The sequence below is a fragment of the Calonectris borealis genome, chromosome 17 (assembly GCF_964195595.1).
Source record: "Calonectris borealis chromosome 17, bCalBor7.hap1.2, whole genome shotgun sequence".
Classification (NCBI taxonomy): domain Eukaryota; kingdom Metazoa; phylum Chordata; class Aves; order Procellariiformes; family Procellariidae; genus Calonectris; species Calonectris borealis.
The window spans coordinates 9,669,375-9,813,553 of record NC_134328.1 but is presented as its reverse complement, the minus strand read 5'-3'; the positions used below and the strand labels follow the sequence as shown (position 1 = coordinate 9,813,553).

General features: G+C 42.3%; 2 protein-coding genes across 2 annotated transcripts; both read left to right on the top strand.

The window, feature by feature from the left end:
- Nucleotides 1-51,855: 51,855 nt before the first annotated feature.
- SALL4 (spalt like transcription factor 4) lies at nt 51,856-65,165 on the top strand. Its single transcript, XM_075166091.1, has 4 exons — nt 51,856-51,925; nt 60,128-62,662; nt 63,340-63,647; nt 64,743-65,165. The coding sequence occupies exons 1-4, from the start codon at nt 51,856-51,858 to the stop codon at nt 65,163-65,165; spliced, it is 3,336 nt and encodes a 1,111-aa protein (XP_075022192.1).
- A 13,795-nt stretch (nt 65,166-78,960) lies between these two features.
- ATP9A (ATPase phospholipid transporting 9A (putative)) lies at nt 78,961-143,878 on the top strand. Its single transcript, XM_075166539.1, has 28 exons — nt 78,961-79,038; nt 90,223-90,367; nt 90,697-90,810; nt 94,305-94,413; nt 101,242-101,300; nt 101,907-101,958; nt 102,537-102,631; nt 103,871-103,951; nt 105,465-105,540; nt 108,696-108,772; nt 109,374-109,534; nt 110,307-110,449; nt 111,228-111,340; nt 114,155-114,367; nt 119,689-119,850; nt 125,858-125,950; nt 126,788-126,871; nt 127,751-127,921; nt 129,841-129,939; nt 130,220-130,309; nt 130,440-130,584; nt 131,095-131,159; nt 131,943-132,098; nt 133,510-133,574; nt 134,372-134,480; nt 135,778-135,835; nt 137,773-137,976; nt 139,168-143,878. The coding sequence occupies exons 1-28, from the start codon at nt 78,971-78,973 to the stop codon at nt 139,302-139,304; spliced, it is 3,144 nt and encodes a 1,047-aa protein (XP_075022640.1). The 5' UTR covers nt 78,961-78,970; the 3' UTR covers nt 139,305-143,878.
- The last annotated feature ends 301 nt before the right edge of the window (nt 143,879-144,179 follow it).

Below are 144,179 nucleotides of genomic sequence, written 5' to 3'. Positions count from 1 at the left end.
TTTTCTAGAGATTAGATAGATTCATTTCTCTGATTCTGAATATGAATAGTAACACTATGGGAAATTCTTATTCTAAATGCGATCAGTCTGGCTCCTAGTCTGCAATAAGTGAGCCTGGGGCTTATCTGATCGTGGTGGAAATACAACATGCCTGTCCCAGAAAGCCAACAGTGCTGCCACTGAATGGCAAAAGAAAAGTACGTTAAATAAATGGTAAAATAAACTGTTTATCAGATGCGAAGAGCAGAGGAAGAATTCCCAGTGTACTGTTAGTTGTGCTGAAAAATGTACAGAAATTGTCTCAGTGTTTCAGTTTTCTTGTGTAGCTAGGTTTAATTATACTCATTCCACAAGAGTGTTTTTTTCACAAACAATAGTTTGTGAAGTTTGTTAGATGAAAACTGCTAGAAAAGGTGTCAAGTATTAGTACCAATATCTCAGTATTGGTTTTGTTTCTAAAGAAATACCGACTTCATAAAACTATACTGATTTATCTAGTGAAAGCAGAATTTTTAGTGCCTCTAATAAAAAATATATGGGCTGATTCTCCCCTCATGATTATTGGTAGAGCACAACAAAAGAGCTCTCCACAGCGTTTCTGAACATGGGTTTGATGATGAGGTGTGAAATGTGTCAGTGATTTGTTTTGTGTTTGTTCCTTTCATTTCTAGATCACTCATGACAAACAGCAATGTATCAGCAGGACGAGACAATTTACCACTGCATGAGCTAAAAGGTGAAAAAAGTTCCATACATTTTATATCCCTTTTGTAGTCACTATACTGCACTAAAGATGACAGTGGGTCACAGTGCTTGTACTCAGCATAGTTGATGTGTTAATAACTTCTTGGGATGATCTCACGCTACTTATTTTAGGGTCCTTAGACAAGGATGACTGTTGCCTGGGCTTTCTTCCATAACAACCCCTTTCCTCATGTAATTCAAAGAATTACTTTCTTATTAAAATAATAATTAAAAAACCGAAACAAAACCCTAAGCTGAAGCTTTTCCCCCTTCTCAACTGAATGGATTTTTCCTTTGTTTGCACATGACAATTTGGGGGGGGAGAATTTTGTGCTTAAACTACTCATGTGACTGAGTCACATGCATATCAGCTACAAAAGGAGCTTTGGCATGTTATGTATATATCTCCATTAAGAGAGAAAATAGGAAAGTTTTACGTGACTGGTATCTCATTCACAATAATTAACTCATTAGCCATCTCAAACTACTGTATGATCAAGGTCAAAACAACCAGGCAAAAGAAACATTTTGGTCACATTGTGGTACCTCCAGGAATAGTTGGCATTAGTATTCTCAGTCTCTAGTTCTCATGGTATAAAGTAAGTCTTTATAAATTTAAACCCTTTTGTCCTGATTTATGCAGGAAAGGAGACCCATGTGATAACGTGGTGTCTGTCTCTTTCTGCAGACGTTTCTCCTCCAGCAACTCTAGAATTTGTTGCCTGGTCTGACCTAAATTTGATGGGGAGGCAGAAGTCTCAAAGATCATGATGCATTTCATGAAAATAGCTGGATATCAGAGGACATCTGTATTTCCAGACTGCAGAAAGGGCTGTAATGTGTTCAATCTTTATTGGACTGTAGAGTGTCCAAGTGCATAATATGCAGGAAATTGTCTCTAATTTCGTTGCTTATGCAACAGAAAAGACTAGAAAGATAAAAAGTTGAGTGAAATGCTGTGGATACATGTCCCTTTTCAGTTTTGGGCTTACTAACAAGGCTGCAGCTCATGGCAGCTTGTCTTGAAGGTCCTCTGATGGAGCTCACTGCTAATCCATCCTGCCCCCATGAGATGGCTTGGCATGAGCTGTAATAGCTCCCTGGTAACCTGCTTCGTCCTGCGCTCACCTAGCTGCGAGTGCTGATACACATCGCTATCCTTCTTCCTAAGAGGAGGAAGAATTCTTCATACAGAAGCTCACAGAGGGCCTGTGCAAATCACCCCCATGATGAGTGTGTGACCGAGAGCAGCATGAGCGCTTGGTGCCTGCAGAGCGAGCAGGAACGTGCAGGCACGGCCTCGGCAGCAACGCTGTGGCCTTTTTTAACTCTCCAGAATATGCCGGTCTGGTTGGATGTGAAGCTGTTAGTTGATGGGATCCAGCCCTTAGGGAACCTCTAGTTAGGTGTTAGCTCACCTGCTCTAATCCCAGCACAGAAAGGCCCTTGTGCTGTGTCTTCCTTGACAATATTTTATTTTCCACAGGGGGTAGCGGGCAACAGGAACTGCGCTGCTGTAAAACCCCACGCTGCTTTAGCGCGTGGTGTGTAGGTGAGGTCAGCGGCGGCAGCGATGACCTCACCTCCTCGCCGTGAACACCAAAGCGCCTTGTCTCCGCTTAGTTATCTCACTGTAAAATCCCCACCGCGGGCTCATCGGCTGGTTGTAAAAAGACACCTTTGTGTTGGTGAAGACAAAGCCTTGAAGGTCCTGGTTCAGAAAAGCTTTGAAACATGCACAGGTCTCCACAGACGTGTAAGTCCCGCGATATCAGAGATTAAGTATTCTTCCCAAATTAGACAATAATCATGTTTCTGATGTAAATTATTAATTTAAAAGTTACTTTCCCTAAACATTCTCTTTTTATCAACAGCTGCTCTTTCTGTAAGATTTTCCCCAGCAAGCAAATCTCTTACAGGGGGCAAAAAGACACGGACATGGGGACAACCCATGTTGTCAAGTAAAATGACTATGATTTTTTTTTCTTAATTTGAAACAAACGTTGAAGTTTGTTCCCAGCCCTCCATCTGCCAAAGATACACAAGTCCTTTCATCTCCCATCACATAAAACCAAAAAGAAACAAGTTGCTGAAACAACCTGGCAATCTTTATTTCATCCACTAGCATTTTATGTTAATTTTGAGTTAAAACCCTGCTGAAGGCAAGTTCTACTCTCTGAGAGAGTGTATCCACCTCCCCGGCAGGGTACAGGTAACTTCTTTTTTAGAAACCCAGTGTAACTCTGCTGTAGGACATTGACTACTAGGGCAAGATTCCTGCTTTAGTATCACAGGAACCCTCTGAAATGTTCTGTGCTCAGGGCTGAGGAAGTGCTCTGGTGTTTTAGACTCATCAGGTTTGTTACCTCTGTTTCAACTAAGCGTTTACATTGGCGTGTGCTCACATCTCAGGGGGAGGTGAGAGAGGTCTGAGAGATGTTACTCTTCCAGATGAAGAGAGAAGAAGAAGGACGGTACCCCAATTTGCTTTCCCTTCCCTTTGCGGTAGAGAGGCTGGAGCTAAGCGGTTGTTGTCATTAAGCTGTAAAAGCAGGGGTCTGCATGAGAAGGAAATGGGCACATAAAGCCATCCCCTACAAAAGGCAACATCCCTGAGATTATTCTGGTTTTAAGAGGCTTTTTAATTTGTCGATCGGTGAAAGGAAACGCAGAAACCTTTTGTGCAAAGGTTCTGATAAATCTTTTTATGACAAGCGGCACTGAACGTGTGGCGGGGGCAGGTTCTCTGCAGGTGTGAAAAGGGTCTGCAGCCAACTGAGCTGCACGAAGCTGTGTCAACCGAGGGTATGATCTCCGCTGGAGAGACGAGCAAAGCGTAGCTTGGCCTCCAAACAGCTTTGACAAAACAGGTTTTTTTTCAATATCATGGCCTATCTGAGAGATAGGCTTCTCTTTTCATGACATGTTAATAATGTTGGAGCAAGGTGGAATCAGGAGGTGAAGGTGAAAAATAACGAGTAGGTGTTATCCCACGAAGCCTCTGTCAGTGTCTGCGCAATTTCCACTTGCGATGAGTTTGCTCCAACACTTACGGCTGTAATTCATTGCCAGTGGTACGACACGGGCTGGTTGTGCGTCATCCCCAGTGGGAACTGCAGGAGACAGCACACCCTTTGGGAACTGAAATGTTCCCTAAAAACTTGGGGGACCACGTCCACCCTGCTAGCCTTTGAAAGTAGAGCTAAAGCATGCTCCTTTGTGGGGGGAGGGAACCCACCAGGCCAGTTCAGGCTGTGCATAACCACCTCGGCATTCCCACGCATTGCCAAGCACCAGCGAGCCTTGAATTTACAAGGTCAGGCTGAGTTGCAAATTGATCTAGACCTGCTTATGCATATTTTGAATCTCCTGGCTTCACAGTTTTGGTCCTTAGGCTTCATTGCATGGACTCCTTTCTTTTGGGGACAGTATGAAACTCCTGCTTGCATTTAGTGCGTCAGCGAGAAGCAGCTTGATTTTGTGTTCTGGGCAGTTTTATAAAGGAAGTCTCACTGAAATTGTTGTTTATGATCATAACTGAAAGGCACTTCCTTTCATGCTTCATTTTAAATGCAGCTCTGATGCTTGCTAATCATAAAATACAAACTAGTCCCCGCAGTTGAAAAAGCTCGTAAAGCACTTCATAAGCGATTCTGGGATTTTCTTGTTTCCATTAAAAATGCCCGATGTTCTGTATTTGCACGGTTGCTAACATGATTTAGGTCTGGCCTGCTAAGCTCTTTTCAATATACTGTAGGTCTAATTGTACGATTTTTCCAAAGAGGAACACCAGCTTTTCCCCTTTCTATGGCACAGAAACGCTCCCGCTGTGAACCTGCAGCCGGGCTCGGCGTCCCAGCGGGGCACGGGGGGGCACTTCCAGCCCCACTTCCTTCGCAGGCAGGGAGCGGGGGTCCCCAGGGCTTCCCCGGCTCACCCCGGGGCACTGCCTCCTTGGCGTTTGCCAGCTTGCAGCCACACCTGCTCAAGGCCACTAAACTCTTTTATGAGAAAAACGCCTTAATACCTTCCAGTAAAAATCATTGCCGAGGTTCCAGCCCCTGCGCCTCCCTTTCCGTTCCCCTCTGCATCCCCGCTCCGAACCCAACTCCCCGCTAGCGTGAACAATCCCATCTCTGGTTTTTATACATTTGGTATAAACGTTTCCTGAAGCCCATAAACACCTTTGTCATTTATCAGTGCAGTGAAAGATGTTTATTGCCTAAATACGAAAACTAGGATGGGATTAGTGCTTCGAGAGGCTCGCTGCCCGATCCCATGTAGTGACGCTCCCCAAAGGAGGGCCAAATTTGGGGCCAGGTTTTCATTTTGAATACAGAGGCCCCCGCTTTTTAATTACTTCTAGTGATGATTGCAACTTCCAGCATTAAACGGTGAGCACTGTCTGACCAAAGCTCATTTTACAGCAGTTCTGGTATGTACCAAATTGAAGGAGGTAAAAGAAAAGGGTCGGGGCGGAGGGGGAGGAAGAGGAGATCTATAACTGGCATGTTAATAAAACTCCAGTTTGTCACTTCAGCAGCACACCCTGAGTGTAATAACTAAGCTTCCTTTCTATACCCCCTATGAGTTCCTTTGTATTGACAGATGCCATTTGTTCATTTACGACGTGATAATAAAAACCTTCAGTTTTACTGAATGTTGTTCTTTTCCTCCCCTGACACTGGGGCACCAAATGGTTTGTACTGCACTCAGCAGGCACTTTTCATTAAAGATCATGGCATGAAAATGAACTGTATTTGAAAACCATTTAGTAGCAAAAGTTCTGGTATTGAATAGGCTGAGTATAAACCTTCCCTGGCTAGAAAGCAGCTTCCCAGGTGCCTCCGCACACCCTAGCACACGTTTACAGATGCAGGCTGAAATAAGGGGTGTCTTTATGTTCAGGCAGCGCTGCTGCATTTGAGAACCCAAGTGCTCAGATTCCTGTAGCAATGATTGCATGTTGGTATCGGTTTTCTGTGACTTTTTTTTTTTTTTTAAATCTCTGTCTGATTTCAAATGGCTCAGAAATATTTCTTTTGGCATGTCTATACGGCTTTAGACTTGTGATTTCAAATGCTTACAGAAGTTTTCACACACACACGAATTAAGCCAGAACTGTAAATTCGGATGGCGAAAACTAGCATTTGAATTGATAATTAAGCCTTTATTCAGGAATGCTTGTAAACATCAGCTCAAACTATAGTTTTCAGTACTAAAATTCAGGCTTACAGCACCTAAAAATGTGATTGGATTTTTCAAAGACACCAAATGCTCAGAATTCCCTTTGACCTGATAAAAATATAAATGCATAGCATTGGGTTAGACCCACCTTTAAAAATGATGCCCATACGTTTGCAATGCTTTGGCTAAAATGTAACGCTATAAAATGAGTAAAAAAATACAACAGATATGCAAAGGAATGAACATCATTTGTTCAACACATTTTATTTATTTATTTTTATCCTGGGGGATAAATAGTATTTTTCTCTCTCTCTCTCTCTCCTGTAGAGGAGTCAGTTATAAGTTTAGTAGCTAGCTGTATGTTTTGCTGCAAGTAGTAAATTTAAGTTTATGATAACTAGTAATACATAGCAATGATCTGTATTAATTATTCATAATTAAGCCCAAAAAGTTATTATTAAAGCACAAATAATTTGGTCAAACTGGAACACAGCCACATACGACGCTCTTTAAGTACTAACAGAGTGCTCTCTGCTTTCTTCCCAAGGCAAAACTCTAGCAACACATCACAAGCTTCTGCAATGCTGCAGTATGACAATGTTAGTCTCTTTTTTATTATTATTATTTTAATCCCTCATATTTCATTGTGTTTGGCAAAATATGTGTAAAAGAAGTGTTTACTAACCACAAAAAAAAAGGTAATAATAACTGTTATCATCCTTCCCTGATCATCCAGGAGAGACTTTTATCACTAACATTATCACTTGTTGCCAAACAAGTACAGAGATGTTAGCCCGGAGGATGAAATAGTTTAATCATGGGGAAACAATTTGCAGTGCACAGATCTCAGCTGGTTCCCCTTTCATCTGCTCTCAGTTACTAAGCGACTTCTGAAAATCTGTTTTGTAGCTGTAATAAAATTCATTCTATGGTCTCGCACGCACACACCAAATGGTTTGCCTAATTCAGAAGTGTTACAATCATCTGGAACAAAGAGAGAATTCATAAGTTTTGAGGGGGATATTTTGGTTTTTTAAATCACATACACATAATATTTGTCTTCTAAAAAGAAAAAAAAAGGGGCTTCTTGCTTCTGATTCCTTCTGAAAAAAAAAAAGAAAAAAGTTGTGATCAAGTTAGACAAATGGTTGCAAAGATAAATCAACGTCAAATTTAAAGTGGCATTAAAATCTCAATATTCAAAACTCATAAACTGTCATAGTAACACAACATTTTTAAGTCTGTAACCTCACATGCCTCCTGGAGTGTACTCTCCATACTAAATAAATACAATGTTTAATCTACAGAAATTTTGAATAGTCACATTCTTAGAACTCCAGGAAGAGAAGAAATTTCTGGTATTAGCACAGGTAAAAGCCTCTATGAAATCTCTTCCCGATCTGAAGTGGGATTCTTCACAATTATTTTGAGTATTTTTGTCCTTGTGCTTTTGGAGCAAATCTAGTGCCAAGACACCTTCTGACTCAAAGGGACAATACATTCTATTTTAACATTTGGACTTCAGATCAAAGTTCTTTGTTTGAAGCATGTAAATAATTTCCTTGTTTAAGCACCTTGCTGAATTAGTAATAACCCAAGGACATCACCCTGACTTCAAATGACCAGAAACTGCTTCTGTTGCATTGGAAGTGAAGCTTCCCTTGGACTTCATGTGCTTGCAGCCCTGAAGTTAGCATAGTTGTATCCATTCAGTGTGCGGTGTTGAACTCTGTCTTCTCATGTGATATTAAGAGAAAAATGCCACAAAATTGTTTTTATATATTTTTCTTCTATGTTATATATCATTCAGATCCTAACTTGTAACTTGACAGCTTGTGCATGAACTTCAGGCTTGGTACATGGCTTGCAACCCACGGAGTTTTGCTAAGTATATTGGAAGTGTAGATAAAAGTGCAGATAAAATGAGGAAATGGAGGATGTGCTCATGGATTGTGTATCAGCAGGTAAATTTGGGTTTGGTTTCATTGTTTCTTAATGGTCTTTACTGAAAGCCACCAACCCTGACTAGCTGCATTGAAACAGCTGAATGGTGGGCTCTGATACCCTCACTCACGTTGAATACAACTTCATGTCAGAAGCAACCCTGTTGAATTAAAAGCCTTTTTTGTTTGTTTATTTACAGAGAGAGTAAATTGGGATTATTTATCTTTTCATTTTTTAAGAAAGCTTATGAAACCTGTGTTTGGCTGGTTACAATCAGCTTCCAAACTTGATTCAGGAGACTACAGATGTAGCGTCCAGATTTATCTCTAGATTTATGAAAGCCATATGATCATATAACCTATATGAGATGTGTTCTCACTCTGTATAGTTATGGTTTTGACTATTAGAAGATGTCAGGTATATTTATTCAATAGTCCCTTTTTCGAAGTATGCCCACAAACAAACAATTACTTATCGGCATGATAGAATGTAATTAATTTCCACTTAGTTGGAAGTTCCTATCAACTTCTAATTTGCTGCCTGAGTATGCCTGTTTCTTAGACTTTGATTAGACTAGCAATATATAAAAATATCTTTTGTAATACATCTTAAGAAAGTGGTCTATAATGCTTTTCAAACCCCTGTATATCGGAATATAAGAAATGGAAATAAATGTCTAATGTTTTTTGTATTATCTCTTCCTCTTGCGCAAAAATTGCTTTTGCTGAGCGACAGATAAGATCTCTCTCTAAGCACAAAGCGCTGGGGTTAATTCAAAGCGTTCCTCACTCTTCTCAGGCTCAACTGCTCGTCAGTGTAACGTAGGCCGTTATTGTGGTCATGCAATAACCAAAAAGAGAAAGTGCTTGGTTCACCCTGAAAAAGGAACTAGTAGAAACCTATCTACAACAAATCACAGATGCAGCAGTGCAGGTAAGGCTGATGCACAAAGGAAAGCAAAGGGAACCTTCTAATTCTTGCGAGCAAAAGCAAGGAAGTTCAGTTAGCTCAGGATGTCTCTCCATCACCAGCATGTCAGATGGTGTCTATGAGGTGCATCAGTCCCTGAGCGAGGTTTATTGTTTACTGCTTTACAGAGCAGATGCGTCAGATTCAAATGCTCAACTTCCAGGCAGCGAGCAATGGTGTAGAAGTTAGTCCCGATGTGTGGGGTGAGTTAAGCGAGGGCAGAAGGTAAGGGGTTAGACTGGTGACGGTCAATGGCTGGTTGGTTTCTAAGAGCATTGTTTTCTATCAGTTACCACAGTATGGCTGCCTTACCCCCCACCCCATGCCTCTTGTCTCTTTAGTCACTCCGCTTACGCTTCTGAAATCCTGCACTGTGAACCTCCCAGGGTGGTGATTCGGACAGTTTACAGCATGACGCAGGGCAGCTCCAGTCCGTGATTCACTCCTGCAGCTGTATTAAACACAAACAGCCGAGTACTGACAGCTGAGCAAGAAGGTAGAGGCTAGCTACCAGTCTGCATGAGCTGCCGTTAAAATCCACGATCTGTTCACCGTGGCATGGGAGTCAGGCGGCACGGGTGCTGTACAGGGCACAAACGGGGTGCATAAGACAAGACGGGCGCCTATTATAGACTTCTGGCAACAATTTGTCCTTCAGATATAACACCTCCATGTAGTTTACACAGCTCACTAGACACCATCGTTAATGAAAATCTCACAAATACTAATTTAGACAGGAAGAGCTGTGCAGAGGGTAGTGTGCTGGCTGAGGACCCTGACAGCCCATGTTTAGGTCTTCCCTCAACTGCAAACCTCCTGGGCAACCTTGAGCAACTTAGCTGCTCTCTCTTTGCCTCAGTTTCACCCTTTATACAGGGAAATGCGCAGATTTAAACGTTTCCCAATGTCAGCGTGATGTTGTGACATATCATATTCAGATACTCTGTAATGGGGACCATATAAATTCCATAGCTACTTTATCTGATCCAGCAGTCATGAGTCTGCCTGTCTGAAAGTTGCTGCTCTTGATAAGAAAACATTCCTGCTCTTGAAATTCCTTTTTGAGAAAGAAGTAAGGAAGGTCTCAGTCATGTTCTGGTGAGCAGGTGCCTGGGCTCTAGCAGATTAATGGTCACACGCTGGGTCCTGTCCCAGTGCTGGCACTTTGTTGGGTGGGAGTCTCTGTAAATGTGTACTGTGGACCCTGGAGAAGGGGACAGTTGTTTGGCAGGCACCTCCTGCCACCTTTCTGCAATGCTAAAGTGGCCCTGGAGCCCAAACCTTTGTGTCATCTCTTTTCAACAAAATATGCAGGAATTTTAAGTTACTGTTCTCATGGGTTTGGCTCGTTCTACTTTTTTTAAACAGCAAAATAATGGAAATTTAATTATTATAATCCCGTTTGAAAATCAAACTTTTTATGTATTTAAATATGCATAAATGGTCTTGATTTTACCCACTTATGAATGAAGCCAGTTTGACTAAATTTTATCTATCTGTAGCAGTTTTGCACCGAGTTTTAGGCTGTTGCAATACCCTCTGAATATCTTTGTTCATTATGGGGTGACAGCTGACTTTTAACTCTCATATGGTGCTGTATTATTTATCTTCTGGTGTCAAACTAGCCAAAAGAACTCCAGAACACACACATATATTACTCCATGTGCAAACAAAAAGAGGTTTCCAGGTTACAAATACCAATGGCAACACTGGAAGCGTCTCAGCTAGGCAGACATCATGACAGTGTCCATGCAAATCCTTGGAGAAATGCCATTAGTGCTACTTCTGTGAGCTGAAAGACTCAGCAGCTCTAATACTGCCTGTACACGTGAGCTGCTGATCCCATGAGTCAGAGAGACTTGTAAATTTTGTGTGTTTGTTACCAAATTCTCACCTTTCCTCTGTACCATTTCATTTCATCTTCATACAGTCAGTCCTACAGGGTTAATTTAAATAACGTATTTATTACTTCAGCAGTTCACAAGAAATATGACTTCTCTAGTTCTGTTTATAGAGCATGTAATCATTAGAATAAAATAACAACAAAGATCAAAACAGTTAAATCACCATCTGTGTTTAAAACTGACCTCAAGTCTTTCCTATAACAGAAATACCACTGTGAACACTTCTGAAGCTTTTGGGACCTAAACTACAGTATTTTCCATTTTTAACAATATACATCGTTATCTTTTGTTATGGTGGGTTTTTCTGTGTACATTTATTTATATTTTGTTGCTATGGTAGTTGCTTCTGGTTTTGAAAGGTAGGGATGTATTATCTGTCAACCAAAATCAGATTAATTGAGCTCCTTCTGATATAAAGATCTCAAATCAATACAGCGTTCACCTTGTAAAATGCACATTTTTTGGTTTTTTTTCATGCCTCCTGAGATCAGATGCATTAAAATCCACGTGGAACTAACTTTTCTTTCTCTTCTCACCCCCACACTTCCCCATATGTGGTTCTGATTTTCCCCTCAGGGTACCTATGGGAGGTCTGGAAAACTCTTGGGAGCTTTCAAAGAATGTTAATATGTATAACACTGCATTTTTAGTTTTAAATAAAACATGTGAAGATTTTTCTTTTTGAGGATAAACAAGTAAAGCTGCTAGTTAGAAACTATTTGTAAGAAAAAGTTCCCTCTTACCACAAAAAAAGCTTAATAACATTTAATTGTATTTCATAGCATTTGGCACCCATGGTATTAAGCATTTACAGTTCCTTGTAAAATGTCTGAGCAACACTGACTTTTAATTCTCCTGAGCTGGTTTTTTTTTTCCCCTCCTGATAAGAAATTTCTACCTAATGGTCCAGTACAGCATTTGCTATTCAATCCTTAAGCATTTTGTTTGCCTAAGAGCAGAATCTGGTCCCTGGTATCTATGCTGATCTTTACAAACCTCATCCCTCTGCTGTGATACTTGCTGCGAGTACTGTGATTGCAATCAGAACTGGGAGCAGAGCTTTCTGCTATAAGTAATTCTACAGATAACAAGAATAAGCATTTATAAGATCAAACTCTCCAGCTCACACACATACCAGCACAAAGACACAAGCACCTTTGGATAGATGGCAATTTTGTGGTGGCGACCAACATGCATTAAGTTATTGGTTATAGCTGCACTCCCTCCTTTTACCCTCACTTGAAAAGTTAGCTAGTCAGTGCTTCGGATAAAGACTGTGAAATTTGATCACTGGAACTAAAATGGATGGCTTAGCTGCCTAATCTCCTCCATCCCATTATCATCAGCTCCCAAGCCCCTCCCCACACCATCTTCAAAATTGGGAAATGGCCCCAGACTTATGGGAATATTCTGCTGAGTTAAAGTAAACAATTCTCCAGGACTGTGTGGCCTCAGCCACTAGCCACAGGTGGGCCTGGTGCTGAGACCCAAACAGGGAAAATGAACTTTTGGAGAGATTATAGCACATTTGTCTGTCGGATCAGCTTGTTAAAGTCGATAACTGATTGTGTTGATAGTAATAGTACCTGAAAACATCTGACAATATATTACTAATTTGTATAATCTGTCTTTATTCCAGCAAATTACCTCTGAAGACTAAATCCTCACAGACAAGGTATGCTGTTTACAGTAAGAAGTTTAGCATGTGCCAAGAGAATTAGCTCTCTCTCATCAATGCAGTGCACCCATAAGCGCAGCATATAGACAGGGTAAGAAGACATGTTTAAAGCAGCCCTTTGAATGAACTCCTGCAATGGAGATCAGTTTTCATTTGGTTTGGTTTTCCCCAAAAGAGACTATTTCTCCATAAGTGCAAAATAAGTTCATTTTCCTGCACCATGTTGCAGGATCAGTTATTGCTCCCTTCCCTCTGGATACACAGAGAAGCCAGAATAGAGATGAGGATCCCAGCCGTGTTTTTTTTGTGCTGGGTTTCTGAACTTCACTGGAAGGGATTGTGCGCTGGCTCCCGTAACCTGGTACACTCATGCTTCTTCCAAAGCAAACTCTTCCCAGCTTTGCTAAATGCACACAGACTTGCTATCTTGTCAGTGCATGTTTTGTTAATGGAAGTTCCTTTACCAGAATCACTGGTAAAGGAATCACTAAACAAGAAGAAAAAAGAATAAGATAACTGCTGACATCACATGACCCTTTTATGTCCATAGACCTTACTGAGCTTTACAAAGGGGGAAAAGAGTTATCTGCATTTTCTTGATAGCAATTGTAAAGTACAACTAAAATCCTAATTTAATATGAGGTGCTTATTCCACACTGCAGGAACACACAGACACACTCGTAATATCCCAGAATTCAACTGTATGGGATAGTTGAATTATTTCAACTATCCCATAATTCTAGCAAAAAAGGTGCTTCCTTTTCCAAATTGCTACAATCTCTATGTGAGAAAAGATAACAAAGCGGGACAGAAAGCAAATGGATTGGGTTAATAGTCTGAACCTCTGCAAGTTTCAGCAATATATGTTTATTATGAGGTCTTAACTGAACACCTTCTTGGGCATGTTGATGAAGTATCTCCTTCTACATTCTATACTAATGCATTTCCAAAAGGTATGAGCTGCTGCTAATTAAGCCAGTTGTGATTATCCGAAGGGTTATACAGGAATGTCATTTTTGCAGTTTGCCACTGGTCTGTCAGATCTGGGCTCCTGCTTCTGGCTGGGAGCAATGTCTGTGCTCTGGGCAACAGTGAAAATCTCCCAGGTGAAGGTGTAATGTACTTGGGACTGGAGACTTGCCATTTGTCCTCACAATGTGCCATAAGGATGACTGTGAGAGTAAGTAAATGATGGTCTATTTTAATCTCTAATTATTCTACATTATATATTTCTTCTATTTAATTTCAAATCAAATGTCCTCTATCCAAAAAGAGAGGTATTTCGACCCCTGCATTCCCCATCCCCCTTACACAACCGAGGACATATTTAAAACTTAAGGGCAAATGTTCCATAAAACACTGCCCAACCCTTTGCAAATTCCCTGCATAACTCTCACATGCATCCTCTAACTTTAGTCCATCCCTACTCCAAAGTTGTAATTTGCCCTCCAGTCCTTTTTTTTTTCTTTCTTTTTTTACAATCTTTGAGATGGCAATTAGCTCAAGAGATGCACTTAGAGCTTTGCTTCAATTACAGATCCCTCTGTCTCAAGCTATATGCTCTGCTGTTTTATGCTAATTTGAACGTCCTTTTGCATGAAACATCAGTCTGAATTCTCTAATTGTTCCCTCCTTATCTGAGATTTGTCTCATGCTTTCCACCCCTGGGTGTGGTGATCTACATCCCACATAGTCCCAAAGGCTAACTCTTTTGCCTGGGCCGAGGTTTTGTTAAAGAAAATCCCTTGAGGCAGAATCACTAAAGCTAAAGAAAAAATAGCAGTATTAGTGCTGACCACTAATACAGTCTTTTTCTCTCTATAGATCTCACAAAGCTTCACGAAGAGGAGTAAATGTTGTCATCTGCGTTTTACAGGTACATAAACTGAGGCAAAGAGCAGAAAGTTACATCTGATAGATCTGGACAAAGACAGATCTGATATGGAGCCCTAGAGGGTTGGAGTATTTGATGGGTTTGAGGACATGATGCCCCATTTTTCCTTAAATGATGATATAAAAGGGTGATATAGCTGAGCTACAAGGGTTATCATGATTTTCCTTTCTCCTCCTTGTCCTTCAGGTTTTGTGGATTTTGTCTTAAATATATGCAGGTGATAACTTGAAGTAAATGTTACTCCTGCTGCGAACCTCAACACTTCTGTCTTCAGTTTAACTCTATCGATGCTTCCCATCCCAGCCTCCAAAGGTATCCCTTCTTTCTTTCTGTGAAAACACTTTGGTGCAGAATAGATTTAAGTAGTGTGTTGGGGGAGAAATATTTGGTTGAGGTACCACACATTGGGGTACCAAATGCTCTAAAGCAGTCACTGGAAGAAGCAGTGCGAGACGCCCTTGAGAATTTCAAGGAAGCAAAGAGTGCCTGTCTCCATGCCAGCAGTCCTGGCTGAAAAATGATACTGGACATGGCTGCAAAGACACAAAATTATATATGACACTTTCATTCTTAGTCTTACTCCTCACACCCCAAATTTCTGCTGCTGTATATTAAGCATCCCCCTTGTGAAGTTAAAGTAGCTCATAAAAGTGTTAAGTGAAAAGTCAAAACTTACATGGGAACTGTTACATTTTCTCTGTGTGGCCATAATGAGGTTATTTATGGTACATGTAGGAAAGATTAAAGGTTTTCATAATAAAGGAAAGCAAGAGCTCAAGAATTGGGTGCCTCCTAACAGCACTGACTCTCAAGATGGGATAAATCACCCAAGCAACCATTAAAACTTCAAGAAGATTGCTTGTAAACCTCCAAGCAATGCCAATAAAGCATATTCCTTGCCATATAGCAGTCCATATGGTAGAGCTCAGCAGTTTTTCAAAACTAAGGGCTATTCACAATTTAACCCTACTGTCTTTTTCCTTAGAGGGCATGGTGCCAATGAACCACTATCAAATCAATGCAATCTTTAAATGTGGGAGGGCGGGGAACATGGAGAGCAGACTCAGGAGAAGTTAACTTACCAGGCAGCGAGCTTCTCAAGAGCGTGGAGATGGGTTGGATTCCTGCGTTTAAGAACTCAGTGCCATTTTTCATTTTACTGCTTCTTAGGGGTCTCCCATCATAACACAATATTAGAGACACATTTTTATGGGCTCTCAGGAAGTTAGGAAAATATTCCAAGGCCCCTCAAGGTTCTGGTTCATTTACATTTTAAAAAGTCAAGTCTGCCCGTCCCTTCCACTCTGAAAGGCCAAGGTAGTGAAAACTGCAATAAATCACAATATAAGCTTGCGTGTGGCTTGACATCAGCAACTGCATGGGACAAAGCCAGAAATCCCTCCTCGAGCTTTACACCAGAGAAAAGCCCCAAAGCAAAGATATTGTTTCTTTTTTTTCTCTCCCCGCCTCCCCCGCCAGGGAGAGGAAAATCTTTCTTTTTCAGGAAAATCAAACCTGGATGTAGAGATGTGACCCTACTGGCTCAGGCTGGACAAAGGTAAGCACTGAGGGAAGTGATGTAGGAGTTAATATGGGCCAGCACTGGCCCAAGAGTAATTCCCAGAGATGGATCGTGTCTGGGCCAAGTTTTGCAGCCTTACCCAGTGGAATTCTCTTCTGTTTCGCTTCTTTTTCAAGCCTTAATCAAGAGAAGTTACCGAGTCTGATCTTCATGTTAATTCTTAAGCTTGATTTAAGAGAGTAGAGCAAATTTATGAAGAGTCCTAATTCTGCAGACTGCAGGCTCCCCGTGGCGACGTTCAGTGAGCTTCTGGGGAATTCTGGTAATGGACTCATTTCCCACAATGGCAGCTTGATTCTCACTGGGGGATTTCTAGTGATAGCACATAATAAATAACAAATACTATAATTATAATAAAGATAAGGAAAACCTACCATCATTCAAATAATTCAGATTTAAGCAAATGTTCAGCTTTCAGAAGATATATTTTTTCCCAGCCAGTATTATAAGAAAATATTTCTGGGAGGGAAAGGAAGTAAGTCTAAATCTCTTATAAATACATTAACATCGGTCACTTGGCTAAATCGATTGGACTAGTACATCAGCTGATATAAATTGTCATTCTATTAGTTTTCATAGAGTTATTCTAAAGCTGTGCTGGAGCAATTGTCTTATTCAGTTGAAATTAGTGGACATCTTTGTCCAACGACTTTGGTGCAAACGTGGACTGGGATTTAACAATAGAGAGAGATGGATCTAAAGTGCCTGTCTGTACAAACTAGACTATCGCAGTCTCCAATGCAATCTTCAGATATCTTAGTGGTTGTTACCATAGACTACCTGCAGACCTCACTTGAAAAAGTAATGAGCATTCAAGTCCCCTGGTAAAATCAAGGAAAGCTTCAGGTGTTTAACATCTCTGAAAATTAGGTGCTAACATCATAGGCTGCTCAAGCCAGAGTCCTGCATCCTCCTGGGGAGGAAAAGAAAGAAATAGCAGTGCCAAACCTCTTAGGCCTCAGCACATATTTCTCTCACAGGCAACTCCAGTACCAGCACCCGCGCACAGACACGAGTGCTGGGATTGTATCTGACCGAGCGATGCTGAAGGCCATAGCAGGTTACCTGGGAATGAGCGTCCCAGCAATATGAGCCAAGCGGGAGCACGGAGGTAGTGAGGCAGGAGGCTGGAGGGAGCAATAGCGGTGAAACTCCAGCAAATGCTCAGACGTGGTGCTCCTGCCATTGCTTGCACTAATCTAGGAAATTCTAGTCCAACACTTAGCATATAAATGGGGAGAGAGTTTCCTGTCCGGGGACACCAAATTGCGTTTCATGCATAGCCAAAGTGTATTTTCTTTGTGGGAAGGTCAAAAGCACTAAAGAGTCAGACCTACAGTCAGCCCAAAACAGGGGAAGTGAATTGGGAACTAATATTAACAAATTATGGCGAACGTGATGCAAGTCCACTAAACTCTCATTCCTATTTATTTCTGCTCCCTTACTCCTCAGAAATGTATATGTTGCCAGCAGAGTGTCTGCATCTGGGGTTTTTTTAAGTGCCCTTCTGAATTAACCATCTTATTCGCAGAGCAGAATCATTCAGCAATCCACCCAGAAATGCCCATGAGATTTGAAGTTAGCCTGGAAATCTTTCAAAGGACACCAAAGATAACTGCATTGGGTTTTCTATTGCATTTCCATTTTATGGCATCTTTTTATATTCTGTAGTAGGCTTTTCTGAATAAAAATGAGACAGCCTCTTAAGAGGCCTTTTTATTATTTGCATTTGGCAAAAACAGCCTTAATGAGCTGTTAAGAGTCATTCCCCAGTCCTATTGTTGGCGATGCATGGGAGCCTGTAAAGTGCTGAAAAGCCAAAAGACAATTTATGATCCCTGATGCTATCCCTTCCTGAGACAATTCTTCAGAAAGGAAGATATCTGGGGAGTAGGAAGTCCCATTATTTAAATGCCTGAGTAACTTTTACTGGAGTCATAACTGTGGAATTTGCTATTTTCATTTCAGAACTGTTTACACCCTGTGTTCCCCTTAAAAGCAGCAGTGTCATGCCTGTGCTGCATGCTCATTCCAATCTGCAGCACTAGAGAATAGGAAGATGACTCAAGGAAAATTCCCCATTCATTCCCGGGATTGAAAAAATAGCACCAAATTCCAAGCAGACGCTAATCAACTTACAAAACTATTAATTTTTTTTTGCAAGCAGCGCTCATATCTGAAGGCAGTGGTCCCTTTGTCAGCACTAGTCACATTAGCCTGGTCCACACAGATCTGGAAAGTGTAAAGGAACTCAAATTTATGGACATATGGGACAAGAAGGTTATTCAGCACAGTGGGGAAAAAAATGAAACAAAGGGTTTCTCAAGTTTCTGCAGCAGAGGGATGTGTGGGTCTTGGCATTGTTTTCGCTTTGAAAATGGGCAGCAGCCAGTAAATGTCGGAGGTGTTTGTTAGTGACTGAGGGTGCTGAAGAGACAATCAAATATTTGTGACAAAGGCAAAGACCTTGGATGTTATCGTTGACACCCAGACGTCTCAAGAAAAGAGCAAATATTGCATTAATTGTATTGTCTCCTACTGTAAATGACAAAATGACATCTTTTACCAGGCTCCTGTGTGTTGATCACCTTCAGCCCTTACTAACTTAAATACTGTAAATGGATGAGGGATAGGTTTGTCTGTTTGACAGTAATTAAGTGATACTCTCACTGGCTGAACAAAGAGATGACCCAATGAGGCCTCACACTAGTGCCACTTCTTCTATTTTGAGAGAACTATAATCACTTCTACTATTAATAAAAACAAGAAAGGTATTAAAATAGTGAAAGATTAAGAACTCCCTTTATGAAGTCAGTTTTTATTCAGGAGATATTCTCTTTTCATAAAACCAAACAGTATTCTCCATTTGATACTTCCATTGCATGACTTGCTGTATAATCTCCGCACAAATCAGGTGTACAAAGAACATCCCATACAGTCACCCAGCACCTCGAATTGAAGCATGATATTTAAGGGAAGGGAAAAGTCATTTAAATGGTTAATTAAAGCACCTGGGGAAGCTTGATATAATGACTGGCTAAAAAAAAAATCCACAACCCAGCCAACAAATGGCTCCAAATGCTGTTGTGCCTCTGATAAGAAACTCTCTGCTATGATCCGTCATTCCAGGATCCCTGCCTGTCACCCCAAAGATGCTGCATGGGCGCCGGTTAAAAAGAGAGCAGAAGAAACCCAAAGCTGCTACAAAAGAGGATTTGCAGCCATCTCCAAGCCCCCTCATCTGAACAGGAGGTGGCTCATTCCCTGATTTTGGTGTGTGGCTCTGCACTCGCTGGGACAATTATACAGGGAGCACGATGGGAACAGTCTCGGGGAGCGGGGGGACTTGTGTCTTCCCTTCCTTTGGTCCTTTGAGGGTGGTGGAAACCTCCAAGGGGGGATGGAGGGAGCAATCTCTGATTTTGGGTGCCACCACATTAAGGCACACAGACCCAGGCAGTGAGGATTCAGGCCATTGTTACATTCGGCTTTTCGTCTGGTTTCTAAAGGGCACCCCATGCGCTTTATTTGGATTTAGATGTATAATTTAAAAGGGTTTTTTTACTAAATAATCCAACATGTATAATTTGATTACCTTCCTTTTATTGGTACATGTAATAGTCACTTATGTTCGACTGTAACAGAATAAAGTGTCCAAAAATAAAGCAACTTGGTCTTACTAAAGGTGCCAGCGCGGGTACTACTTTTTAGTCCTCTATCTCCTAGGAAGCATGATAAAGTCTCAGATCCTGCAGTGATTTTTCCAGATCAAATTTCCATTGATTCTAGCCTGTGTCTGATCTCTAATTTTTTCAGGCACAATCATGTTTTTCTGTTTGAGTTTGATTTTTGAAATCCCCTGAAACGCCAGGGTCTGATTCTGACCTCGCATCCTGAAACGAGTAGAGTGACTTTAAGACTTACTCCTTCTTCCATTAACAGCAATATCACCGCTGCATAATTTTGTCTTCCATGGGGGCAATATTGCCTTGCTGGTTTGTTCAAGCCCGAGTCCTTTGTCTGAAATGTAATCATCAGCAATTACCCATGTGCAGAGCATTTTGTCACAGTTACTTACTGCTCACAAGCCAGCCATACATAGTAAACAGCAAGACGTGGGGCCAGCCTCTCGCTGGTGTAAGCGGCTGAGAAGTGTGACAATAAAGCGACGCAAAGCCACAACAGCTGGATTCTTGGCTCCTCACTTGGCTTCTGATTATTTAAAAATGTTCTTTCCTTCTGTAATTTTATTTGCCTAAAAACACGACACAATAATTTGACGACTCTCACCCTCACGCTGTGCATAGAAGCAAAACAGCTTAATACTGAACTGAGCAATCAATTTTTTTTTTTCTGAAATCACACATCTTTCACTTTCTTTCCTATGCTGGGACTTACAAAAGTGACTTACAGTGCAGCTGGGTTATGCGGTAAAATGAGTAATTGGTAGTTGTTAAAAGAAAAGGATTATTCTTCTGTTAACTCGGGAACAAAGCTTCCCAATAAATGTCGTATTCTGCTATGCACTGAGTGCTTTTGTCCAGTTCATAGCACAAATCATACTGTTCCCGAGTGCTCATCCACAGCAGTATTCTTTAATGCTTAACTCAGTGACCTCACAAAAATAATTGGTGTGAAGCAAATTTACTTAGCCCTCCGCCTTTATTTGCAGACTGAATGGCTCAGAGAATTGTGCATATTGTTTATGGAAATGAAGAGGGAGAAAAGAAAACAGAACGTTACTCTCCAGATAAAGATGGGCCCATGCACAGAAGAAACACAGGGGCTTAGCATGATGTCCCTGCCTGCATTATAGACACCTAATGAAAGATGCTGATCGACTAATACAACTGCAAATCAGTTCAGGGACTGTGAAAATCCATTCCAGCTGCTACGATTTAAAACACTTAACATTTTTTATGTTATTCTTAAGTTAAAATTTCAGGTTTAACTGTGAGCTTTGACAAATAATTATCCCCCCGATGCAAATAGGAATGATTTATGAGCAGATTTCTGTTGATTTACAAGTGAAAGAATAAGCCCGATTCTCATTTCTCTGTATAAATTTGTATAAAAAGTCCTACTTGAAACTTTGGGGATTTTCAGCATAAACTGGGTTCCAAACCCGGGCCCTGTTTCCCACTCTGTCTTCATGCCGTGGCGTTAGCACTGGTACAGTCGGCAGCCCCGCGCCTGGCAGCTCCCTCCACACCGAGCGCCTCCGGAGGAAGGCAGAGCGCGGGGCGGGAAGGGTGCTGAGGAACAGATCAAAATACTGGTTATTGGTTTCATATATATTTATATGTATATATATGTAAATCTTCCCCATGGGGAAAAAAAAAAAAGAAAAAAAACCAATCCCGTAGTTTAAAACCCGGTGATAGACATAACAGAATAGTTTTGCTTGATGTGCATGTGATATAACCATACCACAAAAGCAGCTTACCAAACAGCTTGCAGAGATTAGCTAACAAGAACTAAGCTATTCTTTTCAGAAGGTGTTATTAGCATATTTTTCATCAATACTATACTTAACAGCTACTACATAGCAGGAAGTGGTATTTAACCTCTTGTTACAATGTAACGAGATTACTTTGTATGGTTATGTTACATTCCACTCATAAAGGCCCTCCTGTGTCCAGTTAATTAGATTCACTCTTTGGCAGCGTTAACTGGAAGAAAATGCAACAAAATACATTTGGAATATTGAAATTTTAAGCTTGCTTTGGTTTGGTTTGTCTTTCTTTAAGGCTATATTAAGAGCTATATAAAACTTGATGTTGAGAGATAAATGGCATTCATTAGAATATTCTGCCAGGTTCTGATGAATATGGGGTTTTAACCACTTAGATCCGCAAAGTTTAAAGGAAAGCTAATTCTCAAAGTTACAGTTATCTGAAATAAATGAACATCACCTGATTTTCTGAGGCAAAACCAGGTGAAACTATTTTTACTTGATTTGGCTATAAAACGCTGAGCTAGAAGGGACTCTTGTGGTAAGACTTTTGCTTTTCAGTGGATTCAGGCTTGGTTTGGAAAAGGACAGGAATGTTTTGAAGAAATTTATCTGAATTTAGAATTTGGAATAAAACCATAAAGCAGGTGAGTCTTGTGGGATGTTGTATTTCTGTTTTGAACAACTTCCATGGTCCTAAGAAGTTGCTTTTTTTTTTTTCTTTTTTTTTTCCTAAAAATTTTCTAGGTTTCAAGATGGGTGCTGGGAGTGCTATCTGTTATTTGAAAGATCCAACATTAATTAAGAAAAAACAATATGAAAGAAAAAATAAACTTGCAATAGCTGCATCTAGTTTGGCAGAGTTACAGCAGCGTCTCCCTCTTGTAGAAGCTGTAGCATCTGTTCTGTGCTTCTACAAAAAATCTTGAAAAATAGTTAAGCAAGCCTGCTTTTCCATCTTCTGTAAAAACACGGGCTTACCTCTTTGTAAAAGAAAAGGGGAAAAAAAACCAGAAACTAATGAAATTCAGCCATCCAGCTTAACAATGCTACTATTTTGCTGTTGGGCTGTACGATGAGCGTGCCTAGCTGTAGTATGACAGGCAGCAGTTTCTGTGCAGCAGCACAAAGGACACATCAGATGTCTTTTTTTTTTTTTTTTTTTGTCCCTTCCACCCACCTTCCTAAGACTCATCAGCACAGCCCTTACTCTCTCTATTATTTTTTTTTTTAAACCAAAGAAAAATCTACAAGTGAACAGGAAAAATGTGTTTTCGTGCCCAAAATTAAAAAACTAATTAGGAAAAATTTGTGCTGGGATTTTCTTTTTTCCTGTGTGAAGATCTGAAAAATGGATTTAAGTTATATTGAACTGCCTTTTAAAAATATTCTGAAAGTGCTAACATGCCATCATGAATTTTACAGGGTGCCTAGTTAGGTGGGGGAGTTAGTTGAGCTAAAATCCTGAGGACAGCCAGAGAACAAAGCATGAGTTACATTTTAGGAGCATGTTGATGTGGATTAAATCCATGAGCGAAATCATACTCTCAAAAAGGAGGGGGATGAGTGGCAATCTGGCTGCACCTCTGAGTCTGTCCTTACTTTTCCAGGACGTGGGCTGGTGTTTGCTGCGGGGGTGGCGGAGGCGTTATGACAGCTCCTCCCAGGCAGCCCCCGGCCGAGGGGACGGGCCCCTCCTATACACGCTCCTCATCCTTTCCAGTGCAAAGGCAGCTTTCCCTGACATCGGTAGCAATTTTCTGGGCTGCCGGATGGATGCCTTTGAGCTGTGAGGGGGAACCCGTGGCCAGCTGAGCCACAGCATCCCACCAGTCTGCCCGGCCAGCATGCCAGAGGGGACCCCACCTCAGCTAGCGCAGCGAAATGAGCCTCCTCTTTGTGCTTCATATGCCGCTACTGCTGGCAAATGTCTTAAATCGGCTTTCATCGCAGCTCCCAGCCAGGCCTCTTCTGCCCTCCTTGCCCTGGGCCAGGGGATGTGGGTGGGTGCAAAGGGAGCACCCGGGAAGGCCACCTCCCCACGCGGTGGGTGCACTGAGCCCTCTTGGATTTCACTCTCCAAACTTTGCATCAGAGAAACAGTGCAGCAACCTCAGCTTTGCCACTGCTTCTTGTTCAGATAAATTCTTTAAAACATTTTGTTTGTGTGTTTCCAGGCTGCAAAGTTAATTTAAAGGGGCACTGTCAAGGTTAGCAAGCTCAGAATTTGATTTAACTGGCTGTGCGTGTTTCCTAATAACTGTTTGAAAAGTCTGCACAGTTCTACTTCTTTTTTTTTTTTTTCCTCTCAAGACAAAGATATTTCTCCAGGGAAAATATATCAAAGCTGCAGGTCTGACTTCATGGGCAATCCTGCTAAATCTGCTTGGTGTTCATACATAATAGAGGAAAAGTAAATTAGAATGAAAGCAAGGTTCCTTTTCAAGCTTTCCAAAGGAATAAGTTTATTTAAGAAAAAAAGGGGAAAAAAAGCTGAACCAAGAGGAGGATTTTATAAATAGTGTACAACTCTTTAAGCAAAACTCTTTGAAATTTAAAAACCAAACAAACATAGCAAGTATTTGTCGGTGGATTATGGGGCACTTATTGACTCCTACAGTGGTTCCCACACTTCCCAGGGTCACACTTAAATAGTCTCCCCTCACATCTGCTCCAGCCCCTCCAGATATAACTGACAAATCCTGACATCCAGACTTTCCCACTGCAATTACTGTGTGCTGGACTTATCAATTATTCAATCAATAACCTGTAAGATGTGTACCCTCCTATATCTGTTTGCAGAATCTTCCTTTCCCCCGTTATTGTGACCTTGCTCAATGAAACAGAACATGGTGAGGCTTTTGGGTTCTTTGTTTCTAGGTTTTATTTCAGGAATGAAATGAGGACACCTGCCTATGTTTCAAGAGCAGCTAAGCCTCTTAACTTGCTTATGTTCTTAAGTTGTAGCAAGAAATTATGTAAATATGAACCCTGAAACTTGTTCCTAATTTCAGCAGGACTGTGCTTATTTTTTGCAAATATTCCCAGGAAAGCAAAGGAAGCTGTAATACAAGCACTCAAAGAAATCTTTGCAACACTAGGATCACCACCAAGAGAATAACTGAGGCATCCGCTGAGGCATTTGGAGTCCTTGGCATCTGAACATCAAGCTTATACAGTCCCTCTTCAAGTGCACTAGAACTGGTCACCTGATCATATGGCTGAAAGATCACTGATTTATTTTAAGATGCTGTGGAGTATGGGTATCACTAACAAATCAAACGCCTTGTAATACTTCATATAAACCACGTAGTGCTCAAAAAGTAACTTCCCAAATTTCATTGTATACAACCTGTGACTCTTAAAAATACCTCTTGCATTGCTTCTGCTGGTCAGGATGGCAAGCATGTTTTATACAGTGTTTGTCAGGATCAGACCCATAGTATTTTCTCTTACATTGAGATAAAATATTTTACCTCCGTGGATACAAAACAGTACTCCAGAACTGTTAGAAACACTGTGAATGAAAACTGTGAAACACTGTGAGTTTAGTTGAAAAGTTCCATTTCAACTAACTTGTTATTTTTCCACTTTTGAGGGTAATCAAACCAGGTTTGATGGTACTTTTCCCCCTCTCTTTTCTGTACATTTTTGTGGGTTTTTTCCCATCCCCCCCTTCCACCACCACAATAGGGAATGAGAGAAAACACTTAAAAAAAAAAAAAAAAAAAACAAAAAAAAAAACACTTTTTTTTTCTGTGAAGATGGATTATTATTCAAATAACTTCTGAAAAGCAGCTTCAAATTGAATTTCTTCATTTTGCTTTTGAGATCTCACATATTTAGTCATTGGCTTAGAATTACAGCCAAACCCCATGGAATTATTTCTGCAAATTAAAGAAAGCAGAGCGCCCGAGCTGAATTCTCTACACGTTTCTTACAGCCGCCACTGGACGTTTCTCTGGAACTCGGCTGCATGAAGATCCCAGCTCACTCCAGCAGAACTTACCGCGCTGTTTCTCCTGGGTGCGTGTGCAGGTGAGCGGGGCCCCGGCCCCGGCCCCGGCCCCGGCCCCGCGGCGGGAGCTGTCCAGCAAGGGCCGGGCCGGCGGCCGCGGGGCTGCGCGGCGCCTCCCGGCGCGGAGCGGCTTCCCCGCCAGCAGAAGAGCCAGGGATGCCCCGGCAGCCAACAAAATGCTGCTTTGCTGTTTTATACAGGGCGAATATCGGGGACTGTTTGTTTTCATCTCCTGTAAATTTTAGAGTTGCATCAACCTCCCAAAGCAAGAAGCTGTATAAGGGAAATGATGTGTGATGAGTCACTCTCTGCTTTATGAGCGTAAACGTACGTGCAGACACGTATATTTACGGCCTCCGTGTTTGTGCTGAACAAACGTACTGCAGCCCATGATACCCTTGCTTCAGCTGCAGAGTGGATGCCTCTCGCACCTTAAATCTGTCCTGAAAAGGAAGGGTTCACCTGCACAGGCCACCACGGGAAATTCTGTTCGGTTCACCTTTCTGTAAAACTGTATAATTATATTATAGGTTTTTAAAGGCTTCTTTGTGTCAGGCATGTTAAATGACTATCTGAAGAAACTATCTCGATCTCTTTCTGCAGGCTTTTCTCAAGTATCTTTTTTCCCCCAGAAGCTGTCCTAGGTTTAGGACCTTTTCCATCTCACCCCCCACTTAAGCCATTAAGCTTAAGACCAAAACACAACACATCTGCGCCATTTATTGTGTAAAAAGATAAGGGATAACTACATATGAGGGATCAATTATTTGGCTGTAATTCAGCAAAGTACTGAGTCATGCACCAAAATTTAAATGTACATGTTCTCTTGGGATTACTTACATGCGTAAAGTTGGGCACACGCGTAAGCAGTCTGTTGAATCAGGGCCTCAGATGGCATGCTATTGCTCAGTATAAATTATACTTTAAAGCTCATTTGAGAGCACCATGGTAAAATAAATCTTTATCTTAGCTACTTAGTACTAATGAAAAACAATATTATTGGTACTTTTCCTATAGCAATTCACTTAAAGAGAAATGTTGTACTATTACAGAGAATGGCTAACCATGCTTCTTGATCAACCTGATAATTAATAGGAATAGAGAAAAAGCCCTGTATTTCTGAGTGCTGATCAGGCAGCAAAGGCACTCCAAACATCTGAAGAAAAAACAGTTTGTTAATTGCTGTCTAGACAGTTTATTGCTGCAATAAGATCAAAACACAGAATACTGAGGTTTGTGGTATGAATCATGCAGACTAAACAATTGTTTTATTGCATTTACAGAGCACTTGATTTATAATGCAGACAGCTTGGTAATAAAATTCCTCCATTGTATATCCTGAATAATTTCACCTCTTTTCACATCTCTCTGTTTTAATTCTATATCAAGATGTTTTAAAAATGTCCGGATGGAGGGGAGATTACTGTCATGTATATATAAAGTTACTTACCTTGGGTCTCTGTTATATCATCACTAAGCATACAGCATTCAGCTGAGCCTTGATCAGCTGATGCTATTGTGGATACACTGAAGAACAGATTTATTGGGCTGCAGTCTGCAGTGAGTGCACTAGAGGAAAAGTAAGACTGTCCCATTGCAAGAGGTTTCATTCCACTTCACGTTCAGCCAAAAAGGATCAATCAGGCCAGTGACTTTTTTTAACTTTGTTACTCTACAAAACTTTTTTTTACTGAAAGAAAGATTCATCTATCCGCTTCTGTGGTTATCTCTGAGGTTTAAGGGGAGTTTTTCTGGGAACCAAGAAACTTTTGTGATGATGGAAATTCCTCTTGTCTTTACTGAGCGCTGAGCTGGGCTAAGGCAATAGTTGCATGAAATCTGAGTCTGTGCAAAGGGCCAACTTTCCCTGGGAGCATAAAGTGATGTTGCCTGTGTCTTTGTATAACACAACTTTGCATTTTTGTCATTTCCTAGTTTTGACCAATTATGATCATCCCGATATCCATGAAGAGCAAAGAAATAATAGATCAGATTGTAGTTCTGGAGCAGAATCAAACCAGAGACCGAAAGCTTGAGAATCCTAATTTCACAAATTACAGACTGCAATCCTGGTCCCGTTCAGTACAATAGAAATATTGCCATTGACTTCATTGGGTCACTGTTGCACCTACAAATTTAGTGAACTGTTTCTTGATAAATCTGACAGTGCTGGGGTAAAGCAGGATGATATTTCTCATTTTATAAACACCTGTTTACATAAGATTTTGAAGTAAATGTTGTTTGGGTAAGTTTAGATAAGTATCTTTGACTCAATATTGGGGAAAAAATATCCATCTGCAGAGTAATCCCCTGATTAAGATGATCTGTGCTGTTTCATTGTAATATCTTAACATGAATACCACCACTGTAGTTGTATTTCACGTTAAACTCTTTAAAAGGGCAGGCCTACCAGGCCTGACTGCTAAAATATGTCTGAAGTGGAGGTATCTTTGCACATATCCACACTTGGCTTCACCAGTAGAAGTCGATATCCCTGATGGTCAAATGCAATTATTCTCAAAATAGCACTAGGTCTGTGTCAAGACTGTTCCACCCACAAAGCTGCAGTATGGACTCTTTGTTATCTCCTGGTACAAACTGCACTCCAAAGAAATGACAGAAAATACTCTGTTACAAATTTTTACTCCTGCTGCCCACCTTCATGGTGTGTGGAAATCCGTCCTGGCTCTCTAAAATCTCCAAGTATTATGTTGCCTGTCAGCTTTGTAATTCTTCTTGCAGCTCTGCAGGAGGAGCAGAGTGGCTCCGTTTCAAGCTGCATCTGGACCTCCAGCTTCCACCTAGGGCAGAACGAACCTTCCTGAATGGCCATAGCACATGAAGAGCCGAATTTGCAGGGAAGAGATGGTCCCTGGGAAGCGCAGAGGCAGGAGCGCGTTGCAGAGGAAGAGCACTGAAGGAAGGAGCCAACGTGAGTAAAGGTAGGACTCTGGATACCAACCTGGACAGTGTCTGTCTTGTGACTGATCCTACGGGCTTTGTGTTTCTGGAAAGCAGGAATCTCTGGAGCACACTCAAATGAGGAACCTGTTGAAGGCTGGAGCGTCAGCTGATGCACTTTCAAGAGTCGTACAGGTTCTTGGAGACCCAGACAAACTCAGACACACAACCCAGTGAAGAAGGGAAAGACGTTCAGGCAGATACTCTGTTCCCCAGAATACCACCTCCATAGTCCTCTATTCTTTCTTCTCTAAATGACAGAGAAACAAGCAGAGAACGAGAAAGTGCCTTTTTAAATAGCTGGCTTATTTAAAAAATAGGTAGTGATAGTCTTAGACAAAAGGAAATACTAAAAGCCACCATGACAGAGCAGGGCAAGACAGGCAAACGGGTTTCTAGCAGCATAAATCAATGCCTTGTGAGCAGAGAGATGCTGACAAGAATACCTGAGATGCAAACAGAATTCAGCAATGTTGCAAGCAATCCAGGAACTGATCATTTAGACTTAGAGATTCTCATGAATAAAATTGTAAAGTAAATCTATAACATTGATGTCAATAATGCAGAACTATAGTTTTCCAGTTTTGAGAGTCCAGATAAATTATTTGGTTACTTTCTATCAAAAGAGAGAATCTATTGCTGCCTGAGAGGATTTGGCATTAAATTAGCTGGTGGAAGCTGAGTAAATATTTCTAGAAAGAGTGCCTTGTTTCCTTGTGGTAGTACGCTGGTCCACACCACTCAAGTGATATAGCTACCAGAGCTTTTTGATACCAATTCAGGCAGTTTTCTTCTCTGGATTTTTGATGTTTCATGTCTAACACTATGTCAGTCACCAGCACATTAAGCAAAATTTGTGGTACCATTCCTGCACGTGTTACCCAAGATGTTCTAGAGTCCATCCCCTACTGCAGAGGACCTACCAGACAGCTCTTACCCACCCCACCACGAATGGCCAAAATGCACTGACAAGGCTCAAGGTATTCTTATGAAGAACTTTGAGAGAAAATGATGGGAATTTGTTTTGCCCACTTTTCAGTCTAATTTTGGCTTTATGATCCCAATGGCCTTGAGCGTGTTATTCTAGAGAACGCCTTCCCCCACCTGCTCACAGTGTGAACCCCAGGCAGGAGGGCAGCACAGATGATGTGTCCTCTGGTCCAAAACTGTCCTCAGGACAAAAGAGCAGAGGAATTTATGGTGAGGAAAGGCAGAGTGAGAGAAGGATTATGTCTAGGGAAAGGCACCAAAATGTTGTAGATCCGATGAGCAACAAATGTAGGTGCTGAAAGGCGTTATGGACCAAAGACCCAGGGATTTATAGGACGACAGCCAGTGTGTGACAGCCGGTGCTCCTCTGGCGAAGCACCTTCTCTCCCATCAGTGCAACACAAGCTGTTACAAGCACGCGTACTTGGGGGCAGTCAGCCCTTCGTGCTTTCTTTTACACAGCTTTAAATGCTGTTAGAAGTATTTCTGTCGTTTATTGCTACTCAATAAAGTTTTATCTTGTGAAAGTCGTGATTTATTTACTTCATCTCGCAGAACAGACATGTGCGCTCTCCCACATCAGCACCCCTTTACCAGATTCATAAAATGTGTTAACAATTCATTTAAAATTCATATACAAGCCAAGTACAGCTCCTTCACAAAGCTGCACCAAGTAATATAAAGCAGCACGCGCCCTGACATATGGCACACTGTCAACGTATGCTCTTAAGGTCTCCCTCAGCTGTAAGTACTTCAGTGTGCTTTTGTAATTGCTCTTGTGTCCAGCCAGTCAAAAGCATCTTTCCATTTTCCAGTTACCATTGAGCTGTTGCTCACTTTCCTTCTCAGCTACCGGGAACACACAGATTGTGAGAATACTTGGATTAGAGAGAGACTGGTCAAGAGTTTATCTCCAGCCTGTTTATCAACTGCCTGTTTAACAAGGGGCTTTCACCTGCTCAGACAAGAGGCAGCTTTTTGCTGGTTGATGTGTGAGTTACGCAAGCAAAAAGGTAAGGTGAGAATCAAAATGAGGGTTTCTATCCCTGCATGTGTCCCTCTGGGAAAATCATCTTTGCCTGTAGCTCTTCCAACAGTCCTTCTGAAAGGTGCAATCATCATGTGGCTTCAGTGACCTTTTACTAATGGCTGTGAAATATCTCTGGTTATTCCCTTTCCCCAGTATATTCAGTTTTACTGCAGCATACTTGCTCCCAGCACTGATGTTTTCATTCTCCAGCACCGAAGGAACCTGGCTCTGAACCTGACCCAGGAACATCTCACCTCCAGGCTCCTCGCAGCAAGATGTCCCGCTTTCAACGTCGTCCAGGCAAAGACGACTTATGGGAACGCAACCGCAGACTTCGTCATCCTCTGGTATCACACAACATTTGCATAATTTCTAACCCAACAAGACGTGAGGGATCTGTAATGTCTCTGCAATGTGCTTTTTCCTTCTATTCCTATTTTAACAGGGCCATGTGCTGGGAAAGACAGCCTGATGTTTGTGAATTCCAGAGGGAAAACTATTGGCAATTTTGTGCTGACCTAAACAGTAACGATACAATTTTGGGGTGTGGACAGGACCCAAGTGTGTGCTTCAGGCCCTAACTGTCCTTCAAAAGAGCACCCAGCTGGGCAGCTCTGCTCCGTGTGAAGTTAGGAAGAGTCCTTGCTGCATTCCTCACAATGTTGCTACACACATTTGTGCAATATTTGGCTTATTTGTGCAACATAATTAATGAAACATGTCTCATTGGCACCATCATCCCCAGGGACCCTAAAGCAAATGGGACCCTTTGAAGCCTTAAAGGGTCTTAAAAGTAGAAAATATTTACCACAAGTTGATTAAACCAAGCTTTACTGGTAATAAATTAGCAGCCTGTAGACATGCCCTTTTCTTGAGGATCTGACATTAATCTTTCAGAAAAATACAGTAACGATTTACAATTTTCATAGCACCTTTCAATCTTTCCATTCACAAGCTGCCGATGCACTTTGCTACCAAAACCCCTAAGTTTGGTAAGGTGTTCTTTCCTAAGGCGGGTCCTCTGCAGAAAACAGCAATGAGTCGAGGAACTCCTGTCCACATGCAATTCTCAGAAAGTCCATGAACAACATCAAGCCTTATATAGCGCTTACAGGTGCATGTGAGCAAAACCCCACATAACACCATCACGTTATTCTTTTTCCCATAGCCACTGATCCATGACGCTGGAAGTATTTTGAAGACGTTGACCCAGAGTCTCAGTAATTGAGCTGGGGGTGGCTGATAGGTCCATTCTGTCCCTACATCTGCAGTTTAGGTTATGTGATCTTACCGTGCTGTTTCAAAACCACAAAACACTGGGGGCGGGGCGGGGGGGGGGGGGGGGTGTTACAGATTTGCACATACCTTACACTGTACCATTGTATGGTAAATTATATTGGAGCCTCTCCTGAGGTTGTTAACAAAAGCCTATTGTTTGAGGTGTTACGTATCCCACGTGCTCTGCCTGGGAGTTATGCTTGTATCATGGAAGTGTTGGCCAGTTTGCATGAGAACTGTTTTCTAGTATTTCAAATAGTTTGGATTTTTTATGACATTTGTGCAGGTGCACAGCTTAGAAAAGGGCTCTTTTCTCAGTCTACAGAGTTGTTCCAAAATTCGGCTGGAGCAACAGCCATTCCCAGCAATGATTTTTAGCAGTGATCTCAAAATTTTGTGTCACATCACCTAATATTACTCAGTTTTATTTATTAAGGGTGTGTCAGGGTATCTTTCCATTAAATAGGGTATATGGGTGGGAGATAGCTTGTACAGCTCAGTGAGACCTAAATCAAGTCCAAGGCAATTGCACTTGAGGATGTGTGCAGATATTAATCCGTTCATCTTTTCAGTGCAAATGCTGTCTTAAGTTAATAAACAATTAAGTTTTATTGCAGGATCAAGCCTTATGTGCCAGGCAGTATATTCCTCACTGTATTTGACATAACCTGATAACTACTCAAAAGGTCTAAAACCTGTGGACTGAACTGTGGCATCCGTGACCACAGCTTCATGGCAGAAAGGGCTTGGTGACAGAAAGGGCTTAGAGTGTTCTTGCCCCATTACACCGTTCCCAGTTCCCATCCCGAGCTGGCTCTCCATCCTTTATTTTTTGTGTGTCTGTGGTTTTTAAGCTGGATCAGTTCCCTGAACTGGATGACAGACTGATTTCACAACTAGATGGGCCAGCACAGGAAGGACTGTGGTGCATGGAAGAAGCAACGTGGAGGGAGTCCTGGATTGTTGGAAACCACCATTGCCTCTACTCACCGTAACATGAATCCACAGATAAGGTTAGTCATAGCCTGCGACGTGCAGCTGATGACTGACCCCACGGGAGAATCGCTTCCCAGCAGCGTTGTGCAAGGGGCTGATACTCTCTGTCTTCCTAAATCCTGGAGGGCTGAAGCTTATTTGTACAACAAACAAGGCCCGGTTGGAGTTTACCATGCGGAATTGTCCCTCTCTAATATAATTCAGCTGTGTATGTATTTCATTGCAAAGAAAATATAGCTATGACTTCTACTAGGTTCCTTCATCAGTGGTCATTACATTAGTGCTAAATGTTCGTTTGACTTATACGTGTTAAAAAAACTGCATTGGGCAGGATTCTGAATAAAGGCAAATCAGAGGTGAATCATCTAAAATATTTGGAGCTACAGGCACAAGTGGGATCCGAGTCAAGCCACTTGTCCTAGTTTCTGTCACACAAACACTAACCCTTTATAAATCATTAATTTCCAGACTGTTTATTATCCAGGGGAAGTAACAAAACAGTAGTATCACATAACACATCCTAAGAATGCCTTGTTCATTTTAAGAGCAAATAAAACTAAATAGCACCAAGTTGTTAGTGATGCAGCCTACGAGACCAAGCAGAAACACAAAAAGGGGACCTTAATCAGGCTGAGGCCACAAAATAAACAGGGGAATGGGTAAAAAAAGAAAAAAAAAAAAAAGAGGTTGGAGGAGAGTGACTTCACATAGACTATCTTCACATAGATATTCTTTGTTTACTACCACGTGGAAATTGTCTCTGCTCATTACATGGTGGGGCTTTCACCGGGGACGCCGCAGCAGTGCTATTAGAGTGCGAATGGTTTCCACAGCTGCTGCTGCTGTTACCCTTAGCCGCCTTTCTCACAGGAATAATTTAACACCTATCCACAGGCAGAGAACAGAGCAGAGCCACCGTTTCAAAAAATCATCATCAAAATTAATTACTCCATTGAGAAAGAAAACTTTTTGTTGTTTTGTTAGCCTGGCCCCTCCTCTAATGTGTTTGTCATCTGTTGCCCAGAAGCTGCTTGTGATGAGGTAACGACATTAATTCCCATCTGAAGATGAGACAGAGAAAGAGCAAGAGCGATGTTTATCTTTGCTACAACTTCTCTGAAGTTCACCTTTCCCTGCAGCACCAGCTCCAGGGGCGCAGAGCAGATCCCGCCGTGGGGAGAGGATGCTACAACCCACAGATGCTGCCAAGGCACGAAAATTCAATCATGCACCTTGTTCCGAAGTATCATGACAGAGTTGCAAGTAGGAAGATGAGAGTTAGATAAAATAGGTGGAAATTCCAATTTATTTTGTAACCGTTCAATGGATAGCGCTGACAGCTGAGAAATGCACAGTTACTTACTCCTTGCAGGTTTGCTAATACAGCAATGCCAGAAACCGGACTGTTTCAGTACTGTCAAACCTCACCAGCACAAAACGCATTGGCTTTTTGTCAATTTAGCTTAAATCACTTCCCGCTTTCACTAGTAAAAAGTCCTTTTCTGGCCAATATTACTGAGTTTATATTGAGCTGGCTTTTTTGCTGGCCTTATTTGTCAGTAAAGTATTGTACTTCTGAAAGTGATGTTAGCAAAACTGTAATCCAGGCCTCACACATTATTTTGGTCCAGATGTTATTTATTTTAATCTCTTAAGGTTCTAAATACTATATATTTACAGTTGCCTTTAAAGTTATTGTTAGTTACAAAATATTAGAAACATAGTTTCATCTATAAAATGCATAATTAAATTAATCTTTACCATACTTTTTTTACATCACACAGGAAACGTTTTAGTCTGATGAATACCATGGACATATAATTAGTGCTTTATACCATAAACTAGATTATAACTTACACTGTCCACCCTGGCTCCAAAAATCCTTGCAGATTTTAATTCAATTGCTGCACTTCATCTGGATGAAAGCATTTGAATTCAATTATTATTATTCAGTGTGGATTTGTGCCTTTATATAGGTTAGATGTGGTAGTAGTTTTAAAACAGAAGTTTAGTGGAAGTCTCAAATTAGGCATTTGCATCTTATATTTAAGCATCTACCAGATTTTAAATGCTGAACATCTGATTTTTCTAGCTGAGGTTTGCTTAAGTTAGGGTTTGATGGGAATCAACACTGGAAGATAAAAGTAAAGGGAAACTAATTTTGAGGTATTTCTGAATTTCAATGGGAATTGGGCACCTGACCTGCTCGGACTCTTCTGAAAGCTCTTTTACATGCCTATCTGTACCTTTCAATGCTTAAATACCTTTCAAAATCTGGCAGGACTCTTTGGATAAATGTTTAACAGTAAACCCAATAAAATCTCCTTGTTCTCTTTGATTTGTTCTTTCCACTGCCTGAGAAACTTTTAGATATTTTTGGCACCGAGACATCCCTTGAGGTAGATCTGCCCTTTTTAATTTTAGCTGAAGATAAGTTAGATGTGGTTGCAACTTAAAGACGTTTTAAAAATGGGATCCTGGAATTAGCCGTGCGCTTCTATATTTAGGCATCTCCCAGATTTAAACAGCAAACGCCTGGTCGGGGGATTGATCTTCTGCGGTTCCTCGCTCCAGCCGCGGGCTCCGCCGGGCGCGCAGCCTCCGCAGGGGCTGCTGCAGGAAGCAGAGGCAGGCCATTTATTCTCCTATTACAGGGCCATTCCTGTGTTTATACCATCTTGTTTAGCTTACTCCTAATGCACATCCGAAGACGTACCTCTAATACACATCCTAAGACATGTTTATGAAAATTCTTTATAAGCAAAATATTTTACTTCCATTGAGTAAGTTCAGATACAGAACAGCCTCAGCGCTACAGCCCGGCTCAACTGCACTCTTGCTCTCTCCCTGTGCATCTTTTATTTAAAAATTCAGCCTTCAGCCCACCCACATTACCACAGCAAGACCCAATAATTGTAACATATGGATTCTTGGCCAATCTTGTGCTGTTCTTGCTAACATGTTTGCAAGCAGTAATTATTCTTCAGACGATTAAATACTACTTAGGGCTGCAGAAGGTAAGTTGTTAGCTAGAGAACCAGCAACTGGGGTTTGGACTCATTTTGGGGTTTAATTCTTTAAGTGCTTCTTCAGAGCAGGTACTGTATCCCTTTATGAAGCACATATTCCCAAGGTGTGATCTTCCACTGTCTGCTAATTGGGAAATCCATTACATCAAATGGGCTGGAATCAATGGCATCATTGAACTGGCTAAGCATCAAAACCATGCCTTGATCTTAAAAAGATCTTGAACATTTACAGAGCCCACTGACTCCATTTGTGGGTGCTCAGCACTTCTGAAAATCAGGCAAGAAGCTTTTAAAGATTAAACAATATCCCGACTCCAGCAGGAAGTAAAATAATTTAAAATTTGAAGAGAGACACATAAAAAGGGGACATGACATTCAGGAGATATTTTATTATATAAGACAGCAAATTCATAGGAAATGCTTTTTCAGTTAAGTGATTTATTGCACTGTGGGACTCGTGGCCACCAATACAAGGATTTTAAAAGTTTCGTGCACAGATCAGATGACAGAACTATCTTTGTTTAACTGTTATTGCTAATGGCATTTCTGCAAGGGTTGTTTAACCTCAGGCTTCAGGGTCTAATCTATACTCTGATTTTCAGGTCAAGATGACACCTAGTGTGGTGGCTGATTATCTTGCATGGTCTTTTACACCATCTTGCCTGAGCATCAAATGATGTCCAACGTCAAAAGTGGTTATTGAATAAGATAGGCACCTTCCCATTCCCCTGGTTTAGTCCCACATAGTAATTTCTACTGTCCTAAAATCAAGTTTTGATGTTCAGACACTGCAGGAAAAGTACCATGCAAATGCCCTGCGGAGGGATTCTGCCTCTAGAAGATAGAGATGATGAGCTCTACAAGCACAGCAATAACCGGCTACTTAGGTAAAAGTTTTCTTCCCTGGATGCCATGATCTGTCCCCAGAGTTTTACTGCACATGGGCCCAATCCCACACGCCCTAATCTCAGATTCATCAGGATTCAGGTGGGTGCCGCTTCCACACCGCCGAACTCGGCCTTCTGCTGCATTATTTATGTTTATTCTTTCCTGAAAGAAAAAAAAAAAAGGTAAAAATATTTTACATGCTTTTTAAACTCATAAATATAATGAATCAAAGGCAATTTGGCAAATCTGTTTTATGGCTAGAGGCCCACCATGGATTTGCCCACTTAGTTAAACTCAATCTTGCTGAGGCATCTTTCTACCTCTGAAGAATCTGTCACTTGGAGCCAATCGATCACGGTGACGTCCCATCCTTCCCCAGCACTAGAATGCATGTTTCTTTTTATTTGCCCATTACTTCACTTCCTGCCATCTATCTCCCTTGAGATTTCTTTTCCTTATTTTTAATACCTCTTCCAAGTTGTATCTTCACAATCTATTTACCCGCTGTGATCATCAGACTAAAACCAGAAAGAGACTGAAGCTCATGTTCCCAGCAGGCTGAAATCTGATTTCCCGTGCCTGTTTTATTCACGTATCACTGATAGTATCTGGAAAACCGAATATGCACTGGGTTTGGATGAATACATTTCACATAGGAGTGAGATAAACATGGCATTATGCCTCACAGGTATTCAGAGAAAAAAAGAAAAAAAAAAACACAGAAAAAACAGATATTAGCTTCAATTACCCCACGAGCTCCAAAATTATCTTAAAGTCCTCTGAGATTTATACATATATATACACACATTGGATATATACAAATACTGGAGAGAGAGAGAGAGATACTGGAAAAATAGATATACTTTTATTTTATACATATATATATAAATACTGGAGATATATATACTGGAAATGTTCTGTTTACTTTCTGGGGGTTTGTGACCTTAGGGTGAACCCCACAGAGACCCCACGTTTTCAAGCTTTTCTTTATTGTCACATGTTTTAAGATTACTTTACAGATCTGCAGAAGAAAGACTTCTCTTACAACCATTTGTTTCTCTAGGAACTTCAGCTCTAAATGAAACATCAAATATCGTGGGAGTTAGTAACCCGAAACCGAACAGTTTGTATCAAGAAACTGCTTGATATGAACATTGAGTGCTCTGAATAGTAGTCATTCATTTCCAGAAGTACCATCAGCTGGCCAGGTAACAGTAGGGTCCCAAAATCATGGAAGTTTGCATAAATATCTCCTCAAACAGGCACTAGTGAATTAAAAACTTTTTCCTCTTTTTTTGCACATGCATGGATGGAACTTCTGTGGTATTGCACAGATAACACAGAATTACATGTAAGGCTTGATTAAATAAAATCAGTTTTTCTTGGATAAATGTTGAAAGTGAAACTGGTGGGCCACCAGCGTTACAGGGCCAGAGCCTCAGCTGTCACCCATTACGCTGCTGCTGTCGGAGCCCACTTACACCCACCCCATCGCACCAGGGCTCCCGGCTGTGCCTGAGGAACAAGCCAAAGGCTTGGAGGATGCGTGTGGGAGAAGATGCTGTTCTCTGGCTATGGAGTAATGGCACAAAGGAAGAGCTGGACATCTCACTCCTTAGTTTTATGAAGACTAAACAGGTGAATTTATGGATGACTTTGTGCTTCCCCTCTTGTACTATGTAGTGTGCTTTGGCTAGGCTGGGTGCTAGTGAGCTGGTAAATCAGCGCCTTCAGGATTTTTCACTGGTGCAAATTCATTGCAGAGCCATGGCAGAAATTGGAGGGGACACCTCGCCAATTTGGGGACCCCCCCTGGGACAAGCAAACCTGGTGTTTGTGCTGTGACATGATCAAGCCTTTCCTTGTTTCATGAAATTTCATGTCCTTAAGTCTTTATCTACATGAAGCCTTATTTTGGAGTCACTGCTCCTGATTAACTCTCTATAGATACCTAAGTATTTGAAAAAGCTGCTTAACCTTGGGAAACACCTCTGCAAAGAGGGGGAGCAGGGTATTTTAAGAAGAAAAAAGTTATGCCCATACTATGCAAATCCATGACTTGAGGTAAATCCAGCCTAGCCCAGGAAACTATATCCTGGGTTACTCATTCAGAGTATTTCTTCGGAGAGGCTGTTTGTTTGTGTACAGCTGCCCCAGGCTATTGCAGCAAAATTCCTGTGCTGAAGCAACTCCATTCATCCAGGCAGGACTTGAAATAACGCTCAGCGAGTCAAGGCGCAGCTCATCAGTATTAGCCAGTAGCTGCAGAGGTGAACCCTAACTGATCCGAATTCGGTTCTCTTTACATACCACCTTATTAGTGGAACTTAAAATACAGAGAAACAAAGCTGGAGGGAGAAATTCCCATCGTTTATATTTACACCATGCATCCAACAGACCTCCCCCTTTTCTGGGAGAGTTACAGAATGCATTAATTGAGCTTCAGGGTAATAATTACATAATTGCAGACTAATTTCCCCTTTCCTAGAGGTGAAGTAAATTGGTGGCAAAAAAAACCTGCACAGCCTTCTCAAAAGCAGAAATACTCCTGCACACACGAGACCTGATCCTGCTCTCTCCAGGGCTATATTGGTGAGAACCTACTAAAAGGGAGAGAACTGGGCAGTGCAGGTGGTGTGGATGGCAGGAGGCTGCAGCCCACGGCTGGCGTGGTCCAGCCCCACACGCCAGCCCCACACGCCTCCCCCCTCGCTGGATGGACCCACAAGCATTTTTTGTGGCTGTGGTCTGAGGAAGTGATCCAGCTGAGTTAGCAACTTTTTTTTACTAGGTTATTTTTCAGCCAGTGCAGCATAAAAAGAACAAAAGAGAGGTGGGAACTGGCTCTGTGAACATGAAAACCTGTCTAAAGACTTGGTGCCACCATCCTTTCTCTTCCCATTGCTGGCTGGAAACAGGAATGGCAGCAAGTAGGTATTTTGGCTCATCAAGTAGGTATTTTGGCTCATCCCAAACTGTAACTTCACCCTGAGAGAAAACACCAGGTCTCCTCATTGTAAACCACTTGGGTTTCGTCATCTTCTGTGTTTAAACAGTTCTGAGCATACTGACTGCCCAAAATAAATAGCAGGGGTGAATGAGGGTGATGCACTGCTCCCTGATTATTGTAGGTGGTGATACCATTCCTGAGAGCTGCATTAGCATTCAAAATTCAAATTATTCAGCCTTGATTTCACCATTACTCCCACTGAGTTCAGCCAACCGCTCTCTTATAAAGCCTGTCTGGGAGAACTGGCATTCAGTGTTTTGTACACAGTGGGTGAGGATGTGCCACCTCGGCACTGAGTTCTTCTTTCATTATGTCATACGGAGGTAAGGCCCTGCGTGATGACGCATGATCAGGTCTTCCAACCCTCGGGCAATAACTTTATACCTTCTTTGACATGACTGTAGGGATGATAAATATATGTGCGTTTCTTAAGATTGCTTCAGGCGGTCTCTGAAGGCCCGAGTTCTTCCTAATCTTTTGCTTTTCCGAAAATAATAAAAAAGATTTCTCAGCCATCTCAAAACCTGTGGGGAGGCCTATAGCTTCAGATTCAAATTGCAACTTGAAAAGGTTTGTAGGAAACAAGTCTGCAAATGTATTTAGTGTATGAAAAATGATTTTCTAAAAAACATACAAGATGTTCTATTTCACTTAATTCTCTGTATTGATTTCTGTGACATCATCTTCTTCCTTCTCTTTTTCTTCTTTTAATGCATTTCTATTTCTTCCGAACACACAAAAAGCAGTTTCTTTTACAAAACAGAACAAAGAAGTTTTCCTTCCCAATCGGTAATTTCGTTTTCTTTTGTAATTGTAAAAAGAAACTCCTGAAAAATCAATATATTGTTGCCAAGTCATACACAATCACGAATGGAGCAAGCTTAGTAAATAAAGGAAATTGCAATTTTTTCCTCTCTTTGGTCACCCCTTAGCACACTCAAGGTGACTGCCAATCTCTTTGGTGCTTCTGGTTTGCTCCCCCACCCCATCTATCCTCCCCTCCTCCCCAAAAATTTAAAAGATAATCTCGGAGATTAAAAGAGAAGTTTGAAAAGAATTGTTCTTAGAGTCAAAATGCCTGATGTCCTAAATTACAGCAACCCCCACCCCGAAGTGATTGGCTCCTTAAAGTAATCTGACCCCTCTCAATTAACTAGCAGAGAGATAAAGATTGCTCATGCTAAAGTTGTCACATAACACCAGGCTTAGAAATCGGAAAATCTCAAGTAAAAGAAAGATACCGGTTCGGCTGTATCAATAGTTTCAACATATATCAATATTTGGATACGATTTACCCTCTTGATGTGCAAAATTGAGTGAATTTATGCACCTAACCTAACAAGAAGGGCTTCTTGTTGAATAACCGCTTTAATTAAAACGTGTAAGAGACCATCTAACTAGCTGAAGCTTTGAGAGAGCTAGGATCTGTGTTGCTTTTTTCAAGGCACAGCTGTCATCTGCAAAATATACGCACAGAGTTTTGATGCTCAGATGTGAGCTGCTTACAAATCCAAGGGGGGCAGAAAAAGATGTTTTACGGACTTGATTTGCACCTGCAATTAAACAGACACACAGGCTAGGCTAATTTACACTGAAACTTAATTGCAAGCATAAATCTTGTGTATACAAATGACATATAAATAAAACCTCTCCTAGATATCCATGATCTGTTACACAAAGGAGCCAAGAGTCCCATATCTCCTTTTTTTCACGGTTATAGGTCTCACTTTGGGACACGGAATTACCTTAATGCATTTGTCTTCTTCCTTGAAAATACCTAACTGTGGGATGTCAAAAAAAATAAATCAGGATCCAATTTGTCCTGGAGTACCTTTAAACAGAGATGCTGTTAACAATTAATCAGCAAAAGGAGTGTGGGGAAACACAAGCTGAGGGTTACAATTTATTAACTGTAATTCCAGCTTGTTTGAGCGTCCTGCAAAGGTGTTTTGCTGCTCTTGCGTTTTTGTGGAGGGAGCCAGAATTGAGCGTTGTAAGGAATGGGTCAAGGGCTTGTAGATTTGCTGAGGCCATTTTCATCTTCTGAACAATATTTCATGTGTGGAAGGCACTTTGAGACTCCAGGGGTGAGCAGTATACAACTGGACCAGTGTTCTTTACATGAGTGGCAAGTTTCTGATGAAGCCTAAAGGAGAAGGTAGAAAAGAGAACATCCAAAAAATAACAAAAAGCAACCCAAGTTGGATGTTTCCCCTGAAAATACCTCTCACATAACTTATTTCCATATAAACTTGAATGTTTGGGGGTTTTGAGGTGCCTGGATAAGGAGATCAAATGAGGCTAAGATGCAGAAGGCTCAAGAGACCTAAAGTCATTTCGTGCCTGGACCAGAATGGAGCATCCTCTCAATAATGTTGATATATTTATGGAGGCTTATATTGAAATGGGACTAGATATTTTCAGGGTTGAATTTTAATTTCATTTTCTCAGATGGCTGATCAGTTAAGAGGCTGCTAGAGTTGTTTCATTTCTCTTCCACAAAATGTATTCTTTAGGTTTTTCCTACTTGAGTTATGAGCCTGCTGTTATTCTGATAAGCCTGTTTATGGTGTGACCTACTTAACCAGAGTTCTGGTGGCTGGAGGCTCACAGCAGTGCAAAGACTAAAGGCCACAAACAGGAAAAGATATCATATGAAAAAAAAAGTTTCCAGGCTTTTGTCCTTTACATGCTGCAAGGTGTCAAGCACTGAACCAGCGCCGAGACCATTGTTCAACCAACTGCTCTTTTCAAATGGAAATGTCTGCAAAAGCCATGTCAGCAAAAGGAATTCTTTGCTTAAACTGTGGCTCCTAGCTTATATCCTCCAATAAAACCTGAGGCCTGTTAGTCCATACTTAGGACTTGTTACTAGGTTTTAAAGCTCCTTTCAGGCACAGTTTTAGCCTAATCTGGCTCTATCACTAGCACGAGCAAGATTATGAAGCTGCAAGGTTATGTTGCCTTTGACTTGCGAATGTATGTCAAAAGTCTGGTTTATAGTTTCCACCAGTGCAATTGTCCTTTAAAAAATATCTTTCTGCAGAAGGCACTGGAGCGACACAGAACTAGCTGCATCCACACAGGAAACAGGATCAAGGATTTCCAAAGGTCTGTTGGTTTTTCAGCTTTCATGCTCTGAAGATATATTTCCTTTGAAGTGTCTCAAATAGGGTAGTATCCAATTATATTTGTAATCCCGATCTAATTCAATCAGGGACTCCAATTATAGCTGATCTGTCTCTTAATCTAGTTAAAGTCTGTAGAGTAGACTGCACCTTAGCTAACATAACTACATTAAAATTCAAGCTGTTGAACATTTGTAATCAGGGATAACCAAGTTACAGCTAGAACTAGGTGAAAAGTGGGAGGTTTGCAAGGGAAATGGGCTGATCTTCATTTAATGTCCAAACCCTGCATCAGTTCTTGCAGCTAGCTCTCTGCCAAGCTTCTAATTATAAAGGGCCGTAAAAAGTACTTTTGGGCTGAGCCAAATACAGCCATTATTTTAGCTTTATCTAGTTCTTTTCTTCCTCTGGAACACTTCACCCAGCTCCCCTAGCAGTGGGCTCAGGAGCACTAATGCACTGCCACTTGCACAAGGGCATCACCTTGCAACTCTTTGGAGCACATGGCCTGGCAGCTGCTTGGCATCTTACCTGCTTATTGTGTGGCCATGGCATATCTGGAGCAACCAGGCAGCCACCCAGGCCTCACACAAATCCCCCCTCACCTGCACACCTCCATGAAAAAGCCTCATGCAAAGACCCTCGGTGCTCTTGAGAGGGCAGTGGATGTTGAGGGACGGCAGGTAGATGACCTGACATACATCGGTGATGTACCACGGTTATGGTGCATCAGTTACACTGCTACAGGGAATAATCAGACAGCGTTAAGGGTCTTGTAGGTATAAAAGCGGACAGATTGTAAAAGAGCTGTAAGGGGAACTTTACAGATGGCGATAGCCCTGCTAGCCAGTCGTGCTGCATCAGTGCAACTTTAGAAAACACATCACTCTAGTTAACTAACCAATGTTAAAACCAGCAGGTCCTAAAATAGTTTGATCAGCCAGTGTGGATGGGGTTACAATGAAACAACTGAGCTTCATAGGCGGGAATACTTCAGGGTTGTGGGGTTTTGTTTTGGCTGTTTGGGGTTTTTTTAATTTATACCAGAATTGGCTGGCTGAAGTGACCTTGGCCAACAAAACAGCAAAGAGGTCCTATTGTGTTTAATCATACTTGGGGGCAGCTATTAAATTTAATTAGTTCTGTCCCAACTGCTAGTTGCTCAGTTTCAATGAATTTACCCACCAATTCCAGGCTCCCTCAGTTCTAAGGGCTGTACTTAAGCTGCCTTGATGAAGACCAAAGTCTGTTTCAACCGTTTTGGGAGACAACGTATGAACTAACGCTCAACAATCATTTCCTTTGTTTGAAGAGAAAACTGAGTAGCAATCCTGTCTTTTGCTGAAAGTGGTGTCAGCAGGAACACCTTGCAAAAAATGTCAGTCTACCCCAGTTTGGCCTGAACTTTCTGATCTGAATTAAGACTTGTTTTCATTATTATGAAATACAGTAATATAGCTACATGGCTATACAGCATCCAGACTGAATAAACACTCTGGGATTTATAGCATTATAGCTGTAGTTTGAATTTTTGGTGATGAATCTTCTCGTGTAAAGAAATTCAAATGTAATTTTTCAGTTGTCCAATCTAAGTAGAGATACTGAATAATATCAGAAGTGTAGTCTTAACTTTGGTGGGCTCATTCTGCTGTGGCACTTCAGCATCTGTATGAAAAGCCAGACAAAATCCCTTTAATGATTCATTTAAAAGAATGGTATTGGAAATTTCATCAAAACTGGCAGTACATATTTAAATCAGAGTTTCTTGAAATAATATTACTTATGGCAGACAGAACATACTACCATCTTCGGGTCTTGGTCAAGAATTGATCTGCAGAAAAGTTGGAAGGAGGAGAAGAAAGGGATGACTTTCTTCCATACTTTACTCTTAGTACAAGATCCATAAATTGTGAAAACAGGATACCACTCATAATAAATTGTTCAGATGTTCAAGAGCGATCATACTATTATATCCCCCGCATTTCCCCTCTCATTCCTGGCACAAAGAGTAGAGTACTAATCTTGATCATTTTAGATATTTAATTCATCGTTCTGCAGCTAAGCTTACACTTCACAAAAAAAAAAAGTGCAATTCATAGATTTTTGTCCTTTTTTCTTTCAGACTGTCATTGGGATAACTTTATGTTGACTTCATTCTGTTCATGGTTTTAAGTATTAATGGTTTGGTTTGGGTTTTTTCCTATTGCCTTCCAACCATAACAGTTGAAGACAGGGGCTTAGGGATTTTTCAGTTGTTAATTTTTATTATTTTTTAACTAAAAGCTGACCTATCAAAGATCAGATGGCACTTCCAAAACCTGCTAATGCTCTGAATCTCCACCAACAATTGGTTGCTTCATTAGGTATGGCATGAACCAAATTCACCCACATGGAAACTAGCCAAATTTAGGACTGGGATATAACTGATAAAAGTAATTGGAAAAACTGCTGTAGCATAAAAAATGCAATTAGGTCTACAATGTAAAAAAAAAAAAAAATCTTACTAATCATAGTTGTAAAAGCAGAAAATGAGAGCTAATTTTACTAAGTAAAAGACCCCTGCTAAGTGGTATTTTGACATCTGAAAATAACTCAGTTTCGATCTTGGTTCTTCACTGACATGAACAAGGAAATTCATAATTCTCTCTGCAAGCTGCTGTTTCAAGCCGTCTCTGCAGACCGTCGCAGACCACTCGAGCCCAGCTAGCAGATTTTCTTTGCAACCACCAGGAACACAGACCTGGGAAGAGACCTTTAGGAACCAAGCTCGGTCCTTTGCTAGGACAGGCAACATGTTCCACGTGCCTTTCATGAGCCGCTTTTTAGGATAACATAATGGCACAATGTATCGACAAATTGATTATGAAGCAATACTACATGCAATTCAATCATGATTATCTGAGATGACAAGGATACAGGGGGAGGTTGTCCTAATTTGTTACCTACTAAGTTGTATTTAGTATTGCCATCTGATTAAATATTTCATCATCACATTCAGATATAGTTTGGGATTCACCGAAAAAATTATACCTCATAATCAAAACCCATTAGGCTGGTTCCTAATTATGAAGGGGATTTACTATAGGCAAATGGCAGCCCTGATGCACTGGAGGCAGGGGCTGCAGGCTCACAGCGGTTGCTCCGAGACCCTCATACCACTGCTGGCCCCACATCCCCCCCATAAAAAGGGATAATAATTAGACATCTCCAAAGGCTCCGTTACAGCTTAGTGCTAAAAAAAAGGTTTGTGTACCTTGTCTGGAAGGAAACGATCTCACAGGATTCCTGTTACTATCTGTGATGTATCATTGGGTCATGAAATTCAGTGAAGACAGCACCACAATGACAAGTTACACTTACCTCTGATCTTACGTTTATTCAGAAGCAAGTGTGTGTTTGAAAATGGACAAATATTGCAGAGTAGGGGGAATGCTATTCATTTAACACACGGTTAATCCATTCCTTAAAATACTTGGCTTGTATTCTTGGGCAAAGCTGGATCTCTCATACTCCAGATTGCATCTGCCATCTAATACGAAATATTACACGAGGACACTTTTCATGCTGTGAGAAATAGAGCTGATAATGTTTACTCTTCCCTAGATGAAACACTTGGGCATTTTAACAAACACCCAGAGATTTGTTTGTTTACCTGCCTAGCCCACATGCCTCTCATTCCTCCTGGCTGGGGAGCCAGTTGGTGGTTCTTTCAGAAAGTTACAATTCCTACGTTATTCCTTCCCTTGCTTGGGAGAGCTAAGATTCGAAATTAAGTTGTTTCCTGCATCTTCGGTCAGATGCATCTTTGGTAAAATGCATTTTTGATGTAACAGCCTAGAACCCATGGGAACCAGGAGCCCATTAGTTGCATTAGGAATATTATTATGAAGGTGGTATTTCTATAGTGTTTATAAAATCTTAGAATCGGCAGCATTGTCAGCCTCAGTACAAGAGACTGTGTTTACATGAGGGAGGGGAACTATGATTTTCTGTTACACCCCCATGTTGCTTCTTTCTCCTTCACCTTCCCATACCATAATGGAGGTGTGAAGATCTTGCCACCTCAGAGCTCCTCCTCCCCTCTTGGGTCTCATCATCAATGTCTAAATATTATTCCTAAAACACAGTAATGCAAAATAATGTCATCTCATCACAGTAATCCCAGCTAACTGAGCTGGAGAAAACAGTGGGCGTGGGGCAATCGGATGACTAAGCAGAGTCACAACGGTTGAAGCAAGAGGGCTTGCTGCTATCAGAAAGTTTCAAAACAATATAAATGGCTGCTCACACTTAACAACTAGTTATTACTTAATAACAGTTCTGTGGTGCTGTTACATGCACACTGTTTGTTAGTGATGGGAGGAAAATAGGAAGCTCTGTTAAAACCTTTGTTGCAGCTCTTCATTACTGTTTTACTTAATATTTTGGCTCTTAAATATTTAGGACTGAGTGTCCAAGGGAATTCAGTGCCTAAATCCCTTTAGGATGTTCAAAAGAATTAGCATCAAATATTTTAGCACAGTGATTAAAAAAAACTGGAAGCAAATTCAGAGGAGTTTCTAAATTTAACATAAAACTTATTCATGAACAGGTATGCCCCTTAATTATATTGGCCTGCAAATATATATAAAATAGGACCATTGCTCTGGTGAGGGTAGTTGTATTTGTATGAACAATTCCCACACGGAAGGTATGTAAGCTATACTGTGGCTATATTTAACTTCAGCTCTACTAAAAGCATCACTAGATCAAGAAGCAAGTTGTTCCTGAGTAGTTTGCTAAGGAAGCCTCTTTCTAAAGGTTTGTGCTCCATCATTCTCCCACTCCTCGGTGTTTTCCTTGCTCAGTCCGATATCCACAACCCCTGTGGGTGGCTGGTGCCGGCGTGTGTGTGCAGATCTGGAGCAAAACAATTTGGCTGATGTGCCAGCAGTGCGTATGTGTTATCTGGCTTCCTGGCTGCCATGTGGGTAAAGTTTGAACCATGATTCTTTCTTTCAGTGAGGACATTGATTTGGATCTGTCTTCCCTGTCCAGATGCTGATTGTCTCACAGCTTGCAGGAACTCGTGTCTTTGAAACTGCTACTGTACTACCAGTTTTGACTGAAGTGGGCAGCAGGTTCAAAAGTCATTTGGAAGATGCATGGATGGATGGATGGATGGACGGACCATGGAAAAACGTAACCTTTATTTTCTTATAAAGTAGGAAAAAATATGTCCCTTAATTACCATAGTTATAATGATATAAAAAAGCTGTTTAAAGGGAGTGTCTCCTGGTTTTGGATTCAGTTAGTCTAGTTTGGAAGAGTCATAAGCACTTACCAACATGCAATTTAATGTACTTATTAACCACTTCTGAATTTGAATGTCTGGGTCTCTGCATTCAATCTTGATTAACTGGCCCAACAATGAATGTTAATTATCCTGATTTACATTGCCTACAGAGCTATGGTCAACTTCATATCAGCAAACTTGAGGCTTCCTAAACATGTTCCAACAGGGTAACATTCAAGTCTTCTTCCATGTAGTGGAGATAAGCCCCGAGAGCCTACACTGGGAGATTTATCTTGCAATGAGCTGCAGGAAGGTACAGGGGAAAGAATACAGGAGGAAAGTGAACTGGTGTGCCTCAAAGTATATTAAGATTTTTTCAAGCTGAAAAGATGTAGGTAATACATAGGTGCAACTTAGGAAAAGGCATTTTTATTTACATTTAAATTCTGAATGTAGAAAAACAGATGAACTAAGTTTTTAATTTATGCGTTCTTCCCAGGAATAAACTGAGCTGATCAGAGTAGGACAGCACAGGATTTAAGACAACGTTCTTTACCTTGGTGGGAGTTCGTGTCCATATGGAGATATATATACACATACACAAATGCGTGTGTATATATGTTATATATGTATATCTCCCCACAAACACACTTATCAGATTTTCCATAGTCCTAACCATTTTGCAGTGACATTCCTGAAGGCAGGAATTTCCCGGGCTGGGCAGAGCTGTGGTTCCTGCCGCTGGCAACAGTTTCTTGTGGCAATGAGTTCCACGTGCTCCTAATGCACGGCGGTAGAAAAGCCTCCTTTTATCAGCTTCGAGGGTGGGGCTGGGCTGCTGTTGGAAGTATGCCTATCAAGAATGATGCCTCAGCTCTGTTGGTGGTAGAAGATTGTTCCTCTGGACTTTTCTTAAAAAAATAAATAAATGTCAAGCCAGAAAAGGAAGCCTGCTATTTTTCAAATCCACAAGCTGTAATCATGCTAATCCATATGATCGTGCTAAAGCCAAGCAACATGCCTTTTGCATATGATGTAATCATTCAGTGTAGCCTATTTATAATCACCACTGGCTGGGAACACCTTCCCAGAAAAATATAATCAGGAGAGTTTTTCCTTGGTCACATTCCTCCTCTTCCTCCCTGTATTTTTCAGTCAGTTGTGCTCTTTCTCCTGCTTTTGCTGTCTTCCCAGCCTTAAATACAGCAATGTTCCTTGCTTTTTTATTTTTCATTTTAAACTAACACTTTCCACGTCTTCTGTTCTTTCAGTGTGTTACAGCCATACCGAGTGAAATCCCAGTCCTCTGAAATCAATACCAAAACTTCCATTGATTTCATATAATATATTCTTTTAAATTCAGTACAAATGCTCCACATGAGTCGTCTATTTTAAATATGGATCTACTGTACAGGGCTGTCTATCTCTCAGCTTGATACATAAAACAGCATGTTTAATAAATTCAGTGGTGTGGGTTGGTAGCATTATGTGTAATAAATGAAAATCTGTTGGTTATACTGAGCATATCAAGTGTAAAAGGAGAAAATTCATCAATGTAAATATCTATCTGTGGATCAATTGGTATCAATCTTGTTTAACAGTCTATTTCCTCAGGACACACTTTGGAAACAAAGAGCATTTCAAACTGCTGGTTAAACAAACAAATACATAGAAGCTCTTTGGGCAACATGAGGTGGAGTAATCGCCAGATAAAAATGGTCAGAGTGATTTTAAATACCCGTTAATCTCTTCTATTTTATATTAGTAAATACAGAGTTTGTCTTGATACAACGTGTCCATTAAGTAGGGGTTTGTTAAACCATTATTTGCTTCCAGAGGAAAGGGCAAGGAAAGTGGCCTGAAAAACAAAATTTGTCCCCTGACCTCCATGTTCGATAATTGTCCAAGGAGGAGGGTGATACCTCCTGCTCCGCAAGATTTTTTCTAAGGTTTGTATTATCCTTAGCTAAATAAAACCCCTTACGAGACACTATAAAAACAAAACAAAACCCCAAGAGGATATATAACTAATTAGATCATGATGCACTGTTTACCTTGGTCTACAACGTTAAGATCTTTTCATGGCTGTCCCATGCAAACTACAGCTCCCCCCTTCTCAAGCATCACAAAAAAAAAAAAAAAAAAGAGACATAATCCTGAGCAGTACCATGGACACTTGGCATGACTGTGTGCACAGGCACAAACTTTAGAACATAATAAATGTTGTACAAACCCCAGGGGTTTTGCAAGGTAAAAATGCCGGTAAAGTAGCTGGTAAAATGAGACTGCGGTGTTGTGCAATGTTCTGTGGCAACTGTGTGGCCTCATTAGGTATCATCGTTTCCTTCCTCCGCCTTCCTGCTGTCTAGTAAGATTTGGGTTTTCCACTCCCCATCACCCTTCTGAATCCCACATAATCTCAGATGGATGTTTATCCTCACAACAGCTTTGCAGCTGGGGAAATGTCATCCTCAGTTCACGAGTGGGAAACTGAGGCACGGACCCTGGTAAATGGTTTGCTGATGAATGCAATGGCAAGTGCGTATTGAGTCCAACTTCGACTGAACCTAGATCTTCTGAACCCTTACTCGGTGCCCTGCCCCTCCAAATCAACAAAATCAGCCCTTCACCAAATCAATCTCTCTCTTCAATGTCTTCTAGCAATCCATTTAATTTTTCATAGATCGGGGGTGGGGGGGAGTGGGTGTTCTACATGAACACAAAAAGAAATAACGTCTCCAACAAAGATTTTGCAATCCGCATCTCCATATGTTGAAGGATCCTCACATTTTTGCTTACGTGAGGTCCAGCTGGCTTCAGTGGGATCGGAGGGGTAGAGGTGACTCTGCTCTGTAACACTTGGGGGGCTTCACAGCAAAGTAAATCCGAGCCTCAGCTGAGCCGGGTCCTGCAGTCATCCAGCCACACGGGCTCTGCCCGCCGTGTGCCACCGAACGCCAGGGGCCACCCAGCTGGGGCTTGCGGGGGAGGATTTAAACGTGGTGCGTTTCGCATGGAACACAACAGCAGAAGAGGGGAGTAAAAATGAAAATGATTCCACTGTGTACTAACACAGTCAGCTTACTACAGGAAAACACTTTCAAAGTGTCGTTTTTTCACTTGCTTCAAGCTTTTCACATGAACCTTTTACATGTCTAACGTTTTTATTTGCTGTTAAAAATACAATTGGCTCAATCTTGTCGGCTTCCCAGAAAGTGAGACTTAAAAGAAGTCTTTAAACAAATGAACCAACGCCAAGCATAATTACGCGCCGTCTGGATCCGCTTTTAAAGCCCCTTAACTTGCCTACAACACCAGGAGACCCCGGGCTCGTCCATTTGGACTATCAGTGCTCTTTCCTTTTCCACCTTATCTACGACAAAGGGAAGAATTAGCATTGTCCTGGACTTCTGCTTGCTTTGGGAGGAAGAAAGGAAAAAAAAAAGTCTTTAAAGCACAATATAAAAAGCGCAGGTGAGATAACAAGGGTATTGTCCCTCGCCAGCCTGGCAGGTCGGGCTGCCGGCTTGTTTGTTTACTCTCAGAGCTGGGTCCTGCCCCCCCGCTGCCCCGGGAGGGCTGCCCGGGGGCGGCCCCGGCCCCCGGCGGGGCGCAGCCTTTGTCGCCCGCCCGGGCGGGCCGGGCCGGGCCGGGACTACATCGCCCAGCGTGCCCCGCTGCGCCCTGATCAATGGACCTTATTTGAATAATCTGTGAGCCCTTGGACTCAGGCCAATCAGCTGTCAGGGACCCATGATAAATCGCAATGCATTATTGATAATCATAATTACTCTGACATGCGCATTCCGCCCAATGGGGGTAATTTCCCAACTCTAGGAATTTGTTGTGAAGAGGAAAATAATTGCTACTATTTTGCTCCCGATGCTGGTGCACCATGTCGCGACGGAAGCAGGCGAAGCCCCAGCACATCAACTCCGAGGAGCAGCCCCCAGATGCTGCAAGTGGTAAGGCGCAGAGGAAGGCGCGGAGCCGCGGCGGGTCCCAACTTTCCCGGTGCGCGGAGGAGGCGGCCAGGGCGGCGAGGGGGGCTTGCCGGGGGGCTTTTTCCACCCTCGTGCTTCACCCCCCGCTCTTTTCCCCCCACGGGCTCTGCCAGGAACCCGACCCCCAGCTCCCCGCAGGCTTTTTAGGGCATTTAAATCCCTGCGGAGCCCCAGCGCGGTGTTGTTCCGCGGTGTTTCCCGGAGGGGGGGGGGGGGCTCGGCTTTGGGCCGCTCCAGAGCGCGGTGCTACCCGAGGGGTCCATCGCCCTGCCCAGCTGGCGGCCCCCCGATGCCCCCGCACCCCCCCCCCCCGGTCTCGCGGAGTCAGCGCCGGGCCACGCGTGGGGGGCACGGGGCTGTGCCGGCCCCGCTGCCGCTGCGCTCGGGGTGCAGTCTCATGGGAGGTGAACCCCAAAGCCTCCCTGAGGCGGAGGGGATGGGGGGGGCAAGAGGAAGGAATTGCGAACAATCTTCTCAGGGGTAGGAAATGGCTCGAGTTTGGTTTCCCCGATCTCTATTTAACACTTTCTCGGTAGTTATATGAGGATTTTTGTGGGGCTTTGGGGAAAAAAAAAAAAGCGCTCGGACTATTTTTGTTGGAGATCACAATCGCCCTGGACCTTTTGTAGCTTGACCTCCAGCCATCTTTGATTTCCGACTTCCTAAAATAACTCCGGTGAGCTAATGTGGGGTGTGCGTGAGCGCTTTGTATTTGGACGGCGTGGGGGATTTCGCTACCGCAAATCGCTGTCCCTCCTTTTAGGGGAGCTCGCAGCCCTTTGCCTTCCTAAGGGAAGAGGAAAGTATAAATTTGCGCCCAAATTAGCCCTGAGCTCCCGGTGGGGGGTGGGCGTGCAAGGGAAGGGGTGGAGGGGGCACTCGCTTGCCGGTGTCCCCCACGGGAGCGAGGAAGGGTCGGGGCTGCCGGACCGTGCCCGCCTTTCCTCGACGGAGCAGCATCTTCTCGCAGGGGCTGCCTGCAGCCGGGCTGTGGGGGGGGCTGGCGGCTCCCCGGGCTCCGGCACGGGCTTTCCCCCCGCTATTAACGCCCCTCGGAGGCGGAGGAGCTGGGGAAGCTCCCGCGGTGCCCGTCCTGCTCCGGAGCGAGAGTGAAGCGAGGAGGGCACGTCCCGGTTGGGGAAAGGGAGGCTGGCAGTGGGCTGACCTGGGCTGCGTTTGTTAGGAGGAGTTGCGGTCGTTGTGCCCAAACACTTCTGTGTGTCCCCCAATAACTTTCTTTGGGTTCTCTGCCTTCCTAAGGAGCTGGTTTTGTGTGGGGTTTTTCCATTCCTAGAACGGATCGATACCAATGCACGTTACCGGAGCTGCTTATTCCCAGCCCGCAGGAGGTTCGGGCTCTTAATTTTTTTCCTCCTCACCCCCCCCCCCCCCCCCTTCTTTGAGGCGAAATGTGCAATTGTTGGGTCCGGTTAATGGTGACTTAAGAAACAGCAAGCTGGCCAGAAGGCAATAAATCCCATGTTTAATGCATGACTGTTTTCCTTTGTGCATATGGTTAGGTTGGGGGATGGAGGTGATGTTTCCACATGTAAATCTCTGCCCACTGCTGGAAAGCCACCTCCGGGGCTGCGCTGAAACAAAAGGGTTAATAACTCCTGATGCGGCCCGCTTGGGGCGGGGGAGGTGTGCAGGGAGGGGAGGTTCGCTACACACCGTGCTCTCCGGGGCAATGGGCAGCTGCTTTTTTGTTGTTGTTGTTGGGGCTTTTTTTTTTTCTTCCTTCCCCCCTCCTCTTTTAACAACAAAACCCTGGATGAAAATCCCTCCGGGAGCCGGGGCAGCGATTGCACAGGCCGGGGGGACCTGGCGAAGCTCTCGCTCCCGCCACCTCGGATGGGGCCGTCTTTTGTGGGTCGTGGGGCTCTTGCGGGGGCCGGGGGGGGCGAGGGCCGGTGCTGCCGTGCGCCGCCCCGCGGCCGCGCTCCGCCGGGACCCTCCGCTGCGGCCCGGGGGCGGCGGCGGGGTGCCCGCACTGAAGCCCCTCCTGCGTGATCTTCGTTTCTGCGTTCAGAAATAAAAAATCGCGGCTGCGACTCCGATGCCTCTTATCGCCCGCGAATCTCCAGAATAGTCTTGATATTCCCCGCTCCAGGTGTGCCCGTAAATAACAAGTGATGAAGCTGCATAACAAAGTCGAAATACCGCAGGGATTTGTCTGGGACATTATCGAGAATATACATAATCGTAATAATAAAATCAAGCCCTTATCTCCTCTTTTGCAAGTGTTCCTTTTTTTGCAAAGCGATTTGGGACCCACCTCTGTGAACAATGCAGCGTGTTAAGAAACGGTTCTGCTAACCTGGTGATCAATTAACAGGTCAAAAAATCAGCAGGTGGTCACTGGAGAATAATACTACATACTGAAAATTAGCATTTTCTCAAAGGGCTTGAAAATGCCCATTGTGCTGGATTGCTGCCATTAAAAATCTGATTCATTCTTAAAAATACAGTATCAAACTGCAGCTTTTTCTCAGGGTAAAATTGGGGATTTCCTTTACTTAAATCCCTGGTTCGTGCTTTCAGCTCTGCTGAAGTGGAGAGGGGGGGTGTTTAATGAGGAAAGCCAAGTTTTGTGGTGGTTTTCTTCATTTACTTTTTATTTTAGGTTGCTCGAAGCTCCCGTCGGCGGGAAAGGCTGGCCGGGCCGGCCGGCAGCAGCGGGGCGGAGGGGCGGCGGGGTGCGGTACCATCACCCGGCCGTGCCACGGGCTGCGCAGCCGGGGTGTTGCAGCGGTGTGACGGGTGAGAGGGTGCCTGGGGGTGCGGGGGGGGGGCCGTCCCCGGCTTGTTTTTCCTTTTACGTAAGTGAAACATTATATTGGTTGTAGTGATGAAGCCCTTTTGCTGGGCTCGGCGGCATGTGACGTTTTGACAGAGCTGCTGCTCTAACCTTTGCCTCCTCCTGCTTGCTGTGGGTGGTAAGTTGATGTCAAGCTTACAATTAGGACTCTCATGCAATTGACCTTGGCAGCGGGGTTTGTGCCGTTTAGCTGGGTCTTAAACACTGTACTAGTGTTAAGTGTGGTCCGGGGCCGCCGCCTTTCCAGCTGCGGGCCGCGTCGGTGGGAGGACGGGCCGCCGCGGAGGCACCGCCGCCGAGCAGGTAGGGCCGAGGGCGGGTGGCCTCTGCTGCTGCTTCTGGGGGGAAGCTCTGCTTTTTCCTTGTGATTTCTTGACCCGGCTTCGGGAATCACCCTGTGCTTAAAAGGAAAAGTCATTACAGGTGACGTCTGGGTCGCTGTTTGGGCTCAGGTGGATGCTGGGGGGGGGCTGAGCGGAGCCAGCCCCGGCCGTGCTCCCGGGGTGGCCCCGCCTGGCAGCACCGCCCGGGGGCGGCCGGTTCCCCGCAGGGGCCGGGCAGAGCCCGGGGCCGGCGCGGGGCGTGAGTGCCCTCCACCGACCGGCCCCGCGCTCGCTGTGCCGAGCGGCGCCGGGACGCGCGTGTGCCAAAGGCTTCGGGTGTGCGCCTGGGCAGGTAACTCGCGGACATTTTGTGAAGGGGGTTGTCACGGCGTCCTCACGCTCGGGGTGCTTTGAAGCCCTTTGAACGACTTCAGGAGTTGATGGTGCGGGGAGCGGGGCTGCGGGGGCCCGCCCGGGCGGCTGCAGCCGGCGCCGCGTCCTCCGTTCGAAGCCAGTGCCTCTGATCTTAACTTTTCCTCCGTGTTTTAACATTTTTTTGTTTGCTCCTCAAAAGCGTTTTTGCACAATAGTTTATTCTGTCCTTGACCAAACATTTCTCTTCAATAGGTGGATAACCAAAAGAGTGAATCAGGTAGATAATAAAAAAACTAAAGCCTTGAGAGAGAACCTGAAAGCACGTGAAATCCTAACTGCTAGGTGTTACACGTTTCAGGCTCGTTCTTGGGTAGAAAAACGCTGCTGCTAAATTAAGTGTAGAAAACATGGGAATATTTCTGTAAGTCATCGGTCGTGTATTTTGCTTAGTCGAAGTGATTTTGTCATAGTTACAGTTAAAATGCTTTAAATGGTGTTTTATGGTGGGAGAAGAAGGGAAATTTTGGACAGTTTAAAGCTCTTGGAAGCCCCTAGCTTTTCAGCTGGGAACAGGAAAAAAAAAAACAGGGAAGCAACAGGGGAGCTGATGGCAGAGGTTTTCACGTCTAGGACTGGAGTGAATACTTGCTAATCCTTCATGAGTTAATTTTAACTGGGGAAGTGCATGGTTATGTTAATGTTAAAGTAAAAATAGTTGATCAAATGTAATATGTGGAAAAAGTAAGCTCACCAAAGGTATTAAACTCTTTGGAAAAAAAAAATGGAGGGGAAAGCTTGAGCTCTGACCATTTCTTCCCAATTCAAAGTGAAATATGATTTTATCACAGTTGAAAAAAAAATTAGGTCACTAATTGCTCAGACGAATGGTAGACCAGCAGCACCCTTTGAAATCGCATCAAACCAGATGACTTATTTCACTCCTCTTTCACTGGTTCCCTTAAAAAAAAAAAATTAATTCGAGCTGTGTGGATTTTTATCAGCCTTCCTTGTCGATGACCGCCTTGTCCTACACAATAGTGGATTTTTTCCATCCATTTGCCAGTGATTCAATCTACCCCCCTGCTGGGTTTACTGCATTCTTCTAACTTATTGGATAACTAGATGCTGAGAGATAACATTCCTGAAATTCGGGGGTGGGGAGATAAAAAAAACAGTAGAAGTCCTATCCCTGGGAAGCCTTTGGAGAGGGTTAAGTGAAGTGCACAAGCAATTGTTGTGGCAGGGCTCTCTGCTCTTGGGTAAATCCTCGTACAGTATGTGGACAGAGCTGGCTGCACAGGGAGGCTTCTTTGCAGAGAAAACCCACGTTTTCAGACCGTTAAGTTCATGTCAGTGATAACTGCTCCGGGGGGGGAGGGCAGGGCAGGGCAGCTCGGGGGTTTGGGTAAATGAGGTGCTCTGATTGCAGGCGCTGGGTGCTCCTTCGAGGCTGGGGAGAGGATGTAGCTAGAAATCAAGATGAAGGGTTTCAGAAAAGCTGTTGGGTTTTTTAAAGAAACAGTAAATTGCTCCTTTGTTATTCCAGCTACTACGAAATAACCCAGTGCAGTGCTTCTACTGACTGTATCTTAAAAAAAACCTTTTTGAGATGGGGGAAGCTATTATACTCACTTTTTCTAAGGTGGAAGGGAAAATAAGGCATAACTCTTCCCTACTTGTCATGCAGCAAGTCAGTACAAGCTGGGAATTGAATTTATTAGGAGTTCTGAGCCAGTGCCTTACTGTCAGGCTGGGGGAACTGGAAACTAAACTGTGACAGTGGCAGCGAGAGCGGGCAGGGGCAGGGCTGCTGACCTGCCTGCTGCTGCCGAACACAGGTGCCTTCAATTTACTGGAGTTTCTCTGAGGTGGCAACTGGTGCTTAGGACCAGAAAAGTTACCTCTGGAGCTCCTCAGAATTGTGAAAATTAGGAGCATAGGCTGTGCTAGAGTTTGGAAATGGAGGCTTTGAATTTACCGTGGTCTTATCAATGGAAAAAAATTGAAGGAACCATCAATGGAAGGGAGATAAATCATCAGATGCTTTGAAGCAGTTAAAGTTTGAGGACTTGTCTAGACATAGTTACCCTGGAATATCTCCTTGGGGGTGGGCAACAGTCTTTCATGTGGACATTTCTGCTCCACTTGAAACGTTTTGCATGGCCACTGCGGAGGCGCAAACTGCAGCGTGAAATGCATGTGCTCACGGAGGAGGGACTCTGGAAGGAATAGCTTTGTGCTTTCTGAAGTAAAACCTAAGATTATTTTGCAACATGGGGTAACTGTACAGTCGGGAGATTGGACTGTTAAAGCCCTAAATACTAAAGGATTTGGAAAAGAGGTTTTGATGTTTTAGCCTATTCTGTGAAATGGATGGATGGAAATAGGAAAGTAGTCAAGTAAAGACCTCTCAAGTCAATGTACAGAATAGTCATGGAAGCTTCTTGTCTTTTTTTCAACACCAGTGCTTTCTTTTCCATTATATCTGCTCAGACTTTTGCAAAGATGAGTTTAAAAACATCCATTTTTGACCTCAGTTGACCCTACTTATTGACCAAGTTCTGAATCATGTACTACTCGTATTTGTTTGCAGAGTAGATTTCTCTGTATGTTTGTCCACAGAGTTAAATCAACTTCAGAGGCATCAATTTAATTATATTTGGGGTGGGAAATGTATGCTATAACTATGCTTTTACTCTTGTTTCCTTGACTTGTGGAAGTTGTTTGGGCTGAAGGAGAGGGGGGGAAAGTATTTAATTCTCACTGTTTAGATGTGAGGGATCCAAACAGTTTTGATCACAGCTGTGCTGAGAACACCTTTCCTCTCTGTTCAAGGACTTGTAACCCTGAAGTGTATGTGATTAACAGAATTGCATATGTATAGATTTGGATTTATTGCTCTGCAGAGCGTAGCATAACAGGCCTCTGATACTTGCATTTTTTAATTGATCCATTTGTTTGTTTTTTAAAAATAAACTTTCACGTGCACTTTCCGTCACTCAACATGAAACAGTTGAAGTTTGATTTGTTGAATATACATATAATACCCTTGTTAACCTAACAAATGTCAAGGTTTGCAATATATCCTCCCTTATAGAGCTCTTGCACTACCCTGAAACGGTAAGTCAACGTGCTTGAGTTGTTGCTTGGACATGCTTCCCCCCCACCCTGCCATGTACAGGATATACACATGTATCAGATGTGTGGTTCAGTTACACCTTTAAAATGAAAGCCGCAAATAGCTCCTGTGCTTGCAGAGTCTTCTCTTGTAAAATGGTGTGGGCTAGTAATGTGGAACCGGAGCTGAGCCCCAAGATGAATTACTGGAGATGCAAGACCTGAACAGAAGAAATCTCGTAATACAAATTCTCAATTGTGGTTGAGGTCTGCAGAGCGCCCCGCTGGGTGTGTGGGAGGGGAAGTATTTGATTACTGCGCCCTTGGCACCCATCAAAATTGGACCAATTAATGTGAGTTACAGGACATTTCACCTGATGGGGGCCGTAATACATCTGCCGTCCTTCCCGCTTCCCCCTCAGCGGTATGAGCCTCAAGTTTTATCTCCTGACTCCTCCTGCCTCCCGTGCCCCGTGTGCTCGCCCGCCTCGAGCTGGGTGCGAGCTTCTTGTTTGAAGGATGGCTAGGCTGAGCAAAAACATCCTGTTTTGGTTTAGAATTTCTCTTAACCTCTCCTCCCGTTCTGATATTTCCCTGAATTATTTTTTTTTTTTTGTCCACATACAAATTGCGCTTAGTCTAATCTGTGAGGTGGTGGTGAAGGAAGGGCAGGAGTGGACTTGCAGACCAGCTTCGCCTTCCCTCCCCCTCCCTAAAAGCGGGTGATTTGCGGATGCAGCTAAACACCCTGTCCTGAGCGGGTCTGAAACGACTTCGTGTGTTTTGCAAGCAGGACTTGTTGCGTCGCTCTTTAATAATCATCAGTATCAATGTAGGCTCATACCTACGTGTGGGGTTCTGTAAGTTAATCATCTTTTCTTTACTACTGTGGCTTTTTAGAGGTTGTTTTTTATGTGAGTGTGCTTTTGAAGTACTTAAAAGCTAATATTGGACTTACTTTTGCTTTTGTCGGCCCCCTTTGGTAGTAATTACTTCCATAATGGCAGAGTAAATGTCATTTAATAGATCAGTGTACAATTAAGAACTGCTCTGAAGTTCTTGTTTTAACAATCTTATATGAATTTCTGTGAGATGGTTAACTAAGGATTACAAACTGAAGTACAAACACAAAATAAGCTTATGTGATGTTTTGCTCTGTTACGATGCCTTTTCTGTCTTCCTTGGGTCGTGTTCCTTTTAAGCTGTTTTGCAGGTGCTAGTTGACTTGCTGCACTATTCCCTTTTTACCTGTATAAAGGGATTTGCGATAAACCTCTTTCCATCAAGCCTTGTGAGATTCCTTTTATATTATTGTTTTTATTGAAAACAGAACTGAGATTCAGATTTCTTTAGGGCTGCAAATGAATTAGTAGCAAAAGAGCAAGCAGGACTTAAGATCGACCTGTAAACTTCATTCCGGTGTCTTGTCTCTTTAACTTGAAATTCGGGTGAAGTCAGTGACCTTAAGAATAGGAAATACTCAGTCTAAATCTAGCTATTACTAATGTGACTTTCTTTTATTTTAAGGGAGTCCACAAGACGTCCCAGGTGACGGAGATGGTGAAATGAGTTCCAAAAGGTGTCGCACGGAGGAAACTAAAATCTGTGAGAAATGCTGTGCAGAATTCTTTGATCTCTCTGAATTCCTTGAGCATAAGAAAAATTGCACTAAAAATCCACTTGTTCTAATCATGAATGACAGTGAAGGAACAGTACCCCCTGAAAGCTTCTCTGAAGCTTCTCTAGGGAGCTTTCCAAGTGATCGAATGGATAGCAGGACACGCAAGGACGTTCAGGCAAAGGGCTGCACTGGTTCTATGGAAAAGAGAGAAGGAAAAATGGATGCTGAGTCGGTAGGAGGAATGTACCTTAAAATAGAACCCCCTGTCACGCCTGCGGCTCCTGGGCTAAGCTATCTACCAAAATCCAAAGTACCAAACACTAATGTGACTTTGCAGACGATACGCGGCACTAAAGTGGCTGTGAACCAGCGGACCTCCGATGCCATCTCTTCTTCAGCAGCCAGTTTTAATGCGATCCCCATGATCCTGGAGCAGCTCGTGTGTTTGCAGCAGCAGCAACTCCAGCAAATTCAGTTGACGGAGCAAATTCGCATTCAGATTGCCATGATGGCTCCCCATGCCCTGCACCCTTCTATAGCAGCTGCTACTGATCCACTAAAAGCTCTGGGCGCTCACATGTCTCAGCAGCTGTCGGCTGCTGTTGCATTAATCGGACAAAAAGCTGGAAGCCAGAGCCTATCACTGGAATCCTTGAAGCAAGGAAAACTACCTCATTCTAACACTGGTGTTGCGGCTGCCGGCTCGCTGGCTGCTGGGCTTTCCTCCTCCTTCCCCTTGAAGCCGGAGGCAAGCAGAAGCCTCCCCGGCTCCATTTCTCGGTTCCCAAATCCTTTGCTACCTCAGTCCTCCAACTCCGTCATCTTCCAAAATCCGCTTTCGGCCGTTTCTTCTGTAATAGATTCCTCAAAGAAGGGGAAGGGAAAACCTCCCAACATTAGCGTGTCTGAAAGCAAACCGAACGCAGAAGAGCCATTCTTCAAACACAAGTGTAAATTCTGCGGCAAGGTCTTCGGCAACGACAGTGCCCTGCAGATTCACCTCCGTTCCCACACCGGTGAAAGACCCTACAAGTGTAACATTTGTGGTAACCGCTTTACAACCAAAGGAAACCTTAAAGTGCATTTTCAGCGTCACAAAGACAAATACCCCCACATAAAGATGAATCCTTACCCGGTTCCTGAGCACCTGGACAATGTTCCCACTAGCACTGGAATCCCATATGGGATGTCTGTGCCACTGGATGAGTCTAACCTAATTGTGGATAGCAAACCTCTCCTAACAACTCTGCCTACCTCTGCGGCCACCAGTGCACCTCAGACCATCTCCAACCTAGCAGGCATTAAGGAGTCTCTGCCTGGTACCTTTTCAAGTGACCCGCAGTCAAGGCCTTCTCCAGAAAGTGAGGGTGGCTCCTCCTCATCAGGGGCAGTCGGTCATGAATCGGGAACAGAGCAGAGCTTGAGTTCACCACAAGCTACCTGCAGCGTGAGCATCTTCCACGTAAGTGGGTCAAACGAGCAAGGCTCAGAAACATCGAAGCTTCAGCAGCTGGTTGAAAATATCGACAAATCAACTGCTGACCCCAACGAGTGCCTGATCTGTCACAGAGTGCTGAGCTGCCAGAGCTCACTCAAAATGCATTATCGTACTCACACTGGAGAGAGGCCATTCAAGTGTAAAATCTGTGGCCGTGCCTTCTCCACTAAAGGGAACCTTAAAACTCATTATGGTGTCCACCGGGCCAATACTCCTTTGAAGATGCAACATTCGTGTCCTATTTGCCAGAAGAAGTTTACAAATGCAGTTGTGTTGCAGCAGCACATCCGCATGCATATGGGGGGACAAATACCCAATACACCAATGCCGGAAAACACCTGCGACAATACTGATGTGGATCCTACTGTGGCTGAGAAGAACGGAGACATCAGTCGCCCGGCCGAGACGGTGGAAAGCATAGAGATGGAAGAGGACCTGGACTCTCAGGATGGCCCTAAGAGTTCTTCAAAACCTCCTACTCCGTATGATGCACAATCAGAATCGCCAGCCACGGCAGCCACCTTCTCTGGTATTGCAGCACTGGAGAATCAAATGAAGATCGTCAACTCTGCTTTGAACTTGCAGCGGCAAAGCAGCTTGAAGTCTAGTGACAATGGCTCAGCAGAAAGTGATGGCATGACAAATGATTCGTCTTCTGTGGCAGGAGATCCAGATTATCAGAATGGCAGGAGTCCTGCTGCCTCCGAGTCTGCATCGCTCCAGGCTCTGTCCCCAGCCAACAGCCAAGCTGAGAGCATAAGGTCCAAGTCACCTAGCTTCAACAATCAAGAAGATACAGGCACGGGAAATAAATCAGAGGGTCCTGAGAACGCTTCTGCAGAAATGGAAGGGGTCGTCGGTGCTTTGGATTTAACTTACGGCAATATTGGTCGAAAGGTCATTAAAGAAGAACCTGGGTTACACTTTGCAAATGGAGAATATGGTGAGTAATATGAAATGCTGGCAATAACTTGGGGTGGGATAGTAGGACTGGAGGAAATCCGTCTCTAAAAGGACCAACAGGAGTCAAAACCTCCTCAGCTTTCCCCTCTTCCTTCTCCTCTATTAGGATAGCAGCATATGCGCTGTAAAGTTTTCCTGACACAGTCAGACCCAAAATTCAACAAAATTCAAAAGAATTAAGTGCTGTCATCTCCTGCAAGGGGTAGCATAAAGGTCCTTAAAATAAGAGCCTTAAAATAAGAGGCTGTGCACTTACTATCTTTTATGGGCTAACCTGGTACCTCCCTATAGCTCTCTAAAGGTACAAGTTTGTGTTTCATGGAAAACTGCTTAACCCAAGAATGTGACAGTAAAACTCTGGAGTCTTTTGTGGGGTTTTCGAGCTCTCTAGCGTCGAGGCTAATGTTGATCTAAATTTGACCTGAAAGTCAGACTTTCTAACTCCTACGCTCACCGACAAAAATAGGGGTGAACTGGTTTCTTTCAGAGCATCCTTGCAAGTGTAATAGCAGCCCTACCACGTGTCTTTGGAGGGCTTTGCAGGCATGCTCTTCAGGCATGTGCAGCTCCAAAGGCAGGGCCTCTGGTATCTTAGCCAGATTTAAGCTTGGAAGCAGGAGGAGGTTGGGATAAATGTTGTCTTTGCTTTCTTTCCAGGTCGAAGTAGTATTCCAACTGCTTTTGTTAGAGCCCCACCAGCCCTCATAAAAATGGAGATGCCCAGCGAGCGTCCCATTAGCACTAGCCATTTCATTGGCCCACCAGCTCTCTCCCCTGGTGTCGCCCCTCTCCTCGTGCCACGACCGAAATTCTGCCGTCCCGCCAAACAGCACATCTGCACTACGTGTGGGAAGAACTTCTCCTCTGCCAGCGCCCTTCAGATTCATGAACGGACCCATACTGGTGAAAAGCCATTTGCCTGCACCATCTGTGGGAGAGCCTTTACAACAAAAGGAAACCTGAAGGTAAGTCATCTCTTACATTATGATCTCCTCTGTTGGGGAAAGTCATAGCAGAGTGGGAAAGATTATTGCTAATAATTGTCCTGCCTTTGGTAACAACTTTGATTTTCTTTTAGTTCCTCAAATGGTTATCTTTGACTTTAGTCTCTCCTTCCTGAGTTGCTTCACACAACTTGCTAAACAGTGTACTGAAATGCCCCGCAGAAGTCTTTGCTACTGTCCTGGGCTTTCCTTTTTGGATGGTGGGGCAGGCTTAGCCCTTACTAAGCAGATTACTTTATTTTCATTTGGATTTGGATGTGTCAAGACATAAACATTTCATAGACTGAATGCTACAAAATGACGCCTACAGAATACATGCATTACGCTGCACTGCTTGAAACACCGTGCAGGATGAGGAGGGATAAAACTGAGAGGATAATCCTGAGATGGCACAAAGTATTTGGGGATTGTGTCTAAGCACTTGCTGAAGAAGTACTGCAAGTCTGTCCTTATTGTCAGATTAATCCATTGCCCTGTAAGGGACTCGCAGCTCCCTCACTCGCACAGAGGCTTCTCACTTCCCATGAGAACCTCTTCAGGCTCTTTAGCCCTCTTGCATAAATGCTGATGGGGACAGAAAATACTCTGCAGTCTGTGAACAGTCACTTGCTGGAAGCACTAGCATGCTTGTGGTGTGGATGATTTTAGCTTAGGTGTAACCTCTCTTCCAAATTCCTTGGTGAGTTTTTTTGCATTAACTAGTATTTTCTTCAAGGTAGTCTGTTCACAGCAAATAATGTGGCTTTTTTTTTTTTTTTGAGGGAGAGGGGCATCTTTGCCAACACCACTTGCAATAAGTGTAAAAACACAGTCCTACAAGCACTTCAGCAGTAAACTCTAGAGAGCCGTGGAGATGTCAGGCAGGAGAATGACTGTATCTTACACATGCCAGGAAGATAACAGACAAGAACTAGCCAGCTTGAATACTTACCTGAATGCAAATGGAGCATATGTGACTTCTTTTGAGCGACTTGGCTGTAAGCAAAATAGAACTTAGGTATACCATAAAAGATCTGCAGTATTAACGATTCTCTTTACTTTTTTCCCCTCTGGAAGGTCCATGTAGGAACTCACATGTGGAATAACTCTGCCAGGCGGGGAAGAAGGCTTTCGATTGATAACCCCATGGCTCTGCTGGGGAATGATCCCAAGAAGGTATCTGAAATGTTTCCAAAGGATATAATGCCTCCTTCAGTGAGCATTGACCCCACAGTATGGAATCAGTATGCAGCGGTACTCAGCAACGGCATAGCAATGAAGACTAACGAGATCTCGGTGATCCAGAGCGGTGGCTTACCTACCCTTCCAGTCACCATTGGGGGTGGTTCGGCAATAAATACTGCTACGGTCTCCAAAATAGATGGGACCCAGTCTGGGACTGGTTCTGATACAGAGAAGGCCAGTGGTGCTGCTGCAGACAATGTGCCAAAACACCAGTTCCCTCACTTCATGGAGGAGAACAAAATTGCTGTTAGTTAAAAACTCTAGTGAAGTTGACGTACAGAAAGAACAAATATATATATACACAAACATATATTTTTAAGAGATTCCACTTCAGCCTCCTATTTTCCTATTGACGTGCAAATGATTTTATGGTTGTCTTTGTAAGAGTTGCCCAGAGTACAATCATGATATTGCTTTGCAAATAGTAAATAATAAAGAATAGGATTTCCTTCTATTTGGAAAGATGCGGGTCTTGCAAAGTAGTTCTTACGTGTGACTTTAATGTGTACAGCCTTACAGAAGTTTCTACAACTTGAAATTCCAAAGGTTAGAATATTTACCTCTTCGTTTAGAGTGAAATACTTGGGGGTTTTGAAGAGAGTGGAAACAACCTACTGTTGGTGGAAAAGCTTCTATTTACTGATAAGAAATGAAAACTATTAATGCGGGTAAATATCCTAGAATGTCTGCCACCCTCTTAGAAATAGTTTTTCTGTTTGGATTTTTGGCTCTGTGTGATTTCTGAATGTACTTTTTACTATAATGGCTATAAAACTACAAAATTTTTTTTAATTTCTTTTTTGCCTCAGAAGTTCTATGAAAAGAAAGTTGCTGTTTTTCTTTAATCACTGCTCCTAAGGAATTAATTCTCTGTATTGTTGACTGCTGCTTATTTAATACTACTACTAGGACAGTCCTTCAAGTATAGTGCCAAAACTCCTACTTCCAAAGATGTGCAGTTTTTCCTAGATGTTTTATTTCAATACCAAGAGCCCCAAACAAGCATGGGTGGGTATGTATATACTTTTTTTTTTTCCTCTCTTGAAAGGGAAGACTTGCCTTGGGAAGTCAGGTCTAAAAGCTCTGCAAGGAATCTCAGGTGACTGTTGCAATTAGGCATGGGAACTGGTTTCCTTAGCAAGAGACTTCTTTATTTTTATTTTTTTCATTTGGGTAATTTAGAAGATCAGTCTGTGTAAACCTGTATTTAAATATGAAGTATTCATGCTTAGGTTAAATGTTTTGTGGGTTTTTGGATGGCATTCCTACTCTGGTCATTAAGTTTCTTGGTGGTCTGTGAACCTGCATTCTACCAAAATGGTAATTAATGATCCATGTGTATTGTATGAAGGTTGCTGGGATAGTCATCTGGATTCTAAGTTATCTACCTCATTTTTTCCTTTTGTAGTTGTAGTGTCTATTTTTCTATTAATGACCACTGTAATGAACTGAGATTCAAGCAGATGCTTCCATGCACTATCTGAAACCAAAACCTGATGTATTAGTGGAAGCACCTGAAGACTTACTGGACTGACCTTTTACTATTCCTCTAACGTCTGCTGGAACTGTATGTGTAATGGGATCTAAACCAGACTGGAAAGTGAGCATTTGGTATGGAAGGACTGAACGATGGAAAGAAGTCTAGCTGTTGACTGCAGGAAATCTTCAAGTCCAGTCTCTGTTGTGGAAGGCCCCAAAAAATGCAGATTACCAAAAGTTTGTGTAATGTTGTTGCACCTGATTCTTGCTTATGATCTCTGTATGCCGAGTTGTGCCTTTCCTGCTGGACTTGTAAGTAAGAACATACCAGTACCTGTTTACACTGTAAAATGGATATTGTTACATAGACCATGCAAAAGGCATCCCAATTGTCAAGTTTCTGCATTGTGAATGTATGACTTTTAAGAACTCTGTAGTTTTGAGTATCTACTGATGCGTTTCTGTTGACATTTTGAGAATAAATTTTGGGATGGCTTTTTCACACTTAGTGTTTAAATTTTTCTGGCACAGCATTTGTCTCCTGAAGAGCAAGTTCAATAGGCAGCATGCTGTCTCACTGCAGTGATTTTTTTAAATCCATTATCTCGGGTTATGCTTTAGTTCGTTACTTAAAACAACAGAAACTATAGGTAGCAGCGGAGGAGTCCCTAGATCAGTTTCCTGGGAACAGCTGGGGTTTGGTATAGGGATTGGTACTTCCCAGGGACATGGATTCCCACACTAAAATAGAATGACAGTAATATATGCAGTAATTCCTGTACTGTGATCACCCTAGAAAGGGAAAGGAATACTAAGTTATCAAATTGCCGGTGCCTGAAGGTGCTGGCTGCATAAAGAAATGATAAGTAACTTCCCCTAAAGAGCAAAGGAAAACAGAGCTCTGAAAACAGCCCTGATAAGCCTTGAGATTCTGATACTCGCAACCTAAACTAGCAAATGTATCCTGCGCTTGTGAGGTAACAGTGGAGGAAAATGGTGCGGAACCAGTGTACCCTTAAGGTGCACCCTTCCACCGTTGGTGCTGCCCGATCATGGTGCCCCTTGCACAAGGCTCACACGTGGGAGTGGGGAAAAAAGGCAGAAATGAAAACACTTGCTCTCTAGGCTCTACCACAGGCTCTGGAGGAATGAAGAAAGAAGGGGTGGGGAGGGCAGGACCAGGTGTGAGGTGGTCCAGGAAGGTGGGCAAAATAAACAGGAGCAGAAGGAAAGGTAACAACACATGGTGGATGTGCGGAAGATAGAAAGCATACAACACTGAACTAGCCTACACGGAGTATGCAGTTGTTTAAAAGCAGTGCTATAGTTCCAGGAGGTAAAATATTTGGTGCAAGAGAAGACATGACCCTTCTCTGCTCAGGGAAACCGAGAGATTATAATCTGAACCACAATGGATGGGGAGTATAGCAAGAGGTCTGTCAGCGGTAATGAGTAAAAATAAACTGTACACTCATGCTAGCGTGGATACTATTCTCAACCCCTGAGCTTATAACCTGCTTTGAGAGCAGTGTTGCTCTGGGTGCCTGGATGGGCTTGCTGCCAGAGCTGCTGCTCTGTCCCGTCAAACTTTGGGCTGGATTTCTGGCTGGTTCCTTACACTGGTGGTGCTGGGCACCCTGTGCAGGACGTGCTGCCTGTGCAGGACTAACTGCAGCAGCATTAGGAGCAACGTGGTGTGAAAGAGGAGGTGTTGGGTTTACAGCAGAGGTCGATCACATCTAAAGACCTGCCCTGACTGGGAAATCTGCTCTCCAGCATAGGCCAACTGTGGGCACTGTGAAAAAGTTGCCTGGCTTCAAAGGAACCTGTGATAACAAGTCTGCTCTCCACTGATAGCTTGATACCAAGTGGTATCATGATGCCATGGAAATATGCCAGCAGCAGGAGGAAACGAGCAGTTCTGCTAGCAGGAAGCCAACGCAACCTGCTGTGCCGGGGCTTTGCACCTTGATAGTATCTGTTGATAGCTCCCCATCCAAACAGCTCCTGAGGTTTGCGGTCTCTTTCTCTCTTAAATGTAGACCCTGAGCCAGTCCCATGAGGGCTGAGCTCACATTACAGCTTTACCTCAAAAGGTGCCAAGCTCTGCCTGCCTTTTCATGACCATCTATAAGAATGTAATTATGTATTTAGACTTCTGCCTTCTTTAACTGTATTGGTCAACAGGTTGGAAATTAAGGGGAGATGAGGAGGGAGGAGGAGTTTATTAAAGCATAAGCTCTGGTCTAGAAATAAAATGTCAGGAAACTGCTGGGAAACCAGGACAACAAGAGGTTTTGGCAAATAGTTGTACGATATCCTGCAGCATAGGTTGCTCGGGGGAAGGCAGCTAGGGCCCGCCTTGGCCGGGCGGACAGCAGTGACAATGAAACGATGTGACTTGGCACAGAGTCACCGCAAGGCTTTACTCTCCAGGCTACGGTGTCAAGCTCTCGCTGTGCCCAAAGCCGTATCTCACAGCTCAGTGACAAGGCAGCTCCAGGCTGGAGCGAGGCAGGATCCCCAGCTAAGCCGCTGTGGGCAAGTCATGGATCTTAGCACAAAACTTGAAGAACGGGTAGAGCCTATCTGACCCCTGTCCCCACAGCAGAAAGCGGGCAGTGCCATAGGGATATTTCTGCTGGAGGTAGCTAGGGGGGAGACTGTATTTCCGAAGCAAGCAGGACTGGGAATTAGCTGTTCTCCCGTGTACAAGAGCTGAACCAACACCTTCTGAAACTCAGCATGGTGGAACTCACTGCACTGGCAAGCATGTACAGTTTACAGTAACGTTGCATCTTAACAATTAAAAAAGGCAGCTGATTCTCTTCTTCCCTATGCTGATGTACATTAGGAACAAGTTTACCGAAGTTAATACAGCTACATTGGTGTGAGAGCAGAAGTGAGCATGGTATGTGCGCTGTCTCTGCTCGTTAGCCTCTCTTCTTGCCTAAAGGACTCTCCTGTTCTTATTTGTTATTTCTTACTTTGCTCATCGCATAGAGGATTTGCTCAGGCTGTTGCTTTTGTGTAAGTAGCATATTTACTTGCATGAACGAAGCTAAAGGCTGGCTTGCTTAAAATGTTAAATTTGAACTTAAAAGTTGCATTGCTTTAAAAAAAAAAAGAAAAAAAAAGGGCATTATGTTTACCTTAATGTATTAGCTCGATTCCTCTAATGAAACATTTCTCTTGACCTACCCTTTCTGTTCAAAACTTTCCAAGAAGTCAAGGGAACTTTGAGGAGTGAGTTTGTCTGAAAATCATGTAGATAATCAGCTCTCTGGGCTGAGCTGAGTGAGGCTGATTGCCTTTCCAACAGCTGGCAGCGAGGAGGTGGGAGCCTTCCCGGGGCTGCTGCTAAGTACAACGTGGAGTAAAGCGTAAATGACCATTGAGCTTGCATCTGCAGAGGGGAGAGGACCTGGCTGAGGTACTTGAGCTGATGGGATGGCAGAGAGAGGCTGAAACAAAGGAAAAAGGATGAGTATTGCATTCATTTTTTATTTTTCCTGTTGAAAGGCATTGTGCTGTGTGAAAGCCAAACTGCAGGGTTTGCAGTACATTTGGAATCAGGAAAGATGATGGCTTCTGTTTGCAAAATAACAGCTTAGGCAGAAAGCCTTCTTAGTGTCTGTGTGATCCCACGAGGTTACTGCTACGGTGCTGAGGCTTTCTCAATCTCTTTTTGTGTTGTGTGCCCAGAGGAGAGAGCTCTTCTCTGTGTGCACTTCCCGTAGCCTCCCCGCTCGCGCCCGCCGGTGAGTGCTCTGCGTTAGTGTTGTGTGGGTGAGCACTGGACTCGCCTGTGTTTGACTTCAGCTCACATTCAGCACTGACCTAGAAAAGCGTCTGTCATTGCACAGCCACAGCAGGACAGGGAACGTAACTCAGCAGAGAAATGAACCGGCAATTACACGCTCCTGCCTATTATCATATTATCTATTTCATTATCGTATCTTCTGTTTTCTGCACTTTGAGTTAATTGCTTATAAAGGGCAGTGGTTTTTGCAACATTTTGATTGCTGTTAATACCACTGATACTCAAAGCTGTCTGACTTATTGGAAAGCATGCTTTTTAATGCCTATTATAACTGAATCATGTGCTGGACGTCCCAGCCAATCTAAAGCAGCATCCCTCTCCTTTCAGACTTCTTTATTAGCCTCTCTGGTTGTCACATCTTGCAGTCCAAAGATTAACTTCTCTGATTCAATTACTTCATGCAGAAAATGTCTCGATTCAGAGTGAGAACAGGTGGATCTCATCGTGTGCCTTATTTTCCAATACTTGGTTTAGGCAAAATCCACACATTACTGAAGGTTTGTGTAAAAGTGTCTCTCTAAAGAAAAATAAAAAACCAAATCAAGTGAAATTCACAGTACCTAGTGCTATTTTTTTATATATATATTTTTTTTTTTTTTTTAGTCAAACATAGAATCTAAATAGATGGAGGAAAAGCAGAGGTATTGACCATAATGTCAACACAACTCCTAGAACTACAAGAGCAAAAGGGAAGAACAGGGTGAAATATAAAGATCACAACCTCGAGCAGCAATGGGCATCAGTGCAGGGTCAGGAATACAAATCCACTCTTGCAGTGTTTGAATCTCTTTGCCTATGGAGTGCGGTCACAGCTTCTGTAGGCTTGGAAGCATGAAAGCCACCTCTGCTGAAAATATGCTGTCAAACTGATGGTCGCTGAGGGACTGCTGGAGCAGGAGGGAAAGCTAAAGAAGCTGAAGCCTGTCTGCCTGCAGGGAGGTATTCCAGCACCTCTCCGATGCCCGAGGCTGGCTTTGGTGAGCAGATACTGCACCTCAGCGCTCATGGTAGGTCAGGACCCCTCTGTGTTCCTTCTCAGTCTGGTTAAGCAGGACACATTGAACAGCATGAACAAAGCTTTTAAAAACAGTTTGATAATTGTTGTATAGAGATGTTCCTATGCTTTTGCGTACATAGGTTTAGGGGCAAATATGATTCAAAGATTAAATAAGATACCATTTTTATTAATAATGATCTTGTCTATACTTCAGTCAGCTCATTTAAGCTTTCAAATAAAAAAACCTCAACAAAAACCCAAACAAAAATAACCCAAAACAAACGTGAGCTGACCAAAAGTCAAAGCACCCTGTTTATGAAACCATGAGAATGTGAGGGCCAGCTGACAAAACGTGGTGTGTTGTGAACAGAAAGGTGATGCAGGAGGAATATATGGGGTAAATAACTACTTGACAAATAACTTGTATTCTTAGTGTAGTAATATAGAATCTGTCCTGAAACCTTTTATGCATAATTATCTTCCTAGATCCTCAATGGCTTTGCAGTCCTATGTACATGGCAACAGAGGATGCTTTTAAATCAAGTTAACTGAATTGGCTTAACAGCCCTTTACAGTCCTGTAGATCCAGTTTGCGAAGTTTGTTTTAGAAAAATTTGTCTCCATGCAGTCTAGAATACCAAACTTTTTTTTTTTTTGACACACTGGTGGTTTCCATGAAACCAGTTTGATTACTTAGGTCCTCAAAGTTCAGCACATATTCAGGTACTTTGCGGTACCTAAATCTCTGTACATATTAAGAGTACTCCACCCTCTCAACCCATGATGTCCAGATTTGGAAAAAAATCACATTTCCTCATTACCTATTTTTCTGTTCCCCCATCAATTCTTTCAGTCTTAACTGACAAAATAACTACTTTATGTTGGGGGGGAGGGGGCCTTCAATAAAATTTACAAATATAAAATGTGTAACAAATACCAATTTATTCTCAGTTTATAGCTTTACATTTTTTATCTCACCCACAGGATGTGTAACACATATATAAAAATCAGTATGGTGAGAATTCACAAAACAGCTACAGCTAGTAGCAAAATCATTTCAAGAGCTAACAAAATAAAAATGTGAGTTTATTTGTCTAGAAAGCTGCACATTTTTCTTTCTTCATTTCTTATATTTGACACCTGTCCTAAATGAATGACAGTTTGACTATTATTGTTTTGAAAATTAGGTCCTGAAGCATTGTTTTCTTCTTGATCCACAACATACAATTGTGCGAGGAAGAAAAAGATCCTATACAAATACTGCACTTCCTCAGATCAGCATGAGAAATATCTGCTCTGAAACTTCATTATGAGAATGCCAAATGTTCTCTCGATAACAGAGCCTATGGCAGTATGAGCTTTATTGTAGTCTCCCTTAGCAAGTGTTGATGGATTTATGGAGGGCTTCATTAAATATAGGCTTAAAGGATATCCGCTATCGCCCACTTGTCAAAAGAAAAAATAATATCAAAGCCATCCGTGCAGATCAGAGATGCAGGTGTTAACAGTGCATTATAATCTGGTAGTGTTTAACTTGCCAATTAATTGCAGTAGTCTTGTCTGAGTTCAGACGTTTAAAAGATAAATTTAAAAGATGAATGCATTTTGTGTAGGCTTAGGGCACATGTACAATGATACCATATTGCTAATGATTCTTGCTTCGGCATCCCCGTTCATGTTTGCATTTCTCCTACTAAAATGCTCCTTCCTAGCAATGACTCTGCATGCCTGCAGCTGCTAAGCCCCGGGAATGGACAGCTTTGGCGCGTTTGCTCTTATTTTGAGGGATTGAATGTCATAGTCCGAGACTATTTCAGTACTGCCTTGAGAAAGTGATGTTTCATTGCACCAAACCCACCTCTTCCCTTGTCATTTGTGGGAGTGAGTCAGTAGCATGGGGAAATAACGCAGCGTACGAGGCTGCCTGCTGCACAGTTACTGCATGACTGCAAGTTTTCAAGCCCTTAGCAACCAAATCCCTACTCCTGCACGCTCGTCTTCCTTACAAATGGTGCAGCTGCAAACACAGCTCAGAAACAAAGCTCAAAATACCATGTGCAATGGGCTACATTTTCAGACAAAGAAGGTGCACCCTGGAATTTGTAAAACATGCACTTATGAAATCAGATAATGACAGGTACAAAGAATAATGTTATGACTTGAATTGCCTGTGGAATCATAAATATTTTGTGCAACCAGTCACACACCTATAGTCTGAGCCATCTCCTTAGATGTCAAAATTATCTATAATTTGATACTCATGTTTAGGGAAAAAAATAAACAAAGTAAGCAAAAACAAATGTAGTTCCAAAATTGAATTAATCTTCCAGCATATAAAAAGTCAAACAGAATATTATTATTCTGTCCTTTTACAGTGTTCATCAGGCAAAACCACTGGAGTCCTATGCATAAAAAACTCTATTATTTATTTAGTAGCACAACTAAAATGGAAGAAAATTTATAGTATATTGTACTAAATAGGTAATGAGTACAATTTGCAAGTGCATTGTCAAAACCACCATCCATTGTTTGAGTGGGAAACTGGCACTAGGACTTGCTCCTTGGAGGAATATAGGCACACCCCCAAAATACAGTTTATTTACATGTTCTTTAATCAGTGGAGCTTAGAGACCTGGATGCATCTGAGGATCAGTGAAACGCACCGGAAGGCATCACTGGTGGGTGAGAAGCTGGTGTCACAGGCAGAGAGGAGGAGGCAGAGCCGCGGGGACGAGGGGGTGCTGGTGCTCCTTAACACAGAAGTGCAACGGAGAAGTGGGGGAGAAAGGCAAAAAAGATAAGGCAGGAAGCTTGCTTCCAAAACACTGGGAACCACTATGGTAAAGGCTCACGGACATAGAAATTTGTGGTTTGATTTAGACACACCCCGCCAGCCAGTTGTGTCCATAGGCTGTGCTTTGCCAGGTTGAACTTTCACTTGTCTTTGCAAACTCGAATGGCAGAGCACAAGAGACTCAGGATTATTCGGTGCATAAAACATAATCCTATTTGCAAAATAAGTGTGCTTGCACTGCTTGCTCTGGGAAAAGATATTAAATCATTCCAATCAACAACCTGGTAGTTTTGTACAACCCTTCGCATTAAAAATGGGGACTTAGCCTTGGACGTGCCAACAAACAATTTCTGGTTTGAAATGGGATCTATAACGTGCAGTGATGAAAATACTGACAGCATCTGATAAACTGTCCCTATAGGACAGCCTCAGGGGAGGCCAAGCGGTCCAGAATTGGTTCTAATAACAAATCATTTGGGGGGGTGGGGATAAAACACTGTTTACTGTGGTGTTAATTTAATCATCTGGGCAAAAAAAGTCCTGGGAGAAAAACCATAGATAATGATTTAAAATTATGAAAAATAAATCAGGTCCTTTTAATTAGCAGTTGTGCAGTATGAATTCTGCAGCTTGCAGGGCTCCCTTGTGAGCCTCAAGTTCTATGCTTACAAAAATTGAGCATCAGAAGAACAAGCCACTGGCATCAGAAAAACCAAAATAGGTTTTCTTTCACTTGATTTAACAAATCTAACTTCTCAGTCTGAGGCTGGAGGTTTTCCTTTGGGCATTCCTTCTCAACAGGCAAATGAAAATCAAAGGCTTGGAGATCAGGGGAGCACACACCTGCTGTGAACGGTGAGATCACATGTAAAATCTTTATAGCAAAGCTAATGCTATGCAAGAAATATGTCAAGGAGTGGGTTTAGCCCATTGGGCTCCAGCCTAGTCTAGATCTTTCATAGTGATTTTCTAACTAAAAATCAAAAGCATTACAATACAAGGCAGAAAATTAGAGTGCCCGTAAGGGAGGCTTTGAAAGTTTGTTTGAATCCCGAGATGCTGCGGGCGTAAGTCTGCAGGCTGCAGTATCACTCTCGCTTGATTTCTATCACCGTTTGCCAAATTCATTATCCCTCATTATGCAGATACATGTAAACCTGGCTGTGCATCTTTTGCTCCTCTTTCAGGAGTATTGGAATTGAAAGTCACTGTATGACAGTCAGTTGTTTCTCCTCCCATGTTCTTGGATGGCGGGATTGGGTAATGTGCAGAAATGATGTGAAGGAAATTGTGCTGCTCTATATAAAGGAGGGATGTCATTCATTTCTGTCTGAAACACAAAGATACCAAGGGCCAAAATGTGGTGCTTAAAAGAACGTTGGCTGTGTTAAAATTCAGTGCCACTTCCACCGCAAAGCAAATAACAGTGACATTTGATAAGTTTTATTTTAGTTACAGGCAGATCCTTGAGGCTAGGATTATCATTTCAGCCAGTTAGAGCATTAGGCCAGTGGTTTTGTGGCAATGGTGTTATCGCTTGTGACAGTTTTGGTCAAGTACAACATCCTGCTTAGGTTCTTCAGTTGCTCCTATTATTAAATTATCATTTGAAGTGAATTCTATCATCATATCTTTTCTCTCATTTAAAAAAAATTATTTCTGCAGTGGAATATGAGAAAAAAATTGAGAAAATATGTTTCATGAGCTGAAATATTTGTGGGAGGAGAAGAGATTTCTATTTCTACTTCAATTGTCCCCATGAGTAGATAAGAACAGTAGATTGAGACGTAAGAAATTAAAACATGGTATTACTATATTGAAATACAGTCTAAATGTCAGTTCTACAAACAGTTGAAGTAATAGAACTGCCCTAGTTAGAATGGCAAATACCTGCCTAAACATTCTCACTACTGGTGCCTGAAACTGGTGTAACTATTAATTATGTTGCAGAAATGTCCTCATTACAAAATGTCAGGATGACTCTGCTTCAACTGCAAAGAAAAAAATTAAATGAGAATTGCAGTTTTTGTGCTGGTGTAATCCATAGTGTAACCTGAGCTAGAATGCAGTGAGGGCAGGAAAGAAAAGAGAGCTACCCAGAAACTCTGATGCGACTCGCTCTTCTTTGCTCTTTTCTTTTTTTACATATATTCTTTGGTTTTTTTTAATAGTCTTCATTTTTCACTGGGAATGTACTGACTATTATTTAAGATTACCTTGAGTTCATTTTAAGATATTTGCAAACATCTCTCATCTTAAAAAACCAACCAGTCAGTTTGGGACATGCTACTTTTTACTATGTTAAAACAAATGGTGATTTTGAACTTACGCTCGGGCTTACCCACTCATTCTCTGCTCTTGGTTGTTGTGATTGTGGTATTTTAGTTCTGCAGAACCATAAGCAGTTTAGATTGACTGTGCAGGCAGACGAGATCTGGCAGCCCAGGATAGCAGGCAGCTGTAGGGAGTAGCTACAACAACTAAATGAGACGCACGTTGTAAGTGGTCTAAATACGGCTGCATGTGTAAGTAGGCATCATCAGTCTTTGCTTAGTGAACACTTCCAAGCAGGTTATTTGTTAAATGGAGGATTTTGCAGACTGTTTGCAAAGGCATGAGAAATAAGCTGGCTGTACGTTACAAAGGGGTTCAGATTTTGTGGTGACCGGGACTGCAGTGTAAGATGCTGAGATGGATATGTAGATCTGACTATTTCATATGATCCTTATCTGCACTGGGCATTTCCTCCATCTGTATAGGTGTGCCGGTGTAAATCTTGGTGGTTTCAAACAGGAAGAAGCTACGGTGGCACGAATGACAGCCTACAGCAGGTTTGCTGCCCTCACTGGTGTGGCTGTGAAGGTGGAAGGAACAAACTTAGACGGGCAATGCCCACGGCAGCTAGAGCACTCTTGCCAAAATGGTAACCATGTCGGCTGGATATTATCAGCACCCACGGGCACCTGCCCGCAACAGCCACGGTTACAGCTACTGCTCGGTGCAGGCAAGGCTTCGGTTACAGAAAATGTCTAACACCCACATTATGATTCCCCTCGAGGTGAATCCAGCTGAAGAAGCTCCTGGCCCAAGCCTGTGTCCTCCCGAGGCTGCGGCACTCTTGCTGGTGTTGCTTGGCTGTTCGCAGGCTGCGCTCGGCATCCAGCTCCTAATGGGATTTGATTGAAATAAATAAATAAAGGAACTTTCCCAGACAGATGTTTTTTGTAAAACCAGTCCCTTTGCAGAGCTGATTTAGAGCACAGCCACACAGAGAGGAAAGCGTTACAGGGGAATGGTGAAGCGGGAGGAAGTGATTTGAAAGGGGTGGGGGCTGGATCCCCATCGACCAGCTGTGACACTGTGACACGAGGCCATCGCCTAACTAGTTACACAATCTGAAGCAATTTTTTCGTTGTTATTATTACTGACATTCTCTCAGTCACCTGTTGGTTTTCTACACTGACTTTAACCAAGCTTCCACCAGGCTATCAACACAGTTTCTGATCAGAACCATTAACCCTGTTAATGGGTTTCTAGATGTAATTTAACATTCCACATTTTAAGAAGGATGTGTTATATGAATATTTGTCTTGACCAATTCTTTTCATGATAGTATCACTAGGAAAGTGTACTTCATTTGAATAGGACCATTGCAGTACCAGTTTCTAATCCTCCTTATGAAATACATCGTTGCCATTGGGAATTTTGTTTTTCATGTCTGGATGAAGAATAAGGTCAACAACATGAAAGGTACATGGGCTGGAGGTGAGCAGGGTGTGCGGTTCTTAAAGGATTCCTTTGCTTTCTTGTTTACGGCAAAGAAGAACATGAAGATATGGAGATAGCAGGAGGAAAATGCAGTGGAGGTAGAAGAGTTGGAGTGAAGCAAGATGAGTGGATGGAGACGACCAAACAGGTGTCAAAGACACATTGGGCAGAGTTTAGCTGGGACAGGAAAATGAAGCAACCGGTGGGAAAGACCATGTTGGCATCCAGGCACACTGTCTGATAAAATACAAAGTTTATCAGGCCAAGCACATATCTCAGCTTCTGTAGCCCAGTGCTTTATTGGAACCTGATTTGTATACTTAGTTTTAATGAAGAGTTAGTCACTGTGATTGTAAAGAAAAGCTTGAAGTCATGAACAGAACAGAAATCCCGGAGCAATTTGTGCCTAAATTTGCAGAGGAAATCTGAATCGGGGATCCAGAAATGAGCATCGCCAGGAGCGGGTGAAGGTCACTGAGCAAGAAGGGTGCGAGCAGCAGCACCGTAAAGCACAGCCCTGTAACGTGGGTGGTGGGATGGTATAAAGAAGGGGAGATACAAATTGCACCTCCGCGCTGGCTGCAAAAGGGGGAGGACACACTGGACGTGGCATGGGCCTTTCACCCGAGGTGAAACACAAGAGGTACACGGGTACGGAGGCGTAGGTGTAGGCGGCCAACGGTGCCGCTCTGGCAGTGCTGAGCCCCCGATAGCGACCCGGGTGGGAAATGGAGACGGGGTGCGCGGGGCACCCAGGGGAAGGGGCAGGCTGGAGCACGGGGAGGGCAGCGGGCGCTGGCGGCCCGGCAGGACTCGGGCCGGCGCCCCAGGTGCGGGGTCGAAGGCAGAGCAGGTGCCGGCCAGCCTTGGAGCCCTGGCCAGGGCAGGGCAGGGCAGGGCTGCCCGCGGCGGAGCGGACCCCGCGGGGCCGAACCGGGCCGGGCGCTCCGGGGCAGGCAGGCGGAGCACAGAGGTGCGGACCGGGGCGGGAGGCGAAGAGCGAACCGGGCCGGGAAGGCGGAGCGCACCGGGACGGGCGGAGCGCACCGGGGCGGGCGGGGCGGGCGCGGCACCTGCGTGCTGGGAGCCCGGCGGCGGCGAGCCCGGCCCCCTCGGCGGCGCCGCCAGACGGCGGCGGGCCGGGCCGAGGCGCTGCTGGGAAGCGCATCCCGCCCCGCTCCGCCCCGGCAGCCGCGGCCATGACCGACAACATCCCGCTGCAGCCGGTCCGGCAGAAGAAGCGGATGGACAGCAAGCACCGCAGCGGGTGAGCTGCTCGGCTCGGGGCCCAGGGCTCCGCTTCTCGCCCGGCCGCCGCCTGTGTTGCGGGAGACGGGCGGGCGGTGCGACCCACGGTCCCCTCGCCTCGGGGCGGCGGCAGGATCCCCGCTCGGGGGCCTTTGCGGGATGCCCGGGGCAGGCGGGGCGCGGAAACGCAGCGGAGGGCCGGCCGGAGCCGCGCCGCCCTGCGCTGCGGGGCCGCGGTCCGAGCCCGGGAGGAGAAAGAGGAGGAGGAGTGGGGGGAGGCAGGCAGGCAGGCGCTGACAGGTTGTTCCTGACGCCATTGCCGTGGCACGCCCGGGCGGAGCGCAGGATCCTGCCGGGCGATGCTGCGCTGCGGACGGGGACGCCGGGGCTGGGGAGAGCGGGGCCAGCCATCACCCGAGCTGGCAGCCCCTTGCCTGGGGAAAAATCAGGCCGGCCCCTACCCTCATCGCCTTCTCCGTTAGAGCCCCCCAGACAAAGCGGTGCCGGGGCAGCAGCGAAGCGCGGCTGACGGACGCCGAGCCCGGCCCCAGAAGTGGGGCAGCAAACGCCCGCGGGCGCCGCCGGAATGGCCGGGCTGGCCCGGGCGAGAGGCGGTTGTGTCACCGGCTGCCTGACACCAGCCCTGCTGTCGGCCCTGTTTGTCATCCCCGCTGTTGCGCTGGGCGCGGGGCTGGAGAATGACAGGCTGGTGCTTGGGCGAGCGCTCGGCCTTTGCTGAGGTATAGCGTGGACCAGAAATGGTGTTTGTAGATCTGTAACAAAGGTCTCTGTCTAAGTGCAGAAGGCTCTGTTTAACTGTATCAGTTAAAGCAATACAATATCCTTAGTGTGGGATGTTGCAATATCCTGAGTGTGGGATGTGTTCCTAAAGGAGATGTATGTATATATTTATCCTGATATTCCCATGCAGGAAGTTAAATTAGAAAAATGATCCTTTAATACTATTTTGGTAGGAAATTGCACCACTATACAGACAGGTTGGTTTGTACACAGTGGGGTGTACAGGGTATCCAAGTTACCTGGCTGTCAATTATTGCAGTGCTTCTTTTGTCCCTGGATAATTTGTTTTTCAAAATGTGGTGAGTGATATTAGCAAAATAAACCAAAATATCAAAGGAAATCCTGACTGTTGGAGCAAGAGGAAATTGATACTTTTTCCCTTGTTTGTTATGGTTTTGGTTGATAGTTTTGATTCAGATTCCTCTAATTGAAATTGTTCCACATAGTTTATTCATTATAAGAATTATTCCTTATTATCGACATTGTTTCTAATAATTGATGTAGCATATCCGTGCCAGTTGATACTGACCTAGGTGTGTGTGATGCAGCAAGTAATTCCCCAGCGCCTGTGTAACATGCATCACTGGGCAAGTTCCACAGGGTGCAGCCACAATGGCATTAAATTTGGTGACGTGATTGAAAGGGATCAGGGAGAGGTGGATGCCTGAGAAATTTCTCAAAGCTTCTTGAATGATTTCTTTTCCTAAAGTTCTGTAATCTCCACTGAGACTCTCTTGGGTATTACGATGTGGTTAGTAGTGTCTAACAGAAATTACCCTCATCTAACCTGAGCTGTGGTTCATTGGTTGTGGACTCTACCTGATTAGCAGTCACAGAGATGATGTTTCCTGTGTTAGCAAGAAATTTTGGCAGCAAGAAGTTGTGAAGGAAGATTGCTTAGGATTTTTCTCAATAGCAGTCTGAATAACGTGGATTTGGGGTTTCTATTTGGTGTGGTAACTCTGGGGATGGGACTTGTCATATATTGGGAACTCTTGTTTTACTGATAAGTAGCCTGCGATATGTTAGTAATTGGATTGAATGATAGTGTGGATAACAAAGCATTGAAGTCCAGCAAATCCAAAATAGTATTATAAACCAAAGGAGAAATCAGCCAGCGAGTCAGGGAGGGTCCCTGGTTTCACATCCAGGATGGAGTCCTGGGAATCCTAAGCCACGATCATGACCTTCTTTTTTTTGTTCCCTCTGAGAAAAACACAAAAAAAAGCACTTCCAAGTCATCTTCCTTGATACGTATGAAACCCCAGGGATAAGCAAGTCTTTCAAGACTTCACTTTAGCATAGCCCTGACTGCAGTTTCTACTGTGGGAGTTTCCCCCCACCAGTGGGGGCAAGTTCTCAGACAGAGATTTTCGTCAGTGCGGTCTTCTGGAGTGGGGAACAGATTTCCGTTCATGCACTGAATGACTTCATAGAAATCTTCATGTATCTTAACAAAAAAGTAAGAAATACCTGATTCTCATGTAGGCACCAAAGGGCAGGTGTCATCCAAGCAAGGCTTTCATCACAGCCTCAGCCTCTAGCATACTTTGAAGAGAAGCTGGGGAGGAACTCGCACAGTAGCCTTGCAGACATGAATGATGGTACAGACAGCTGAGATCTGTGTCGAAGAGAAACCATGTGTTTAATAAACCAGTAGGAGAAGTGGTTATCTGTTCCTGAGCATAACTTTAATGTGGATCTTCCTTGCTGCAATCAAAGGCTAAGCTCTAAATTCTGCAGCTGTATGCCTTGAGTTCAGCTATATTCTTCCAAATGCTTTGCAGCACTCTCAAAACCACTACAAGATACGTGCCAATTAGGAGGGAAGGATAGCATTAGCTGCAGCAGGACTGTTGGTGGGACGGCAAGTGAGTCTGAGCTTCCCAGGGGCTTGAGCTCTGCCAGGAAGGGAGCTGCAAGTTCCTGAAGCACCCCAGATGCTCTGTTCAGTGCATGACACAAAATTTTCCCTAAATAGCTTATGGTCTCAGTCCGCAATCCTGCAAAGCATTTTTTTGAAACCGGCAAACTGCTGTGCTCATGCTGCTTCTGCACTGTAGAAAGGCCTTGATCCAGAAATGTGGGGGGAAGAATGGGGAATGAGATGGGGAAGGAGGAGCTTTACAGTAACATTTCATGCGGCCATTCCATTGTGTGTGTGTGTGTACTCTTTGGCTCTATTTAAAATGGCAAATTCCGTTTCAAAGTCAACAGAGAGAGATGGGAGCTCCTGCCCTCCGTCTGCCTGCGTGTGGGTGTGCCTCGGCGCGTGCAGAGCTGGGCTGGTTTCCCACAGACGAGCTATTTGGCACCGCGGCACTTGGCGGATGGGCAGGGGTGGGCTGCAGGAATAGCAGCACTCCTGGCCCCTTCCTGAGCCACCCCAGCTGCGCCATCACGCAGTCTGAAACGGGAATATTTGAAGCATGTGGAGGCGCATAAAAAGGCTAGGTGGTTGTGCATGGCTCTGTTTTTTTTATCAATGGAAAATTCTTTATATGCTTTTAAAATAATGAAATGTGGAAGGTTGGTTTGTATATTAAAGGTGCCAAGGACTTAACAGCACAGCCTGTGAGAAACATAGAAACATCATCTGAGAAATGTGCTTGTTGTAGAAGAGATTAAATATGTTGATGAGCTTCAGCACTAATTTGACAAATACTCTCCCAGTATTAAACAAATGTGACACTTTTTTTCAATTAGGTTTGTTTTAAATGAAAAATGCTTATGAAAGCATTTTTCGTTTGCTCTCTCAAACACTTCTCCATCAAACATGCTGCATTTATAAGTAAAAACCGCTGTTAATCTGGCATTTGACAGTCAATCTGTCATATCACTGCTTCTTACATCATCACTAAGAATGCGTTTTTGTAAACAAATATCAAAACAAAGTGAAGTATGCAGTAGACCTTCGTGCTCTTTACCACCTCCCAGTTCATGTAGATCCCTGTGCAGATTAAGGGCCACATCACTTACAGGACTCAAAGTTTTGGATACATTCACATTTTGGATACGTTCACATTGAAAGAGATGTTTTTGAGTGGTTGTGATTTTATTTGTGGATTTGTGAGTTTGTTTTTTTATTATTATTTTTGCCGAGTTATGATTTAAAATGTGAATAACAATGTGGAATAAGCTTCCCCATATAAGCTGTCTTCATATATTTTTCATGTTCTTTCTGTAAGATAATTTTTAGAAGTTCATGGTGTGCAGTGACCTGCTGGTTTACTATACTTCAGGGGCTATTGCAATGCTGTTCTTCAATGCTTCAGTTGCAAAACAGAGAAGGAGAAATGTTTAGGAATACATATTCATTTACATTTTACATTTACACATTCATATACATTTTTATAGAAAACTGCTCATGTTTCTGTAACTTTGTGATTCCCATTCCTGGAAAGTGCATGCTAATTTTATCAGCATCTCTAAGCAGCAATGTAAACTTTCAGCTGTTTTTCTAGACAATCTGTCTTTCCCTTTCAAGGACATAGTCTTCTGATTTCCTGAGGGAAAGTATTATATTATTTCTAATAATGCCAATAGTTCTCTACTGCCAGAAACAGCCAACTTCCTCCACTGACACTGACCTTGCCCTGAGCAGAAAACTTCGGAGTAATGTGATGGCCTGAGCAGCCCCTTCCCTCATCAGCCAGGTCTTTAAGCTTGATACCCAAAAATAGGGATGGTATCCAAAGAAACAGTAGATCACAGGACTATGCAATACCTGTAAAATTCTTTCAGGCAGAAATGAGTAAGTTAACTGGAAAAAGCTGATAGCCCCAGTCAAAAGGACTTTTTATTTAATGAGCACCAGGATAATCTGAAAACATGTTTGTATACTTGTTTGTATGTGCTCAGAGTACTTTGTTGCTGGTACCCAACTGAATGGATTTGTCGGGATGTTTTTTTCGAGGTTAAGATTCTTCAGTTTCCAGAGGAGAAGAAAGGGAAAAGGAGACTGACTGAAATGTTCCTTGTTAGGTTCACCACCCATCTTTCTGCATCTTCTTTCCCTTTTGCTCTCGGTATGTGTTTTGTCATCCCAGCATGCGCGCATCCCACGTCAGATATTTAGCGGCACGGCCCAGGACTTTGCACCCTAAGCGTGGCCGTCTCTCCTCGCAGTACAAGTCCTTGGCAGCTTTGGGGGCTTTTGCTTTGGCTCCCGTGAGTGTGCAGCAGCCGTGCAGTACGGGCGAACGCCGGGCTTTCACCGGTGTCGCACCACGTGTTGTGCCAACACAACCTGGTGCAGTAATAAAGGTGGCTGTGGAGACCGGTGTTTACTCACATTGCAGTGTGGGCACATGTAGGACAGAAAGGGTTCAGGCAGTGAAACTGTCCTGTCTGCAGGTGATCCTGGGTAGGTTAATGAAACCTGCCATTAGTCTATTAAAACATGATCTGCCATTACAGGCACTCCTGTTTGTGTAAAGTGCTTTGTAAGGATCACAGATGTCCTACAGAGGATTTTAAAGCAGGACTAACGAGCTTAGTAATGTATTCTTCCTTAATGAAGTTTAAGACATCATTGAAAAGTTTAAAAAAATAAAAATTATGGCAATGGAATCTCTTTGGGGGGATGATAAACATCTGCCTATAAGAATGAGCACACGATTCTGTGCTTGAGAAATGTCTGTGTTCTTGCCAAAAGCTCCTTTTCTAACTTATTTCAACAAGCCGTGGGCTGGCACTTGCGCAATTAGTATGCAGAGATAACTGTCGCCGCTTAACATTTGCACTAGCAGCAGGTTTGGATTGTGGGCTTCTGCTCTGTGTCTGCCCCGCAAAGCATAGGCAGCTGCTGGGTGGTTTGTGGGGCAAGAGGAAAAAACAAGGTCACAGAACAGGTAAGAGTTAAATGCCAGCACTGGGGTTGACTAGGTGCCTTCATAACAAAAATTCTTTGGGGATCTTTGAATGTAAATGGGATAAAGATCAGCATTTGCTGATTTTTCAGGATTTTCAGCCACGGGCGAGTGGGTTCCTTGCTCAGCACTGCACGTTCTGGAGGAGGCTTCGAGACAATGACGTAATGGGATTCCTGAGCGCTGATAAACCTCCCCAGTTAGTGTTGCAACGTGCGACTCTGTTATTGCTGGTTGTAGTATTGTGTTCATTGGTTGGACTTTTTTTTTTTTTTTTAACAAATTCCTTTACGTTGCATAGAAACCTCGTGCTTAAAAGGCTATGTAGGAGACTTCTTAGTAGAAATGCTGGATACTCTTTACTTGAGCATTGATACTACTGATAACTGCCTTCAGAAACTCGCTAGGCAGGAAGTTTTTCTTTTGTTTGTCTAATTAGGTTTTCAGTTTGCTTTCCCTGTAATTCAGGGGGTTGTGAAAACTGTGACTCTAGCCAGGCAGGAATTTCACAAAACTGTTATTTTTACACAGCAGATTCTCCTGTGCTCTTTCTTGCTTATACTTGGAACTGCATTATTTTTAGATTGATTCTCAAACCTTATAGTAACACAGCATTTGTAAATTAAAATTCTTAGAGCAACAAGTATCTTTGTGGTGGAAAAGCTACGAGAGGTCATGGCTTTGATTGCAGATCGTGTGCTAAATTTTGGGTAATTTCACTTTTGTGTAATTGCCTTCTACTTCCCTGCCTTTATAGGTGCTGTCAGTATTGGGGGCTGCTGTCTCATTTAAAACCACGCAAGTGTAAGCAATTTTGCAGTGCTAGATGTTAGCATTCACAGACTTTTATTTCCAAATTACATAGTAATTTGGAAAAGACTAAAAGCAATATAATTGTATGTAAACAGTTGGGCAGAGCGAACTCTTCTTAAGGTAAAACGTTCTGGTTAGTTTGTGGGGTTCATTTGCTGTTTTCTTATAAATTCATGAGGAAAAAATGCTGATAAGTCATTGAACTTATTAAAATGTCTAGAAGTCTGCTTTGGAGATTTAGGTATTGGTTTGAAGATCTGCCCAGATATTTGGAAAGTTCTTTGGAGTGTATCAGTGAATTTTACTTTGTAAAAACAATTCCCAGCACAAATAAAAAATATGTTAAATTATAGTAGTACCCCCTTTGAGCCTTATCCTATTGTAAATATTATGGTATAGGTGTGTAGGTATTATTGCTGTTGAGTACAATCCCTAGAAGAGGCCCAACCTAAAAAATAAGCAAAGGTAACTGGTTTCAGGTGTCTGATTACAAGGACTGACCGACTGCCTGTAACTGGGAAGCACATTGTGATGAAACAGGGTGTGTGGACACCAGGTTTGCTCCCCTGGGCAAAGCCTCTTATTTGGAGCCTTATCACAGAGGTCATTCTGAATTCACAGTCATTAAAACATGGGATCAAGGCTAATCTTGTGTGTTTTTCTCCATCGTGAAAGAAGAAAAAGACTTTTTTCTTTCTTTTTGCTCCTCTTTCTTTTTGCTCCTCTTTCTTTTTGCTCCTCTTTCTTTTTGCTCCTCTTTCTTTTTGCTCCTCTTTCTTTTTGCTCCTCTTTCTTTTTGCTTTTTGCTTCTTTCTTCCTGTAGAGTAGAGTTTATGAATTTGAGTGTTTAACACCAGCTTTACTGTTTGTCTCATGTTGGTAGCTGCCTTTCAGATGTGGGTATTATACACAACCATGAGGGGAAGAAAGATCTACTAGTTAGTTTTTCTTAACAAGAAAAAAAAGTTTGTAGATTTGACAAAAATTGATAGTTTCAGGGGCAAGTGTAACTTTTTGAAGTGGGTTACATTTAGGGTACTTACGTTAATTACGATTTTATGGTGCTACCTAGGGAATAATCAGATGGAAATCCATTGTCTTAGAAATGTTACAAATGCAGAATAACAGGCAATGTCCCTGTCTAAAGGTAAGCAGAGATGGCAGTCGTGGTGCTGCAAGTCTGTAGGAAGTCCGATGCCTCTTGTATGTACTTGAAGAGTAAAATGTCTCCAATTATTTTATTCCAGTATTTTGATTTAGGTGTGCATTGCTATCAGGGTTTTGAACTGTTTGCATTACCCACTGTGTTTATTTCTGTCAGATTTTCCCGTGTTCTCCTAATTTTCTCTTCTTCAGCAAATGAACAGTTTGCAAGTCAGAGTTGACACTACCGAGGCTTCGATAAAGCTGACCTCTACATGGTCAGTGATAAATATGTGTAGGTGAAAGCAGTGGGATTGTTACTGAAATTGGGGGACCTTTACTCTGGTTTTGGAATGGAGAGTTTGACTTGCATGGAGCTGGTAAGAGACTATTTGGCACCATCCAAAACTTGTGATTTCATGTTCCTTCAGTACTGATGCGTGGGTGCTATGTAGTGCTCTGCTATCTCGTCAGCATTTTGGTCTGAAAGCTGCTTTGAGCGAGAAAACCTCTCCCGTGTTTGGGTGGCAGCTGTATGCTTACGGCTTAGGTTGTTCTTGAGCACAGACTAGAGAAAACCCACCTTTTCAGTGTTCATCTGCTACTCTTCATGAAATATAATAATGTCAAAGTAATTTGATTATGCAAATATCTTTTTGTCTAGTTTTCAGAGCTTGTGAGAAATTATCTCACAAGTCAGCCTTGTGAAGTCAATGTCTACGCCTGCTCATGGAGCACTGAATCACATGGCGACACCTTTTCTTTACTCCTGGAAGCAAAGTTGATTTTTATTCCTCTTATCTACTGAAGGAACTGACTTAACTGATAACACTTCTTTCTGTTTATTTGCATCCAGCAGGGCGTAAAACATAAAAAAATGGTACCTTTGTAGAAAACCACCTTCTGTGTGGTGAGTTGAACTCTGTTCATCACGCTGCATGTATCTTCTGGCAAGACAATGACTTCAAGAGCTGAATGCTTTGTGTACTTCCTTAAATAGTTACTTCTTTCAGTTAGGTGTGTATTTAACTGAACTTTTGCGGCAGAATGCGGTGATTCCAGAACAGATCTTAGCGGTGGTTTCTGGAAAGATGTTTGTAAGAGCTCTGAAGCTTTTGGTTATCAATCCGGCTGATACTGGCTTTCCCAAATGTCAGTGAAAGTCAATAGGGCTGGTTTTAAAGGAACAAGGGGGGTTGGGAAGAGATTGGCTTTCGGTAAGAAGCAGTGACAACAGAAGAATAACCCTTCCGGGGTGTGGGAGGGTACAATGCTGCAATTTTGAACAGAGAGGCTTTTTCAAGGTACAAGAGGGATTGCTGGTAAGTCCTTGCATCTCCCATGAAGTAACCGATGCTCTGTTTGATTCATTGCCTCAAGTAAGGATTCCTTACATCGAGCAGTGCATGGTTTTATTCGCTAAAATCCGTGTGAGAGCTGAGTTTTTGTTGGCTGCAGCAGCCAGGGTGAAGGCCCCGCCAGGCTGGTGGCGGGTGGGCTGGGGCGGCCTGGGGGCCGCGGCGGGCGGGCTCCGGCCTGTGGAAAGAAAGTCGCAGTTCCCTGATGTTACCATTGCTTAACGAATTACATGTTAATCCTCCATGTTTTTCTAGAGAATAAGTGTTTCCTGTCACCTCATCCCGGGGTCTTTTAGTTGAGAAAAGCAGCGTCTAGCCTGAAGTTTGTAGGCAGCGCAATGGTTTCCAAAGCGGGGAATACGGTTTTGTTACGTATGACACTCAGCTGTGTGCTGGAGACGATTTTAACTTGAATAATTTCAAATATAGGCACCACGTGCCATTGCTGGGATTTATTTATTGACTCTGGTGAGTCCAGAGCTCCCTGACAGCAGTGGGGGGAGGTCGGGGCGCCGGCCGGGCCGGGGCGCTGAGGGGGCCCGCGGTGGGGTGCAGTGTGCTGGTGGTTTAAACAAGCGCTCAGGAGCTGGCTTCGCTCTCGTCTCGTAGCCTGGTTTTTAAATATCTCCCCTGGAGAGAAGAGGGAATCCTTTAATAACTCTACCAGCTTTAGTGAAGTTGATGTGGCTTTCCTGAATTCCCATGTAACTTTTAGCAAAGGCCGGAAATGATGTTAAATAAATGGCTTTAATATAAGCCTCAGTTGAACAATTTTTGGAAAACTGGCATTGCATGATATAAAAAGTAATTGTTTTGCTGGATAATTGAAACGTGACTGTATTAGCTCGGGTTTGTGGTGCTGGGGTCCAGGCGTTGGTCTGGGCTGCCCAAGCTCGCAGCCTCTGCGGTGGTGCTGCAGTGGGACTGTCACCTGAAGAGCTGAAAATACGGATTACTACAGCTAAAGTAATAAACTGAGACTGTGTAGCTGGATGTACAGTGCGTGTTCTCAGTCGATGAGAATGTATATTATTCATTAGTAGTTAACATACAATTTGCCATTAACATAAACAGAGTTAATGACTGTAATACTGTGTAAAAATAAAATCAGTAATCATTTAGTATCTAATTTCAGATTCCTCTTCAGGTTTCATTTTTAGAGGATTATAGATTTATTATTCCTTGGCAAGTGCAAAAATTCAAATATGCAAATATTAAACCCTACTGTTAAAAAAGTATAAATTTCTGAAAGAAATTACTGAAAGAGTGATCAGGCCTCAGAACAGGCTGCCCAGGGAAGTGGTTGAGTCACCATCCCTGGAGGTATTTAAAAGACGTGTAGATGAGGCGCTTAGGGACATGGTTTAGTGGGCATGGTGGTGTTGGGTTGACGGTTGGACACGATGATCTTAGAGGTCTTTTCCAACCTTAATGATTCTATGATTCTATGAAGTATGGGTTGCAGGGAAGGAGGAGAATGTCTGTCTCCATCTCCTCTTTTCTTTAGGTCATATGAGATCACTTTACATACATGCATTCCTGCTTAAGTTCAGTTTGTAAATGCGAAAGCTCCCTTTTGTTGGAGGGAGTTTCCATACACCAACAAGGAAACAGAGAAATAATAGAAATCACCTGTTACTATTTTTTCATGGGAGCTTTCTGGTGTAAAACCTGCAATCCAGGATCAGTGCAGGGGGACCTTTCTGCCTGTACCCTACACCTCCTTGCTTCCTGAAGCCCTTCCGTTCACAGGAGGAGGAAGCTCTCCCAGCAGCAGGCACTGACTCAGTGTAGTGATGAGCATGGTCCATGCTTCTCCATGCATTGTTTTCTTGAACGCAAAACGAGGAGCCTCCCCACCCCTCGTTGCTGCAGGCATGTTTCTAGCACTGCCGCAGGCCTGCCCAGCTTTGAACACGTGGTTGCGTGATGTTTTAGTAGCAGCTCCAACACCGTACGAGATGTTTGCTCATAGCTTGGCAGACCGCAAGGCAGGTCTGCAGTGGCTGTAGCAAGTGGAGTGTCTGTATTTGGTAGAACATCAAGCTCTGGGTTTTAAGATGCTCATAATACAGTGGATAATTGACAGATGAGAGGTGGTGAGTGATGGATGAAGTGATGTTCTGCTTGGCTGGGGGAGAGGGTCTGGGGTGCTTGTGTGAGTCATAGAAATGTGTTAAAAATTAACTCATTAATTAATTAATGTTCCTTCTGTAGGTGTTGTGAGTGCTTAAGATGCTGTGGGAGGAGAGACCCAAGGCCTCGTACTGTTTGGCTTGGCCACCCAGAGAAGAGAGACCAGAGATACCGTCGCAATGTGATCAACAATCAGAAATACAACTTTTTTACATTTCTTCCTGGGGTAAGTGTGAAGAAAGTTGCTTTTCATCATCACACCCCAATGCTTTCCCCAGTTTCGGTGGTTTTGCAGTAGACAGGTGCAGAACCTGGAGCTGGAGGAAATAATTAATGTTTGGGTTGTGTTTCGTGGGCCTGCTGCAAAGGCTGTCTTAGCGCAGCAACAAACCAGACACGGATCTGTCCTGAGTGTCCAGGACTACTTTAAGACTGCCCTAAGTTAGCATTTAGACACTAGAGGATCATGCAAAAATGTTTCTGGTGGTTAGTTCAATATGCGTAACTTCTGAACTCTGTTAATCTCCTCCCTCCTCTTTTTTTCTTTTTTTTTAGGTGTTGTTTAACCAGTTCAAATACTTCTTCAACCTTTATTTCTTGCTTTTGGCCTGCTCTCAATTTGTTGTTGAAATGAGGCTCGGCGCACTTTACACATACTGGGTTCCTCTGGTAGGTCATTTAAGGTTTATTTATTCAAGAAAGTTTCAGTGTTTGACAAAATTCCTTGTGCTGCCTTTTCTCTAGGATGTAAGTTTGCACCTTAAATCATTTTGTTAGCTTACTTCTTCAGGTCTGCTCTGTACACGTTGTAGTGTAGATGCCCGTTCTGGCCTTAAGCTTTATTTTGTAGAAGTTTGACAGGGATGTGAGAGGACTTTGCCCCCAACTTGTTCATCGTAACAGGCACAGAGCTCTCACCACTGGCCGCGGTGACTGCAAGGGCAGTGGCCTTCGTCGCTTCATTACTTACTTCGTGAGTAACATGAGAAAACGGATGGAGACCAGAGCAAATATATTTCCCTGGCAATGTGTGGTGTTCACACCTGCATCTGAACGTAGGCTGTGCTCATGGAGGGTCTGCACCATGGAGGGGTGTTGCACCCTCTCGAGGTGATCGCACAAGGGCCAGCGCTTGCAGGAGCCCAGACCAGCCTGGCAACTGCAGTGAAGGGCCGAAGAGCACCTTTCAAAAGTGACCTTAATGAGCAACCATATGCGCAATGATGGCAAATTATGCTCCCCTGCCAAACAGTTTGACCTGTGGCCTTGGGATAGGTCAACAGGCTGCTTCATAGTTTAACCACATTGGAAAAAACAAATGAAAAAACTGAGAAACACCACTTCACAAACCTCCCACATATAAAAATAAATCTATAGAGACATATTCACACTTGCTCAAGGTGCAGATACTCTTTCCTTCCTGTAAACTATTTGTCCTTTTCTTTTGATAGCCATGTGTTTCACCTGCGATCAAAGGAAATAAGTAATAATCAGTTTTGAAGCAGAAACTCCAGTGCTGTCAAACACAGAAAGAGGAATAGTTGCATAGAACCGGTTTCTTAAATCTCTAAAATGCACTGCATAAGCCAGTTACAACTGCTTAAATGCTTAAATATAGGTACCTATATATTTTTTCTTTTATCCCAGTAAAACTATTTTTTGTCTTTCTATGTGAATAACTTCTCTGCTGCATTTCAGCTCGTAGTATTGTAGAATAATTTTGGTTCAGAGGGATGTCTGGTCCAACTGTCTGCTCAAAGCTGTCTTTAAACTTAGGTTGGTTTAACTCATCTACCTGAGTTTTGAAAATCTCCAAGAATAGACATCCTTTTTACTTTAAAGACATGACACAAAACCAACAGAAAATTGATTAAAAAAGCACAGGGCTCTTTCTAAGACACTACTTGTGTACTGATTTGGGAAATGGTGGTGGTAAAAATTCGTGGCTCTATTGAGGGAGCTGAGGAGGGGCAAAGGAAATTTTTCCTGCCTTTTAGACTTTCAGTACAGTGAAATCCCCAGTAAAAGCCAGAAAGAAGTGAAGGGGCAGCTTTGGGACATTGCTGCTAAAATTCTGTTTGTATTAAAGCCTGGCTTTCGCTGAGTTCTCTCTTGAGTGTGTGCTGTGTTGTGTTTGCTGTATGAATCTAACGCTAGTTTCATAAGATCCTGTCCTATAAATAAAGTGTACATGCACACAGAGGATCTCTCTTTCTGGGTTTTGTATAGGCAGTTGTGACTTGTCTGTGCCAGGTGAGCAATTAGAATTGGGCATATGAACTGCCAGAAAGCAGGATAAGAAAGGTCTTTGTTCATTACTGGCTGCTAATATGAGTGTTGGGGATGGAATGACATATGAGATGACACAGTGAGTCGGCACATGTGGGAATATTTTGGGGCGATTATTTGAAGACTTTTCAAATAGCTGAAACATAAGTTGAAAATAACTGATGCTATTTTATTTTATTTTGGAAAGCATATAGGAATTTTTAGCTAAACGCACAAATGCAACTTGTAAATAGAAGAGAAATGTTCATTCTTTTCTTAATTTGTTGGTTATGGGAATGAGAGATCTTCCATGGTGGTGCAAAACAGATGGTTGTGGTCCTGAACACTGTGGGGTGAAACGCTTCTCTGAAAATACTGTATTAATGGCTTCTTACTTTCAATGTTTGTAAATATAGGATTGAATACAGGCATTTTTTTAAAAAGGAAATGCCCATCCTTGGGTCTCTTCATGTGTCTGCATTTTTAAATACTGCAGAAACATGCTACATTGCATTTCAAGACTGATATTAATTAATCTAGATTATGCATTTAGATGCATATGTACATACTAGAATTAGGGACTATTTAGTTTTATTATAGGATTGTGAGAGCTGGCAGGTGAAGTGTACCTCAGTATTTTAATAATTAAAAAAACTGCTCTCCTTCAGTCTTAGTAACTCTTAGGTCATTCTTCATCACGTTTCTTTGTTTAAAAAAATGTGAGAATTTGAATTGTTATTGTGTTTGGGTAGTGTTAGCAATGCTCCACAGCAAGACTTTTCTGAGGTGGCTGTGGAGTTCAGGTTCACAAGTTCTTTGTGCCTAGCTTAACACCTCATACACACAGTTTTTGGAGGTGTGTGCACAGCTGTTCTTTCAAAAAATGAAGTAACTTAAAGTTGGAAATTGCAACCCACTGGCAAAATCTTCTGTTTGGGTATTTACAGACATTTTCATGTGTCTTTCATGTAACCCTCGGTTTCTAACATCACCCTGCCCCCTTCTTAGTACATGGTTGCAATTTTCAAGACTACAGGTTGTAAAAAAGTCATTTTTCTTCTGTAACGGGTGAGGAGTGTTTTAACTGTTAGTGAGTCTGAGCTGAATGGTGCCTACCAAAAAAATGACTTCGTGGTGCCAGCCTCATAAAGAATTGTTTTGCATTAATTTAGTCCATTTTTTATAAAGCGAAGGATGTGATGTGGGTATTTTCCTCATGACAAGAGGAAATGGAATGACTGCTCATATCCACAGAAGAGTAGGACTGAAACCCTCATCAGACAGATATGTAATTATACTATGAGTAGTTCACATTAATATGTTTAGAGTGCTTATTTGTGTAGGTTGAGTGTGTGTATACATACAAATGAATACACACACATTATGTAAGTATAGATATCTGTGTATATATAAAAAAGGGGTCATACAAATTTCTGTATAGATTTCTGTATAAAGAAATCTCCCAGATTAGGTGAGCTACCTGGATGGCTCTGTGGTGGAGGGAGTACTGAGATTTGAGGGATTCTGTCTTACATTGGACTTTTGTGTAACCCCTCTCAGTCTTGGTTACTCACCTGTGAAGTGAGATGAAATATGTTATTTACACTCTTCAGATAAACTTTACAAAGATTTGCTTGGGAGGTAGTGGCAGAGCATCATGGTAAAGCTAAGAAACACAGCCATAATTTTTTAAGCGACAAGTCTGTTGTCAGTTTGCTCTTGGGAGTTCTGGACAGCAACACATAATATCCCTATAATGATTTAGTGAGAGAAAATAGAATAAGGAAATGCAGATTGTTGGTGCTGGTATTGATCAGTATTGCTCTTATTAGAGGCAGATGTGATTTTTCCTGACCTTTTCATCCATTCTGGTTTCCCCCCCATGCTCCTTTTAGGGATTTGTGCTTGCTGTTACCATCATCCGAGAGGCCACGGAGGAGATCAGATGTTACATGCGCGACAAGGAAGTGAACTCGCAGATCTACAGCAAGCTCACAGCGAGAGGTCGGCTCGGCGGCTCCAGCACGCCCGCTGCATCCTGGCGTGGCTGTGGCAGCGCCGGGAGTTGCAACTCAATCAAACGCTGCTGACAGTTGGAGAAGCAGAGTTCAAGGAATGGGGAGGGGGTTATGGGCTCGCAGGCATGTGGCTTCACAGCCACGCTGCTGCTCCTGCCGCGGCGGGGGCCTCAGGGGTCTGGGTGGCTTCTCGTGGATGGCTCCTCGCCAGGCTGCGGTGGATGCTGGGCTTTGCTGAGGGTTTCCTAGGGAGATGCACAGCTAATGCGAGAGGGGTGTGTGTTGATTGCTTCAGATAACTCCAGAGCATCATCTTGGCGACTGGAGGCATGGGGAGCGGGCAGCCAGTGCGTTTACACGCGCAGGAGCCTGCTTGGTGGGCTGGGAGTTCGCTGCAGCCGACACCAGGCAGGGGTAAACTTCCAAGCAGCTGATGTGGTATTTTTAAACCCTGCTTGCTCCTAACTCCAGTGTAGACCAAAAGTTCTTTCCCAATTATTGTCCCTTCTTGGTGGATTGGAGTCACCAAAGAAAATGAAACTGGATCTGAATTGCTCTAGGTTGTGGAGGTGGATGTTTCAGAAGGGAAATGTGTTTTCCTTCCTGCAAAGCTGTTTCGCAAGAGAAGTGCTCCATAATGTTGCATGGATGAGGGGAGGGACAGACAAATACAGCAAACAGCATAGCAGGAAGAAAACGGGAATGGAGCTGTAGTAGATGTGTGTTTGGGGTTTTTTTGTTTCTTTTTTCTTCTGATTTTGGTAATAGTGCATCTGTTTTCCCCCTGCATGTGTTTTTTGCTTGTTCACCCTGTCGGTAAGAGGGACAGATGTAAGAAGGATTCCTATGAGCTACCAATTAATATTCTTTAATGGAAACAACAAATGTGTGCTTAAAAAAGGGAGGAGGATCCACATAGGCAGATAATTTGCAAAAGCACTTTACTAGAAGAATTAAATCTAGGTCTGTAAAATTGATAGAAGGTGGTTATGCAGAGGTAGATTCAACTAATGAGGGTGAAGGTAGGCTGTGTTCTAGCGTCTGGGACTGGGGACCCTTTCAGCACGGGTACTGCAAATCATAGTTAAGTACAAGTACTCTGTGTACTGAAGGAGCTTGTGAGTGCATGTATTAAACTAAAGGTGACTTGCTTGACATACTGACATGTTCCTTCACTTATTGAACGTGCATTACCAGTTGAGTTTCATAGTTTTTTCTGGGTTGTACCAGACAGGGACTTACATCATGCAAGTCCTTTGCTAACTGTATGTTATCACTTCTTTTGTGTTAGCAGTGACTGATGTAGTTCCTCAATATTGGGAATATCTTCTCATGAGTTTTTTTGTATACATTATCTTTAGCCTCCTTCTCCAACTGTGAGGAGTTTGGAGACCTCATTTGTAAGTGAGCCCAGGCTGCAGCTTAGCTGTGTCTGATCCCTGGCTCTGGCCATTGTTTACAGCTGCGCCATACCTAACAAAGACATTTAAATTCTCGTTTGAAAAATCGAATGCTGCCTCACTATAGTTACTCCTAGTACCATGACAATCATGGTGAGGCCAGGGTTTTGTTTTTAAAAGGGGAATGAACTGAATTTAAGCAACTTCTTTTTTTTATTTCCAGGTTTTTTGTTATAAAAGTTTATACCCCTGAATTAAGATGCAGTGAACTAGATGTAATAAAAATATGCTGCTTTCAACACTTGCACTTTTAAGAATAAGGCTGCTTTTTAAATGTAATTGCTTAAGGCTGCATATATTTCACATGCCGAGAATTATGAGGCAACTCTGAAGTTGAGTTTCTGAATATTAAATCCCCTTTTAATAACGTGTTCTTACTACAACACTTAAAATGCTTGGCAACCAACAAAAGCCTCATCCAAGAGGGGTGTACTACATCTATTTAAAGATATAAAAGAGTTGCCTTCTGGATTCTATTCAATGATCTATAAGGGGCCTGACCTCTCCTTTAGTTCTTTTCATATTGCTATTACGTTTCCCATGAATGATTTCCCTCCCCCCAGTCCTTTAACTTCTCTAATTTTGTGAAAGAAACCAAGAAGGATTGGCAGCTGGGCACTAGCTGAAAATCTTAAGCCACTTTATTTAACATGAATTTGGTGCAGAAACAGGAATGAGACTCTGTAGCAGTATAGTTTAGAGTAGGAAGGATACCGAAAATTATTTATGATTGTCTCGTGATTTGGGGAGAAAAGTAATTTTCTGTCTCTCACTGAATCTCAGTACTCAAGTACTACTTTTCAGGAGACCTGAACATCTACTTTTCCACTGATTCAAACGTTAGCACCTCTGAGAATCACCTAGAAGCAGGGAAGTACCTTGTGAGGCCACCATGGCTGGGGGATGGAAGAGTGTTGGGTTTGTTTTATTGTATCTATTAGTACAGTTAGAAAAACTAGGCAAACTTTCAAGGAAGCTCTTCATCAGGTCAGAAGTAGAAGCAGCAAATATCGAAATAAGTTGAGAACAGTTGATCTTAACCATTAATTTTCAGTGTAGCTGACAAAACTCCAGGTAGGACTTGCCTTGGACTGTTTACAGGCTGTTTCATTTTTTTGTTGTTGTTGAATAGCACGGTTCATGCTTCAGGATATTGGCACAGCCCTGTGCTGAAAAGGGGCAGTGCAGAAGGGTACTGATGCACAAAAGCCCTCTGAAATGTTGCTACATAATTTTTTTAAAACTTCACAATAGTTTCACCTCTAAAACCAGTGTTTTGGGGGAGGGGGATTAGGTGAAGCTCGACATTGAGCACTGCTGTCTTGAAGATTGGCTATAATGGATCTAATGGAGCGCTGTAGCTTTCTACAAGCTATTTTTATTTCTCCTGAGTATTTGCACTAAGCTGCAGTTAGGGTGGCGGGAGAATAGTTTTTCCCATCTCCAACATTGGCCTCCCAGTGCAACCCCACGGATGTAAATACATAGTTAGGTCTGAATGAAATCAGGGAGACTTAAGCACATGCTTATATGCAGTTTTGAATAGGGATAGAAGTAAGCACAGATTTAAGTGCTTTCCCGAATTGGGATCCTCTTGTCCTCTTTGTGTGCTGTTCCTTGCGCCCTGTGCAGAGCCGCGGCCGCAGCGCGGCCGGGCACAGCTCCTGCTGCTGGCCGGGAGCTCTCCAGCTCCAGCACACCCACCAGCCTGGTCCCCCACCCCCGGGGGGTTATTTTGGATTTGCAGCTTTGCTCCTGTATGTGAAACTTTTTTCATGCACTCTTCTTGTTAAGCTTTTTAAGATTCACTAAGCTGCTTGCTTTGTAGAGAAAAAGCGAGAATCCTCTTTGGATCACATTTTACTTTGAATATGGTTGCAGAATTCCAGGGACTAATCTTTTTGGAGAGCAGTGTGAGGCAGAGTAGGTGGTAGTGTATTTTCTGTATTTTCCTTTATTTTACATAACATAAAAAAACCTCCACCCTGATCTAATGATATGATCCATTTATGTTCCAAAATGATGAAACCAAACTTCTGGAAAGCATTTTTTTTTTTAATAGAAAGCTCTCAATTTAAAGGACAGTTGTTTGGATTGTAATAAAAAATAATCAAATTTCAATCCCCCATTCATAAACCTACAAACTGCCTTGTGTTCAGAAGTCTGTGTGCTGACTTTCTGCTTGATAGAAAGCTAGAACTGTGCTTGCAAATTCTTGGTTTGTTTTTCTTCTCTCACAGCCCCCCTTCCCGGGTAACACTGCATAATAGAGAGAAACTCTACAGAAAGAAATGGGAAGAGACCTCCTACTGCGGGGTGCTACTTAAGATACAGATCATTGGCATTTACCAGCCATATAAAAACAATATTTTCCCAAACCCTCTGAGTCCTGCTCCACAGTTTATACACCATAAGGCTGCAAAAGCCAAAAGTTTGGTGTAGCACATCCAAACAACCCTTTTTTTTCAGATGCATTTGACTTGTTTTTAATAAACCTCTGGCTTCATCTTTAATGCCAAATTAAGTGTTTTGATCTGTACCTTAGTGAAGCTCTGCAGTTCTTTTGTGAAATCTTGACTTTAGTGCTCGCATGGTAGAAAAAGGCATCTCTTCTGGCTAATATATTTAGTACTTTAAATAATCTGCTTTATGGTACCTCCATCACGCTGCAGATTTGATGATAATTCCAAAGGCCATAGCTGAAGTTGGAACAAACTGTTTTGCATTTTATTGTGTTTACTTTTTTGTCTTAAAAAAAAAAAAAAGAATCAGGATACAGCAAAGAATGAAACAAATATCAATCAAATATTAAGAATTTATTCTTTTTTTAAAAAATAAGACATCAAGACTAGTTGCTTTTTTAAGTTGTGTTAATCACTGACTTGTATTCTGATTAACTTCTGAAAATATAAACTGGAAGCATTGTAAATGCTAAATAAAGCTATGTGTATTTAGAGTAAGCACTTATAGATGCATTTATAAAAGCAGTAATTTATTATTACAAAAATACTTTAATAGCAGAGCAATATTGGGAAATGAAGCAGTTGTGTTATTAGCTAGTTTCTTAAACGTGCGTGAGAAAACATCTAATGTTTAGGAGGTAGTTTCCCCACAGAAAGAAAAAGGAATTACAGAATTCCCAAGATCAAAATAAAACTAATTCAAGTAAGTTGCTTTATGGGAGTCCTGAGTCAAAGGAAACATCTGGTCCCGCGCCTTCTTAGCAGGACATATGGTACATACTGCAGAGATGTCATCCATGAGAGGCCATGAGTATGGCTGGAAAAGCAGAATTAGCTTTGCTACCTAAAAAGGGCATCTCATTTATACAGGAGTTATAAAAACATGTATTGGTTAGAAAGGTCCTCTCTTTCTTAAAACAGCTGAGGTGGGAGGGTTATTGAACAAAACAAATCTGCTCCAGCTGCTTTGATTTTTCTCGTATTGGAAAAATTTTAAAGCAGATGATGCTGTTCTCAGAATAATGATCCAAAAAGTCTTTTATGTGCATAATGGTAGGAAATCATCACGATGTAGCTTTGTCCAGGCATTAATTTTTCTTTTCCAGTGTGAATTTACATCATTAAGGAAAGTGCTGCAAAAATAAGTTTCCATTATTGAACCCTGCAGGTAGTGCTTCCTATACTGACAGTCACCAAATAAATCTGTGTGGTCTTTAAGAGAAATACCTAAAATATGGCTAAACAAATCCATCTCTCCTTCCAAGAGCTCTTTTGCACAATGGTTTAGGAATTGCTATGCCTGTGTGGGGAGAGCACACAGGTTTTTTTTCCTCCTTTGCACAGGAGAATATTCAAAAGCACTTTTTGTTGTTTCGTGAATAACCGTATTAAAAGGGGAGGAAGAGATGTTATCTGTCAGACCCTTTTAGTGTCATAGTACCTAACTTTGTATAGCCCATACAGGAGACTGCCAGGGATGCTTTTTTGGATCCTCTTGGAGTGCGGCTTTTCTTTTCAAGCCTCTGCGTAATGGACTCTTAATCCCCGGTATGCTTCCTGCCCCGGCAGAGATGTCTTTAGCCCAGCATTCGTTTTGTTTACCCTTTTTTTTTAACTAAAAATCTTGCAAGGCAAAACCCAGAATCTACGAAAGACCTACGAGATATTTGTGAAATGGGCCATGACTGCTTATAATTTGTAGGAATAATTACAGCATGTAAGGAAGTCTGCATTTATTAGCAGCAGTGATGAAGCATGTTGTTAAGCACACAGTGTGTCACCAAAGCAGCAGGCTGCCGGGAGCCCAGAATGGCTTTCATTGTTAATTTGGAGCAGAAACACTGAAGCATATCCTGAGAAGGATGCTAATGAAGGGACTGCCAGTAGGAAAATCCTAGTGACCTTTGTGCTTTGTGCTAATTTCTATTCCCCCTCCCTTCCCCCTTCTCCTTTCCTCCTGAGCTGCTATCTGGCCAGTTAGCCCATGAATTTCGAGGTACAGTAGGAGTGTTGTCTGTGCTGGGGTGAGCTCCACGTGCCTCCCCCACTTCCACTCAAATCACAGTAGATTAAAGAGGCTTTTGTTGAAATATAACAGACAGACACATAGAGGCAGGGTTCAAATTAACTGATTATAAATCACTAGTTAGTCTGAGAAGCCAAATCTAGAGCTGGCTAATGATTTGAAATTACTAGCCAATTGTTAAATTAATCCCCTGTTTTAAAGCAACTGGGAAATGTTTGACAGCTGCAAAGAAATAAATATTTACACGTTTTCTGTAGGACCTGCGCTCTGCAGGGCTTGTTCAGGCTGTGTCGGCCGAGAGGCAAAGGAGAGGTGGTAGAGCTGAGCCAGATACAAGAGCTGCGGCATGGAAGGAAATGAGCCTGGTTTTTAAGATGGGCCCATTTCACTTATGGCTTCCAAGTCCTGGCTTGAGAGTTGAGCTTAAATTTTAACCACCTGGAGAAGAGGAGTCAGAAGTTGATGGTTCCCTATTGTAATTTTTCTGTTCTTGCTCTGTTGTCTGTCTGACGCCAAAAGTATTTTCAAATTCCTGGGTTAAGCGGTATGAAAAAAAGTTTAAGGGCTTCTTTCAGAGTTGTCACTAGAGAGTGACCAGGGGGGTTTCTGCGTCCAGGGCTGAGGTCTGAGCTGTTAGACAAGAAGCTTTCAGCCCTTTTCACAGATTGAAACCTACTGCTTTACCCAGTGGGAGCATTGGGCTTGGTAATTCTTTACAGGGCAGCATTGCCTAATTCTTGTGATAGAAACGTTACCCGTTTTCTCCAGAATAGTGAATTGGAAGGAAGGGAGGTAAGGAGCATTGCACAGCACTCACAGACCCTCTCCTGCTGCTGCTCTAATGCACTGATATCTTTCCTTTGCAGGGACTGTGAAGGTGAAGAGCTCTAATATACAAGTGGGTGACCTCATCATTGTTGAAAAGGTTAGCCTTTATGTGTATCTTTTCTTTGTAAAGTACTTTTTTTGCAAGACCATAGAAAATGAGATATTTTGAAGTCACATTTTGTTTTACGATAGGCTCAGAATATCAAGTGTTGAACACTAGTTACATTATTTAGTTGCTTTTCAGGGTTTCTCCCTCTCCCCCCGCCTCCTTTTTCACACACACTGTACATGCAGCTATGTCCTCTAAAACTATTAGTCTGAAAATATTCAGTACAAAAAAAAAGAAAAATGGTAGCTGTAGACTCCAGGTACATGCTTTCTTCTAGCATGGGATTTCTTGAAAGGAAATCAACATTAGTTTAAAATTTCTTCATACTTCTAGAGTTACTCACTAGCTCTTTTGTAAACCTAGCTGTTGGTCAGTCCAGTCAGTGGGAGCTGGCACCAGTTATTATTCTGCACTTGGAATTCTGCAGGGAAGCGAGTTTAGGATTCAAAGCAAAATGAATACCAAGCTTCAGTTTGACAAAGAAATCCTCTTTCTCCTCCATACCCGCTTTGCTTGTCACGGTGGGGCTGTGGAAGGCGGTTGCACACGCGTGCAGGGGTGTATGCACAATAATGGCCTTTCTTCTCCTAACAGAACCAGCGGGTCCCTGCTGACATGATCTTCCTGAGGACGTCGGAGAAGAATGGTAAACATCTGGAACCAATTGTCAAAATAGCCATTAACCTTTCACTGGTTGTTTAGAGAAAATTATCTTTTGGAAATGTGAAAGAAATAGATAATAGTAAAATTTTAGAGAGACAGAGAATTCAAATGCTTTTATGGACCACCACTTCTCAGGATGTTATACTCTGTTTTTGTTTGCTAATCAAAGAACGTAGGTAGTTGAAGCCAGGGTAAATGAATCAGGTTGCACAATGGTTTGCATTATAGATGTAAATCATTTTACTTGCCGTTCAGGTTTGTTTTGTTAAGTGTGGGATAAGGAAATGTTTGATCAGAAGCATTAAAAAACATAAAGACTAATGACAACATTTCAAATGTCTTAAAGATACAGTGCAGAGTCTCACTGTATTCTGGACTAGTGGCAGGAAATGAATGTGTGATGCAAGAATATCGTTCTTACGTTATTAACAAATGTTACTTGAAATCAGATACTGTTTCCAAAGACAGAAGTATGTCCTAAATATATAGCTCATTTCATGAGCTATAGGCGTAGCTAAGACAGATCTGGAAAGAGCACTGACTGGTGTTGAAAATCCACAGGGTCTTGCTTCCTTCGCACTGACCAGCTGGATGGTGAGACAGACTGGAAATTGCGGCTGCCTGTTACCTGCACTCAGAGACTGCCAACTGCTTCTGTAAGCTGCCTTCGTACAAAATACTCTACTTGGTAAACACGTGTTATCTGTTTTACCTGAAAAACATTCAGGTGCTTCACTTAATGGGCTGTTTTGAGAAACAGGTTAATGCAGCATTGTGCTGCACAGGGCTCAGTGCATGTTACAGATTAGCATTGGAAGAAAGAATATAAGGGTAAGCCGGCTCTTCCCAAGCTCCAGGCAAGATTTCAGGTAAGGTGAAGCTAGGTGCCGCATGGCTGTCACCGCAAAGCTGTGCAGATAGGCACTGGGGTTGGCAGCTAGAGAATGACCTTGCAGCAGGAGGTGGCTAATGGTAGGATGTTCTTATTTTCTTTTTCTTCTCCAGAGACCATTGCAGTAACTTACTGCAGGATAGGTCTTGTTGAAGGATAGGTATTCTTGTCGTGGTACTTCTCAAATGCTCCCTTTCATTCCTTGCACTGCAGTATGTTCAGAGGCACAATTCATGCATTTTCATGAAATGGCTTCAAAGGCAGTTAAGTTTTCGTTGCTTGCCTTTATGAAAGGAGGAGTGTCACCATGGAAGCTCCACTGTATGATCTGAAATAAGCATATAACCTCCATCAAACGTGCTGTTTCCCAAAATCTCTAGCTAAAGTAGTTTGTGTGTTTTTTTTTTTTTAAAAAAAAGGGGGGGGGGGGCAGGGGGTGGAATCTAAGTACCTGTTTTATTGATGTTCTATCTGTAAAAAGTGCAAGAAGTTTATTTTATACAAAGACTTTGAAGCAAGGCATTCTCTCCATGGAGTGAATAGTTTATGCATGTGTAGGAGTCACTGCCAACTGAAAAACACTGCAGAATTGGCATATCTTCTTGTCACCACAGAACTGTTCCTAGTGACACTAGCATCTTAAACTAAATATTGAGTGATAGGATGTTCCTTGGTTGTCTTGGAAGACTAGTCCAAACCTTCTTTGCTACTAAGTAATAAGTGTCTTAGGCTGTCTTGGTTATTCAGGCTGAAATTTCTTTCATGGGGCACCGACATCTAAGTAACTCCCAGGAGTCTCTCAGATATCAGTTCAAGAAATACTCTTCAGTGAAGCTGGTACAATTGTATTTTCTCTTAGACAGTTGGACTCCAATAAGTAATATAATGTAGTAATTATCTTAACTTGATAAGTAACTCTTGCTCAAAGTATTTTGGTAGAAACATTTGTACGTTATTAAAATGTTGTTGTCTAATTGTCTGCCAAAACATGTCTGTTTTATAGGACCTACTGCAAATCCGATCCTATGTATATGCAGAAGAACCCAATATTGATATACATAATTTTGTGGGGACCTTCACAAGGGTGAGTCTTGTTGACATATGCTTGAAATCATATATGTAGTGTTTGCTGTGCAAACCTGCTGAATGCTACCAGGATGCCAGAGTTTTTCAGGAGAAACATTGAAGTCTCTCTTGCCATTCCTTGTCTCTTCTTTTTCTTTCTTCTCCTTCTTCTTTTTCTTTCTTCTCCTTCTTCTTTTTCTTTCTTCTCCTTCTTCTTTTTCTTTCTTCTCCTTCTTCTTTTTCTTTCTTCTCCTTCTTCTTTTTCTTTCTTCTCCTTCTTCTTTTTCTTTCTTCTCCTTCTTCTTTTTCTTTCTTCATAAAATCCATGAAATAAATCTGAAACAACAATATGGTTATTGAAGGTTTGACTTGGAGACAATGTCATAGGCTGTTTGGGATTAAGGACCTTACTCTGAAGGTATTAGACCTGAACATTCGGATGGAGATTGTAGTTATATGTTCATGGTGCCTGTTCAGAAGGAAATCTGGACTACCATGGACTCTGTAGGATTAAAATCCTTTAATTGTGGGAAGATAGGGGATTTTAGCTAGATCAGGCAAGAGCAGTCTTAATTCGGAGTCAGTTGGTTTTTTGCCTTCAATTGCATGCAACCTATGTGAACTCAGTTATATCTGCCCCCTATTTCAGAGGGCAGCAGCTCGGAGCCACTGTGAAATATCACCATTAAAAATACATATCTTTTGACTTGTTGGGAAGACACATTGCTCACTTGGGGCAAAAGGTTGGGTTTTTTCCCTCTCAGTGGGATTATGAACATTTTGAGGGATTCATCAAATACCTTTGGGGAGCTTTCAGAGGACAAATGGGTTTGTAACAAATAGGAGACAGTTACAGCTTTTTAGAAGTTGTTTGCTGGTATTTTAGTTCGAAATTGTAGGTTTTACCCTTTTATGGGGCACGGTTTGATCTGGTTTAATAGTGCTGGCATGGAAGAGGAATTTGAGCGGCTTGGGGAGGCAGTTCCTGCATAAAACCTACACAAACATTAATTTACTTTCTCATCCAGAGGTACAATTGTGTAGAATTAATCTTTTGGTGCCTAAGAGGAATAGCACTTTCTTGTAACTGTTGTCTGGTGTGTATCAGACAACTTTCCAGGCATCACTGAGCAGTCCAAACAGGTTCTCAGTGAGACCTTACAGTAGCAAGAGAAATGCTATTAATCTGCATGAGCCAAGTGAGGGAACACTTTCCTGTAGTCCCTGGAGATCTGCTGACAAATCCCTTTCTCATTTATGATTCCCAGGGGCCTTCAGCAGGCAGAGGTATCTTAATAGATTCCCGCCCCCCCGCCTTCTGTTCCACTGAAACAAAGTGCTCATGTTTTTAACCCAACCAGAGATTTACCTGGGTTTATGAAAATTCTCCATCCTATCAAGAAGCCCTCTACCAACTCTCCCAGCATCCCTTTCCAAACAAGGAGATCCAGTCAGTCTATGTGACTCTTGTCATTAATGCAAAAGACCAGTGGGTGACAAGTTTGTTTATTTTTCTTTTTATTCTGTTGTAGGAGGACAGTGACCCTCCAGTAAATGAAAGTTTAAGCATAGAAAACACCCTATGGGCCAGCACAGTGATTGCATCAGGTAAGATGGAGGCACGTGTAAATTTTTTTTTAAGGGAATATGTTAACAATTTTTAAAGGTCTTTTTGTAATGGAATAATAATCTCTGTCAGTTGGAGAAATTAGCAGTTGGAATGAGGTTTCCCACTTGTCCTAACACCTCTGGGGAGCTGAGCTGACATCTAATTGCCTCTTGGACATTCCTAGATGAGAAAGAATTGGAGTGGCCTTTGGGCACTTCTTTAGCATCTAGGACCAGAATAGCACTTAATTGCTCTCCACATTGACATCCTAATCTGTAACAGAAATGGTGTCAAATAGATTCTGGTAACAGAAGCTAAGATGAAAGATTTCCAGGTAAGTGCTTCCATTGAGTTCGTCTTATATACTTTTAAAAAGGAAAAAAAGAAATTCTTTGACACATTTTGGCCTATATATACGATAAGCTGCCAAGGCCTGAGATTAATCAATGCCCTTTTGTAGAGGCTTGTCAAAGTAAAAGCCTTGTTTCTCTCCTGTCCAGCGCGCTTGCAAAGTTTGCAGGGCGATAGCTGGAGGAGAGTGAAATTCTGTAGTACAGTTCTGGCATTAAAATTGTTGAATGGAGACACTTGACAGTGCGGTACCAAGGTGTACATGGAATTAATAATAATAGGAAGGAACGTGAACTTCAAAAGACTTTTTTGAAGCACTGAAAAGATTTTAATTTGCTCTTTTAAAAGCAGAAAACAGTGAATAAATTTTATTGCTGTATGTTTCTATCTAATCCTGCTCTGACTCTTCTTTGAAATGAATTACAGTGTTGTCACAGGGCTGTGACCAAAGGATTGTAAAAAAAAAAATAGTTGTCCAAATACAATTTAATCAAGGTCCAAATAAAATTTAATCAAGTAAATTACGTTTATAGATTAGTAATTGCCATGCAGTAGGTAACCTACCTTCCTCACCTCTGAGTGTAGACACATGTAGTCAGCCTGGCAGCTTCAAATACCCATCAGGCTGCTTAATGCATGAGTCTCAGCTCATCCTGCTTTTGAACAAAACAGATGGAGAAATGGAAAGCCATTTTTCTTGTGATTCTGTCCTGTATGGCTCCTCTCCCCACAGCCCCCCCTTTCCCAGGGGGCTTTCTTGCCTCTTGTATCGAAGCTTTAATTTGTACCAGCTCTTGAACGATTGCAGATCTCACACTGCTGTGGCTAAGCCTAACACGGGGCGGGGGGTTGCAGTGAATAGTCGTACTGAAGTCAGAGGGGAATGCTCTCCTATCCTCAGCACGCTCACAGCCAGCTGAGGGTAAAAGCTCTTCTGCTGCTGTACGCTCAGCTGCATGTAGTGTACACGTGGGTGCAGACATTTTTCCCCAAAGGAGGGCACAGCGCACACTCTGCTGCACCTGGTTTCTACTTCAGTGCTGTTCAGAAGTCCCGGGTGGTCTTGGTGTCTGTATCAAGGCATGCAATGATCTCCTCTCTGCCCAAATGAAGTTACTGTTTGAATCTAATCCTCCTTTCTGAATAAGTTATTTGTAGATAGACATCTTTGTGAGTTCAGTTAATAGGAATAACATTTGCAAATATGTTCATCATTTCAAATGGTTTATGCAGTTGAGTCTGTTTTGAATGGCCATAAAACAACTAGAAACACTCTTTTTATACATACCAGTGTGCCTTCAAGCTGTTTTCTAGTCCTGGCAGGTTTTTCCTCTCATTTTGACTGACTTGATCAATATAATACTCAGTTTTGTTTCTCCTATGGTAAAAGTAAATAGCATGTTGTGGGTTATTTCTGTTAGGAAAAAATGTGGATATTATTCTTCTTCTTCTGTAAGTGAAAGCTGTCAGGTTGTGGTGATGCCATCTCACTGGGGCAGCCTTTGCTCGTAAGACAAAGCAGAGCTATGTGGCTTTCTCCATCTGCTGTAGTAGGAATGGGTCTGACTCTGACTGTTAGCAGTTGATTTGGAGTAGCTGTGCCATCTGCTGATTTGAGTTGTGATGATCTTACCTCCACCTGCCATCTGGCTCCAGTGATTTGTTGTTGGGTTTTGTTTTTTTTTTTAAAGGAATGTTTCCCAGCATATTTTTAGAAACCACCGCTTTTGAATCAGTCGTATTTAAAAATAATTCACTTGCAGCTTGTTAAAACTTTGATCATTAATGGGAGCAGGGGAATAGCAGAGTATAAAATGGCAAGGTATTTGCCAAAAAAAGCAGTGCTTTTTTTTCCAGTGTTGTTTTTCTCCGTTTTTACAGACCCCTAAAATTTTCTAGTAAAAAATTAGACTTCAGCAATAGCAGCTTTTAAATTCTTGATGGTAGATAGCTTTTTCTTTATGGCTTTTTGCAAAGTCTTTACGAGGAATCTGTAGAAACCCAGTAATTTATGGTGCTAAACTGTATTATGTTTCTGCAAGACTAAAAGGGAGAACTTTGTTGCTGTCAGCTCTTTAGCAACTGTGGGACATAGCATTAAAATACTGATAGGCTCCCAGCAACTCCATCTGTTACAGTAAGATAGCAGTTGGTATGATTCGCCTTTCAGTGGGAACAGCAATTAGACAAATACTTGAAGTAAACTGTAGATTTTAAAATAAGGTAATTCTGTCTTTGAAAGCTGTTGGAATTCATTGATTTACTCTGATTGTGGCAACCTTCACCAATAAAGAAGAACCGTAGCCCAGAGCACTGATTTAATTTTGACACACAGTGAAGGACCACTATCTGGTGTAAGGCAAACTTACCCACACCTAAGTGGGATTCAAAGTGGTGGAAGGAAAACCAATAAATGCTCCATCCTTAGCAGCTTTTATTTATAGTGGGGAGAGACAACTGACGTCAAAAGGGGGACAGGGAAAGTCAAGAGAGCAAAGCAGGGGACTTCTTTTTCCATGCACATTAGTTGATGCAGTCTGTGATGCTGCATCAAGTCCAACCATATGGGCAGTGTGGTTGAAGACTTACTGACTTTTTGTAGGATGTCTTCTGTTCAAAGTCTGTGTTTTCATAGGTTTTATATTTCAGGTACCAGCTTTTTTTTATTTCTGGTTGCTATTACTTCTGAAATTAACCTGCTAAAAATCCTTTCCAACTGTCAAGCCTTTGGATCCAGCAAGTATTTTTGTAGAGAAAACAGAGGTTGTTTTTCTTTGGCTGATGTATTCTCTGTTTTGTTTAGGTACTGTTGTGGGAGTTGTCCTCTACACTGGAAGGGAACTGCGCAGTGTGATGAATACTTCAAACCCAAGAAGTAAGGTATGGTAAGGAAACAGGCTTATAATAAATAAAAAGGGGCAGAAGTTTATAATTTTTTAAAGAAAATCCTTCCAAATGCTATACATACACACTATAGGGACAACCCCATAGGAATAATGATTCATATCTTCCAGCCTATGATTCAAGATAGCTACCATAGCAGAACCTATTTCTCTTTATTTTTTTGATCCTGTTATACCTGTGTCTTGTCACTTTTTTAAGATTGGTAAAATCATTGTTTTATATGGTAATAATGAGATGGTCCCAGCTGGAATAGGAAAGCTTCTTTTGCTGCATTGTTCTATTACAGCAAAGCTAAGATAAGGTGCAGGGATGTTTATATAGTCTGCAGCTTTTGGCAGCATGAGTCCTCTCACACCTCTTCATGCATTGCTTAGCTTCCAAAGGGTGGAAGTCTTATTTAGTAAGCTGGCAACAATATTGCTTATAAATTTAAATACATTTGTAGTGTTTTAAAAGAGAAGAAATTGACTAGTGGAGAATGGCTTTTCAGGTATGGCAGTTTATTCCCTTTGTGAATATTACATTGAGCTAACGTCTTCTCTTGTGTGTTTGAAATGTCTTTATTTTATTTCTTTAGATTGGTCTTTTTGATTTGGAAGTGAACTGTCTTACCAAGATCCTGTTTGGGGCTCTTGTGGTGGTCTCACTTGTCATGGTGGCCCTTCAGCACTTTGCTGGCCGTTGGTATCTTCAGATCATAAGATTTCTCCTTCTGTTCTCAAACATCATTCCCATTAGGTAAGACGATTGCTAATTCTTCCCAGCAAAATACTGTTTCCTTTGCATCTTCCTCCATGCTTCTAGTATGAACAAGCATGTAAACTCTTATCTATTCCTCATTTGACAAGTAAGCAAACTAGAAATAGAAATCAAATTACTGATCAAATGTAAGAGTTGCTTTGTTGTTTCTGCTGAATTTGTTTAGCATATTCACCTGTTCGCTGACTCTAACTCAGGCTGTGGATTAGTCATTTAAGGCCACTTCTCTCAGTGTTCGGGCTGCCTAGTTACTTTGATAAGAGCAGAGCAAAAAATGGAAAAGGAGAGATATTTATACAGCATGTAGTGTAATAGGACCCAATTGCCTTTTAGAGGGGACTGAAACTTTAATATTTAATTGCACTATATTAATAAGTAGATTGTTACTTTCAGTGTAGGTCTGGGATTCATTTCAGTTCCATTTTTAACCTGCTGTCTGTGTATCAATCACGCTGTCCTTACTTGTCTGTGTCCATCTTCCCCTCAAATTATATCTGTTCTTCTCAACGTAATTTTATCATCTATCTTTGAATTACATAGCAGAATTACAGACTGTGCAGCAATGCACAGTCCTTCTCCTCATTTGCCACCTGACCACTGACTTTGAATATACTTCTCCCAAAACACCCTCTTTGGCAGCTCAAATTCAGGGTGGAAGACGCGTTCTTTCATGGCATTGTGGCAGTTCACAATGATTTTTTTCAAAGTTTAACTGGAGATACATTTTCTTTTTCCCCTTCCTCCTGCATAGTTTACGTGTGAATCTGGACATGGGGAAAATTGTCTACAGCTGGGTGATCCGCAGAGATTCTAAAATCCCTGGGACTGTGGTTCGGTCCAGCACTATTCCTGAGCAGCTGGGGAGGATATCCTATTTGCTTACAGACAAAACAGGTATCTGTGTAAGAAAATACAGCTTTGAGTCATGGTGTGTTGTTGTTTGGATTTTGTTACATTTTTGGCCAGCCAGAGAGTATAATGTAAGATTTCTTTGGACTAGAAGAAATATGCATTTCCTGTCACTTTGACAATATGATTTATTGAAAAATAATTTTGAAAAGTTTTTGAAAAAAAATTTTGCATTTTTTTGTTCTGAACGCACTATAAGAAAGATAGGACAGGAATATTATGCTACTTCAAAGAATACGTAAAGTGTGCTATTAAACCAAAAGCTGAGGGTAAAAATAAAATTAAAAGCAACTTCTTAGTTAGTTTTCAAAGCCAGATGAAGATCACTTACACATGTAGGCAGAAACGTACCATCAGTCTGTCTACTGTGGTCCTTACACTTTTAAAGTTGAGCTTGAATTCAGAAGACCTAAGCTGTAATGAAAAGGTTGGTCTGACATAAAATCCTGGTCCCATTGAAGTTGTTTCCAGAAGTTTTCTTTGGTTCCAGCAGGACCAGAGTTATGCCTGCGGCTCTTGGCATTGTCTTTGGGGTAATCTCATTCTTATTTACTGGTACAGTGATGTGTACCTCTACTTCCCAGGAGAATTAGCCCTCAGGTTTGTTAATATTGTCTTTTTTGCTGGCCTCAGCCTGTGCTGAGAGCCTGGTGCAGTGACTGATTCAGCTTCTGTCCCAGTTTCTCTTGAATTTGGTGTACAGCAAGGATTGGAATGTGTGCTGTTGGTTCCCACTCCATGTCCAGTGCTGCTTCTGTTACAGGAACTCTTACGCAGAACGAGATGGTCTTCAAGCGACTTCACCTAGGAACGGTAGCTTACGGGCTGGACTCCATGGATGAAGTGCAGAGCCACATATTCAGTATATACACGCAGGTAGAAATAAATTCCATTACTTAACTCTTTGTTCACAAAACAGTTTTCTGTATCACTGGGCTAATGGTAAATTAATATGGCAGGGATCTGCCTATTAACTATTACTTTTTTGGAAAAGTCTGAAGGTCATTGGATGCTTAATACATAAATATTATCATGATTGTTTATTACATTCGTAGATTGTTTCACATCCACCAGTCTTTAACTGCCACAGCACGTGCACAGATCTGTAAGTGTATGGGAGTGTATGTGCCTGTGTCTTGCTACCGAGGTCTGATTGTAAAATAGCATACTTTTATTTAGATATTCACTTATAGCAACCACGGCGTTTTCTTCATTGAAAAATTGGCGCTGGGTAATATTTAATGGATTAAGTTGGTGTTTGAAATGCTGTGTACTGTGTACAATAATAAAGGAAGAGGAACCATAGGTACTTAGTACACAGAGAACAGTGTGCCAGTATCACTGCTTTAGGCCTGATGGCTAAAAAAGAAAATGGTAAAAGTGGGATACTTTCACTAATGCACCAATGATTTTATATGGTGCATAACTGACATCTGCTTTGAGAAATATCTACAGCTAAAGAAGGCAGCAAAGTTAACATGTAAAGTATAGAACAGGAAAATCCTGTTTTGGGAAGTCTCTCCCTTGCATTCCTCTTTCAGTATCACTGGGTGAGCCAGCATCTAAAAAGCCTTCATCTCTATTCTTAGACTTTTATTTCAGTTTTGTATGATAACCAGGTAATGCCATGTGACTTGTCTGGGTCAGCAAACTGTATTCCTTAGCAGACAAGATGCTTATCAATTGAAATTTCATATAGATACACACACTTTCTTCTTAAACAAGGGATGAGGTTTTACTTAAGAATATTACTACCTTTTAAAAAAAAACAAAAACAAACAGCTATCAGTGGCTGATGTTCCAGCCACTGGTACTCATAAAAGACTTAAGAATTGTCACTAATTAGGTAATCATGGAAGCATTATTTTTCATTTTCTGTTAATAACTGTTCTTTCAGGTGCAGCTAGAAGTTTTTTGTGACTTACTGACAAGTAGCTTTTTTCTTTTGCAAAATGTGATTCCACAGACACAATCTGCAGATGTTAGTGATGAGTTCCTACTCCTGTGTCATATGTCAAGCATTTTCATTTCTCAATAGTTGTGGAATTGCTTCATTCCTACAGAAACCGCAGAAGTCGTTTTCAAAGTGCCTGTGCTTTTCCTTGGGCGTGCACACCCAATGGAGTAAACTGGGTTTTTCATGTCACATTGTTTTTGCTTTGCTTGAGAGATTTTTAGACTGAAATGCACTTTCTATACCCCCCCCCAAAGTGAAACATGAAGCCAGCATTCTTGCCTGGAAAAAGGCACTATGTACTTACTGTAAATAGGATTTTTATTTTGGGGTTTTGTTCATGGTGGTAAAGATGCACAGCAGGTCTCCTTGACCTCAGTGATCTGTTTGGTGGCATAGCTTTTCCCTAGGCAGACTGTCAGGCTACAGTGTGCTTTTAACTAAGCATATGATAGTTGATAAATACTGGTATTTTGAGTAATTATCTTTTTCACTGGCATGTGTCTCAGGTAACTTGTAACTCCTAGCTATCTCTCTCTTTCCCTCCTCTGCTTTCCCAGCCTTCTTAGCATTTGGTTCTTCTCTTGGTGTTGAGACCCTTAAATGACTGAACTGTACTTTTTTAAAAAAAAAAACAAAAGCAAAAACAAAACAAAAAAAACAGAAAAACAACCAAACCCAAAAAAACAGACTTCAGATCTATTAGCCCTCATTTTATACACAATCTCCAGAGAAGACTTGACTACGGGTTAATTATTTGCCAAAGTATTCAATATTTGTCAAGAACCCTTTGGTGACTGTGACTAGTTCAGTATTTGACTAGTGCTATATGTCAATCTAAATGCACCTCAGCTGAGGGTTTGCTGTTGTTTGATTTGGTTAAAGCCTGTTGCAACAGTGCTGATGAGCAGCAGTATTAAGTTTGAAGATCTTATGTGTCCTAATCACTAGAGTGTGGAAAATAGCATGTGGAATTACACTGGTAAAGGATACGTCTCATAAAACGTTTATCATTACCAAGTGAGATTCCTTATAATGAGAAGCATTTGCTGGCAATGATTCATTTTGAACTGTAGTTCTTATTCTTTGCTCTTATTTTTACCATGTTGTGGCCTTTGACCTGGAAGTGAAACTTTTGTCCTCTTGACACTAAAGGTTAACAGAGCAGGAAACTAGATCACTGTGTGTCCCTTCTTCAACCAGGATAATTTAGTAATTGTGCAATTATCTGAAGACTCCCATTCTGATACTAAAAATAGTATTAAAAATTAAATGAATGTAATTAAGATTTTCTAGGTCCATACGAGTCATCTGTTTTCTGTTTTCAGCAATTATATTCTTTTGCACATGAAACCCAATTGACTCCAAATTTTCAGAGCCACTGGTCTTTTGTGGGGCAAAAAGTGATTTCACTGAGTCTTCTGACTTTAGTCTTTCACCAGTCAGTGTTTGGTGGATCTGCAATAACAGGGTCTTTTTCTCAGTGTACTGTTCCAAAAACTTAGGTAAATCTTTTGGGGCACTTCACGCCACCAGTAACAATGATAAAGAAGTTGCATTACACTGGGGTGTGTTCCCAGTGATGGTCTGAGTTAGGGTGTATGAAGTGTGTTTCATTCCTGGGGGCATAAGAGTCTGCACAGCTGCTACATATGTGGTCTTCACTGAATAAAAAACTTAATTTAAACATTTTTTTTTCTGCAATAAGACTGTATTCTGCTTTCCTTTTTTATAAGCAATCTCAGGACCCACCTGCTGTGAAGGGCCTTACCTTAGCTACCAAGGTGCGTAAAACCATGAGCAGCCGAGTGCACGAGGCGGTGAAGGCAATCGCACTGTGCCACAACGTGACACCAGTGTACGAGTCCAACGGGGTGACAGACCAGGCTGAAGCCGAGAGACACTATGAAGACTCCTGCAGGGTGTACCAGGCCTCCAGTCCTGATGAGGTCAGTATCTGTTTGGGTGTATGAAAATATACATATGACCTTGCTTGTTGCTGGAAAAAAAAATATTTGGTGAAAGTATTCCAGTCTAGTGAAGGGGATAATATTTTAATGCATTTATTGCACTGATAACCCGTGAATAGACCATAAGTGCCCTCTCAGCTGATGTACTTCAGCCAAATCTGCCTCTCTGCCTGAAGCTACAGAGCTACATGGTGACTAGTATCTGGCTGTTGCATCAGCCTCTGCATTGCAGAGTTTTGCTCATGTTTCTGCACCTTTTGTCCAGGGTATATTTTGCAGTTCAACACCATGAGTCCCTTTGACTATATTTGGTAAATTATAGGCAATCTTGTCCTGTTTGGGGGGGGGCGGGGGTAAGGATGACTTGTGGGAGGGGATTAGAGCATTCCCACAAGTCAGCTTGTCCCTGATCTGCAAAGTGTTCGAACTTCCAGACCAAATGAAAAGTTGTACATCGCGCTGGGTAGCACTGCTAACCCAGGACACATGCCTTCCCATGCGGACTTGACAGACCCGGAGCCCGAATTAATTCTGCAGAGTAACTGAAGTGCACAAGAGTTTGTCTCTGAGCAAAGCCGTGCCCTGCCAGTTCTCTGCCGGCACCCAGTCCAGCCGGGGCCACGCAGGGTGGTGCAGTAGAGAGAAACTTTGCAGCTCTCCAGAGACTCGCTGGAGACTTTTACTGAACACCTGAGTGCGTCACCTTCTGTGACAAAGACAGGAGGAATAAGATACGGTTTCATGTCTTGATTATGCTTCTTGGATACATCTTCTTTAGTGCAACCAAAGTAAAACAATTTGTTTTCTATTAATTTGTACAATTACGTTTGCTCTATGCCATTGAAAGAGACTGATGTTTGAAACTTCCCATAAGAATCCTACTGCTGGTATGAGATCATATCGCCCATTTGACCCTTCGAAGGGTTCTTTCATTTATTGCCCCAAATAAAACAGATTTGCCTCTGATAATAACCTTTTCACCTTTGACATCAAAAGAGAAGCTGGCTTTCCTCATTGTTAGAGGTGGGAAATCGTTTGCATAGAAATAAATTTATTTGTTAGCCTGGCTATGTGAGGATTTGGAAATTGTTGCGTGTATTAATGAAGCACTGGCACACAGAGTTAGTTTCCACATTTTGTGTACATTCAAAATATTCCCTACAGTGTTTTTCTTCCCAGGTAGGCAATTAATTCATTTCATATAATGTGTTCTTGTCTGTATTATACAAAAGCTGCATCTTTTTTTTCCCCCTCCTCCGTTGATGTGCCTACAGTGACAACAAGCACTTACTCCTCGCTGGCTTTGGAGCTGTGAGCAGTGTGCGTGTGTGTGTGTGTGTGTGTGTACGTGTGTGTCCTCTCCCACCACATAATCTAGGTCGGTGTTTTGCTTACCTGCTTTTCTCCTCTAATGTGTTGCTGTCCCATGTAAAGACAGCTTACAGAAATCAACTGCCTTTGGATTGAAACAAGTTCTGAATGATTTCCAGATGGTAATTTTTGTGATCTGCATTTAAGGTTTTTTTTCCTAAAGCATTTACTGGCTGTTTCTGCACAGACCCTCTGTTTATTTACATGTATACTGTGGTATACAAAGAAGTCAGTGATTTTTCTTTTCCTTTTTCACTTTATACAGTTCTGTCTTTAAAATATTTATGCAGCAATTTGTCTCAAATACCCAAGGGATTATTGTTTGTTTGCTTTACTATAGCATGATAACTAATCCTTTCAAGATTATTGTTTAAATTCTTTTTTCCTTTCTTGTGGTGTCTTAAGTAGAGAATTACAGCAGGTTTAGAAATCAGATATGCTTTGCTGCACTGAGGAAATCTTGTCTGTAGGTCTTAGATATACAAATACTGTTTAGACATGCTCTGTGTATGTCATACTAGATGGTACAAAACGCAGGATCAGCACAAGTCGAGTCCTTGAGAAGAGAGCGATGCTGTTAAATAACATTCCCTGTAGGGGAATGGCTTTGGACTCCTGTTAAAGCCACCCTTTGAAATCCTATATGAATAAAATATTGCCATGGCAGGGAAGGTCAGTTTATGAAATGAGTACAAAAACTTGTATTCTCTTTACTTTAACAGCAAGAGTAATTTCTACCAGTTGGCATAGGATTCATTTCCTGTAACAGAAAGCAGGATTTCCTAAATTTGTTTCCTGTGCACACTGCCATTTAGAAGTCTTGAAGTATCTTTATTCAGATATCGGTTACAGCCTTGGGGCTCTGCAAGCGTGTCAGTTGTAGCCATACAGTAACTAACAAGGGAAATGAAATAGATATAATCTGATCAGAGATAAGAATGCCTGGGATTCCTGGGCAAACAGTTTTTAACCCCGACAACCCGCCGCAGCTGCCAGGACATGAAAGGGTGCACCGATCAATTGGTTTCTGCCTGTTGTCTGTCTGCCTAGGCAACCCTAAATGGGACGTTTGTAGAGCAACTCATGGCACAGAAGGATCAATTTGTCTCTTTAGAATGAAATTTATTAGTCGATACCCACTTCAGTGGTGGCTTGGGTAATTTAATTGTCGGAAAGAGCAAAGTTTGGGGGATAGTGTGCCGAGCTGCTGTAGCTGCTCCGCTTTGTAATACTCAGATCTGTATCTGAGTTGGCCTGGACGGAGCTGCAAACTCCTGGAGTGTGGTCAGGGACGTTATTGATTTCCCCTCATCAGTGAGCATGGGCTCTCTTGAAGGTGTCTGAGGGATTTCATTCCTGCTTTTAAATCTCCTCAGTTTAAGCTGTAAACATATTTTTGCATCTTGAATGTTTCTCATCTTTTCGCTGTGACTGAGAGCACCTCTAGTTATCTGTTTGCACGGCACAGAGTAAACCTCTTCTGTCTGGCACCGAGCTGGGGACGTGCTCCCTGTCCAGACCCTGCCAGAAGAGCCATCAGCGCTTCTGTTGCCCTCGGTGTTGTCCGCTGGTGCGGCGGCACTTCCCAGAGGCCAGGCCTATTGTGTTGCCTGTTCAATGGGGACGGTAATTTCAATGCTTTTAGTACATCTGATAGGAACACTTCAAAATTATGTCACTTTCTCTCTCAGTAATTATTCATTAAGTACCATAGAGGCTGGGAAGTGGCGTGTTCAAAGGGGTCAGCCCCACTTCCCCTCCGGTGCTGAATGCGGTTCACCTGGAGGGCCATTAAGGGCTGACAGGACCCACGTCTGCTTGGGAGCAGCATGAAAAAGGGGGATTTCTTTCATTATTCTTCCCCTTCCATTGATGTACCTTTTTGTGGTCTCAGGGCCGTCTGAAATGACTGGCATTGCGCAATGCAATGCAGTTAATTTGAAGCGTGTCACGTGCATGACGTAGCACCTCTGACGTGCTGCTCATCCATTTGTTCCTCGGCGCAAGGCTTTTCTTTCGGGAGGTTGAAATGCTTCCTGACATAGGATTTAAGTGAGACGCTGGCAGGGAAGGAGGAAGGAGGTGTCTGTGAAAGAAAGTAGCAAACGACATGCTTTAACGGGCTGAGCTGGGAGCAGAGATTTGTATCTCCAGACACTTGCAGCTTACCAACATGGGCAAATTAACAGCCAGTGCTGTGCACACCGAACATCACGTAACATCATGCTGTGAAAAATTCTCAATAATTATTTATTAACCAGAGCATTAGAAACCCAAGCTCCATCTCTGCTCTGGGAGACTGTTAGGAGGATTATCTAGCTGCACACTTCAATGCACTAAGGATGGCTTGAAGAAACTTTTGAAAAAGATAAGCTTGAAAGAGCCTTTGATTTGTTGTAATCTTTGTGAATAAGGCTGCAAAAACTTGCCAATATTAAAACAAATATTGATTCAAATTGGTTTAAACGTCTTTCAAGGCAAAGCCAACTCAACTAATTTTTTTTTTTATCTGGTGATTTAAGATTACTTTCTGAAAGGAAAAGTTTATTTTACGTTGTCTTTTAAGCCTATTTGTGGATGCAAGGGGGCTGAGTTCACAAAGGATTCTCCAATTAAACCTAATTGTATCAATTCATCTAGTAAAATCTTGACTTAATGCAAGTATTTATAGATTCCATTTTTATTTGTATCTCGTGTATGTAATTTCCCAAAATAAATTATATTTTTGTCTCAGGTATTTGTGGTCACTTGAGGCAGTAAAGGCAGAACCTGAAAGGCACAAGGGATAATTAACCTTCAAGTCAGCAGTAACCATGTGCCCAGCACTGTCATGTCTTTGAAAATGTCACTGCAAAATACTTCCAGTATTTCGTGTCTGTTTGGAGAAAGTATCCCTTGATCCTTTCTGGAGGCTGGTGATGTATGGGCTCATGTCAGCTGCTGCTCCCATCCGTTACTGCCAAGACAGCTTCTAGAGTTAAACCCCTGTATCTCAGCAGGCTCAATCTTAGATGGATGTGTCAGCTGAGGTGGCGATTCTGAGGGGATCGTCAGGGAAGCAAAATAAAGGCTTTGGTTTTGTGTCATGACTCTGGTTGTAATCTGGTGAAAGCTTGTAAAGAACTCAGTGTTGTAGGTCCTTAAATACTAGAAGCTGCAATCAGAATGGTACCCACATAAGTTCAATTAAATGAGTTCTGGTGTGTGCCTTAAAAAATCTGGGGTTTGTTTTGGTTTTTTTTTGATTTGGTTTTTTTATTTAATGTTTGGGGAGAAGAGATTCTCAGCTAAGAAGTGTCTGTGAGCCAGCCTTCAGCTGTCTTGCTAATCAGTACAGAGGTTGAAAGTTGTGGATGAATTGTTACTACCAAACAGAGCTCATTTTGTTTGTTTGCTGTTTTCATATGAATTTTTAATGTGCTCTGCATTACTGTTCCGGGCTTTGATACTGTAAATCCAGGATGAATGCATCATTTTGAATTCTTGATTTCATAAATAGCAAGCTGGGAAATAGCACATTGAAAAAGTAAGTGTTTGTCAAGAGATTTACCTGATGTGCCCAAGGAGAGGTTTGGGCACCCCAGGCCTGGGTGGAGGGTACCTGTGCCTGCCCTTGTGGAAGGGTTGTCCTTCAGGATGTGGCAGTCGAAGGCAGAGAGCTGACCACCTCCTGCTGAGAGTCTAGGACAGCCTGGCAGCTGAATCAGACAGGAGCTGGGCTGCCAAACCCCGAAAATACGGTTTAGGAAGCTCCTAATTTCAGGAAAAGCCCACTAGAAAGAGCCATACAGGAGCACCTGTGTATATGAACGGATCCACCCTATAGCACCATTGATGAGTAATGAACTTCTTTGCAGCTCCTACCCACTGTCCCCTCAGGGGAGGTGTGGTGTGGGCTGGCCACCCTCACCATGGCCTTCTCCTCTCAGGTGGCCCTCGTACAGTGGACCGAGAGTGTGGGTTTAACGCTGGTGGGCAGAGACCAGTCCTCCATGCAGCTGAGGACACCGGGTGGCCACATCCTGAACTTCACCATCCTCCAGATCTTCCCCTTCACTTACGAGAGCAAGCGCATGGGGATAATTGTTCGGGTAAGTAGCTCCGAGTAAGCTCTCATGTCTTTGTGACTCTCCTGCTAACGCAACGTGAAACATATAAAACATTTGCTCTCAGCTGTGCTGTTCTTCCTGGCAGAGTTTTGCAGTCTCTCCTGCCTCAGGCTATAAGCTGGTTCTCTGTTTTGAGCTAATAGCATCTGATTGCTGGGTTTGTTTAGTGATACATCCTTTTCCTTGGCCATATTTGGCGATAAGTGCTGTAGTGTCCTGAGATATCTTTAGTTTATTTATCTTTGGTCTCTCGTTCAAAATAACAAGGAGCCTAAGCTTCCAGCGTCCTCCAGCTGCTCCTTCCCGCTCACATTTTTAATTCATCACATACTCTGGGGTGGGTCTCAGCTGTACAGCTCCTCTGTCTGCACACATCGGTTCCTGTGGGGTGCTGCTGGGGACAATGTCAGGCTGGGGAGGGGTGTCCGGCCAGTCCGTCAGCCAGCACTGCCACCAACCGTGAAAGCATGTCTTTGGCAGTGCAGTGGAGCCTCCAGGATAGTGCTGGGAAGGAAGAGAGAGCTTGAGCGTTTCCCTCCGACTGTGAAACCGAGGGCCCTGGGGATGCTGGAAAACGTTGGGAGAGGATTTTTGCTACAAGTGTGAGGTGGAAGGAGACATAGGAGGGACGTGTGGGGCAGAAGAGCAAAAATCTGAATGTTTTGGCTGTCTGTGTGCTGAACCAAGGCTCAACAGCTTTGATAATCAGCAGAGATGCCATGCTATCTCTCAGGTGAGGCTGTTGTTTCAGGAAAGCTTGAAGCCAGCACTGCCAGCAAAAGAAATAGTCACAGTTACCCTGTCTCCTGGGACTCGAATTCTGTGTCCCCTTCCACAGTGGCTGACACAGAGAGGAGGAAGAGGAGCCTGCTAGGGGCAGGACTGCTCTCTCCAGGGGAGTAGGCACCAGCAGCGTCTCAGGGAAGCTTGAGCTGACTTTGAAGCCTCACTCTGTGTCCCTGGAGTTGTCTTTTCATCTGTCCAAAAGCTCTTGCCCTTCCTGTCGTGTCCATGCCGCGGTCATGCTGGCAGAGCACATACAGTGGACTGGGGCCGTGAGTCGACTCGGGTCACAAGTGGTTTCCCACCTCGGAGTAAGCCAAGAGCAGGAACCCGAGCAGGTTCATGGGTCCAGCTTACGCTGTGTCTCCAAAGCAGTTGTGGTGGTACAACCGGAGGTGACGGAGGTGGCAGCAAGTGGGAAGGAGGGAGGGGATCCTGGACCGATGCCACAACAAATAACTTTAGGATATTATTAGAGGTATTGTGGAAGTGCTCCCCAGATCTCTCCAGGCATTGAAACTCCTGTTACAAGAAGTACAACACTGCAGGAGGAGGCACTTGTAGCTGCAGGGAAATGTGGAAATTTTTTTGAGTTTAACAGGGCCTGCAGCCATGCTGAGAACACGGTGTCATGAGTAGGGCTTGAAAATAGCTGATTTAAGGTAAAAGGGTGCATTTGTGCAAATACCTTTATCAGCAGCAGCAGACACGGTGCACGCTAAATACGTGCCCAGCTGAAATTGCACGCATAACTTTGTGGTTTTATGTACAAATACAATATAAGATGAGACTCTCAGAAAAAAATTACCTTAAAAAGAAAGAAGACGAAGAAAGTGTGGGTGTTTTAAAAACAGTTGAGATGGGTTGTGACCATTATCATCATTAGTTTTCAAGATAGTGCTGGAGAATCAATGTTAGTAAGATAAACAAAGCCAGCTATGGTAAGGCTGCAAACCATTTGCCTGCAAAGCAAACAAGGTGAAGCAGTTTGAATATTTCTTTTGGAGATAATTAAAACATCCTTGATATTTTTTACTGAGAGTACAGACAGATAATTGGTACCAGGAATCTAAAACACGAATATGAAACCTATAATCCAGGGCAAGATATGATTTGTTGTATCATTTCATGGGATCTTCAGCTTTGTTATTTAGGGTGGGGAGAATAGGTAAAATTGGTATTTTTTCTTTTTTTTTCTTTTTTTTTTTTCTTTTTTCTTCTTTCCCCCCCTCCATTTACTTTGTGGTAAAACTGGGTTGCTGCATGTTTATTTTGGGGTATCTGGAAATAGGGTGTAAAAATAACTTCTGCCTCATGTATTTCAACTTACAACAGTAGGAGGAGTAGCCTTTGTTTTTAGTTAAAAACAGTCAGGATCAGTATTGCACATGTGGGCCTCATCGACAGCAGATTAATTTGGTCCTTTTTATTGGCTGATGCTTGGTAGCTTCACAAATCTCAACTTCTCTGGACCCCTGGGAAGAGCACAGCCCCTGTCAGAAATGGCACCGTGATGGGATGATGTAAAATGGGGCAATGCAGTGGTTATATTCAACAACAAATATTACGGAGAACTTCCGTATTCCTCTTACCAAGAGATTTGGTGATAAAGATGGAACTTTTTGCAAAGCCATGAAGGACAAGCTGTGTTTAGTGCAGACTGAAAATTGTTAAAGCTCATGCAAATGGCTGTATTTGTGTTATCCTACCTGAGTATTTTGGACCTGATCTCCTGTTGCTCAAGGAACTGCTTTTAAGTTCTGGATCTCACACCACAGTATGGTGAATTTGTATTTCAAGTTATTCCAGGCTTTGGAATATTAAAACATGCCCAGGGGCAGGAATGTTAGTTGAAGTGGGCTGATAGGCTGAGCTTGTACAAAGTAATCAGTGTGTTTCAATCTGTGAATCTAGAGATCCGACTGAATGTCTTTGAATGTACACAGTCATCAGTGTTCCCACGAATGTCTCGTGCTCTGTGGGATAGCTGCAACAAGTGTAGTGCATATCCATTTAAATACAGCAAGTGTAAATTTTTCAGATTATTTTTATAGTGAAAATGATGTGGAGACTTCAGGCAACCTTTTCAAGACCTAGAATAAAAATATTAGCAATAAAAGAGGGAGGACTAAACAACCTTTTGATGAGGTGCTGTTTTATCCAAGGTGCAAGAAGTGGGCTAACCATCGAAGCCAGGGTATGCTTCATTAAATTGTGTTTGTATGCTCAGCAGAGAAGTGGATGCCCTTAAATTTTCTCATCTAAATGGAAAGGACTCCTCTTTTTTTTCTTCTTTGATTTGAGGCTTATTCCTTTTAAATTACCTATGATCTATATTCTGCCCCTTTAGGAAGAAAAAGGTTTCTATTTTGCATTTCTGTATTTAGAATATTACTGCTGCCAAAACCAGCAAAACTCCCACTTGTGGTCAGTGGGAGCAAGATCAGGCCCAGATCCTGACTGTAAATACTGTTAATAGAAGCATTGGCCCCCCTCTGTTATGCTTGTTAATTGAGTGTCTTTGTTTTGCAGCTATTGAGCTGCTACTAAGCCACTAAAATCAGCTCCCTGAATACCCTGTGCAGAAATAGGTTTTGAGTAGCAGATGCTGGCTGCCTGGGTATTACTTTGCCACGTTCCTGTATAATCCAAAATAATATCTTCAAGCAGGGTTTTCATTTTCATTTTAAAAAAAATTTAAAAAAAAACAAAAGGAAAAAAAGAAGAGTTTATAAATAGGTAGTTATCAAGTAAAATTTTCTTTTATTAAACATACATGTATGCATGTGTAGGCACTCCACTTGGTTTGATCCACAACTTGCAAGGTGTTTACCTCTTCAGCATATCTTCTAAAACTGTACTGCTTGCTTAAAAAACAGGAATAAGAGGAGAGAAGGTAGCGTGAAATATCTGGAAGACAACAGATGCAGTGAGCAGCTGGGGAGGGGGGGGAGAAGCTGCAAAATGAAACTCCACTCAGGATTGTAGTGAGTAGAAATCAAACGGTAGTATTTTCTGCTCAACTATACAGATATTGCCCGTTCTTATAAACTGCAATTTTTTCGACTAGCAGGAGCCATTGCGATTGTCTTGCCAGGCTTCCTGTACAATCTGGGTATAGCGCTTCAGCAAGTGATTCATGCATCCAGCCCAGTAATGCTGTTACTGAAATCCTTGGCAGAGGTGCCTGTCTCCCCTGCTGGTCCTGTCCACTCTGGCTCCTATAAAAAGATCTCCTTCAATACATAACTTGTAGTAAATAAAGTAGTAGTTAATACTGAAAACAAGTAGCAGATGTTGCTTCGTTTGGGATATTTTTGCAGTATCTGCTTGTTTACTTGTGACCAACTGTCATTTCTGTAGCTGATTATTTCAGTTCTAAGAAGTCTTGTTCTACCAAAGCAACCACTCTTCACCGTACTGTTTACTGACTTATCTTCTTCTTGAAAGAAGGCCTGTTTGTTTGACCACAATATTTTCCATTCTTCTTTTTCTCTGCATTATTTTTCCCCTTACCCATGTGGAATGATCTTTGTTGTAAAGCAAAGATAGTGCTATTGTCATATCTGGAATTGAAAGAAGCCTTTGAACCGTGGCCAGAGTCAGACCATGGTGGAAAAAGATGCCTCTCCAAAACAATATAACTGGCAAATCTCTGTGTAGATTTATAGTGTGATCTTACCATAATATGAGAACGCACTAACCTCCTATTGAACTCAGTGAGAGGAAATGACTAATGCAAGGAGATAGCTGATACAATATTTATATTGGACAAAAAATCTAAACTATCTTAAGCCAGTTCTGCAGCACGGGAAGTGGAGTCTTTATTCAGTTTCCTACAGAGATGTTGTTAGACACTTTTTAATCAAATAATTTAATAGATAAACCTTTACCTTTGGCTACTGCCAAAAGCGTTGTGTTTTATTTAAGCAGATTCTAGTTGTTTTGGTAGAGTGACACGCATTTTGCTTTGGGTATGTGGGATGTGTGGGTATTGGTATATGAAGGCTGGACGTTTCAGGACATTGAAAACCATGCTTAAGCTTAATTATAAGAATCTTCTTTGTGAGTATCTCTATGAGCTTGGCAAAAATGCTCAGTAAAGGAGCTTCTTTATCCTTGGCTGCTTCTTAATTTCCCTAGCAAAGACACTTCTCTTCTTTGTATCCACATCAGGTGCTGCTTTTTTTTTTCTTTTTCTTTTTCTTTTTTTTCTTTTTTTCTTTTTTTTTTTTTTTTTTTTTTGCTGTGATTGTAAACTCTGTTTTGCCAGTGCCACAGGACATGAGGCTTTTACCTGCCGACTCAAACTCTTAATGTGTAAGAACCTTCACCACTAGTTTCTGTAATGGTGGGACAGACTGACACGTATATTAAATAGTGTGAGAATGAAAAAGTGTCCACTGTGATTTTCTTTCATTTCTTTTTTTCCTAAAGTACTTTTCCCCCTTCATTCACAGCTGTCTATTTCCAGACCTTCCTGGGCTTTTTGTTTTTGCGTGTTAAGTTTATTTTCTTCCTATCCCTGGTGGCTATCTTGGTTTACAGAGCAGTTTGTTCCTTACTCATTGTTTTGTCTCCTTTGAGGAAATTGCCAGGGTTTCCATTAGCTTGTAATACTAATAGCTGTGACCTCCTTAGGTATCTGCCTGGTTAGAAGGGATTTTTTAATTTGTGGTAATGTAAATATGCTTTGCTTGCAGCCTACAAATTACTTGGATCAGATAAAGCAGACAGCAACCTAACCTTTCTGCGGCAAGCATAAACTTTAATTATGCTTATGCTGTATAATGTAACAGAGGGGGTAAATTAGAGTTACTAATTTTTACTCTGTGAAGCTTTGTGCATCTGCTTCATTGTTTCAGGTAAGTATGAAATAAATTTTCAGGGTGAGGGCTAGGAGTTATTCCAAAGGCACATGCAGTCAGGATTGAGAGGTGTCTGCATGGAAATCACAAGTTGCTGATTAAAAAGCTGATGATCCTTGTCTAAAGCATTAATTCCTGCTGCGCGTAACCAAGTTGCAATTGAATAGGCATCTCCTTTTGGCCCTGAGACAAGACGCTGAGCCAGACGGACTTTTAGCCTGACACAGTGCAGACATTTTTGTGACTGATGTGCAGAAAACTCATCACTTAGCTTGTTGAGGCCACTCCAAATATGCTGATATTGGCCCAATTTAGACTCTTCTGTTTCTTATTTGCAGGATGAATCAACAGGAGAGATCACCTTCTACATGAAGGGGGCTGATGTGGTGATGGCTGGGATCGTGCAGTACAACGACTGGCTGGAAGAGGAGGTATGGGGCTGTCTCTCCTACGGAGGGTTTCTCACGCGAGTGCTTTTCTCCTTCCAGGGCAACGCATGATAAAGCTTATCAGTGTGGCAGAGTGGACATAACTGCTAAAACATCTGAGAGCCAGAAGGTCACTGATCTTGGCAATTCATTGGATTAGTCTTCAGCCAAATATATATGCAGTTACAAGGAAGTTAGGTGGCAAGTTCAACATATTTAGTGCAGAATAAGTCCTGTAAATAAAATGGATTTTGGTCAAAACTGATTGCCACTCAAGATCACCAAATTTGTCCTGGGCTTGATCCTGTGTTTGGATTTATTTTAGACTAAAAGGTCTAATTTCAAAACTACATTTGGCAGCTTTGTACTGGGACACGTTTGTCAGGTTAGTAGTAATGTTGACACAGAGTTCATAGCAGGAGCTTCAGTTACTGATTCTCCCCACCCCCAAACCCTGGTGTTCAAAGAAATAATAATACCTTGGTCTTATTTTAAAGAGTTTATGACTAAAGATGTGAAGTCTGCAAATCAAAGGCTTGTGTCCTTTTACTTAGAGACAGAAAAAATGAAATCAATGGGCTTGGTTTTGCCACACTGGTATAGCAGAGAGGACATTTTTGTTTCTGATCACTGGGATAGATTACAAACCATTGCAGATCTCCTTTTTTCCTCTCGGGTTTATCATGCACTTTATCAGATGTTATAGACTCACTGGGGTTGCTCAAATGGGACGGTTATTTTCTTAACCTGCTATCTTACATTGCCATCTCTGCAATGCTGTGCATAAATCATCTTACTTGAGATGCAGTTTATGGTTTACAACGTGATACTTCTTTTCAGTGTGGTAACATGGCTCGGGAAGGCCTGAGGGTTCTTGTCGTAGCCAAGAAGTCTCTGACAGAAGAGCAGTATCAAGACTTTGAAGTAAGTTTTTATTTGTTTTTTTTCTTTGTTTTTAAACAAACCATCACTGAAGTGATTCTAACAGACCTCTTGTGATAATGCCGCCTCTCATCTCCCTACTCCTTCTGCTAGAATTGTCATTCTTCAATGTCTTGTTGTTCTTTTAATCAAAGTGGCTTTTTAAGTGATGTGTATGAAACTGGATCCCAGCCAGGACCCTCCAAAACAGTTCCTGAATCCTGCCTTACAATCTTTTATGGTTATAAATTCTGCAAATATTCATCATTTGTTAGACAAGTTGTGTTTGTGTGGGGAAATGTGTTGGCTTTCGTTGTTGCATTCCGACATCCAGGGAAACGACAAACAACCAGAACATAACCCAGCCAGGCTTCATGGAAACACAGGCTTCATGCGTGGGGCTTGTTAGATGGGTCTGTACACACAGCACTGATTTTCTTACCCCAGACAGGCAAAACGTGAAGGAGAACTGTTCAGTTAAATGCAGAGGTGAGACGGTGGAAATGTTTAGGATTTGCTCTTGCCCTTGTTCGTTCGTCGCAGAAGCCGTGGTTAGGTCTGTGGTGCAAGGGAGTCGCTTCCAGGCTTTCTGCTGGTGTCACTTCAGCAGCTGCTGTGCGTTTGTGTGCACAAGGACACACTGTGCATGGTGCTGCCTGGCTGGCACAGGGCAGGAATAAAATGACAAAAACTTCCTGAAATATTTTCTGCCTTATTCTATAACATGCACCTTGTGTTTGCAAGCCATTACAGGTGGCATCCCTGAATGACAGTTAACAGAGGGAGGTTAACTGGTTAACCCTCGTGCTGGTTAACCCTCTATTCCACAAAAATGCAGGCTGGCTGTGTGAGTGTCTGTGGCTGTGTCTGCTCTGTCCTCAGGCACGCTACGTCCAGGCGAAGCTAAGCGTGCACGACCGCTCCCTGAAGGTAGCCACAGTCATTGAGAGCCTGGAAATGGAGATGGAGCTGCTGTGTCTCACGGGCGTGGAGGATCAGCTGCAGACGGATGTCAGACCCACTCTGGAGACGCTGAGAAATGCTGGCATTAAGGTCTGCCTAACCTAATGTTGTTTCTAGCAGGAACACCTAGACCCTCCCTCTGGAGTATGTGGCATTGTCCTACAGACAGTAAATTAAGACAGTTTGGGTCCCTGTCAAGGTAAATGTTTCACCAGATGCCCTTTGCGAGCGGGAACAGTGGGACTGGCCGATGCATTTTAAACATCGCTTTGGGAACAGAACATGCTGGAAGTAGTAAATGTTAACAAAACACGTGAAAGCATGTCACCTTTTGTGCTTTTCTTCCCCTAACATGCTCTGGCTCCTTCTGCAGAGAAACCGAGTGCGTAGGCAGGAGAGTAGCTACAGGAGACTTTGGGGCGATTGTTTCTTTCAGACGGCATGAAACAAGACTGGTTTGGATGTGTTTGGTCTCTGGTGCACAAACTCCCGTGCTGGGGCTGAAGCACTGGGCTGTGAATATACATGTTTTCAGTAGCCACTAGAGGGGGTCTGAGCCAAGAGAATCAGGGACTGGACATTTTTTTTCCAGCTTTCTGGGCTCCAGCATCTGAGACTCAGACACCTACGGCCCGAGCTGTGCTCAGCGGTGAGGGAAGCGGCGTGATGCCTGCTTAGTTTCTCTCCTGAAAACTTGTCAGTCAGATCCCGGACTTGCAAAAGGAAAAAAACCAATGGACTAAACATTCAGATTTGGGCAAGAAAAGTAGGTAAAAGGTTCTGGTTGTGGTTTCTCTGCTTTAAGTAACAAAGTGAGCAAAAATCTTGAGCCATGCTGTGAATCCAGAGCCAGGGCTGTGTGTTTGGGATTTAGGTAGGAAGTGGAATTCGAGGCTTGGGACAGGCTTTCAAAAGTACTTTCTGTTTGGAGCCATCCCTGTAAACAACAGGGACTTCAGCAGAGAAGAGACATGAGCAGAATCAGACAAAGCTCCTTAGCAGCATTGTGGCTTTCTCCCCCTGCAGCATAGTCCAGGCCAGTTATTCCAAAGCAGTTTCATTTTTTTCCTCTTCACCTTGGCTGGAGTTGGTGTCGGGGTGTGGAGTGTGTCATCGCACAGCGAGTGCAGCACTTCTGAGCACTCCTTGCAATGGTATGTTCATTAGGGTATTGCATGCAAGAAGTAAATCAAGAGCGAAGGCAGTCTTGTAATTCATTACAGGGACCATCTTGTTAAGATCAAATCTTTTTCCAACCTCAGATTATTAAACAAATAAGTGAGTCTTTGTGTGTTTTTTGGTTTTTGGTTTTTTAAAGTTTCATTAAATATTCTTGGGCGGTGTCTTGAAAGAATAAAAACACCAGTGGAAAAAACAAAACAAACTCTGATATATTTACATTGTTGAGGGAATTCCCTGCCAGATTATAACAAGGTATTGCTGCTGAGTATTGCTGCTGACATTGCTTTCTAATGCCCCCCCTCACCAGCACAAAATAAAAGGAGCAGTGTATACATAAAAAAATAAAAAATCTAAAAAAAAAACCCCAACCAACTTAGTCTGTTCCAGACGCACACATCAGCAGTGAGCTAACCCCAGTTGCATCATCCACATTTCAGGCTGGGCCATGAGGGATCTTTCTGCAGCAAGGCCTGCTTATTTCAGCGTACGAGAAATAGCTGGGGTGGGACACATTAACACACGCATACACATTCTTTAGCTTGCATTTTGTGGGTTTATCAGCAGAATCTTGAAATATTGCAGGTGGGAAAAATGTTATACGTGGTTTGTAACTTCTTTTGTGTTTCAGCCTCTTTAAAAGTTTTGCTTTCTTTCATCTGTGAGAATTTTCTTGTATGTTTTAAAATAGGTCTTTTTTAGAAAAATAATTTGTATATATATTCTAACAGTCCTTTTTATATGCCTGAACTGGCAGGTGGTACTTCTAGATGTCCTGCAGACGTGGTTGTTAAGTTTTGTATTTAATACATTAAATATTTGGATTTTAGGTGTGGATGCTGACAGGGGATAAGTTAGAGACAGCCACATGTACAGCCAAGAACGCACATTTGGTGACACGGACGCAGGACATCCATATATTCAGGCTAGTGAGTAACACCCATCTTCCCCTCTCTCAAGGCTTGTTCGGGACCCCAAATTCTGGAACAGGAGGGGTGCTGAGATCACAACTGTTTTCCAGTAGTAGACCCAGAATATTTTTATTCTTTTGACCCAGCTTTCTATCCCCTGAGCTTTTGTTTATCTGACTGTGTGCTCTGAATAACTCAGTGTGCTGCCTGTCCGTATTACTTTTGCTCCGAGACTTGTTTGTTTGTTTTTTCACCCCAATGAAGCAAACCCTTCCTCAGTTGCCATCTTTTTCCCCAGGTGACTAACCGTGGAGAAGCCCATCTAGAGCTGAACGCCTTCCGCCGGAAACACGACTGTGCTCTCGTTATTTCTGGTGACTCGCTGGAGGTAGGCTCCAAACACCTCAGGCTGTTCGGGAGCAGCCCCAAAACACCGTGGCTGAATTGGATTTTTTTTTTTTTAAAAAGAAACTTGCATAGCACAAACATCGGTGACACTTCTGATCTCTGTAAATTAGGTGTGTCTGAAATACTATGAGTATGAGTTCATGGAGCTGGCTTGCCAGTGCCCTGCCGTCGTGTGCTGCAGATGCGCTCCGACGCAGAAGGCCCAGATCGTGCGATTGCTCCAGGAAAGGACCGGCAAACTCACCTGTGCAGTAGGTAAGGGACTAGTTAGGGAGGAGTGACCATGTAGGTTGGTATCTTTATTTTTTTCTTCTTTCGAGTGAATGGTCCCGTGTCATCTCATAACACCTGGAAATGCTGAGTTAGGGAACAGTGGTTTTGTGGGATGATTGCTAAGATGAAATTTTGCATATGGAAACTTCAGTGACAAACTACTCATAAATATTTGGGGTGGTATCTTTGCAAAACAGAGCTTGAACACGATCAGATAAAGTGCCATTGTTAACCTGTGACCTTTATTTCAGCATTGTAGGTATAATGGTACACCTACAAGTCAGATAAAGTGATCAGTGGCGTTGAACTCCTGTGTGTCTATAAAAAAACTTCTTAAAGATTTTAAATTCCCAATTTCTATTTAAAATCCTGCTTTTGTGGATAGGGTTCAGTGTTTCTTCTAGTGTTGCAGTCTGGTGCAGATGCCTTTGGTGGGGTTGCAAGTTGCCTCTGTTGCTTAACTACCAATGTCGTTTGTGCTCTGACCTGCAGGTGATGGAGGGAATGATGTTAGCATGATTCAGGAGGCTGATTGTGGTGTTGGAGTTGAAGGAAAGGTGAGATTACCTCATGTTTAATAAGACTTCTATGGCGATTCAGAAGCTAGTTTGCAACTAACTCTTACATGAATCCTCAGAAATTTGTGCAAGAAAGTGAGGAGCTTCCACAAGAATAATCATCAGACCAATAGCCTTATCATGAAAAATAATTTGCTGGAAAAAAGACTACTGTTTAACAGAGTTCAAGTTCATTTTTTGATTCTTGGCAGATTCCCTGAATTTGTTATCATGGTTAGTTTTGGGGTTTTTAAATCATGCATATATGCTCCGAATGCTGGAGTTGTAATTACTCTGATAACATACACCCTACATGTACAATTAAAACCTGATTATATTAGTTTAGAAAGCAAACTCTGGGTTAGAGCTCTGGTTCCTGCATATGGAGCTGCTTGGAGCGACAAGACTGGATTTGGCGGCAGTGGAAAGACTCTGTTTGCAGTGAGCCAAAACATTAAAATTGAGTGAACTTTTGAGACTGAAAATTTGTGTTCAAAACTGACTTGATATGAGTGTCACGTTAACATGTGTGTTGTGAATCATAATCCAGAGGGTTGCTTAGAATTGGAGGCCAGGGTTCAAATGGGAATTCTCCTCATATTTTTGCTCTTTGCTTAAAAGCCACGGTGGAAGGCAGAAGTGCTGAGGTAATACTCTCCCCCACCTAATGTATTGCAAATTTTCTTGGAAATTCTGTCTGTGATAACTAAATAATAATATGATATTTCTTTGTTTCCAATGATGAAATGATTTCACTGTACTTTTACTTGCTGTTATACACAGGAAGGAAAACAGGCATCACTTGCAGCCGATTTCTCTATCACTCAGTTTAAACATCTGGGTCGTTTACTAATGGTGCATGGAAGGAACAGTTACAAACGGTCTGCAGCCCTCAGTCAGTTTGTAATCCACAGGAGCTTGTGCATCAGTACCATGCAGGTAAATGGACTGTCATGAGGGCTTTTCCAATGGAGAGGTGAAAAAGCAAAATCAAAAAATAGAGGTTCTGCATTTCATTTTGGATGCAACGATTTGTTCTTCTGAAAATTTTCATGGGTTGGAACTTGAGGTTGTTACTTGGGTATGAAAACACATAAGAAAGTTCCTGGTACTGGACAAACATTAGCAACTTCTCCAAAATTGGACAAACAATAGTCTGCTTAGAAAACACTGCCGTGATGCAGCATGTCTTTGCTGTCATTTATAAATGCTAGGAAATACTGAAAAGCTGAAGCAGGGCACTGCTCTTAAGTAAGGTCTCCGCTGAGTAAATGCACTTCTTTTCAGGTGTGTTTTTAAGTAAGGCCTTCAAATAGTGAGACCAAAGTTAAGCAACTGTAGAGGACCTGGCTCAGACCCTGGTGAGGTTACCGAAAGCTCGGTCTGGCATGCTGTGGAGAGTTTGTAGGAGCTGCGCTGCAAAGGCTGCTGAAGCACGTATTAACCTTCCCAAGTGCTCGGCAGCTTGTTGCAGCAACGTGGAGGCGGTCTGTTCCTCTCCATTTCAAAGGGAACCTTAGAAACGGATTTGGTATTCACAAAATTTACGTTGTTCATGTGTGCTGAGCCTCAGTGTAACAAAAATGCAATTGCTAGTTGGCAGGGAGAGTTGAAAGAGCTTTTAAGAGTTGATTAGCCAAATTCTGTTCTTAGCTGTGGTGACTTCAGTGACAGTTACAGTTAAGGACAGAGGTTACTCTTTGGGAGTTGCACTACCATGCCATAGTGTGCTGATATATTCCTTAAAAATACTAAGTTTTTTTTTTAAATAAAATACTTGATATTTTTGAGAAGGCTGGTTCCGCCCTCTCCCTTTTTTAGAATAAACACGTTGGAGAGGGATGCATAGAGACAAAAGGTTCAAATGCAGGGGACAGTCTAGCTTACTCTGCAGCTAAAAACAGGAACAGAAAACAAACCCATAGCTTCCGACAAAAAAAAAAAAGAAAAATTAATCTTGAACTCGTTGGAGCTTGTATTAGAGAGTGTTAACTCTTTACATTGTGAAGGCATCATCCAGGCATAAATAAGTATGCACCTGTCCTTCACAACATCTGGATGGCTTTGATCAAACCAGTGGACTTTGGAGGAAACTCTTTATGTTCTTTTCTGTGGAACGACATTACAAAAAGTTTTCCAAGTCCAGCTCTCCAGTGTTTGCTATTAAAATAGCTTTCATCCAAGATTTGCGTAGGAATAAAAAGGGTTGATATTACATTCTTCTGTCTTCATTTCAGGAATTTGGAGAACCCATTGCAAGTACGTTCCAGTTTGAACAGAGTATATTTTTAAGCTGTTACTTTTACTGCAGTATCTAATGCCTGAAAAGCTTATTTCTTTTCTTTTTTAGGCTGTTTTTTCATCAGTGTTTTACTTTGCTTCAGTTCCTCTCTACCAAGGCTTTCTCATCATTGGGTAAGAGCTCACTTTTTACTAATAGTGCAGAAAACCTGTGCATAATGAATAGATTTGGGCTAATTAACATGCAAGCATGCACATCTCCACTCTGCCTGTTTCACAACACTGCTTCAGAAGATGGATGTGATCCTTGTCCCCTTTCCACTCCTGTGCGCTGAGCAAAGCCACTGAGGCAGCACAAGTACTTCTAGAAGCCTTTCCAAAAGGACAGTTTGTCACATTCAGAACATGAGAAGCAAGCCATCCTCCAGGAAGCACTCCTTTGATCCTAGTAAAAAGCAGAGGGACAGTCGTTATGCTCTGGTGTCAGCTCTTGACAGTGTCAGAAAGGGCAGACAACCCAACCTCTTTAACAGGGGGAATCAGTTCCTATCTAAAATATACTGATTGCACTTGTAATCCCATGACTTCATAGACTTTCGAGTACATAATTAAAAAACAAACAGCAAATTCATCTCCATTGCCTTTTGATGCAAACAGGATCAAGCCTGAACTGTAGAGCCAAACTTTGGGGTGGGGACAGGTCTGTCCTTGGCTCCATTAATAACCCTATAACACCAGTTGCAATACTTGAACCAAGCATCTGTGTATGAGTGTTTCTAATCAAAAGCCATTCAAAAAGCAAATCCTGCAGGTTTTTCCTACATGCAAAACTCTGGTATGTTCCATTTGCAAGTTTTTATAATATGTATATCATTTGACACTTCAAGAATACTGTATTTCTTTCTGAAGAATAGCATTTCTGTTTGCTCATCTACACCTTAGATAATATACTGGTTCTACCTTCTTCCCAGGTACTCCACAATTTACACGATGTTTCCAGTGTTTTCTCTAGTCCTGGACAAGGATGTTAAATCTGAAGTTGCAATGTTGTACCCAGAGCTCTACAAAGATCTTCTTAAGGTATGGGAGATTCTTGTTTGTCTGTTTTGGTTTAAGGCAAGATCCCTGTCTTGATTTGAAACTCTCTAAATGTGTAAAGTCAAATATATTATCAGTAGATACAGGACTTTATCATGCATTTTCAAGCAAAATTGTTTTAAAGGCAAATTTGAATTAACAGATGCAACCAGATTTCCTGGCAGTTTGTTATTGAATGCTACATGAAATGCAATTTATTAAAAATGACTGGGGAAATAGAAGTTCCATTCTGTGGGAAATTCTAAGGATTTAATGTTACTGATTTGTTCCAAAATAAAGGGGAAAGAGAAATTGTCGGGGATTTGGCACTATCCTGAAGCCAGAAAGGGGATGGGGGGAAGGGATATGCTCATTTGGTGGAGGGAGGAGGTTATCACATAGTTTCGTGAATAGAAATTTGCCTTGAGGATGATCTAAAGGGATCTAAAGGTTTGGTTGCTGTGCCATTTTTGTAGCTTTAGCATGAAAGTCAGGTCCTTCTCCTTAGACAAAGAAAACTTTATTTGATATTTACCATAGAAATATCAGGAAGGTAAATCTTGTCTTAGATTCCTTTTTTTTTTTTTTTTAAATTTTTTTTTTTATTTCCTGGAAAATTTTTTTAATAACTGGGGTATGCAGGCTGGGAACATCTTTCTTAATTGAAGGAAAGGGTGGACTGAGTCTTCAACAGATCCTTTCCCTCAAGGATTTCTGTTAAACAGATACTCTCAGAAGCAAAGCCTGTTTTTCCAACAGCCTGAATAAGTCTCCATCTGGTTTCACTTGTATGTTGTCTCTTATGTCATAAACCACTAATTCTCCAACCATCCTTAGGCCTGGTCTAAACATAGGATTTTTTTGTACTGGTATAGCTGTGTTGGCTGGAGATGCTTTTTAAAAAACCTATCTGCCTTCAATATGATGGTGATGTGTGTGTGTGTCTAGAAATATAATATTAATATATTCATATATATGTGTATACACACATCTTATATTTCACAGTACAATGACTAAACTCATGAGACATCTTTGCATTGAATTAATCGTGTGTGCAGTAAGGAAGAGGTTGTACTGTACTGTGCAAGCAGTGAACTTCCACAGTCCCAGGCCTCCTCCTTCGTTCATCATGAAAAATGAGAATAAAGAGACAGTACCTCGGAGTTGGTTGATTTGCTTTGTTTTCTTTCCAAATAACCTTCAAATTCTCTTTTATTAATTGCTGGGTTGATCTGTAAGTGAATGTTCATGAAAGAAAACCCAGTGGAGCTTTGTCTTTTTTTTTCTTTCCCCTCCCTAGGGACGACCGTTATCATACAAAACATTTTTAATATGGGTCTTAATAAGCATCTATCAAGGTAAGAAATCAACTTCTGCTTGTGCCTTTAGATGTTTTAATGAGTACAGAATATCTAATTTTTTGTATTGCAGGAAGAAGTTAAGTAAGGCATGAAGTGAATTCAGCAATGCATCCTTGGGATAATGAATAAATATTTTTTTTGTCTCGAAAAACGTTGGCAGCATTACCAAAGGAAGAAATTATCTAAAACTAAATATTGGCAACAACTGGTCAACCCTGTTGTAGGCAATGATGTGGAAGTTCAAAGTGTTGTGCCTCTTCCCATCGGGACCATGCTTTGTAATTTTGTGCAAGTTCCCTTCAGTGCTTTAATTGCTCCATCTGTAAAGTAGAGTTTGTGACTCTTCCCTTCTTTTGAGAAAGTTTTTCAAACCTGTAGATTATACAGATTATTTAGTCAGCATGCAAAATACAGAATCTGAGCTATGTGTATTTTACCTAAACGCTGTCTATTAGAAGTGGCAATAGTTCTGGTTACTTCGTAGCCATCTGTAATGAAGGACTAGCGTAGAGCTCATGTTCTTGATCATATCCCATACACTCCAATTAGACTGCTAAAACAGTTAAGCAAACGCCTTAATTACAATGCATCTATTTTCCAAAAGTGGATGTAGTAATTGGGGTATATGTCTAAGAGGGTCTTCTTTCAGTTTGTCTTTTTTTATCAAGTAACCTCAAATTCAAATGCTTTCTGTAAGTGTTAATCAGGGAATCATGGAAAACATGTAAATAATGTGGAGCTATAAAGCTAAAATGGCAGTATGATTCTGTGACAAAATTTCTTGTTTTCCAAAACTTCTTTATCAACAAGATTCAGAATAAATGTGCCAAAATGAGCAGCTAATTCTTATTGATTTAATTGATATTACCATCCTCAGGAGGCAGTGAAACCAAGAATATAAAAGCTCTCTTGGCGTTATCTTACGAAATCTAATACGGTAGAACCCTACGACAAAGATAATGGTCTTCTGATGCTGTACAAATATGATGGCAAAGCCAAGGCATTTGTAGAAAACTCACAAGTGGTGGAAAGCTAAAGCCGGAGGGTGATGCATTGAGGGAAAGATTTCTTCTTGAGCTAAGACCACTATCTGGTTACAATATTTGGTTAAAGTGACTTCACTTCTGATGTGCTAAATAACTAGAAAACAGCAGGCCAAACAATTGGGCTAGTTGCTAGCAGAGATGAGCCTGACTGAAAACTTGAGCAGTCCTAAATTTTGGAAAGTTCACAGCTGGATTTGAACTTTGTGGCTCAAGCTCTAGTCGCTTGCAGGTTTTCCCTTCCGAAACTAGCCTAGTGTGATGGATGTTGGTGTGGATTACTCATGCTGCTAACATGAGTTATTTGTGCAGGTGGCTGTGCGGGGCGTTGTGAACATTCCCTGGCTAGCCAGAATAGGAGCACGAAACAATGCATCATTAACAGTGCTTTAATGTGTACTCCTTTTAGGGGGAAGTGTAAAGGGGGGAGATCTTGGCTGAAGTAGTGCAGAGAGAGGCGATCTTGTATCCACTGAACTTTTCAACACCTTGCTTCCATCTGAGCACTGAGGCAATGCAGTAGGTTTTAGAAATATTTGATATCTTTCAGCTTCTGAGTAGTGACCAGCTGCTTTTCTGGGAAGATAGAGTTTTGTGATGTTAGAAATCTCCAGTTGCCAAAGTAGCGTGTATTAATTTCCTATCTCCATGTGTCTATGAATATGATAGACTGTTATAAAAGTCTGGGCACCTCTGCTGTAACTTTTCCCTATCTTCTCATCAGTTCTGTCTCCTAAATAGTAACTGATTCATTGTCATTACATTCATCAGGTTTCATGAAAAACAGTCTCAAGACATGACTATGTTTCAGCCTTTCCAAGACCTAGCAGTGGGTTTTAGAGCTTAGACTGGTGTTTAAATAAAATAGCCAAATGTTCCATTCCCTTGCAGGTAGCATCATCATGTATGGAGCACTCCTCCTCTTTGAATCTGAATTTGTCCACATTGTCGCCATTTCCTTCACGTCCTTGATTCTCACCGAGTTACTGATGGTGGCATTGACGATCCAGACGTGGCACTGGCTCATGATAGTGGCTGAGCTGCTTAGTCTCTCCTGCTACATAGCTTCTCTGGTCTTCTTACATGAGTTTATCGGTAAGGTTGAATGCCTTTTCTCCAATCAGTTGGTTTATGACCTGAATAGTAACAGGACTGTAAGGACATGAATTGAGTCTAAAGGCTGTTGATGAAGCCAGCGTAATTACAATGTCAGTGGCTCTGACCAGAATAAACTCTATTTGATTTGAAGGCACCTGGAAGGTATTTTATGGTTCCTTCTCATAGCAAAATGCTGGAGGAGGTAAAGGTGGTCGGTAAACTGCACACTGCTGAATGAATCTCATCCTTACTTTCAGAGCTCCACCATGCATCAGCTGTCATGTAATAGTGGTCTTTATTTCCATTTGAGAAATGAACTTGAGACTAAAAATTTGATCCTCTGTTGTTGGGTTGAAAGATTTCATCTTTTAACTGAGTGAAGTAGCTGCCTCCTAAAACTTACCTTATTTTATCTGCTTCGTTGGGACATTGGGCCCTTCTTTTGTGTGTTGGGTTTTTTTTTTTGTTGGTTTTGTTGTTGTTGTTTGGGGGGGGGGGGGGGGGCGCGCGTGCTTCTTTGTTTTTTCCTGGAACATAGCTAATCTTTTCCCCTGGCTGAAGGAAAAAAGGTGAGGAATTCCAGATTCCCCCAGTAGCTGTCTAGTTGCAGATACCAGATCCGTAGGGTTTGTTCCAGTGTTTGTTCGGGAACCACAAGATGTCACTACTTCTTCCATAAAGCTCTTTGCTAACTCTGAAGACAATGAGGATAACTTCCCAATGGGCTAGATCTGTATCTCTTGCATATGGGTATGCCAGCTCCATTTTGAACGATGCTTCAACTATTTTTGCAATGATTCTGAGATACTATAACTGAGTCAAGAGATGCGTGTGCTGGACTACCAGCAAGGTAGCAGAGGGCAGCTTCCAGAGCCAGAAGAAAAGTAGTCCATTTAAAGGAAGCTTAGTATTGCCAGGAGATGGATAGTCCTGTTTCACGTGGAGTATGTATGGGCACTTGCCTGTGAGGAGTTGCATGCCTTACTGAAATGTGCTGTGTAGAAAGCTGTATCTTTTGCGGAAGAGAAGGGCAGAAGAATGAGGTACCAGGGATCATATAGCTTTAAACTTGCATGTGGAGAAGTTGAGGCTGTTTAAGAAGCGTTGGTAGGTTGAATTGCTTTTCTGCACCTTTTCCCAGAGCGTACTTCCCATCTTCATTGACTCTCTGCTCTTTTCTTTTTGCAGATGTTTACTTCATTGCAACTTTGTCGTTCTTGTGGAAAGTCACCGTCATCACTCTGGTGAGCTGCCTTCCCCTCTACGTCCTGAAGTACCTGAGACGAAGGTTTTCTCCCCCAAGCTATTCAAAGCTCACGTCCTAGGGCTGCTCTCCTTGCACACCAGAGACAAATATTGCACATAGCTGAGAGACAAAATCATGTAGTTGTTACTATAACGAATACGTCCGATATTTGTATAAGGATCATGTGGTAATCTCTATTACATGCTGCTTTATTGAAAGAAGACTTCACAACTGCTGTGAACAGAAACCTAACGATAAAAGGGAATTTTTTTGAGGGTGGAGACACTTGTTAGTTCATCCAGTTCTTGTCACTTTTGTTCAACTTAACTGGGGTCAAATGCGTGTAACTGCAATGACGATGGATTTCTCGTGGATGGTTAAAAGTATCTGAAAGCTGCTTACTGACCTTGGAATTTACATTTGACGAATTTAAGTTACTTTTTAAGTATCTGTGCTGTTCCTTGCATTGTGTTATGTTGTTTTATATTATTTATCTTTTTGATTCAAGTAGTTACATTCTTTTTACATCTTGGAAATCCCTTAATGTAGGTGATGCAATATGCTGCTGACAGCTGATTCCTGATTTATGGCATGCTGTTTCCATAATGGGGCTCCAGCATGTCGGATCTACACACACTTGAGAATCTGAGCGTGTTTGAGACTTTCCTTCAGTTGAAATGTGGTCACCCTAGTGATTTTGGAGGTATCCAGTCACTGATAAATACGGAGAAATGTAGTCCAAAATTAAGAAATTCAGTTTTGTTTAGTTTTTGTGCTTCCTGTTAAAAGGAGCTTGTGACATAATAGCTTTACTCTGTATTTATTTGTATAGGAGAAAATTATCTAAACTAAAGCAAATCCTCTTTGGAAAAGAAATTTGCAGTTGATCAGACTTGAAGTGTGTCGACAACGTGAGAAGAGACTCGTACTGTTCTGCAGACAATGTGGCAGACGTGTCTTGAATCCTTGGAGACTAAAAGGAAAGGTCACAGAGCTGCTACTCCTCACAGCTACATGAAATCTGTTTCCTGTTAGGGTGAAACTGCGAAGATGAGCTGCAAATAAGCTGAGGCACTCCTAGGTGGATGTTGTTCGTGACACGCTCCCTGCAGACAGGCAGTTTTTGAGAACCTTGCACTTGCTTTGCTCTAAAAACCGAACTTAAATCACAGAGGCAGGAGTGGCGTTCGTACAAAGGCGTTAGGCTCGTGTGCAGGGCAAATTTACTTACTGATTTTTAATTTTCAAAAATAAAACTCAATGAGTTCTGGTTTTATAATAAGCATTGGCCCACACTGTAACACCGTGAGGAGAGCAACACATACTTAGGCTGCTCAGGAGAATGACAGAGTTATGGGAACCTTTTACCATTGGGTCCGTGTGTCAGACATGGATGAGCTTTTAGTGGCAGCCGTCCTCAGCGAATGGCTGTTTAGTCTGTACTAAATTGGTTGCTTACTGTCTCATTCCCACATCACAAAAACCACCGTTGGAGCTGGCACTGCTTGGCGCCGTTGTTGGTTGGCTGCGCAGAGGGACCAGGAATGGCAAAGCCCAGAGCCTGAGCTCCATTCTCCTCGCTCAAGGCAGCCCTTCCAGGTCAGGGCAACCATGCTGGTGTGAGGAGCAGAAGCTCCCTGGTCGTCTCTGTGCCATGCTGAAACTCTTTAATGGACTGCCAGCTTGTGTTGCCATTGCTACAGGCGTTCCACTGTCGCAAGCAGCACAATGCTGCGTTAAAAGGTCTGGTGTGAAAATCGGTGGAAAATAGGAGTGTTGTTTTAAAAGAGCTGGAGTCTGTGTTGACCCATACCATGTTGTGGTACGTCTTGAATTTTCAGATCTAAGATAGCCATGGCTTGTGTGGTCGATGTGTGGTAATTGCTCCGGGGAGTGTTTTGCACAACCTGACCTGCCTTCCTTGCTCTCAGTTCCTTCAAAGAGAAGGGGAAGCAAGTTCCAGAAGATTTCAAGAAAAATTGGATGTGCTTCATAATGCATGTGGCTTGGGGTGAGTGGAAGGTGCAAGTCCATATGACCTTGTTGTTACTTCATGTGGGGGAAACCCGCTTGATTTAGAAAATTATGTTTCAAAATCCTTAAGGAATAAGAACAGCAAATGCTCTTTAATCTAACACGCTGTTTTTTCTTTTGTGCCGATCTTCTGATTAGACTCTTGTCTGAAGTCCTGATAAATAGCAACCAACTGTAGAAACATCCTACTGACTAAGGAAAGATAATTCTTAGTATCCACCTTTTCAACATTTTCAATATTTTGAAAATTTGCCTTTCTTTCCTTCTCTTCTAAATGTTTTTCCTAAAAACAATAATAATATATTTTTCTGCCCATTTGACATGCACGTTCGTGTTGGGAAAGGCCCTAGAACTCCAACACTTCTCAGTGATTTGTCTCGCGGAGAAAAAGCATTGCCTGAACAGCCCGTTTGTGGGGCAGTTGGGCTAACAGCCTTTGAGTTATGCCACTTTGCCAAAAAGATACTTAATGTTGTCTTTATCGTGACTTGCCACAGCTCCTGGGTAGTGTCGGCCATGCAGGTGTTCTGGAGTCCCCAGTCAGCATTTGATTTAAGTAGATTTGAATACAAGAATCAGGAATTTCTTTTGGCAACTTCTTGTGACTGAGAAGTCAAGACCCTCTTGTCTGTTGGCAAACATCACAGTACACATCTTTGTAAAGCCCTGTCCCTAGCTAGTGTGTATTAGTAGTTAAATGTCCTGCAAGAATAACAGTGCCATGCTACTGTATGTAAATATTTGAGACGTATATATGGTAGAATTCACTGTTTCCTGAAGTCAATACAGTTTACACTGAGTGGACCATATTTGCAAAATATTAGCTTACACCAAGAAAGGGAGTGAATTGTGATTTCGGTTATATTCATTGAATCATAACTTTAATAAGGATGCATATTTAGTGGAATTGATAGTAATCTGTAGCTGTGTTTTGGGGTGTAAATTATATTCCTTTGCAGCTAGTTTTTTTGCACAAAGTTGTAAATCCAGGACATCATTTCTGTCTCGGTATACACTGCATTTTTTAAAGCAATCAGAAAATTAAAACTGCCATCTAACAAACAGCAGGAAAGAGGAATGATTGTTGTATTTTTCAAGTTTAGCACTTTATGTCTGCAATCTATTTCTCTTAAGTTATTTAAAAATGTTTTTAAAAGCAAAGTTTGATACATATGTTCATACTTACTGTACATTTGAATAAATGGATTCTCTGCTGGAAATTTAATTAATCTTTTTCCTCTATATGCTCACAATTTGTGTTTATTGGGAGTGAAGCATTACTTTCTTCTTCTGTGTAGTATCTTGTTTGTAGCCTTACTTAGTGTTCGTCCTATTCCTTTTTTTGTTCTGGTTTGTGTGCTGTAGCAGTTTGTAGAACTTGTGTGCTTTGGGACTGTGCTCCAAGTGATGCTGTAGGGTAGCGGTGTGTGTCTCACAGCGTGCTCTTGCTTCCCATGGCTGCTTTAGGGAAGCCAACGCTCTGTGCTGTGCTGCTGCAGTGGTTAGTTAACGTGGAGGTTTTGTGACGTGCGCTGTTCTCTTCTTGCATCTCTGCAGTAATTCCAGGTGTGTCGCAACCCTCTTCATTTTTTTTTTTCTTTAACTCTGTATTTGTTTCCTCCGTAGAGCTTGTCCTGTTTATCTTTGCAAACATTTGTTTTGCCCATCTCATAGTGCAATTGAAATGCAACATTCTTTATTCAACAGCAGCAGCTGAAATCTGTGCAGGGTCTTATCAGAACTGGGCTGGGGAGCGATGAGTGACATCCCTGATGTCCCCTCGGTGTTGAGAACTACGTGCTGAGAGCTTACAGCTGTGACTGGACCAAACTGAGCAGCACCAAAGGCGTTGTTTTTCTGTGGTCTGCTGAGCTATCACAATTAAACGCCGTGACAACCGCTCTCGTCCTCTGCAACTGCTGAGGAAAATTTTGCTATAGTTGTGCTGAGTTTGTCAGGGAGAGATGTGTGAATCCTAAAGCTTGTCTTTTGGCTTTATCTTTTGAAGAAAGCTGCTGCACCATCTGATGCATCATAAATCCTTGGCTTGCACAAGCAGTGCTCTAAAGCAGGTATGTGAACTACTATTGCATGCAGCTCACCGTCACAAGTTCTTTGCGCACAACTGTTCAGATGGGGTTTGACTCATCTCCACAGTTGCTGGGGCCAGTCCAGTGCCCACTAAAATCTTCAGCGTGATGGGCTCTTTTATTTTTTATTTATTATTAGTTATTTCATAATTAATAAACTCTTTGATTTGCATGAAATCCTGGGTTCCACAGCTTTGCCAATATGGTCCATTACTACTGCCTACTACAACCTGTGTACTTATATGCCTTTGAGAACATTTTTAATTGTTAAAATTGTTAAAAAATAAATGTTAAGTTAATTTAATTTTTAATTGGGGAAATGGATTCTGGTGTCAAAATGATATTTACTGTGATGCCGATGTTTTGTACCTGTCATCTAGTTAAACAATGTGTAAATATTCTTGAGTCAAGAGAAATATGAATGCCAATTATTTATTGTTCTGTGGAGTTATATGTTGCAGATGTGTAAAAACTTAAAAGGGAATGTTGTGAAACAAGGTGGAAAAATAAATTTTATGCAACTTCTTTACTTCATCTATATACACCATGTATGATGCACCTGAGTTAGTCTTGGCGTGATCAGTCCGAGATGTGTTTTGACAGATGTGTAAGTATATATATATATATATATAGATTAAGGTGCGTTGTGGCCCTTTAACTTGTCTACATGGGAAATGCATATCCGAGAAATGATCAGTACTCTCTACTGATCAGGGTAGACCTGCTTCATTAATTTCTTTGTTATAAACAGTTTTCTAACAGTCTTAACAGGAAGGATTTGGGTTTTTTTTTTTGGGGGGGGGGGGATGATTGTTGATATTTTTTTTTTT

Coding starts and splice junctions, on each gene's coding strand:
- SALL4 (XM_075166091.1), top strand. CDS start 51,856: ATGTCGCGACGGAAGCAGGCGAAGCCCCAGCACATCAACTCCGAGGAG. Junction 51,926..60,127: donor GCCCCCAGATGCTGCAAGTG/GTAAGGCGCAGA, acceptor TTTTATTTTAAG/GGAGTCCACAAGACGTCCCA. Junction 62,663..63,339: donor CTTTGCAAATGGAGAATATG/GTGAGTAATATG, acceptor CTTTCTTTCCAG/GTCGAAGTAGTATTCCAACT.
- ATP9A (XM_075166539.1), top strand. CDS start 78,971: ATGACCGACAACATCCCGCTGCAGCCGGTCCGGCAGAAGAAGCGGATG. Junction 90,368..90,696: donor TTTTTACATTTCTTCCTGGG/GTAAGTGTGAAG, acceptor CTTTTTTTTTAG/GTGTTGTTTAACCAGTTCAA. Junction 108,773..109,373: donor CTTCAAACCCAAGAAGTAAG/GTATGGTAAGGA, acceptor TTATTTCTTTAG/ATTGGTCTTTTTGATTTGGA.